The 120,360-nt window shown below is 38.9% G+C and overlaps 1 protein-coding gene and 1 long non-coding RNA gene across 7 annotated transcripts; one reads left to right on the top strand and one right to left on the bottom strand.

The window, feature by feature from the left end:
• Window positions 1-30,675: 30,675 nt before the first annotated feature.
• Window positions 30,676-70,352, bottom strand: LOC112672407 (uncharacterized). 2 transcript variants are annotated; one of them, XR_003144267.3, is made up of 6 exons: window positions 68,307-70,352; window positions 61,797-61,872; window positions 54,620-54,770; window positions 53,124-53,367; window positions 30,949-31,182; window positions 30,676-30,793 (listed from the first exon to the last, which is right to left on the bottom strand). It is a non-coding gene; the product is annotated as an uncharacterized LOC112672407 (long non-coding RNA). The 2 variants fall into 2 exon arrangements; XR_007406938.1 differs by lacking the exon at window positions 68,307-70,352 and adding an exon at window positions 64,084-64,322.
• Window positions 68,572-103,644, top strand: FAM204A (family with sequence similarity 204 member A). 5 transcript variants are annotated; one of them, XR_004810065.2, is made up of 9 exons: window positions 70,258-70,414; window positions 75,198-75,439; window positions 75,954-76,041; window positions 76,169-76,199; window positions 76,360-76,459; window positions 88,274-88,363; window positions 99,379-99,571; window positions 102,862-102,968; window positions 103,446-103,570. XR_004810065.2 is itself a non-coding variant. In XM_049103630.1 (8 exons), the coding sequence occupies exons 2-8, from the start codon at window positions 75,206-75,208 to the stop codon at window positions 103,495-103,497; spliced, it is 702 nt and encodes a 233-aa protein (XP_048959587.1). In that variant the 5' UTR covers window positions 68,572-68,690; window positions 75,198-75,205; the 3' UTR covers window positions 103,498-103,644. The 5 variants fall into 5 exon arrangements, 4 of the variants coding, with proteins under 4 accessions (XP_048959587.1, XP_025323163.1, XP_048959586.1 ...); XM_049103630.1 differs by lacking the exons at window positions 70,258-70,414; window positions 99,379-99,571 and adding an exon at window positions 68,572-68,690 and having other exon boundaries at window positions 103,446-103,644; XM_025467378.3 differs by lacking the exon at window positions 99,379-99,571 and having other exon boundaries at window positions 103,446-103,644.
• Window positions 103,645-120,360: the final 16,716 nt, after the last annotated feature.

Here is a 120,360-nt window from a genome sequence, read left to right as displayed (position 1 = left end):
TGTTTATGAAGACAAACACACACACACACACACACACACACACACACACACCCCTCTTCTGATTTGTGGCATTTGGGATGGGAAAGCATAGACACATGTGCTTAGCCTGCTGTTTTAAGCCAGGTTATGACAATACCTTATTTCCCACGCCCAGTACTTGACAACTGCTGTGCATGGACAAAGTCCGTGTTGAGAGAACAAATGGATTTTTGCTTTAGGCAAGTATCAACATTTGATCAAGGACAAACGTCTCCTCAAAGGGACTGATTTGGCTCTGATTTCTGTGTTGGTGGATTACCCTTCAATTAACCACTCACAATGATAAGTTAATGTGCAGCAGACTACCTATATGCAAGTGAAAGTGGGGTTACTTTTAGGGAAAGCTTTTGCATCTTTAACTTCCATGTAAATTTAGCATAAAAGGCTGTGCCATGTTGTTCATAAAGGCCTAGAAACCTCCTACCAGACAGCCACAAGTAATTTTAATGGGGCTCCATCTGATGACTTGTGTCTGATAAAAGACGGTTGGCAGACATGTCCTGCACTCAGCTGCTTTTCCATTTTTCCTTTAGAGAGTTAATCCCACTGAAATTTAAGGGGATATGTGACCGTTAATGGGGCAGCATCAAAGAATGCTTAAAAATAAGTACATGCCCAGAACACTTGGCTTAAATTTGCCAAGTTCCACGTGAGGTGCACGGAAACACTCTAGCAACCTGGATTCTGTTTGTTGAGCCCAAACGGGCCCTCGTCTGCAGCCCTGCTCTCGTGTGTGCTCCTGCTGACAGGTGCTGCAGATGTGAGCCCTGCTGGGCCTTCCTCGGCAGCCATCTGTCAGCGAGGCCTTCACTCCTCCAGGCAACAGGCGTGTTGATAAGAATATACACTTTCTGCAGTTGACAGACTTTGCTATTCAAAACACTGTAAAAAAAATGGCTATAGGAATTTAATTAGCAACTTCCATTAAGAGATTAGATGAGAAGAACAAAGAGAAACCGAAGGAAAGGCTTCTTAATAAAACCGGAGAAGCTGCAGAATATTCATAGCACAACAAAGGAAATGGAGAATCTGTTCGGTGAATTGTTAGAGGCGACAGATCTGGTCTGCTGTTTTCTCACGGCCCCGGCTGGTCTATGACTAATGAGGTGCAGTGTGAAGGGCAGAGCCTTACACTGGCTCCAGTGGGTAACAGGTGGGGGAGCCAGCAGCCCTGCGAGGCAGCAGGACCTGTGTGCTTTCTGGTGATGCTGTGTGGCCCCTGCGGTTGGTGGCTGGTTGACTTGGCACCAGCACTCAAGGCCTGACTCTAAATGGGTCGACTAGCTGCCTCTGTGGGTTGGTCACCTAGCTCACAGCTGTGGGTTGGGTCAATGGAAGTGAGAGAGTGTAAATGGACCGGAATAAATTAATCGCTTTTGCTAAGAAAATAGATGCCTACAAGGCATTCATTCAGCAGCAGTATCACTGTGTGTGTGTGTGTGTGTGTGTGTGTGTGTGTGTGTGTGTTGGTGGGAAGGTGGGGATACGCAACGCTCATATAACATCAGGGGAGCTGCAGAGCTCGTTTTGTTTATTATACCCATTAGACTGGCTAACAAAACAAATGGTTGGCTCAAGCCCCTGTGGTGAAGAACCAAGCATGGATTCCTATGATTTCTTAATGCCAATACTCTTCCTAAAAAAAAGCATCATCAAGGAAGCAGGTGAAGAGATAGTTCACGTAGCACTGCATTCTGGAAAGCAGTTCTTGGCCTAAAATGTTACCAGCCATTCCTATCGGAATCAACTGCTTCCCTCCACATGCCCCTGAGACAAAAGATGGTTTCTGTGTTACAAGGTATTTTCTGATTTTGATCTGATTCAAAAGGTTGATAAATAGATTTAGATGGGACTCCCTCACACCCTATTAGATAGTATCAGTGAAAACAACAAGGCTATTATTCTTATTTATTAATTGGCACACACTCTGATGGAATCAGATTAATTTTACACCTTCCAGAGCAAGTCCCAATAGCCACAAGAAATCTGAAAATATAAAAATTTATGTAAACTCGGGTTGGCATCAAAACTGACCCATGCTATAGTTCTGCCAAACGCATGTGCATTGCACGTGCACGCACACACACACACACACACACACACAGATATGTTTAGTAAAGTTGAAATGAAATTCTTATGAGATTAACTATTCTTAGCTCCAAAGTCAAAATTAGGTAAAAAATACTTTAATTAATAACTGAGTCATATCCTATATACTGTGAATACAAGATATCCCTGTAATGGGTTCTGGTTCTTAAAAGGTTAATTAATTCTTTTCTGTATTACCAAGAAAAAATAAGAGTAATTCAAGATAATGAGATAGATGGGAGGGACAGGGGTGGGGGGTGGAGACTAGAAACTTGCTGCTGTCTTGGCAAATAAGATGAAATTACCATCATTGTCTTTTGTTCTTGTGAACTTAAAGCTGTTTCATGTAGTTGTTAGTGTAAAAAGAACTAAATTAGAGAATGTGTGATTGCAGTGGTTGCTGGGTGTAGCCAGCCCTCTTTATGTGGGTCATAGGTTTTGTGCTCAAGCTTTTGTAGGTTGACAGGATGACGGCCCCGACCCCTCCTGAGGACTTCTGGCACCACTGCCACTGTTCCCTCTTGCTGGTCTCCCTAGGAGCCCTTCCTTCATCTACTCTGGGTGAAGGTCCCTTATGACTCATGACTTATAGTCATACAGCCTCTATAACTAATATGGAGAGTTGATTACCTGTGTTTGCACAGAAAGAAAAGGCTAGAAAGGGTCATTGGCAATAAACATTATTTCCTGAAAATCTTGTTCACAAGAAACTCCCCCATTACTTCCCCATTTCTACCATAATAGGGGATGGCAAAACATATTTCTCTCCAGATCTGTTTCTTTAGGTCTATCTTCAGAATTGAACAAATGTCCATCTTTCTCTCATGTACCTGGGAAGCAAAGGGCTTTCTTGACCACTTCTGCTGCCCTTGGCATTTCTCAACCAGCCAGGTCTCTCCCCTTGAATTTGAGCTACCATGCTACAATGCTCTTCAGCTTCAGCTCTGGACAGGAGTGTATTCATTCATCAACTACCTCTTGGGCACCCACCACATGTCAAGCTGGTCTAGGCACTGGAAATACAGCAGAAAAAAAACCCAAAAAACAAAAAGAAGCCAAGAAAGAAAAGACACGCATATCTGTCCTCACGGGGCTTCTGGTATTAGAGGTAATGAATAAGCAAAGAGCAATGTCAAGTGCAGTGGAGCTTCCATTAACTGAGAGAAGAAAGACTGGGAATTCCTTTTGGATGTGGTAGGCTCTGTGGAGGGAGGGTATTCACAATGCCTCACTGAGGAGGTGTTCTAGAAGGAAGGGCAGGGGCCATCTGTGCCTGTGCACTTCAGGTGTCTGCTGAGAGAATGCATATCAGACAAACTCAATAGCTCCCTTATATGGGGCCTTATGACTATTTTTCACCAACAAAGAGAAGCTCACAGAGTTAAGACTTAAACCTATATAGTCAGCTCAAGAAGTGGAGTGCTTATGGAAATTAAACACCTCCTCAGATCTTTCATTCTTTCTTTCTTTCTTTTTAGAAAACATGTAACAGGGGTTCCTGGGAGGCTCATTTGGTTAAGCATTTGACTTTGGCTCAGGTCATGATGTCAGGGTCCTTGGATCAAGTCCCATGTTGGGCTCTGAGATTAGCAGGGAGTTTGCTTCTCCTTCTCCCTCTGCCCCTCCCCCACAATATAAATAAACAAAATCCTAAAAAAAAATGTGGAAGAGAAAATCTTGGAGTGAGGAAGCATCCTTTGGCTCTTGATCTTGAGAAGTCAGAGGTGGCCAAAGCTATTTGGGGATGGAGAAGGTTATCTGATCTTTAGGGAACAGTCAGGCAGCTTTCCCCAAGATTATCCTTGTAGGAACAATGCTTTCCCTCCATCCTGCAGTATCTTTTTTAAACTTATGTTTAAATAGCTATACTTAAATGATAAAGCACCAGCCTTTCACCTCCGGGATCCTAACTGGATTCAAACTCTAGTCTTGTGGGAAATGAGTTTGGTCGTCTAAGCTGAACCCAGTGGACAAAAAGTCCTTATCTCCAAACTTCAAGCATCATCCAGCCCATCCTGGCAGGCCTGGAAGTCTGCTCTTGGGGAGAGAAAGGGGATGGGGGTTAGTTGAAAGGCAATGACTTAAGTAGTTAAATCAATCCTGAATTCAAATCCCAACAATTTAAGTTATAGTCCCTTTCTGTCCGGACTACAAAACTACTTTTCAGCAGCACACTCTCGAGCGGCATTCCAAAGGCAGAGGAAGTCACTTAGAGCAGTTAAGCCTCTGAAAATGAGGTCAAAGCTGCAAAGAGGCATCAGCTTGAGCACCTTAATAAATTTAAATTTTCTTTGAATAGTTTCCTTATCGACCTCAGAAGAATACCTCGAGTCTTTGCCCTGTCTATGCTGCAAGTGACAACCCCGACTTTTATCTCTCCTACACTCGAAGATGTCTAAACATGTCAGGGAAATAGCACGTGTGAAGATCGTGTGTTCTTGAGCAAACTGGGCAAGTTTAGAATAACACAACCAATGTTGTCCCCCAAACACTCTAAACATAAAAATAGAACAGAGCCAAGAAAAGGCTACGGAAGACCCCATCTCGTGGGCTTTGCTTGAGACTCAGAAAGGAATAATTACAGGCAAGGAGCTTTGAGGACTCAGCCTATTGATGAGAAATAGGCTATTGAGGGATACTTGGGCTGTTTTGAATAGTTTGCTTTCCAGGTATTCAGAGGCAGGCATTTCTTTCCCGCCTCTGGCCTGCTCCCAGCCCTCTGCTCTCCTCCTCTCCACGTTCCATTTATCAAGTTAGCATTTTGCTCACAATAAAATGGATGACAGTTTCATTACAGAACAGCATCACTTGTCAAACTTTGAATTACTGATCATAAAAATATCTGTTCTGCTTTGAAGGATTGTTGGAGGACTTCCATTTTTATATATATATATTTTTATCAGTAGGACTGTTTAGTGCAACATGCACAAGGAGAGAGCTGGGGAGGGGGGGAGAAGAAATCAAACCCAACCCGGGAGCCCAGGGTTGGCTGTATCCTACCCATACAAACAAGCTTCGATCACAGCTCTAGACAGCAGAAATAAAAGGGAGCTTTTTGGCTCACAGCTATAAAAAAAATTATCATAGTGATGAAGTTCCTCAGCCATCAACAGAGCTGTGATAACGCTGTTTGATGATGATTTTCCCATGAATGTTAAACAGCCGCCACTGCAGAGGGAAAGGAGCTTATCTGCACCTAATACTGATCTCTAATTCCTGCCCTTCTTGAACCATCCATTTTCTAACAGCATTAACTGGCAAATTTACATCCCATCTTAATGCTGCTAAAGAGGACAGGAGATGAAGAGTAAGTGACAGCAGTGTAATGAGGGTGGCTTTTTTCTCCTTTCTCTTTAATGGCTGAAGATTTACACAATTGTCTGTAAGCTTATATAGAGAGCTTACCTGAACCTTTTCCCAGCATGGATTCAACTTACAGGAGCTTTTGTTAACTAAACACACAGAAATATTTTTAAGGAGGTTTAATAGTGTGACTTCAAAAGAAAGCCCAAGGATGGAAAATGAAAGAAAAAAACAAATTTAAATGTCATAAATAATATAAATATCTCCAAGGGCTGATGATTTCCGAACAAATAAGGTGGGAAAAAGGATGTTCTCTTCGGTTACCGCATAGCTAGAAAAGATTTTGAATATTAAGGAATAATTAATTAAAACAAGGATTTAGAGGGAGCTATGTTCCACACTCCACCAAGACCCGGGATTTCTCTGATCATATAACATCCATCAAAATACTACCTGTTCACTAACAGGGTGTGAAGAGATAGCAGGTAATTTCAATGGTAAATCTGAATGTAGGGAGCTACAATAGCTAGATGTGGGAAAATCCCATTTGTGCATCCTGATGATAAAAGTAAAGCAAATAAAAATCACCATGGGCGAGCCATTTAACATCACAGGCTAGAAACCTTGAAGTTGTCTTTGACTCTTCCCCTCCTTTCATCCTCTTTATCCAATCCATTACCAATCCTGCTTTTCCTCCCTTTGAAATGTTTTTTGAATTTACTCGCTTTTCTCTCCTACTACTCTAACTGATGTCTCCAGCCCCTCTCATTTTAAATATGGCAGATTCCTCTTGTTTTCCCTGCTTCTTGCCTCTGTAGGTCCTTTCACTGTGTTTTTAAAATAATACTTTGGCATTTTTCACCATGTAATCTGACTTCTAAAAAAAAAAAAAAGAAGGCAAACTGTGAGTGCCCTCTGTCCCTCACTGCTTATGGCAACGGTTCTTAAAGTGTGGTTCACAATAAGAAATTATGAAAGACGTGTAAGACCCATGCACCGAAAGCTACAAAACATTTTGAAGGGGAACTAAACAGATTAAATAAATGGACAGGGGGCACCTGGGTGGCTCAGTGGTTGAGCATCTGCTTTTGGCTCAGGTCATAATCCTGGGGTCCTGAGATCAAGTTCTGAACATCAGGCTCCCTGGAGGTTGATTCTCCCTCTGTCTATGTCTCTGCCTCTCTCTGTGTGTCTTTCATGAATAAATGAGTAAAATCTTTAAAAAAAAAAGTAAGTAAATGGACAGATGTGCCATATTCAAAGGTTAGAACAGAGGTAGACAAACTTTTTCTGTAAAAGGCCAGACAGTAAATATTGGTATCTTTTCAGACCATATAGGTCACTGTGGAATATTCCCTTTTGTTTTTGTTTTTTTAAAAACAACCCTTCCAAAATGTAAAAACCATTCTTAGCTTGAGGGCATATTAGAATATTCTAGATTTGGCCTGCAGACCATAGTGTGCTGACCCTTAGGTTGGAAGTTTCAATGTTGTTATGATGGCAATCTTCCCCAAATTGATCTATAGCTTTGAAGCAATCCCAACCAAATCTAAATGGGCTTTTTAAAACAAATTAATATGTTTATTTTAAGATTTATATGAAAAAGCATAGGACCTAAAAGCTAAAACAATGTAGAAAAAGAAGATCAGAATTGGAAGACTCATACTACTTGATTTCATGACTTACCACAAAGCTACAGTCATGAAGACAATGAGGCACTAATGTAAAAATAGATCAAGGAACAGACTAAAGAATCTGGAAATAGTCCCACAGTTACATGGTCAATTGATTTTCATCAAAGATACCAACGTAATTCAGTAGAGAGAAGATAGTCTTTTAAACAAATGGTGCTGAACAAGTGATGTCTGCATCAAAACAAAACAAAACTTATCACCTCACACCATATAGAAAACTTAATTCAAAACAGGTCATGGATCTAAATGTAAGATCTGAAGTGATTAAACTTCTAGGAAAAAAATATAAGAAAATCTTTGTGATACTGGGTTGGACCAGGTTTTCTTAAACTGGACACTAAAACCAAATATTATCAAAGAAAAAAATTGATAAAATGATTTCATCAAGATTAAAAATTTCCCATCTTTGAAAGACATAATTAATAAAACTAAAAGGAAAGTGACAAACTGGGGAAAAAAATGTTCATGACATATACACCCAACAGATGCTTTGTATTCAGAATATCTAAGAATTCAATAATAAAATAACCCAATTTAAAAATGAGCAAATGAATGGGATAGACACCTTGAATTCAATAATAAAATAACCCAATTTAAAAATGAGCAAATGAATGGGATAGACACCTTGCAAAAGATAGTCAATAAGCATCTGTAAATATGTTCAATATCACTAGTAATTCAGGAAATGCAAACTAAAACCGCAATAAGAAATCACAACAAATCCACTAGCATGGGTAAAGCAGTAGCGATTGTCCATACTGGCATTGGTAAGGATGTGGAGCAACTAGAACTCTCATGGAATTGTGGCTGGAACTCTACATGGTGCAGCCACTTTGGAAACAGTATGTCAGTGCCTTATCAAACTAAACATATATTTATGATAATATGATCCAAGAGTTCCACCCACAGATATTTACCTGGAAGCAATAAAAATACACATCCACATAAAATACAAAGGCATAAAATAAAAATACACATCCACATGTTGTATATAGCCCCAAACAGGAAGCAGCTGGAATATTTAGCAGCCGGTGAATATATAAACAAATCGTCATATACAATAGAATACTACTTGCCAATAAGAAGGAACAACATAGTAATATACACGATATGACATTAAGATTAATGTTAATCTCAAAAATATTATGCTAAATGAAAAAGGGCAAAGATTGAAGACTATGAATGATTCCGTTTATATGAAATTCTAGAAATGACAAACCGTAGTGATGGAAAGCAGATCACTGGTTGCATGAAGCTAGGAATAAGGGGAGGGAAGTGCAAAGGGGCATGAAGGAATTTTTTAGGGTAAGATGTTTTATATTTTGATACCAGTACTAAATTTCATTGCTGCTGAAGATGTAAATCTGATTAATTTTCTTGGATATAAATAATGCTGTGACAAAGAAGAAGTAAAGAAACAAATTTCCAAGTTTTGGGGTGATATCAAAGATTACCCACAATTATCTGAAAAGGCTATTATGATATTCCTTCCTTGGAGTACCTGGCTGGCCCAGTTGGAAGAGATACAACTCTTGATCTTGGGGTAATGAGTTTGAACCCATGTTGAGTGTGGAGATTACTTAAAAATAAATAAACTTAAAAAGAAGTTACTCTTCCCTTTTCCAACTACATATGCAGATATGTGGAGTAGACTTACTTCATATGCTTCAAACCAAAACAACATATCAAGGCAGATTATGAAGAATCAGATTTGAGAATCCATTGTCCTCTATTCTATTAACAGACATGAAGGAAATTTGTAAACCTGTAAAATAGTGTCACCCTTCTCATTAGATTTTTTTTGTTGTTTTGGAAAATACAGATGTTCTTCATAAAAATGTTACTTATGTTGTAGGTATAGGTTTATTATTGTTATTTAATATTTTAATGTTAAATATTTTAATGTTTAAAAAATTCTCAGTTTTAATTTTTATATGCTAAATACCAATAAACATAACCCACACAAACAAAAGCTCTTTGGGGTTCTCAATTTTGCGAGTTATAAAGAGGTCCTGAACCTAACGACTTTAAGAACTGCAAACTAAAACTCAAAGTTCTGCATAACTCAGATGGCTTTGTTCTCATAATTCTCAACTGGAATATTTTTTCCATCTGGGCGAGGGAATCTCTATTCCCAATTTCCAGGCCAGGTTCATGATTAGCTTATGTCATTCTCTCCCTAAACCTACTAGCTTTATGACTTGGTAACTCTTTTATCCCCAAGCTCAGTTTCCTTATCTGCAAATTGAGGAGCATAATAGAATCAACTTCATAGGGTTGCTGTAGGGATTTTAAGTGATTTTATGCAGAGCATTTAGAATAGTCCCTGCCCATAGCAAGCATGCAATCCATATGATATTGTAATGGTCATTGTAATACTCTTGTTACCTTCTTGATTCCCTTCCATCTTTGTAAATGCCACTTCTCCATGTTCCCATATCCCCTCTACCATCCCCAAACTCTGACAGCCATAATGAGTGCCATTTGGTTTTGCTCTCTTTTTCTAATTGCTTGAAACACTTCAAATTATCTCCCAAAGTATATCTAAAGCTCTTTTAAACCAAACTCTCTCTTAGGCATATTTGACTTAGCACAGAACTGGGCAAGCAATAGATGCTGAAGAAACACTGAGTTGTAGGTTTCCAACTCTGTAGTATGGGAGCAATACTAGCCTCTTATTTATCTGCTTCCTGGATATGTTGTGATACTTATAAAGAGGTTGAATTTCCTTTAAAGAAAAAGAAAATCCATATGCTAACCGTGGCCCTTTTTTTGGGTCCCAATATATGGCATGATAAGGAATTTTTCCATAAACAAATTATTGTTAAGTGGATGCCCCTACTTACATATTCCCTTAGTATTCTGAATTCTTCAGTATATTGAATTTTTCGTACCTAACAATGTGTTGGGTTAAATAAAAATGTAGGGGAAATAGCAAAACTTTGGCTTTATAGGGCACGTGAAGATGACACTTTCTATTGACCTTGTTAAATAGATTCTTATTAAAGATTTGCATTGTCAAGTTTCTGTCCATGATATTCTCAGGAGGGAAGGGATTAATCCATTAAAATCCTAAATGAACAAGACCTCACCAACACTTCTGAAAGCACTTTTTTGCAGCATTACTGTAACTACTTTAATCTGTACATAATTTTTTTGGACATGGTGGTCATCAAATTTTAGCCAAAATTCTAACTTATCTCAATGTTGAGCTAAGGAAACTTGAGTAAAATAATTTCAGACGTTTTACATACACCAAAACCACAATGCTGTAAGATACCATACAGAACTCATTACAGTGATCCTATACACAACAGAATAGGAATATTAATTCATTTAAGCAACATTTATTGAGTATCAACTGTATACTCAGCACCTGGGATATACGGGATGTTCAATTCTATTAGTAGGAGACAGGGAAGAAATGAAAACTAAATAATTTTAGACAGTGATCAATGCAATAACAACCATTAAAAAAATAGGATGACGAGGCAGAGAAAGACTGGGGAGTAGGATGCTATTTTGGTAGAATGAGCAGAAATTTCAGCTGGTTATTTCTGGGATGCTCAAAAATATATCTCTAATGAAAATGCTAATGGGGGCTATCTTTTTACTATTGTCTTTTTTATACTTTTCTGTTTTTTCTATTTTTTTACTTGATATGTGCTATTTTCATAATCAAAGAAAGTTTATATAAACAGAACTTTACTCTGATAACAATCTAATTCAGTTCATGTTGGCCCTGTGAATAAAGATAGCATGGAAAAAAAAAAAGATAGCATGGAGATCTAAAATTCTAAAGAGAAAATACTGAGTTTTTAAATATTTATTATTCAGCTGCCTATTAAATAAGTTATTTGTAAAGCCCCTAGAAGAGTGCTTAGCTTAGCACCTAGTTAGTGCTAATAAAGTAATAATTAATAATAACAACAATAATAAATTGGCAAGTTGACATGATTTTTAATTCATTTTAACAAACAACTTTGGAGAACATTATCATGTGCAATCTATTTTCTAACAGCGTGGGGTAAAATAATGGATATGACATGATATAAAATTCCTATGTCTATTCTGTTTCTCTAAGAGATGTAGCAGTCCTGCCTTCAAGAAAGTTGCTAAGATAGAAAATTATGTACACAATTATCAATCCATGATACCAATGTTCCTTTTTTTTTCCAGCAAAAATTAATGAAACTATAGGTCTGATCAAGAAAGGAAGAGTTGAATTTTTTAGGTCCAAACAAATTCCAAGGGGGCGTTTACTGACTTCCCCATTATTATTGAATTACTTTGTCTTATTGGCCAGAAGTCTCAATGTTTATCCTTTCAAGTGTGTTCATTATAGTCCACACACAGGCTTTATGAATAACCTGTGGTTATTTGTGTGGGTGAAGTGTAGTGAGGTACTGCAATGTCCCCCAAGATGAGAGATGCTTTCAACCTGGGTGCATAGACTGCACCAACCTGGACTGTTTGCAAACACAATGTGGTCCTTGATGTTTCTGGAAACGATTATCTGCACACCCGCATTTGCTTGACTTTGTCGCATAAAAACAATCAGCACAAACTTCATGCCGGAAGATATCAGCTAGTGATATCAAGCAAGATGTGTACATTTGGCTGCTTCTTTTGTTAAGGTATTTCCCATCTGAGAGCCTGGAATTAATGGATTTCCCTCCGTGGATGCAGAAACTGTTGACTGCTGTGAGCCAGTTGGAAAGGGGTTTTAAGGACAACCTTAGGACCCCTTGCATGGAGATCTCTTTAGCTCAAGGAAGGAGAATTTTGATAACACAAGAAGGTTTCTTCCTCCTCTCACTTCTTGTCAACCCTTAGCCCAACAAACGTCAGCTTCTCAAAAGCCGATCTTGAAGGTACTTTTGGGAGGAAAAAAATCATGGAAAACTTTAATCTGGCATAGACAGGCAGTTTTCACTTTTCATATCTCTGCTTATTCAGCACTGCTTAATATAGATCTAAACAGAAAGTCTCCAACTTACCAATGTGCTCAGTTCTAGAAATTTACCTTCAGGTTGATTATGTGGATCTGGGAACACAGTTTCTCTCAGGAAAAAAAAAAAAATGTTATAAATGGTTGTCAGAGTCCCAGGCAGGCCCCAAAGCCAATTTAATTTAATGTTCCTGAACATTAAAAATAGCAGCCTAAGGAAAAGAGAGAGTCTGTGTGAGACTGCGTGCTTGTTTGTGGATGGATTATTCAGCTCCAGAAGGATCCCCAGTCAACTGGATGTGGCTTCCTGGAGATACTATTTTGTGCCTTTTGAATTTTGAACCCTTAGAAATGTTATCTTAAAAAAAAAAAAAGAAATGTTATCTATTCCGATTTTTAGTTAAGAAAAGGAAAGGCCACTTACAAATGATAATGATTAAATCTGTCTGGGCTGTGATCTCAGGAATACTACGAAGTGAAATGAGAGGAAGAAGGAAAAGACTTACCTACCGTAAGTAGATTAACAACCAGTCCTAAAATGTGAGGGAGCAGTGACAACAAGAAATTGCTTTTCTCTTCCTTAGACCTCTCTTCTGTCCACTGGTGTCCCTGATTCGGGGGCCCAGGCTGTCCTTACAGCTTCTTTAACCTCTCTACCTCCCCACTTGGGCTCCCATCTACTTGGAGAAAGTTGCCCCTGGCCTCCACAGTCTGGATTATATTACCCCACCCCCACCCTATCCCAAAACTGCAGACTCACCCCTACTACCATTCTGTGCTAGATACTGAGAGGCAAACAACCGCATCAAACTATTTTACAGTAGAATGCGAATGATGGAACATTTTCTAACTTTCCACAAATTATTTGTATATTTCAAAGGAATGATTCTTTCTTTATAATTTAAATTTTTAAAAACGATTTTATTTATTTATTTGAAAGAGAAAGAGCAAGTGAGAACCTAAGCAGGAGGAGGGGTAAGGCGGAGGGAGAGGGGGAAGCAGACTCCTTGCTGAGCAGGGAGCCCGACGCGGGGCTCTGTCCCAGGACCCTGAGATCATGACCTGAGCTGAAGCCAGATGCTTAGCTGCTGAGCCATCTAGGTGCCCCCAAAGGGATGATTCTTAAAAGAAAATCAGAAATGAAAGTCAAACATTCCAGGTAACGTGAGGGTGGGCATGTCTGGGCCCAGCGGGCCTCCTGGGACGGCGCCTCCTCCAAGTTGCTGTTTTCTTCCACTTCTAACTGGCAGCTCCCCAGCAAGCTTTGAGTTGCTTTAGTTACCCTGGCTTCTGGTTCTAGTGCCCAAGCAATCCGGCTCCCAGCATGCCCTTGGCTAGAGCCTTTCATCACGTTGGAGTCGTTACTCTTGCCACAGAGTTCCTGCCTAAACTCTCCTGCAGCCAACATCTCTGTTAATAAAATAGCTACATCTCAGTCCAATTGCTGATAGCAACAATATTTCTATGGCACTTAGCTTTTGCCGTACACATCTACTTTGATATGCATTAAACCCTGCAAAATAGGTAGGTCCAATATTATCTTTGTTTCCATATGAGAAAGCTAGGACTCTGAGTTATTTGGTTTTGGAAATAGAGCCATTAAAACCCTTGGCTGAGATAAATGACCATTATGAACTAGACCTGAGTGCTTTTCTTACTGACTTATGCTGCCACTTATGCTGGTGATGCCAGTCACACAAGGAAGTCAAGTATGATTCCTAGTTGGCTTATGGTCTTGATCAAGAAGCTGGGAGTGATACTTAGTCATTCATCGGTAAATGTTTACGGAGTGCCCACGATGTGCAAGACACTATTCCAGATGCTTAGGGACACACTAGGCAACAAAAGGAAAAAAACCCTATGGCTCAGGGCACTTGAATAGGTGGTCTATTCCTTAGAAATGCAACAATGTTAGTCCTGAGGTGAGACCTGACTCTGCCCCTTGTTTAACCTCTCCAAGTGGACATAACTATCCTGGTGACTCTAGGCTTTGTCTTGCTTTGGATCAGTGGCTCACCCCCTGAGGACCATACTCAGTCAGGAGCTGGGAGTCTGCATGGGGGTCCCTGACTTGTTCACTTGTGCAAATCTGGACAATAGTCTAGAAAATCATCTCAGAGAAGAGGCAGGAAATAAAATAAGGCTATTAGTCCTTAGTGCAGCCGTTAGAAAGGGTTGGTGACGTAACAGGGCATCTCGTAATGTCAGAATCTCGAGCAAGGCTGGATGATAACACTGAATGGAAAAAGCAGCTTCCCTACGTTGTTTCATTTTCAGCTGGCTTTACAAAGCCTCTTCACCGATGAAAATCATTTTAGAGCAAAAACATAAAATCTATATCTGGACTAAAAATACAGCATTTTGCAGTGCATGTTGAGCTTCAGCACAGAAAATAATACATAGTTGATTTGATTCACAAAATAAGCCTTAAAGATCTGTTATATGCTATAATTATCTTGGAATTCTTTGTTCGACGGGAGCATGAAAACCCAGCTCTGGGCTGTCATAAATGTTTTCCTTCATTCCTTTTTTTTTTCTTTCTAATCTTCCTTAAAGTATTGGTGTGAATTAAACTCACCAAGGAGGAAACCAGTGAACATCTTCCATAATGCAGTTATGAAAATATGAAGAGAGTTGCTATTACTCCCATCTGGGCTACCAGATGTTTGCAAACTGGGGTAGGAGTTGTAGCACATTTCTGACCTCCAACCCCAGACCTGGCTACGTGTGTTCAAAATGTTCCCCTTCCCTCTCCAGACATGTAAATGTAATTGAGGAAGAGCAAAAACAAAAATAATAATACTTATAATCTGCTATAAGAAGGCATGAGAAATAGTCACTGGCAAAACGAAGTGACTTAATTGGAAATTGGTAGTACGTACTGTTTATAATACAGGAGGGCAGTAGAGAGTTTGGGTTATACGTGCAGGCTTTCTGTATTTTTATAAAACTACACCCTTTCTGGCTACAAAAGCAGGAAGTCCAGTACAGAAAGTGTCCTCAGAACTTTCATCGTGAAATGTCAGAAATAATATAAATTTCCTTTAGCCATATATCTACAGGGTCAAGAGTGAACACATATGACCGAACTGAACATACTCTTTCGTGAGTTGTAAAGTTTCTTTGTCATTTGTTTGAAGCCAGATGGTACACCCATTTATCATCTTAACACTAAAGTCTCAATGAAATGCCTCATCTGGGACGGGTCCTGTTGTTCATCACCTTGTCCATCCAGAATCCTGGGAGAGTAGACCTCCGTTTGTGGTCTCTGAGAGACGGCGGGGAAATGCGATGTCTAATAGAGTACTGAACTTCTGCTACCAACCTCTGGACTTCTAGAAGCTTCTTTTAAGTACAAAATATTTGAGAAATGCCCCTGATAATATACATGTAATTTAATAGGTCTATAATATGGTTAGTTCTTCAAAGTACAGGAAAAACATACAGTAATTGTCTTGACCCACAATGAAATGAAATAGGTCTCATGACAGTTTGATGACAAAGATCCTAGGAAAGAGTTTCTGTGCAGTAAAAATAATCATGCATCTGCTTACCTCTGTTGACAGTAAAATACAGATTTCAGCTTCTTCTGTGGCTCAGGAATATACCTTGTTGAAACTCCAGTTTTCTATTCTCGGACCAAATAAGATCACAGGTATGACCTGCTGAGCAAACATCTCAAGAATTTCTTTAAAAAAAAATTAAACTTCAAGGAAAAATAAATAAGAAGAGAATTTGCATCATATCAGGTTAATGAATTTCTTAATGTTTACATTTATAACCAGGTAACTAATGTTACCTGGAATTTTTTGATGTAGATAATTTTTATATACACCAGACAGATTGTTATATGAATAAGCCTTGGAATGATTAATTTTGTAAGGCAGACGATTTATTTGGAATGTAAAGAATCATTCCTTAATGTACCTGTTTTGAAAGAATGGACCTTCATGGATTATCTTTTCCTGGAATGACCCAAATAAGACAAAGCTTCAATATCCCACCCTCTGCTCTTTATAATCAACAGTTGAACAGAGATGGGGAAAAAGATAAAGATATCTTTGTTCCTTGCTTAACCATGGAGAAACCATAGATCACTTTAAATCTCTCCTAATCCAAAGACATTATAGTAAAGTTTTATTCAAGCCAATGCTTATTACAACTTTTAAAAGACTACATAATTCTTCTCAGCTACAATATGGTTTCTTATCTTGCATAAATAACATTTTTATGAAATCTTTGTATAATGTCAGTGCAATGGCCAGGTAGCTCTCTACATCAGTTTCTTCATCTGCAAAATGAGGAATTAAAAATTTCCTACCTAATAACTCTCAAATCATGTGTTTATAAATCATTCTTATCACGTAGGAAAAATGGCTAAAAGTAAATTTGTATTTATGCACTTTACAATAGACTTTGAGCCTTCAAATTGAAATCTTCTCTCCCTTATAAGTATAGTCTGTATGTGGACATGATGTCAATATGCAGAACACTACCAGGCACTTACTTATTTACAATTAAGGGGACTTATTATTATAGTCTCCCACAGGCTCTGCCCAACATACTGTTATTTTCATCTCATATTTAGGACAGAGAGGATTGTTCTTCACTCCCCTTGTGGATAGAGCCAGTAATGAGAGTCTGGTATCCAAGTGCTCAACTACTAAATCTGAAACATTCAGAGGGCCTTCCTCAGCGGATGTCTTAGTGAGAGCTTCTAAATGGAGTCAGGGAAAGGATAGAAAGTTAGGTCACACTGCTCAGAGCGAAAAAAAGAGAAAATCCTTGCCAAAGAGAGAGCAGAAAGCGGGAAAGGACCCGTGCATCTATTGTTTGAGTGTGGAATCTACTTCTTTCACTGGGGACTAGGAAACAAATGCTCCCATTGGTTTTATCCTGGAGGAAACAGCTGACCCTAGATATACTATGCAGTGGAATTGTATGACCTTTCTAGTAGGTTGAGATGCTCTGGAGTTGTCTTGTATGTTTCCTGCCCCAGTTTTAGAATTAGACATTTTTCTAAGAAGCCCTAATTCCTTTTATTGGAGAATATAACCAAAATCTGGACACTGGGTGAGCTCATTGCTATTGGGGTGTCATTGCTTCTAGCACCTCTCAGTTGCCAGAGCAACGAAATATATATGTATACTAAACCATATATATATATACATACGTATATATATATCTGTAAATATTTCTGTGTGTAATCATCTGTGCATGTTTAGTAAGGTAAACATGAATTTATACTTCTGTATCCAAGTCTAGGCCATTACTACATTGCTCACCATAGGCTCTTCCCATTGATGATCTGTAACCTTCTCTTGTGATAGTGAGTTTGTCTCATACAGTTGTAATTTGTTTGGCCATGTTTTATATTTCATTGTGACCTTCTAAATTATTTTTTAAAATTTGTATGCATTAAAATTCACTCTTTGTGCTATAAAGTTTTATGAGTTTTTAAAAAGATTTTATTTATTTTTTCGTGAGAGACACAGAGACAGAGACAGAGGCAGAGACATAGACAGAGGGAGAAGCAGCCTCCCTGTGGGGAACCCAATGTGAGATTCAATCCCAGGATCCCAGGATCACACCCTAAGCCAAAGGCAGACTCTCAACCATTTCACCCAGGCATCCCAAGTTTTACGAGTTTTAACAAAAGCACAGAGCTGTGTATTCACTGTTAGTGTATCATATGATATAACTTTACCACCTTAAAAAATCTTCTCTGCTTATATTCTTCATCTGTTCTTATATGTTGTCTATTTTTTTCCACTAGAACCATTGACATATTAATCATAGTTATTTTAAATTCCTTCTCTGATAATTCTAACATCTGTTTCATATCTGAGTCTAGTTCTGATTCTTGCTTTGTCTCCTCAGATTGTTTTTCTGTTCTTACCTTTGGCATGCCTTTTTGTTAGAAGTTGAACATGCTGTATTGGATAATAGGAATTGAGGTAAATAGGCCTTTAGTATAAAGATTTATGGTAATCTGGGTAGGAATTTAAGAAATATACCTAAGGCTACATGACTTCACAGAAATTTATATCTCGCAATTCTGGAGGCTGTAGAGTCCAAGACCAGGACTTCCCAAGAACTTGCCATCTTGGTTGGGTTCTGGTGAAAGACTTCTTCCTAATTTGTGGACAGTCGTCTTATCACATCTTCATGTGGTGGAAAGAGAAGACAAGAGAGGAAGCAAGGTCTCTCCTGTCTCTTTTTATGAGGGTACTAATATCATGAACTTAGTAGGTATTTTAAAAGTAAATGATCAGGAACAAGACAATGATGTCCACTTTTACCATAGCTATTCATATTGTACTAGAAATTCTAGCCAGAAAAAAGTAGAAAAGAAAAAGAAATAAAAGGCATCTAAATTGGAAAGAAAGAAGATTCATAGATGACATGATCCTATATAAAGAAAACCTCAGAGTCCACATGAATACTGCTAGAGGTAATAAACAAATTTATCAAAGTTTCAGGATATAAGATCAACCCACAAAAATCATGTGTGTTTCTGTATATCCCCAATGAAAAGGAAATTAGAAAGGCAATTCCATTTTCATCTAAAAGAATGAAATATCTGGGACTAAATTTAATCAAGTTGGTGAAAGACTTGTACAATAAAAACCCCAAAAATATTCTTGAAAGAAATTAAAGAAGACCTAAATAAATGGAAAGACATTCATGTCCATTGATTGGAAGGCTTAACATTGTTAAGAGAACAATATTCCCTAAGGTGATTTACAGATTCAATGCACTCTCTATCAAATTTCTAGTGCCTTTTAATTTTTTTTTGGCAGGTCCTCAAATCCATAAGGAATTGTAAGGTGCCCCAGGTAGCTAAAACAATCTTGAGAAGGAACAAAGTCAGGATATTCTCATTTCCCAATTTCAAAATTTACTACAAAGCTACAGTAATCAAAATAATGCGCTGCTGGCATAAGGATAGATAAACCAAGGGAATAGAATTAAAAGTCAAGGAATAAACCCAAACATATACATCCAATTGACTTTGCCAAATCCATTCAATAGTGAAAGAGCACTTTCTTCAACAAATGGTAATGGGCAACTGGATTTCCACATGCAATAGAGTCAAGTTGAACCTCGACCTCAAACCATATCCAAAAATTAACCCAAAAAGGACCAACAACTTAAATAAAAGAATTGAGGTCATAAACACTTAGAAAAAAACAGAGGTAAATCTTCATGACCTTGAATTTAGCATTAGATTCTTGGATATGACCTAAGAGCACACACAACAACAGAAAAAAAAAAAAGTTAAATGGAATTCATCAAAATTTAAAACTTTGGTGCATCAAGAAAGTGAAAAGCAACCTACAGAATGGGAGAAAGTCCTTGCAAATCATAAACACAATAAAGATTTAATATTCATAATATAATCTACAGATCCACTGATATCCCTATCAAAATTCCAGTGGCATTTTTAACAGAAATAGAACATATAATCCTAAAATTTGTATGGAACCATAAAAGACTCCAAAAGCCAAAGCAATTTTGTATATTGCTTAAGGGAAATGCAAAATGGTGCCCCTGCTGTGGAAAACAGTTGAGTGATTCCTCAAAAAGCTAAAAATACCATTACCACATGACCCAGAAATTCTGCTCATAGGTATATATCCAAAAAAATTGAAAACAGGGACTCAAATAGATACTTGTATTACAATATTCACTGCAGCATAATAGCCAAAAATGGAAACAGTCTAAGGAATAAATAAAATATGGTATATACATACAATGAAATATTATTCAGCCATAAAAATGAATGAAGTTCTGGTACAAGGTTCAACATGGATGAATCTTTTTTGTTTTTTAAAGATTTATTTATTTGAGAGGGAGAAAGAGAGCACGTGCAAGCAGGGGGAGGGACCGAGGGAGAGGGGGAGGGAGAGAAGCAGACTCTGCTGAACATGGAACCTGATGTGGGGCTCAATTTTATGACCCTGAAGTCATGACCTGAGAGCCAAAATCAAGAATTGGATGCTCGGGGATTCCCTGGGTGGCGCAGCGGTTTGGCGCCTGCCTTTGGCCCAGGGCGCGATCCTGGAGACCCGGGATCGAATCCCACATCGGGCTCCCGGTGCATGGAGCCTGCTTCTCCCTCTGCCTGTGTCTCTGCCTCTCTCTCTCTCTCTCTCTCTCTCTCTCTGTGTGACTATCATAAATAAAAAAAAAAAAAAAAAAAGAATTGGATGCTCAACCAACTGAGCCACAGAGGCACCCCTCAACATTGATGAATCTCTCACCTCCCGGTTTTTAAAATTTATTTTATTTATTTATTTATTTATTTATTTATTTATTTATTTATTTATTTATATGTATGTATGTATATTTTTTTATTGGAGTTCGATTTGCCAACATATAGCATAATACCCAGTGCTCATCCCGTCAAGTGCCCCCCTCAGTGCCCATCACCCAGTCACCCCGTCCCCTCACCCACCTCCCCTTCCACTGCCTCTTGTTCATTTCCCAGAGTTAGGAGTCTCTCATGGTATGTCTCCTTCTCAGATTTTTCCCACTCCTTTTCTCTCCTTTCCCCTATAATCCCTTTCACTATTTTTTATATTCCCCATATGAGTGAAATCATATAATGTTTGTCCTTCTCTGATTGACTTACTTCACTCAGCATAATACCCTCCAGTTCCATTCACATTGAAGCAAATGGTGGGTATTCGTTGTTTCTAATGGCTGAGTAATATTCAACATGGATGAATCTTGAAAACATTATACCAAGTGAATTAAGCCAGACACAAAAGGACAAATATTGTAATATAATAAATAAAAAATATATAATAAATATAAAATATAGTAATAAAAATAAAATATAATGAAATAAAAATATAATTATACTATAATTCCAATTATATGAAATTTCTAGAATGATAAACTTATAGAGACAGAGAGCAGATTAGAGATTGTGGGATGGGGAATGAAGGATTATTGGTTAATGAGTAGAGAGTTTCTGTTTGAGATAATGAAAACGTCTTGGGGAAAGATAATGGTGATGGTTGTTGTGGCGTAATTAGAAATATTTGGGTTTTGTCCTAGTTCCTGGCACAGGGCAACCAGAACCTTTGTTTCCAGAGTGCTAGGAGTGTCTTTTCTTATTTGTAATAAGCCCCTTTTGATCACACCTGAGTTTATGATAATGAAATGACTTAGGGTGAGGCTCCTAGTAGAGAGGTTTCTGGGTGGGGGCTGGTGGCAGAAGGGCTAAGTTATGATTAGAAGATTGGAACTTGCAACCCTACTCCCCAGGCCTCCTCCCACCCCCATGCTCTCATCTATGGGGAGGGGAGAGGCTAGAGATTGAGCTTTATAGCTTTATAGAAACTCTTGAGCAATGAAATTCAGAGACCTTCTGAGTTAGCCGACACATTGAAGGAGGACGGCACACCTGGAGAAGGAATGTGGAGTTATTGCTTAATGGCTACAGAGTTTCTGTTTAGGTGATAAAAAATTTGGGGAGTTGTAGTGATGGTGAATGCAGTAAAAGCCAATTGATTGTATACTTCAAAATAATGAAAATGGCTACTTTTCTGCTATATATATTTTACCATATTAAAAATGGAAAAACAATTTTTTTAAACTCAAGATTAGGGAAGTTGGAGAACTTGTAATCAAATAATTGGTACAGATGGAATTCAAATCCAGGTCTCTCTTATTCTGTGCTCTTACATGTTCTTACACATTACAACCTATTTGTGCTAGATTAAACTGTGCAGAACTATCTTTCACATAGAATTTTTGAGCCAATAACTGATAGAATAAGGTGGCCTTTGCAGAAGATCACTCTCATGGGATGGATTGTTGTGGATAAGAATAGACCCCTAGGAGGGGCTAGAAGGCTAGTGCTGTAATCCAGTGGAGATAGAACTAGTCTGGACCAGGGGCGTGGTTATGAGAATGGAAAGGAAGGTGGGGATTTGGATAATAAAGTTCAAGGAAAGGACAGAGAGTATTTGACGATGCCTGGAAATAGATAACGAAGAACACAAAAGGCCAACCCTGGAAAGACAAGAGTGGAGTGCAGCTGTTAGCAGAAATGAGGTATCTGAAAAAGCATCTCGGGGCACCTGGGTAGCTCAGTGTTTGAGCATCTGCCTTTAGCTTGGGTTGTGATCCTGGGGTCCTGGGATCAAGTCTCACATCAGGCTCCCCGTGGGAAGCCTGCTTCTCCCTCTGCCTATGTCTCTGCCTCTCTCTTTCTCTCTGTGTGTGTCTCATAATAAATAAATAAAATCTTCAAAAAAAGGAAAAGCCTCTCATCATCTTCATATGCTCCAGAATGTGTCCTCATCTCCCAATCACATGAACCCTGGGGTCCCTAACAAAACTGAGCTCATCTATACTGGTTTCTGGGCACCAGCAGGTGGAAACACAAACCCTTCTGTGGACTAGCTCCCTTCCACAGAGACAATGATTAATCTACAATGGGAACTGGGAAAGGGAGAAGACAAAGGTGAGATACAAGATGCATTCTTTCTATTTTCCACCTGAGTTAATCCAGTGATAATTAACACCTAGTTTTATCTTACCTTCCTAGGCACAAAGTTCAAAGTTCTACCTGCCTTTTGGCTAGGGAGCTAGGTTTTGTTGTTGTTGCTTTCCCATGTGGACTATAACATAAAAATAGCTAAGCACCTATCAGCACATGTGATTAGTGATGGAGAAGGAAGAAACATAAGGCCAGGACAGGGTAGTGGTGGAGCAGGAAGTAGGGGATGGTTGTGTGTGGTGTTGCTGTGGGGGTGAGGAGGGTGTTAAATTTCCACCCACCTCTGTTCTCTGGCTTCACATGCTATTTCTGCACATCTATGGCTAGAAGAGAAGCCAGTCTTCTTCCATAGCTCCTGCAGCTGATGTTAAGTTGACAAATCATCTTTGTAGCCCTTGGAGACAGAGCAGAGCTATCTAGAGACACAAAGACGGCTGAAGCTTATGCTGTACTCCTTGGTTCTCACATTTTTCCCCAAGAGACCCAAGTGATAGAGTTTTAGATAACTTGCCAGATTTTTATATTCTAACAAGCCAAAAAGAAAAAAAAAACACAACAAAGCAGGTCTATTAATTCAATGAGAATTTTACATATTTATGTGCTCAATTGCCATCCCTTAGGACTCTCAAGGCTTTTCACTACAGGGAGGAGTGTATTGAAGCAGAAGGGAAATATTCCTAAAAATGTAGCATAAAAGAGGTTTCTGATCCATTTGTCATGTTCTTATATAGCAAAACAACAAGAGACATGCGAATATAAATGTTTATTGGTCTACCACATATGGTGTTATTACAAAAATAAAGCAGAGTTCTCGTATTAATATACTTAGGAAAGTGTCTGGAAATGTGATGATTATATTTCACCTTATAGTCTTGAAGTACATTGGAGCAGTGACCACATCAGTTATGTCCACCGTTGTATCTCGATGTCTAGCCCTGGTGCTTAATATATATTCACTGAGTGGAGGGGTGGTAATAACACTAATTGACTTTAGTGATGTCATGTAATCTCTCTAACTGTATTATGCGTAAAAGATACCCTAAATGGTGGCATCAAAGTGATATAGGAGAATTTTCATGTTGCTTCAGGGCAAAAATATTGTAGTGATGAAAATTTAAATAAAAAATATTTATAAATATTTTAAGGTTACATCATAAATTGCAAGGTGATGTCATTGGCTCCTTACCTAACTGGGAGCGGAAGAAATCAGAAATTACAACCCTACCTACTTCTCAAGGTTGCACCTCTCTCCACTGATTCCCCTTGAGTTTTCTGGGGATCTGTTTTGTTGTATTTGGCCAGTCTCTCTCTCTCTCTCTCTCTCTCTCTCTCTCCCTCACTCTTTGTTTTTTGGGGGGGGGGAGGCAGGGGCAGAGGGAGAGAGAGAATCTTAAGCAGGCTCTACACCCAGCACAGAGCCTAATGCAGGGCTCCATCTCACAACCTTGAGATCATGACCTGAGCTGAAACCAAGAGTCGGACACTTAAGCGATTGAGCCACCCGGGTGCCCCTAGCCAGCTTTACTTGAAGGATTCCAATACCCCAGACTATCTTGGCCTAGATGAGGCCACACCTCTTCTGTTTTTGGTTGACCTGAGATGAATTGGACTATTGCCAAGCTACCCTCACATACTCCATTTGGGACCATGTATCCCATATCCTCAATCACAGATGGCTCAAATGACAGTCTTCCAAAGCAGCACATCTTCAACTGTAATGTGTGTAGGAATCCCTGGGAACCTGTGACCACGCAGATTCTCACTAAAGAGGTCTGAGTGGGACATCCAGGTGAGGCTGGTGCTCCTGGTCCTCAGACCACATATTGAGGATCAAACTGGGTCTTATGCTTCTCATTTCTTTTGGCTCTATGGATATATGAGAGGCTCAGCTAAACTACTTGGTCTCCAAGCCTGAAACAATTTTTTTAAAATTTAAATTCAATTAGCCAACACATAATACATCATCAGTTTCAGATGTAGAGTTCAATAATTCATCAGTTGCATATAACCCCAGTGCTCATCATGTACCCTCTCTAATGCCCATTACCCAATTACCCCATCCCCCCACCCACCTGAAACAATTTTGAGTCCGTGACATTGCACTTTTGGTGGCATTCTCAGTCCCTTCCAAAATTTTCTTCTAAGTTTCAGTTCCAGAGGAGAGCCCAAAGACTACCCACATAATCCTGGGCTACTCAAGCTCTTTCCCCTGTATGGTTGGCCACAATCTCTGTCCTCCGAAGTGGGAAGCACCCTTCCTCTCTAGCCCCAGTGACTCTTCTCCTGGCCTGGGTTATCATGCACCGACTTTGCCAAATTTTCCACAACTTGGATCCTACTGGCCTCTACTGTTTCAGTCTCTGGGAACCCAACCCTTGTCATTGACCTGTTTTGTTTTCCTGAGTCATTTTATAAGCTGCTTGTTGAGTTCCATTCTTCACTGATGGTGACAATTTTGAACCTGGAATGACTCATGCTACCAGTCATGTGAACTGGGTCTGCTTCCACTGGCCCAGTCCAAGCCACCAAAATGTCTTACCTGGACATTGAGCTTCTTAACTCATGTGTTCAAACCACTTTTGCCCTCCTCCAATCTGCAGCTAGAATGATATTTTTGGAGTATAAATCCATTGGTCTCTCATTTTTTTTCTCTACTCCAAAAGGCAGACTCTTCCTTATCATGTCCCTGTGCTGGTGAGTGAGTTTTCTTACTTAATCTTTGCATGTCCCAGCTCCAGCAGCTCACCTCCTGTGGCCCAAGATCTCATCTTCTGTTAGCCAAACCTTGGGGTTACTGAGATCAGAAACCTCTTTAGGGGCAACAGCTTGCCAGCTCACTGCTTTTCCCAGTTTCACCTTTAATTCCAGCCACAGAGGGTTTCCCACTCTCATGAGTTCTGCTCTACAGTAAAGAGAATATTTTTATTTCATCTCCAGCACTTCCTGGTGCTTTAGCAGGAGTATTGTTAGGGTGCCTACTCTTCCTGGCTCCAGAAGCACCTTGCTCTCCAAACTCTCCCTCCAGGCCACTCTCAGGTCTCCAGCATTTACTTCCTTGCTAGGGGTTTTAACACTGTTCTTTCCACAGAGAAGACCCTCCCTACCGAAACTTTAGACCACGATGGAAGGTCAATTACACAGCAATATGTCCTGGTTCCTTTGAGAAAGTTGAGCTCTTCTCTTACCTATGTTTCCACAATTTCTCCAAACTTTTCCTGCATAGCACTCCTTACAAGTGTGCCTGACAAAGTCCACCTCCTCTACGAGCAAAGCTCCTTTGTGGGAGGGCAAAGGCACATTAGTCTTGTTCCGCACTGTACAAAGCCCCCAGCACAAATGTGAGTAATGATGACCATTAGCATCCAATGAGCTCTTTCTGTATGCCTCCCCAGGGATCTATTAGCATTTCCATTTTGTAAATGGGGAAACTAAGGGATAAAGAGATTAAGTTACTCAAGGTTATGAAGCAGGGCTGGAGTTAAATCCAGGCAGTCTAGCTCCAGAACCTACTGTCCTCATTTCTTTTTCTAATACATGATTGTTGCTCAGTAAATTTTTGTGGAGTGACTCTTCCTGAGAGCCTATGAGCTCCTGTGCTCCTTGGCAGAGCCAGCCAAAAACATCTCATTTCTTCATTTTTCACCATATGGCCCTTCTTAAGGCTACACAGAGGTATGGACACACCTCCTGGGGTCATTTGCCTGGTGTTCATTTGACAAGCCCTGAGCTTGGTCACATCACTGCTCTCCCTCCTCCCCCAGGTTTTCTAGGTGAACATATCCAGGTGACACATAGAAGGCAACTTTTGGAACTCTACAGCTACTGATAAAGACAGATTTTGATTCAGTATGTCTGGGGTGGGGCTGCAGATTCTACATTTCCAATCACTTCCCAAGTGATGTTGGCATTGCTGGTTTGTAGATAAGGTTTGAGGAGTCGGGTGCTAATGCAACATACTCTAATCCCTGACCTTCCCTTTCCTAGTTTGTGCTTGCAGCTAATACCATTAAATATTAAAATATTAAATTGTAATATTAAATAGGAATAAAAGAATGTGTGTTAAGCACATGTTATTGGAACAGGTTAAGTGTCTGGCTAATGGTTTTCTTGCTTTTTCTAGTTTATTTTTTGAAACATGTCAATATCAAATCTGTAAAGATCTTATATTACATTACAGTACTTCCCCTGGAAATTAAAATACACACACACACAGAGCCCTTGGGCCACTTTTTTTTTTTAAAGGAATCCAATCAATGAATTTAAAACATTCTTCTAACATTATGTTAGTATTAAAAAAAAAAGTAGTCACCTTCACCCCCTTGAAACTTAAATTCATTCTCCAACCACCTAACCTCCGGATATTCTCTGCCTAACTATTAAAGCCGATGATGAATCACACCAAGAAGAAATTCTTATTGCTTCTGGGTTCTCACCATTACTGCAAATCCCTAAATTGCCCAGAACTGTAGCTTTGAAGGTTGTTAGCTCCCAAGTTTCTATTATGAATTTGCACTTAATCTTTGATTCTGACATATCTTTTAGGCTTCCTATTTAATTATTTACTAAATGCATGTTTAAAGGCCCTAGAAATCAGCCTTTCCTGTGGCTCCTGTCCACTGCTCTCACCTCTTGACATGTGTTCACAACCTCCCGTCCTAGGGCCCTGTGCTATGCCCACAAGCCAATATTCTGGGGGGCCCTCCTAATGGACTGATCAAGGAACTTCTCCTGGTCTGGAACTCAGTGACTGACATTCTGACTGACACCAAGCATGAAAATCACATTACCCTGGTTGTAAAAAACCTTCACTGGCTACCTGTAAAGTACAGGATTATGTGTAAAGTCCTAGTTATTAACTTACAAGTCCTTAAATTGACTTGGTTTTGAATACCTCAGAGACATTCTGGAACCATACATCCCTGTCGTCTTCTTTGGTCTCAGTCAATTGGATTAGTTCTTTTTGGCTGAAGACATTGAGCTACGGGGCATTTTTAATGTTTGCTCTCTACTTATGGAATTTATTAACCATGGAGGCCAGGCTGTCTTACTCTCTGTCAAGCTCTCAGTTGAAATTTAAGAGGTACTCTTTCCAGTTTGCTGATTTGGTTAAATAAGCCATAAATTGATACACTGTTGTTTAGTTTTTGAATCATTGTTCTTTGGTATTTTTATGTATCTGCTCCAAGAGTTTGTCTGACATGTCAGAGTTAAATTTTATATTATTGCACTTAATATCTTTTTTCCCCCACATCTTAACTTTAAACACTGTCAAAGTGAATTTACTAATTAAATGCTTTGCATGACATATTACCTTTTTCCATCTGCTTTAGATGGGTGTCACAAGGGCAATGCGATGTTATATGTGAAAGTACTTGGATTGTGAAATATTGGGTATTATAGTCAATTATGTACATCTACTTCACCTTATTTTGGTTAGTAATCAATCACTCCACTGTTATGGTGCTCCAAAATTAATTGTCGAATGGATGGATGAATGCTAGACCCAAAGAAGGGCAGAGGTATAGGTCACATGGGGTTTCTTTAGCAAATGTTAATCTAACATCTTTTGATAAGGTATAAATATGTTTAAAGTTAGCTAACAATAAAATATTTAAATAGCAGGCCAAGAAAAGAAGAAAAATATGGCACAGGAAACTACACAATGAATGGCCAAATATATTTCTCATATAATCCCAGCTTTATGATCTATCCATGAGGAAAGTGACACTCCTCAGGCTGTGGTAGTGAGGAAGGGTATCTGACTGAGAAGTGGGTTTATACTGGACCCGTGTGTGTGTGTGTGTGTGTGTGTGTGTGTGGAAATGGGTAGGCAAAGAAGAGGTGGAGAGATTGGAGAGTATTACATAAAGATGGAACGATAGCAGGAAAAAAAAACCAGGTGACTGTTATTTTTCTTTGAAGTTGGATGAGGGGCATCTAAATTCAACCCATTTGGTTGGAAGAGGATAATAAGAATAAGTAGGGATGCACTGCACATTTATCAAAATAAGATTTTCTGTTTTCTTTTAACAAGGAAAAGATACTTTTTAATTTTTTTAGGGTCTTGAGATGCTTGGCTGGGGTCAGAGAGATAAGGTAGGTAATAATGGGGAAGTTGGTAGAGTTCCTCAGGGAAGGAGAAAATAAAACATCAGTTGCTGGGGGCGCCTGGGTGGCTCAGTCACTTAATTGTCCAGCTGGTGGTTTCAGCTCAGTTCATGATCTCAGGGACATGAGATCAAGCCTTGCATCAGCCTTTGTGCTGAGTGTAGAGTCTGCTTGTGTTCTCTCCCTCTCCCCCTACCCCACCCCCTGTGTGCACAAACACACATACACACATACTCTCTCTCAAATAAATAAATAAATAAATAAATAAAATCTTTAAAAAAAATACTACTTCAAAAAAAACCACATCAGTTGCTTCGTTGTATTTTCGTTCCTGTTTTGGTTTGTTTGAAGGCCAAGTGGTGGGATTGGGGTGGTAGGTAAGGTCTACTATCCAATGCTAGGACTTGATAGCTAATTTAAGAATTACTGCTCTAAACATTTTAAAATGCAAAATCTCCCGTAAAGCTCTGACATAGTCTATCAATACTGTTTGGAAAGAAATGTACTCTGGAGACAGTGCAAGAAATCATAGCCAAAGCAATCCAATCAACCTCGATTCTCCTCAACAAGTAGGAACACAGTGTCTGTGCTTTTGGTGTCATCCTTGAAGGAAGGAGGAAGCAGAGCTTGGAATCTACGTGGGAAGATGAGCCTTACGCATGGGAAGCATTTATCTATCAGACAAGAATGAGGCTGCCTAAGTACCAAGATCAATACCAAATACTGTTGCTCTGTGCTCCCAGGTTTCAGAGAAGAACTAAGGAGAAAGAGAAGGGATTTGTTTTGGGGGAGAAAATCCTGGAGCTTGCTTGCAGGAGTGGAACCCTCCATACTTGAAGAGTGGTCCATAGACCAGCAGTACCAGCATCACTTGGATGCTTGATGAAAGTGCAGAACTTCAGGTCTCATCTTAGAGATCCTGAAGCAGAATATGCATTTTTAACAGGACTCCAGGTGATTCATATTTATATCACGGTTTAGGAAACATTGTATTAGAAGACTCCAACCAAACTATGCAAGCATGGAAATAGCAGACAAATGGACCGCTGGGACAAGAGATCAGGCCTGTGGGGAACCCCAATGGTAGCTCAATGCTCCTCAAATTCCCCTCTGGCAGATCTCCTAGAGGTTAATGGACTTTGCATGGAGTCTGTGCATGGAGTATCCAAAGACAGGGTTGGCCTCATGTGCAAGGAAAGCTCTGCTTCATAGCCAACCCTTGGCTTGAAACATACTCCTGAGCTCTGACAGAAATGTAGAAATATTTGGAAGGTGAGCACAGGCTTGGGACTATGCAAGGAGCGCAAATGCCCTCTCTAGCATGTCTGGTCCTACACATAAGTGCCTGCAGGGATGGATTTGAGCCATCGCTTTCAAAAGTTAAAAGAAAAATTATACACATGCCAAAAAAAAATGCCCACCTTCCTGTTTCTGTCATTTACGTTCATGCCTGTCTGGTTTGAATTAGAGTGGTTCATTATGGAGAAGGGAGAGAAGAGACATTTTAATGGAATTGGCAAAACCCAATGCCCAACAGAATAGGCTGGAAGTAAACAGCTATGGCCTGACTGTCTATGTATGAAGAAGGTTTCTCAGGCTTAGGATTGAGAGTGCTTGAATAACTATAGAGACCATTTTATAATTATTATAGTCCTCTCCCCTCTCCCTCCCTCCCTTCCTCATCCCCACCCTGCCCTCCTCTTCCTTTTCTCATCCCTACTCTTCCCTCCCTTACCCCCTCCCTTTCCACATCCCCCTCCTCCCCTCCCCTTTCTCCCTCCCCTCCCCTCCCTTCCCTTTCCTTTCCCTTCCCTTTCCTTCTTTCCTTCCTTCCTTCCTTCCTTCCTTCCTTCCTTCCTTCCTTCCTTCCTTCCTTCCTTTCCTTCTTCCTCTCCCCTCCACCCCCTTTCTATAAGATTTTTAAAATAATGTGGTTTCCATGCAAATCAAAACCAGCTGAAAGCTTGCCAAGGCCAAGATGTAATTGAAGCTGGCATTTAAGCCTTTGTGTCTCCTCTGTCTCCAGAGATATCATCATAAAATAAAAGACTTCATCAGGTAATGTTTTCTTCATTATTCAACATCACAATTCTGAAGCGAAAAAAGATAATTAGACATACGGTGCTGTCGACACATAGTTTATGAGGAGCTTCTAGTTAATTAGTTATGGTAAAAGGTTTTTATATAGTCATAATTACTTTATATTTCAGAGAAAAAGAAGCAAACATACATGTATTTTATTTTACCTGGTGACAAGTTTATCAAAGCGAGGCTGGTATTTTGATGATCCTTTGGCACCTTCTTCAGACTTCTCAGGATATAATGCAAAGTGTCATGAGGAGGTTTTAACAGTACAACTCTTGTTAACTTTAATAGGAGCTACGCATCTGAAATCCTTACACATCGTCTTGCTAGATTCTATAAGAAAATATCATCCTCTTGGTGTCCTAAATTTCCTTTGTCATTGATGAAAGGCTCACCTATGGAATCATTCAGAGAAGGGTTTTAGTAATTTTGTTGAAGATATGAGACAACCCATCTTCACAAGAATGCCTTGTCTGTTTGCATTTCTGGGGGCCGGCCACTGAGCAAGAAATGATGGCAAAAATAACATCCTGGGAAATGTAGCCTTCTATACTATATTTGTTTAAAATAATTTCAATTTATGAAAGTGATCTCTTTTTTTCTACCGGCTGTTTCTGCTGAATGGCTTGTTCATCTCCATCTAAGAAATCAAGAGAATTTCAAAAGGAGGTCGATATTCTTGGTTTTTCCTTTTGTGTCTGTACTAGCTGGGGTGGTGGGGGAGAACTGGAACAGCTCTGTCAGGTCCTGTACCCACCTGGGTGTCCTGAAGCAAAGGGTGATAGCCAACCCTGAAAAAAAGTGAATCCGGTAGCAACATGCACTGATCTTCCAGTATGTCATATGGCTAACGTACCTAGGCTTGGGTTTGCCATCAAGGTGCACTCAACCATGGGGCTAGAACACAATGTTCCTCCATCTCAGTCTGGTTCTTTATTTATTAGAACAAAAGGCAGAAACCTGAGATCTGTGCTAAAGAAGGCATGTGGACTGATCTCACAGCCCAGGGCAAAATGCTAGTGTTGTCTTACCCACAGCTGGGGTTGCTAGCTATCCAGCCCCAAAGACAATGGCAGGTTCACACTTCCCTCTACTCTCCAGAGTATTTGATGTCCTAACACTTTTAGATAGATGCATGGGCATAATAATGGTTGTCATTTCTTGACTAGTTAGCAATGCCTGCACTGTGTCACATACTACATGGATTATTTTTCCCTTGAGGACTTGCCATCTTTTAGGTGAATGTCTGGGTGAGGTAATCAATCTTTCCAAGCTTTAGTTTCCTCGTCTATGAGAGTAATAACAGGAAGAAGACAGATAACAAACGTCAGGAGATTAGCACAATGCCAGACACACAGTAAATGTTTGGTTAATGTTGGCTATTGTTATTTGTATTCTGAGAATAACTCTGAGTGAGGTACTGTTATTACCTCACTTTATTGATGATAAAACTGAAACAGAGGTTAAGTTACTTAGTATGGGGTAAAGCTAGGGTCTAAAGCCCATTTCCAAGCCCAAGCTACCAGCCTCATCAGAAACAACTGTAACAACCCTGAATTGTCATCCTGTCTTGACTCTCCCCTATCACCCTCCATTCTGGTCGACATACTGGAAAACAAGATCTAAAGCTTCTGGTTCCTAGGACTTGGCACTTGTGTGGCTTTTGTGTGGATCTAGAGGACCTAGGAGCCTGGTGTATTCTGGTATTGCTCGATTTAACTTATCCAGATTTTTCTTTAAAGATTTTATTTGTTTATTCATGAGAGACACAGAGAGGAAAAAAGAGGCAGAGACACAGGCAGAGGGAAAAGCAGGCTCCATGCAGGGAGCCCAATGCGGGACTCGTTCCTAGGACTCCAGGATCACTCCCTGGGCTGAATGCAGGTGCTAAACCGCTGAGCCACCCAGGGATCTCCAACTTACCCAGATTTTAAGGCCTCCAACTTATTCATATATTTAAAGAATGAGTAGGGGAGGCTGGAGGAGGACCAATTAGAACTTCCCCTCACATCCTTGTTCTCTTAGCATAGCTGAGGGGTCTTTTGTGATGGATGACAAGGCTCTCATTGGTCTCGTTTTTTTTCCCTATAATCCTCTCTGAGTCATTTCTGTCTTAACATTGTTCTCTGGGATGTAACATATCTTTCTTGGATGAATGAGGAAGGGACTCCTCATTTCTCTAGCCAGTTTCAGCATTCAGCACCTCCACTATCCCTTCCACTTTTCCAAGTGGAGAGAGAGAGAGAGAGAGAGAGAGAGAGAGCACTAGTGGATCTTTAGCATAGGTTTCAAGGTAGCTTGATGCAATTTTAGACTGTGCTAATACATATGAGGGTATCTCTTTAGATAGGAATCCCATTAATAAACTATGGTTTTTTATAGCCAAACTGAAGAAAATTTAGAAATACTAAACAAATTATGTTCTATTTGGGGCATACTCGGAGCCTAAATAAGTGAGATCAAATTGTTCACTGTGTTGTCATTAATGGGATTCATATCTTGCATTCCTATTACACCCTGAATCTAATCACGTGAGTTATGTCCCGGATATAGAGTTATGACACGGAATTATATCCTAGTAAAGAAGAGCCACCTTTAATCTCATTTTCTTGAGGCACATAAGACAATAGTTATGATTTCTATGTATTTTTAATAGGAATATTTTTAACTATGATTCTAATCACTGGTAATCGTCCTGTCATCTAAGAAAACAGTATAGATTAGAATGACAAAATAATGTTTGGGATTAACCTCTTTTTTGTTTCTCCTTGTAGGAATAAAAGATAAAATTATATCCTTGGTATCCAAGGATAAATGGTTTCTATGATTTGCAATACTTCAGGTCTGATCATCATCGTTAGCTTATTTATGTAGAACACTATAGTACTTAAAATTCTTTTTTTTATAGAGAGAAGGAGAGAGACAATCTTAAATAGACTCCATCTCATGATCCTAAGATCATGACTTGAGCCAAAAATCAAGAGTTGGACACTTAGCCGACTAAGCCATCCAGGTGCCCCAATATTTAAAATTCTTGAATAAAGAATTCTCAGCTTTGTTAATTAATTCTCCATTAATTATGGTAATTTATACTAATTACTAATGTAATTACAAAATTGAAGATTAACCAGGAAATTTGGAAGAGCAATGTTTCTGTTAACTAAACAGGAATAAATTACACAGGCAAGAGCAGAGGCAGGATTCTTTTTGTTTTGTTTGGCCAGCTCAACGCCTTCAAAGTACAGTATAATCTGGGAACATCTGACTTTAGCAACCTACTCTCCATTTCATTACCACATGTACCCTTTGCCTTCAATATTCCGGATGTTTTCCAAAGCTGTTACTAACAACAAGATCAACTCTAGCTACAAAGGAAGAAAGAAGACTAGGTCCTGTCCTAGAGCATTTTGTCAGTGCCTGCCAAGGCTGTAGGAAAGCCACAGAACTGCTGGATCTGTTGACTATTTAAGGAAACTGAGAAACGTATCAGTCATCTTTGTCAAATCCAATGTAAAGACTCTAGAGTACATGCTCACTGGGACTGCACCTTAAATCACAGGGACCGGGATCCCTGGGTGGCGCAGCGGTTTGGCGCCTGCCTTTGGCCCAGGGCGCGATCCTGGAGACCCGGGATCGAATCCCACATCGGGCTCCCGGTGCATGGAGCCTGCTTCTCCCTCTGCCTGTGTCTCTGCCTCTCTCTCTCTCACTGTGTGCCTATCATAAATAAATAAATTAAAAAAATTAAAAAAAAATAAATCACAGGGACCACTTTTATGCTAAGGTTCAAACAGGTAGATGTACAAGAAAATTGGAATGAGTTCCAAAGTAAGAGAAAGAATTAGGCTGTCTGAGATGATCAGCAGGATCATTCATTAGCCATTAGGAAGAAACAGAAGTAACTAGCCCTGATTCAGTCTATTGCTGCACTTTGCATACTAAATGTTATTTATAGGGCTGAAGGGGTTATGTTTCTCTATGACTTACTGACATTGATTCATTTGGTTCAGTTGGTAACCAGTGTGTGTGTGTGTGTGTGTGTACGCGCGCATGTGTGTGCAGGTGTATCAGAGAGAGAGAAAGAGAATTACTCTATGCCAGGTTCTAGGTCTTGAGAATATAAAGATGAAAAAATAAAACTCCAGCCTTCAAGAGGCTCTCATTCAAGCAGAAGTGATGGCTCACAGTTTTCTGAAGAAAATTGTAGCTTAGAGAACACAAGTTATCAGTGGGGGGGGGGGGGGGGGGGGGAGAAAGATCACCTTGAGAATATGACTCATTGAGCAACAATTTCCAATTCATAGTTCATAGGTTGACCTACCCTAGACTCATAGACAGAAGGATTTTGAGGGTTTGCATATGGTAGAATAATTCATCTCATTCCTGAGCAGTAAAGAAAGGGTCATCTTTGCTTTTTTCACCTCTAGGCTCAAAGAGAAGTATGTTCCTGAGAGCTGGTAAAGAAGAATCCATTGGAATTTGATACAATCTTTATTTCCCGTCCAAAAGGCTTGCTGACTGATTTTAGGTCCTAAAACTTCTTTTAACTCCTAATAAAACTCCGTTTCTTCTTCTGAGGTGGAGCACCCATGGCTCTGGAATACTGTGCAGAATAACAACAACAACAAAAAAGTTTCTAAAGTCCTTTAAACACCTCAAATGAAATTTGCCACATTAAAGCCAAATATTGTTATTAATGACAGGAATTGCCAACATGCTAAGAACAAAGGAAAGCTTCAAGCACTTATCATTCATCTTATGCTTTTTTCTTTAACAGCAGAACCTATCTTGTTGTAAATTATTAGTTGTAAATTACTTCTTTAAAATATTAGAACTGTTCATTTGAGTAAACCACGAGGTAGATTTTTCCTGTAATTTAAAAAACTACCAAAAGAGCTATAATTCATTTACTATTAACATCCATATAAAGACTATGAGCCATAAGAAGAAAATGAGTCATGGTTGCATCAAAAGAATTAACTTCAGAGATGTATTAAAGAACAAAACATTCGTTTCAGTACATTGGGATTAACTATTATCTGCAACCCAACCACCGGTAGCACTCTATTTTCTAATAGAAAGCACAAAAACACACAATTAATCCTGACCTGATATCTCTCTCTCTCTCTCTCTTTTTAAAGGATTTATTTATTTATTTATTTGAGAGAGAGAGAGTGAGCAAGGGAGCTAGCATTGGGGTAGGGAGAGGGAGAGAGAACCTCAAGTAGACTCCCCACTGAGCATGGAGCCCTTTGTGGGGTTCAATCTCAGGACCCTGAGATCACTACCTGAGCCAAAACCAAGAGTCGGATGCTAACTCAACTGCACCACCCAGGTGCCCCCTGACCTAGGATCTATTAACAATCTAGATTAGTGTCTCCTAGTCCTAGCGTGTTCCACTTCAGGGCATTTCCAGCTACCTCAAGGGATGGTATAAAATTCTTCCAAGTTCCTTAAGCAAAATTAATTTTAATTCACATTAATATTAAAAATAAATGTATACCATATGGCAGATGAGGAAAAAGAAAGTCAAGTTCATAACTCAGCAATACATTCCAACTCATTAGCCAACATAAGTAGAGGATTTAGATAACACTTTTTAAGCCACAGATTCTCAGGAAAGAAGAATGTAGTTCTGGAAACCATGAAAAAATATTACTGTGTTTTAAGTCCTCAAATTGCACATTGAGCTCTCTTGATGAAACACTTTTCTTTACAATGAGCTAATTCTAGTTTCAAAGACATTTACACATGTCCTTGCTTCCTCATAGTTTTGGTAAGGACAATGTCTTAGTCCTATGCTTCATAGTTTATAATACACTTTCATATATCATATCTCAGCTGCTAAGTAATGCTGGGGACTCGTCTGGCCACAGGGAGAAAAAATGAAAAGGCTGTCTGAATGAAAGATCTTCACCAAATTACATCACAGGTGGACTAAAGTTACACATTCCTGAGAGTTCATATCCAATATGGTGCATTTGGGAGAGGTGAGAAAAGGGATGGCTGTTACATTCTATTACACCTTCAGCTCTATCATATGCAGAAACTAAGCGACCTGTGGACTTGGCCTCACTCTATTCCACTCCCAGATAAAGCAGAAGGAGGAACGGTCAGGAGTCAGTGATAGAGGGGATAAAAGGAAAGAAATGATTGCTTCAGTATAAACTGAAGGAAGCATTGTGGGTAACGATAATTTGGAGAAATGGAGTGGGTTGGTGGGTGGACCCCATGGAAAGCTCAGACTGGAGCAGTTTGAAATAACACCTATGGATGAAGGCATCTGAGACCCGAAAAGAGATCCAGGAAGAGGCTCACTCACTCTTTTTAAAAAGATCAACTCTCTCACACAAATTTAAAACAAAGATGTGCTTGTTCTAACACTCAGAGTGTGGAAGAGTATTTTTTCAACCAAAATTTCCTCCCGGTTTGTGATGATATGGGCTCTTCTCATATTCTAATTTAAAAACTTATTCAGAGGAAGGTAATTAGAAATAATACTTGGACATTTTTAATGTTTTGAGCATGAATATAATTTTTAGTATATTTAAAATTCAATGAATTCGCTGAGGGCATCATTATAAGGAAGCTGAGCACTAAGGAAACTATTAATAATTTGGGAATCTCGGTTCTCATGAGAAGTGTTAAATCTACCTCCTGAAGAACTATACCACACATATATTTAACTCCTAGATCCTAGTATTATTAAAATGCAGAGCAGGATAGATATGATTTTTCATGCTATCAGGGTATCCTCTGAATCTCTTCTTGTAGGTGGCAGGCACAGAAAAAAGCCTAAATAAACTTTGAAGGGATTTCTGGTCCTTGGGAAATGGAAGAGTCATAGAACTGATTCTTCTTAGTTGGTTCGGTAGCAGTTGAGCATTCAAAACTTCTTGAAAACTCTTAGCAATCTATAGTCTTGGCCTTCTAAAAGTCACAGTTCAGTGGACACAAAGAGAATACAAGCAAGTAAAGTTAACAAGATTTAGTGAGGGCTTCAGAAGAGATAGGAACCCAAGATCCTAGAAGCTCATAGAAGGGAGTGAGGATTTCTTTGTAGGGGAGCTGGGAAAGCCCTCTCACAGACCGTAGCATCTGAACTCCCAAATGGAAAGCAGGAATTACCACGTATCAGAGAAGGTCATTCAAGACAGAAGGAAGAGCAAAATGAAAAGAAACGGGGTATGAAAAGGTGGTGCTCCAGGGAGGAGGGAGATGGCTAGAGCACCTGGGGTGTGGATGTGTGGTAGACAAGTGGAAGAAAAGGAAGCTGTACAAGATAACAGGAGGGTAGATAATGGAGGGTTAAAGGTTGAGGGGGAGGATTTAAAAAAAAAGCATCAATGGCACAAAAACCTCTAGGAAAACAGTATTGGATTTGGCAGTCATTTTAGCCTTGTGCTTACTCCCAATTCTGAACCTTCTAGTAGGTAGTTTATTCAAGAGAATATTAAGCTGAAGACAGAAATCAGCATGAAAACATGTTTTTCTCTCTAGTTTATTTGCTGTAATAGGCTTATTTTATATTGAACTCATGATTGTTATTTTAATATTTGAAATTATTTGGCAAAAAAATCTAGAAAGGATTTACATCTTGATTATTAAGAATTGTCAGATTCTTACAATTCTATTGGAAAATTAAAAAGACTTCAAGTATACGAATTTAATGAAACCACAATCCACATTTACAACTGAATACTTATAAATGAGACCAAATTTTCACCTCCTGTGTTTCCTCTGGCTATAATCTTCCCAAGTATACTAAAAGGCTGCTGGGAAGTATGCCTATCATGAAAATTGCTCAATTTTCAAAATGATCTATGAATCATAATGGGAGTCTTGGTAGTTAAGTGTCTACAATAACGTAAAAATGCCTCCCAGCCTTTTAACAGGTGGTAGAAAGAAGTCAGAAGTGACTCTTACAATGGTCTTTCTTTCATGCATTTAAATCCCAGTATATCAGACAGCATTAGGGTAAATAAAAAAAATAGAGCAAGACTATAATAAGATATATAAGCTTATAGTATAATCATGATAAGAGAGATGGGCCTCATGCCATGGAGCCAGACTGCCTGGATTACAATCCTGAATCTATCCTTTATCAGCTGTGCAATCTTGAGCAAGTTATTTAACCTTTCTGTGCATCAGTTGCTATTAAAAAAAAAAAAAAAAAAAAAGCACCAATAGTAGCTACTACAGGGGCACCTAGGTGGCTTAGTGGGTTAAGCACCTGCCTTCAACTCAGGTCACAATCCCAGGAGGCTCAGGTCATGATCCCAGTGTCCTGGGATGGAGCCCCACTTGGAGTTCCCTCCTCAATGGGGAGTCTGCTTCTCCCCCTGCGTGTCCCCCTGCTCGTGTTCTCTCTTTCTCTTACTCTGCTCTCTCCCTCTCTCTCAAATAAATAAATAAATAAAATCTTAAAAAAAATAGTAGCTACTACATAGGGTTATTATGAACATCCTGAGTATCTTTTCTTTGCCTCCCCAATCCTCCTCGGACCCTTCTTCATTCTGCTTCTGTACCTTGGGAGGCTGGCCCATAAAGGTGGAAACATTGAGCTCTTTCCCCTCTGGCTTTCTGTTCTGTTTGGATGATGGGAGGCAGGACAAAAGTGAGGTCGGGGTGTTTGTTCTTGTTCCTCCCTGCCAAGTCACCATGGTTGTCCAACCCACCCACGGGCACTCTCGGGTCCCTCTAACCAGGCTCTCTGCTTGTGCCTTCAGGCCGGCCCGTGGTGGAAAGGCTTCCTGCGGCTGTGAGCCAGTGCAGCGGGTTGCACAGTCCTGTACTGCATTGTCTAAATCCCTCTCACACCTTTGTAAATATTCCTTTTGTTCAATTCACTTCGATTTATCCAATTTGAGTGCGCCATCTGTTTCCTGCCAGAATCCTGACTAATAGAATGAGTTCCTCTTTGTAAAGCACTTGGAATAATAGCTAGCCCATGAAAAGCACGATATAAGTATTTGATAGATAAATAAAATAAATGAGATTTAGAAACTTTTTTTTTTTTTGCAGTCGATTTAAACATATCTTTCTGTGGCCTGCCATACAAAGCAAAATCTTCAGAAACATTTTCCCAAGTAAAACTGTTCTCTTCAGTAGATTTTCTGTGCATGAAGTAACCATCATTTTATTTCTAATCATGTTTGTAGTGCTTTGGTTTAAAAAATTCTAAGTAAAATATTATTAAAGTTTTAAATTCAATATGAGCCTATGGGCAATTTTTGTAACTCTACTCATTGTAATCATTACCTATAGATGTTCCCTCCCTTTTTTAATACTTCTTTATTGTCTCTTCTCTATACACCTTTTATTGCATGTACAATATTGTCTCCTTTGATGCTTTAAAACATGCTGAATGTAAACCTACGTTTCTACTCAATTGGCTAAAGGTAATTGTATTTCCTAGTTTCTAGAATTATAAGCGTATCTCTTACAAACAATAGGCTCCTTACTTCTTGCATGAAAGACACAAGGTTTTGCATGCTGGATTCCACTTTCTTCTTCTTCTTCTTCTTCTTCTTCTTCTTCTTCTTCTTCTTCTTCTTCTTCTTTTTCTTCTTCTTTTCGGCGAGAGAGCAAAAGCAGGAGGAGGTGGAGGTGGGAGGGGCAGAGGGAGAAGAAAAGGGAGAGAGAGACTCTCAAGCAGGCTCCCCACTGAGCGCAAGCCAGACCCAGGCGAGCCTCAGGATCTCAAGACCCTGAAATCATGACCTGAGCTGAAATCAAGAGTCAGACACTTAACTAACTGAGCATCCCAAGTACCCCATCCTCATCTTTGTTTCTTAACTCTAAGGTTCCAGAGTATCTATTTTGTGCACTAGTATGTATATATATACACACACATATATATTAGTCACTTGAACCTGATAGCAGAAGTAGCCTTCTTGCTTGAGCTCATATTTACTCATTTCTTTTTATGTAGTGGTAGCCTCAAATTCATCTTACAGTAGTATCTCCATTCAATATGTTTTTTATTCTAACTCATACCTAATATTATGGAGTATGGCCTCTAGCAAGCTGCAGAAAAGAGAGTTTGAAACTTTGTGATCTGAGGATATCCTTCCTTTTCCTTTTATATCTAAGTGATGACTTGACCAAAGTGACCCAAATCTTTTTCTAAAAGTTCTGTAGATGTTACTCAAGCATCTTGCAATACTTACCATATCGAAATATGGAGACAGTCTGGTTTTACCACTTTGAAATTGAGCAAAGTTTAGAAGACTGTCATACAAAAATCACTTGTGTTTTTATATGTTAGCAGCAAACATTTGAAAAAATATAATCTTATTTTTAAAAGACACTACTGACAAAGCAACTAAATGTATAAGATATCTAGGAATAAATTGACCGAAAGTTATCTGAAACTTCATTAAAGTTTTTTGTTACACTTACAGTTACAGAGGTCCTGTACTAGCAGTCTCAGTGTCCCCTGAGATCTTGTTAGCAATGCAAATATTTGGACCCCATCACAGATGTACTGAATCAGAAACTCTGGGGGTGGGGATGGCAATCAACCCTTAATGAGTTCTCGAGGAAATTCTGATGCACACGTTGTGATTCAGGACAACACTCTGAGAACCACTGCTCTAGAGCAACTCTTAAGCACATGAATACAAATTTACTTACAAGAATGTTCACAGAAGCATTTTTTGGTAACAGCAAAAAGCTGTAAAGTCTAAATAGTTATGGAAGACAGAATAAAAAAGTGAACCAAAATATGTTCCTAGAATACTCTGATGCAGGGAGAGTGAATGAACAGCAGGGAGGTACATCCACTTGAGTGAATATCAGAAAACACATCATTAAGTAAAAAATGTAAGTTGCAGAAGAAAGTATATAGTATAATACAATTTATTAGAGTTCAAAAGCATGCAAAATTAAGCTATATATTTCTTAACAGTGAGTGCACTTATATTGGAAAGTCAAGGTATTGATAAAACTCAATATAGTCATTATTAATAGCAACGTGTATAGAGAAATACATTCAAAGAAGGGAGGATGGGAGAGTTTAACAGCATTTGGTAAGGTTTTCTTTCTTTCTTTTTTTTTTAAGGCGTTATTAAATTATTCATTAGAGACACAGAGAGGCAGAAACCTAGGCAGAGGGAGAAGAAGCAGCCTGCAGGGAGCCTGATGTGGGACTCGATCCCAGGACTCTGGGATCACATCCTGAGCCAAAGGCAGACACTCAACTACTGAGCCACTCTAGCATCTTGGTAAGGCTTTATTTCTTAAACTAAGAGTATATATATTTTTGCTGCATTATTTTGAAGTTTTTCTTGATATATGAAATTTTTCAAAATAAATTTGAAATAACAACTGTATTGCACTTTCTAAAAAATATTTTACTTATTCATGAGAGACACAGAGAGAGGCAGAGACATAGGCAGAGGGAGAAGCACACTCCTTGCAGGGAAACCCATGTGGGACTCGATCCCAGGACTCTAGGATCATGACCTGAGTCAAAGGCAGGCGCTCAACCACTGAGCCACTCAGGTGCCCCTCTAAGCTAGGGATTCTTAACTAAGACCCACGAAACATCTGAAACCATACAGAAAATTTGTTTGCGATTTTCTTTTTTTAATCTGGGGAGAAAAATCATAATTTTGTCAGATTTCTTGAAGTGGACTGGCACTGAAAAATATTTGATTCTAAGAACTACTCTGCTCTTTTTATGTCAAAGAAAATTTGCCTCAAGTTATTTCATTAATTTCTACTCCCTCAAATTTTCCTTCTTTATATTTTTAAATTTTCCTTGTTTTTTTTAAACTTTTTTTTAAAGATTTTATTTATTTATTCATGAGAGACACAGAGAGGGGGAGAGAGAGATGCAGAGACACAGGCAGAGGGAGAAGCAGGCTCCACGCAGGGAGCCGGATGTGGGACTTAATCCCGGGTCTCCAGGATCACACCCTGGGCCAAAGGTGGCCCTAAACCGCTGAGCCACCTGGGCTGCCCTGAATTTTTCTTGTTGATAGGAATCTCGTTAGTTTCTTGGTTTAGATTTTGATTAATATCCAGATATTTTTTGTTCCACTGGAAAAAATAAAGGCTAAAATTTTAATTCCTGATTATAGTTACTGCTCGTTCTGTGAATCAGGCTGCATGATATCAAATGTTCTGTATTCTTATCATACAAAATGACATTAAAGTAAATATAGAAATATTTGTTTGAAAGAAAGAGGTTATTTCCAGTTGGCAGAATTTTGGAAAATGTGTTGGAGAAACCAATATTTGCCCTGAGCCTGTAGATGGGTGGGGATAGGAGAAAAAAGTGCTTTAGGTTTTTTAAAAAAGTGCTTTGGGATCCCTGGGTGGCGCAGCGGTTTGGCGCCTGCCTTTGGCCCAGGGCACGATCCTGGAGGCCCGGGATCGAATCCCACGTCAGGCTCCCGGTGCATGGGGCCTGCTTCTCCCTCTGCCTATGTCTCTGCCTCTCTCTCTCTGTGTGATGACTATCATAAATAAAAATTTAAAATAAAATAAAATAAAGTGCTTTAAAGTTAAAAAGGCAGCATAGCAAAGACAAGGTATCAGTAAAGTATTCAAGAATGTTAATCCTTTCAAAGAACCAATTTTTGGTCTTATTAATTTCCTATATTGTTTATATGTGGTTTTTAAAAATTTCACTAATTTCTGCTCTTCCCTCAATTTTTTTTCTAGTTAATTTGGGCTGGCTTTGCTCTTATTTTTATAGGCCAAAGCATAGGTCATTAATTTTATTTTATTCTTTTTTTCTAATAAAAGCATTTCAAGTTATATTTTCCTTGCAAGCAGTGCTTTACTTACATCCCACAGATTTTGATATATTTTCACTATCATTCAGTTTAAAATATTTTCTAATTCCCCATATGTTCCTTATATTCCCTTTATATTTTTTCATTAATCTATGAGTTACATAGAATGTGTTGTCTAATTTTAAAATATCGGAAGGGATCTAGATGTGTTTTTGCTATTGATTTCTAATTTAATTTCATTGTGGTCAGAACACATATACTTCCTTCAATTTTTTAATATCTATTTGGACTTGTATGATCCACATATGGTTTGCTTGCTGAATTTTCTACATGCACTTGAAAAATTGTGTATTCTGCTGATAGTATTCTGTAACCATCAATTAGGTCAAGATGGTTGATAATGTTGTTTCAATCACCTATATCTTAATTTTTTTAGTCAGTTTTAAAAAATCAATTATTGAGAAAAGAGAGTTAAAATTTCCAACTATGATCATGGATTTGTCTATGTTCCCCTTTAACTTGCTAAAAAATTTATTTTGAAATTCTGTTGTAAGACACACATATATTGACTATGATTATGTCTTTCTGATTTAATATATATGTAATCTACATTTGAATGCATACATTCATATGTAACGTATATGAAATCTAAAATTGTATTTTAGAATATACCTATTTCCCTATGGCATTTTTCATATATATTACATCTACATATACCAAATTTACTTAAAGTTTTTCTTTCTTTGTTTTTAAAGTTTTGTTTCTTTATTTGAGAGAGAGAGAGACTGAGAGAGAGCAGGGAGGGGAGGGTGTGAGAGAGAATCTCAGGCTGACTCCCTGCTGAGCACAGAGCCTGATGTAGGACTTGATCTCACAACTCTGGGATCATGACCTCAAGCTGAAATCCAAAGTTAGACCTTAACTGACTGAGCCACCCAGGTACCTTCAAAGTTTTTCTATCCCATTCCCTCTCCTTCTAAGACTCTAATTATATGCACATTAGATCTTTTGATATAATTTCATATGTTCTTGAGGCTCTGTTCATTTTCTCCCCAATATTTTTTCCTAAATGTCTTTCACATAGAATTATTTCTACTGATTTTTCTTTGAGTTCTCTGTTTGGCCATCTCCATTTTTGTCCGGCTGATATGATGAAATTATTATCTTTCGGTTTTGAATGTCCATTTGGTTCTTTATTATAGTTTCTAGTTATCCATTGAGATTCATATTTGTTAATTCTTTATAAGTGTATTTTCCTTTACATTCATAAGCACGGTTATAATAGCTGATTTAAAATCCTTCTCTCGGGATGCCTGGATGGCTCAGTGGTTGAGTGCCTTTGGCTCAGATCCTGATCCCGGGATCCGGGATCAAGTTCCTCATCACGCTCCTTGCAGTGTGTCTGCTTCTCCTGCCTATGTCTCTGCCTCTCTCTGTGTGTCTCTCATGAATAAATAAATAAAATATTTAAAAATAAATAAATAAGTAAAATAAAATGAAATAAAATAAAATCCTTCTGTTAATTCCAACCACCAGGTTATCTCAATGCCAGTCTCTACTGATTGCCTTTGGTCTCACATTTTCTTTTTTCCTTCAGGTGCTTAGTGTTTTAGATGACATCCAATAAATTGTGAATGATATATTGCAGAGCCTCTGGATTCTGTTGTGTTCCTCTGAAGGGCACTGATTTTTTTTTAAAGGAGTCAGCTATCTTAATGACCTCACATTCAAACTGTTTTTCTTGTAGTTGGTAGCAACAGAAATCTCCGTTCAGTTCTTTTAGCCTTAGCAGGGCTGCTTGCACACATGCTTGGGTTGTCAGTAATGATTTGTATAGAGTTTATACACAGAACCCATTGCCTCCCTTCTTTGGCTCTCTTCTTTGCACGATTCTCCCACACTTTCCAGTTACTGTAATCACCTTGAACTCTATCTCCTGGCTCTTTATGCCAGGGAGACTACAGGATTTTTATCCAAATTCTAGTCACTCCTATTTGGCACAGACTGAGTCTTCCTTTCTGGTGAAAAAACAGTAACAATGGGAAACTTGCCCATTGTCATTGCCTTCTCCAAATGCAGACTCCTCCTGTATTTCCCTGCTAGTGCCTTTGGACAGCTGCTTTTTATATTTTGTCCAGATTTATAGCTGTTATGTGCAGGAGGATTACCAGAAGCCAGAAGCCTATTCCATTTCTTTGAGTTTGCTTGTATCTCATGGGTTGTTTCTTCTTCTGCTTTATTATTTATCACTCTTTCCTCCTGGGCCCCAGCACAGCTCTTCTGGTGCCCAAAGTCTCACCGTCCTTTCTGAAGCAGTTCCAACAGACCTCATCTTTCTAGTTCCAGAGGCTCAAATCCAATCCAAGGAGCCAGACAGGAGATGAGGATAAGCTATCAATGACCTTGTCTTAGACCACACTTTAGCATTTTTTTCAGAGCAGCATAGTTTGTAGACCTGGAGTTGTTTATTCAACTCAACAAATATTTACTGAGTGTCTATAAAGTGCAGGGCTCAGCTTTTGGCCTTTTGGATACATTGCTAGACAGAACAGTTGAATATCTTTACTTATTTGGGGGAGTAACATTATGAACAGGAACACAGACAACAAGCAATAGCTGTCATTGATAAACAGGATAGTATGTTAGCAGGTGGTAAGTGGCCACCCAGGTTCTCATCCTCAAGCAGTTTGGGCTCTGGGGAATCACAATCATGTCAACATCTTCATTTCTCTTAACTTTACTAAGCTGTTTGAGTTGTTTGCCCAGAACTAAGAATTAGGCAGTGAGCACTTGGTGGCAGCTGTTGCAGTGATTCCTTTTCACCACTGAGTGGGAAAAAGAATGAAAGAAGCTAGAGAGTGATTGCAAAAGGACAGATGGCAAAGGAAAAACTATTATTCAATGATTACTAAATTCAACCTAATCTCACTTTCCATGAGATCTCTTTTACTTTTAGTGCAAAGTCACACAATCAGGTGGGACAATTTCATCACAGGGTGGTTGTTTGGTGCCTAGAAATTGAGAAAGAATTGCGTTTTTTTTGGCACTTGATTTTAAGTATGTGTGTTTTGTATATGTACTTTATTTTCACTAATAACTATTTTTTCATTTTTACATATATTGTATGTAATATATATGTATATATGTGCATGTATATCCTACTTGCATTAATACCTATATACAGCTTTTTCATATTTATTGTGTGTGTATATTATATATAAAATATACATGTTACATATAATAATATATATAGTATACAATATATATATTACATTATATTATATCATAGGCCTTTAATAAGCCATTTTAAAAATCTTTTTGTGGTATGGTCTCCATGAATGGTGATTTTCCTCATATATTTGCTATCATCATCATCACTGCTCACATTTAATAAGCTTACCATGTTACATTTCGTGTGCTAGTGTTTTGGGGTATGTAGTACTCACAGTAACCCTATCGAAGTAGATACTATCATTATTCCTATTTTACAGATAAGGAAGCTGAAGTGTAAAGAGGTTAACTCACTCAAGTTGGAACTAGGATTTTTTAAAATAATTTTATTTATTCATGAGAGACACAGAGAGAGAGACAGAGACACAGGCAGAGAGAGAAGCAGCCTCCATGCAGGGAGCCCCACGTGGGACTTGATCCTGGGACTCCAGGACCATGCCCCGCGCCAAAGACAGATGCCCAACTGCTGAGCCATGCAGGCATCAATTTATTTATTTGAGAAAGAGTATGCCTGCATGTGCTCACACAAGCTGGGAGAGGGGCAAAGACAGACGGAGAGAGAGAATTTCAAGCAGATTCCCCACTGATCATGCATCCCAATGTGAGGCTCAATCTCTTGAGCGGGTGATCATGACCTGAGCTGAAACCAAGAGCCGGACACTTAACTGACTGAGCCATTCAGGCGCCTCATGAAACTAGGATTTTTGTCAGTTTTGACTGACAAAGCCATTCTTTTTTAACCAGAGTCAGCAAACTTTTTCTGGAAAGGGCCACGTAATAAATATTATAGGCTTTGTGGGCTATACAGTCTGTGTTGCAACTACTTAACTGTGCTGTTGTAGTGTCAAAGCAGTTAGAGACAACATATAAACAAATGGGTATGGCTCTCTTCTGATAAAACTTATGAAAGGACAATTTGGAAAGGATTTGGCCTACAGGCCATAGTTGACCTGTCTCTACTCTCAACCACCAGGCTCCATTGCCTTTGTGATACAAAGATTCAGATGAAAACTGGAAGTTCTTCCTCTCTCCTGCTTCACAAAGGCATGTCACTTGACTATTCTGGGCCTCAATCCCTTAGTTCTTTGTGAGAACAGAGAAGTTTGACTGACCCTGTGGCTCTGAAATCTATAATTCTGGGTTTTTACGAACTAAGCTCAGCTATAAGGAGTGGACAGAGCCACCCAGAGTCAATGGGTGGGTAAGCCAGATCTGACATTTGGGGAATTCTAAATGTTAGTATGCATCAGATGCAATGCTAGGTACTTGACAAGGCTTATTTCACTCACAATACCCTTGTGTGGGTAGGTGCAGTACTCTGGGGTGGAGGAGGAGAACCACTGGCTGTCAGTACCCAGATGGTTATAGGCAAGGGTCTCTCAGGTCAATACCTTGCCTGGGAACCTGGCAGGTCTAGAAACAAGGTATCATTAGTATGTCCAGTGATGTCAAAATCAGCTACTAAATTAATAGGCCATTTGCTCTAATGCATAGGCTGGAATATCAATTTCTTCACTTATCTGGGAGTATTCACATCCAATAAGGTAGGAAAGTTGGTTCAACAAGCATTTCTTGAACACCCAACATGTGCTAAGGCCTCCAGAACAGAGATAGGAAAGAGGACATGGACTTTGCCTATGTGAACCTTCTGACTTGGTCACTGTATGCCTCTCAAGGATGTGAGGAGTGTGGGGTAGAGATGGATCAGGGGCCATTTGAAAGTGGATTGCACCCCAGTATGGACCTACTCTTTGAAGAGCACTCATCTAGAATCTACCTATAGGATAGAAAGAAGGATATTAAACTGGCTACCCAGGAGCCCATCAGTCCTTGCTTGGCTCCAGCTTCTTTGGAGAGTTCGGACAATAATAACAGCTCATATATACTGAACACTCACAATGCAGCCAGTATTGTGTCCTAAGTACCTTACACACATGACCTTACAACTGAATCCGAATTTCCGAGTGTGATGGTGTAAGGTTCCCATAATGCAGCCCCAATATAGGGTTCTATTTTTCTCTCCTCTACATGTACCCTTATCTGAAGCCATAGTGCATTACTGTACATCGCTTTTATTTCCAGCTTCATATGACACAATCTTTTCCACTTGAATTGCCTTTTCCAATTCAGCCTATCATAATGCTGGCCATCCTTCTGGGCCTACCTTGCATATTAACCCTTCCTTGAAAATTTTCCATGGGGAGAATCTCTCTTATGAACACCAACAAAACTTTGTATCTCATTCAATAGCGTTTAAACTGCCTTAAAAAATACCTGGTCTTAATGCTCTTAGTTCTGGTTACAAAAATAAGACATTGCTCATTGTAAATAATTCAAACAATAAAGGCAATTTTTGCAAACATGTTACAATCCTCTTACTATTTTAAGTTCCTTAGGGACAAGGACTGTGTTTTAGTTATCTTTATATCCCTCCAGAATCTTTCAGAATGCCTACCTCAGGCTTGAGTCATAGTAAAAACAAAGTAAACGTATATGTGAATGATTACTCCTATACCTAGGACTTTTATAGCTAAACTGAGAGCTGATTTTCAAAACTTAGGTGAGATTTATGGTCAGTGATGTCATTAACATGTCTATATTCTTAATATTATAATACTTCTTCTTCAAGAATTTACTAATGGGGCACCTGGGTGGCTCAGTGTTTGAGCATCTGCCTTGGGCTCATGATGATCCCAGGGTCCTGGGATCAAGTCCCACATTGGGTTCCCCACAGGGAACCCACTTCTTCTTCTGCCTATATCTCTGCCTCTTTCTCTGTGCCTCTCATGAATAAATAAATAAAATCTTTTTAAAAATTTACTAACAAAATCATTTTGTTGCTAGATTAGTGAAACGTCTGTGCTTTCTTGGAGCATGGGCCAAATCCATCTCTGATCATCTGTTATTGCTAGAAATTCTACTGCCTCTATCTTCAGACCACTTTAGAGATGAATTATTTAATTCATCCTGAGAACATTTCAGTACTCAGGATGTTCACCTTTCAAAGTTCCTCAGATATCTGTGAGAATTTGTGAGTGAAAATATTCTTGGGTTATAGGTCTTAACTTCATTGAAAATTGACTGCACATTTTTATCATTAAATCATGAGCATCACAGATGACTTTCACATTTCTGCTGAAGGCATGTTTCTTATTAGGCTAAAGCTTTTCAGCCTGTACAATTAATGGTTCATAGCACACTAGGGAACATTTATTAATTTTCATTTTCCTTGTTTTTCGAAGGTTATGAAGGCTGTAGGTTCTAAGTTGGAGTTACTGAAATTTTAAAAGGTATAAATAGGTAAATATTATGGTTCCTGGAAAAGTGAGACTTTTTTCTTTTAAACATGTGATTAATATGACTAATAAAAATGTCATCAACCTTCCCTGCCAGGGTCATGCAGTTAGAAAGACATTTTGTATATGCGCGTGTGGTTTGCCTTCCAGATCTAACAGGATATTTTAAGAGAATGCTTAAGATAAGAAATACTTTTAAAAAAGCAGATGCTTGATTCTTTGTTGGTCTTATACAATAATTCTAAATGGAATGTAGCACCTCCCTACGCATTTACTAAATACTTTTCTTGACTACATTTGGCGGCTTATGTCAGCATTTGAGATGCAGAGAATCTTTCCCTCTTGTCAGATGACTTGACACAAATACTATTCTTTTTTGCAGGATACAGTCCTGAAAGGCAGACCTCCTTCCCACACTTTAGTAGATAGATTACTGATTTTATATCTTCATTCAATTTCATTCACGAACCACTCTCCTAAGTAGTCATTTCCTCTTACTTAGAGTTCATGATATTGGTTATATACAGTAAAATATTTAATTTGGGCATATGTCAAATGGCAGTTTTTAAACACTTATAGCAAGATTTGGTTTACATGCCACATAGTTTGCCCATCTGAAGTGCACAACCAGTGGTTTTTTAGTCAGTTCACAGATGTGCGCAATCATCACCATGGTCTAATTTTCAAACATTTTCCTCACCCTAGAAAGAAATCCTGTGTTCATTGGCAGCCACTTCTCATCTACACTTCACCTGAGCCCTAGGCAACCACTAACCTATTTTCTGTCTCCATAGATGATGTAGTATTTTTTAGAACAACTTTTAATTATCTAAAAATTTTGGTGATTTTGAGACATTATTTAAAGCTCATACAGGGGATCCCTGGGTGGCTCAGCCGTTTAGTGCCTGCCTTTGGCCCAGGGTGTGATCCTGGAGTCCCGGGATCGAGTCCTGCATCGGGCTCCCAGCATGCAGCCTGCTTCTCTCTCTGCCTGTGTGTCTCTCTCTCTCTCTCTGTGTCTCTCATGAATAAATAAATAATCTTTAAAAAAAATAAAGCTAATACAGTCAATACAATCTCCAGCTAATGACATTTTTTCTTTATCTTCCTATCATTTTTATCTTTAAAATGAAACATCTGTCTGGTTTGCAATAATTTCAGATCCATTGGTAGTTCAGTTTACCTGTGCTGCCCTTCCTCTTGGTTGGTACTTGTAAGAGTTCTATATCTCTACCTACACCAATGTAGAAATGCTAAGTTAGAAAAATGGCAAATCCTTAAATGGTGAGCATAAAGCACATTTGGAAAAGAATATCTCAAACTACTGTATTTTCCTTCCTTTTCATTCTCCAGTTCCTCCCCAACACCCGCCCCCCCCCCCCAACACACACACACAGTGAGTAGTCATGGTCACATATGGTGGAAGATGCTAGTGACTTTATTAAGTGACAACCAGAAGTAGTAATACATGTCCAGTATTGATATATTCTTCTGCATGCTATAAAAATAACATGTGTTGTATATTTTGATTGCATATACATATGGTTTATTTCCAAATCATAGTGGGAGTCACAGAGCATTCTCCAGAGGTTAGAAGTGCAAACACAGAAAACAGAAACGTATAAAACAGTATTCTAGGTCGATGCTTGTTTCTACTAATTTTATTCAAGGCATTATCAGAAAACCTGGAGGTCATTCATCTAGTCACTCATTCTTGCACTACCTATTTATTGATTAAAGATGATGTAAAGCACAAGGCCCCAAGTAATAAGGGACACCTAAATTTGGCTTTCTTGGGAATGTTGCCCAACCACAACACATCAAAGGGAGGGCTGTCTTCTCAGAAGGAAGGAGCTCAAAGAATCATGCATCTTTTCCTTTTTTTTCTTGAAAAACCACCGCCTATATTTTTCAGGAAAATTCAGCATAATTGGTGTATACCCATCTTTTTAGGTGAATTAGGCCTTAACTGACAGATAACCCATTTTGTTCTAAAATTCAACAAACTCTTGGAAAATCTTATTCCAGACAATCTTTTGAATATGTCATTTGCCATTTATATTTGATGGCCTTAAGCAAAAAAAAAGAAAAAAGTTATAAAAAGGTATTAATGCAAGTAGATAATAAAGCTGCATTCTATAAATCTATAGCAGCTTACAGTAATCATTAAAGCATGCAAAAGTCTTTCATCTATTCAAAAATATGCAGTGCACAGAATGTCTGCTAAGGTGCATGACAAGTCAGAGTTAAATATATATTAATAAATGAATTAGCTTCATAAATAATAGCCATAATGACATTTTAGGAGACAATAAGTCTGAGGATTGTCAGAAAACGGTTGATGTATGAGCTTCACGTCTCAGTGATTCTTCAAAATGAATAGGCTTTGCGAGAGAGTTCAGACCCGCGACCAGCCTATTTCCTTGAATAATTTACTTGTTGTCAATTTGTACAGCCACATTACACATGCAAATTGTGCTGCCTGTGCAAACAGCACTTGGAGATGATAAAAACAAATTTACGAAGGCTATAGAAGAAGGATTTATTTCACTTTCTCACCCAGGTCAAGCAATACATGCATCTGATGATTGTGTGTACCCAATTTTGTTGTAATTATATCAGCAAATTATTCCTTATAATCTTATTATTTTTAGCAGTCTCCTTGTGCTTGGGATAATTAGCTTTCTTCACTCAGTGTAAAAACAATTCAACTTGCCAGCCAGGCAGGGCAGAGCTCCATTATCTGTTTTGGGTTTAAATTTATTCCCTATATTCTTGGACACTTTGTGTAAATTAAAAATTTCATAGTCCCTAATACTGTACACGCTGTTCATTCAGTGATGAATTAAGGCCCCTAAACCTCTCCGTTTGCTATTAGATATCTCACCCACTTTATATGTTAATCTGTGCTAATGAATTCCACAACCCCTAGCCACAGCGAGATGACTAAAATTATTACCACTTACAGAGATATGCCTTTTTCATTTAAAGTTCAATTCAAATTGCTCCCATAAACAGTCTGCCACACAAAGATACCTCCTATAAAGGAGAGTTACTTACCTCTAAGTAGAGTTCTCTGAAGGTAGTATTATCTTGGGATGCACATTCCTAGGTCACGTGCCCTCAGGTCTCTGACGTGGGTTGGGGGAGAGAATTCATAGCTGATAGGTAAGACTTTCTTTCCTCCGGGCACTTCATTAGCTCTGTGTCCTATATTCCTGAGGGTTCTTTGTGGCACACCCCTTCACACAACCAATCCCTTCTTCGCAGAACATGCCCCAAGTGAAGTAGTAGGGCAGTGTAACTACCAAAAGAGAGTTGAGAGACTAGTTACCTACCATAAACAATTGCTGATGATCAAGAAGCACATTTTCTGTCTTCACAGATGATACCTATAAAATGATGCACCTGGTAATTGGGGAGGAAAATCTAGTTTTTTAAAACATATCATATGAAATTGAAAATCTCTATTTCCTTTTTACATAAATAACATTTTTACTGCAGAAACAACACATTCTCATTATGGGAGAATTAGCGTAAACCAAAAGAATAAAAATCACACATGTTCCCACCCATAGTCTCACCACCCAGTGACAAGTTCACTAGCGTACAGTGTCTATTTTTACAGACAAGTTCAGTACCTACATACCCTCACAATGGCAACAAAATCACTAATTTCCTCGTGTTCCTCTTCAACCCATTCCAATGAGAGGCTCTAGGACAGGACAGGAGCCTGCCCTATTTGCCCCTGTCTCTGACGTAACTCATTTTAAGAATGTTATTTGTTGTCTTCTTGTAAAATTGAGTGGTTCCTAGAGTTTCAGGTGCTGAGCCCTCTGCCTCTGCCACCCACTTTTCCTCAGCAGAACATTCAAGCAAGTTCTCACCCAGCTTTAGCTCTAAGATGCTCTTGGTGATTACCAACTCCCAAAATAGCCTTCCACAAACAGTACAGCAAGGCACAATCTGAAGGCAGGTTTTTGTGCCAGACAGCACCATATTTTGTATGCGTGAGCGTCCTATGGGTATGGGTGGTGCCCCGCATTACACTGCTGCTTCTACTGTTGAGGAAGTGGGCAGGGCAGGTGCTGTCATTCCTGTCTCACAGATGAGAATATCTGAGGTCCAAGAGGTAAAGCAACTTGCCTGTGAGAAGGTAATTAGTGCCCAGGTCTATGTGAGTCCAGAACAAAGTGTGCTTCTATTCCATTCTTGCTCTTAATTTTCCCAGTGGCATTGGGACTTAGGGTGCCTGGTGTGTTTTCAGGATTTCTTCCTAAAGACAGATCATTTACAAAGGCCAACCTTTTGGGAGTCTTTTTGGTTAGAAATTCAGAGCTTCATACATGATTTTATTTTGAAGTTCCTTAATTATTTATTACCCTGAGAAGACTATTTACATAGAGCAAATACAGTGTTTTGCTTCAGGAGAGTTTATAAGGGTCTCCCTTTTCTAGTATCCTCTGTTTAAAAGTCAAAACAGCTCCTTGGAAATGAGATTTTTTTCATCCATGATTAAGAAAATACTCACAGATTAACTTAATTCAATATCACACCTGGATGTAGCATGACTAGGGCTCAGTCTGAACCCTTCCTCACTCCGTTTGCTCTTCTGTTTTTGCCACGGGGTCACCGCTCACAGCAATACCCACCAAGCAGTTAGGATGGCATATTACATGCGACATTCAGTATGGGAGGAGCATCAACCTAGAGCAACAATTTAATGTGTCATTTAAAACTTTGAAACCATCACATGAATGCTAGATTGCACAGCCTGCTGTTAACCTGAGTTAATATTTGGCAGAGCCAGATGTACATCTCCTAACATCTAATCTCACACAAAGTGTGATAGGTTCTTTAGCTGATAAAAACCAAATGCACTTTAATTCAGCATCTTCTCTGCAACACAGTGTGTTCACCTAATTGTCTCATCTAACTTATGAATCACAAATGTGTGAGTTTGGCTTTAGCAAGACTAAGCCCAGAAAATGTTAGGTAGAAAGGGTTGGTATTCTGTGCCTCAAACTTTTTTCCAGGAGTGTCTCCTCCCATCTTCCTCCCTCTGACCCCGCTCCTTCTTCCTGGGTGCCCTGTGGTCTGCTAGTGCTCCTTCCCCTGTTAAATACCCGCTGTCCTGACACCAGCTGGTCCTTCCATCACAAAGCAGTGCAGGTAACTAATAAAACTTCCTGACTTTTCATTTCCAAGGTTATCTTCATCTTGAGTGGAGCAAATCCTGGCAAAAATATTTAGAGACCAGGTAAACATTTCCAGGGACCACCAAATAATGCGACTTAGTTCAAAGTTCTTGGTGATGAGTGATAGTTCACTTGTAGAATTGTTGACTGTTATGTGGAAGATCTGCTTCCTTCACTGGTCCATGTGACAACTTATTCTCTTTTTGGGAGGAATAGTTCACTCATATACAAAATAAAGGTAATGAAGAAATCTCTCATAATTGCTGTGATGATTTAATTACGTACTATGTGTAAAAGTAGATACTGGCATTTAGGAGGTACTCTTCGTTTTTTCGGTATTCTCGCCTTTTTCAACCTCTTCCTCTTCTTCATAGAAGAAGAGACACGGCAGAGAAGACAACACAGAGAAGAGGTTGGAAATCAAGTGATCTTGGGCTTAGATCTAGTTTCTGCTATGTGATAGTGGGCACATAACCTTTCTGAACTTTAATTTCCTTCAGTATAAAATAGGGATTATACAAGTATCTCATCCTGTTCTATTAAGTAAGAAAATACATATGTGGTGTTTAACAAGGTGTTTTTCAGGGATGTATTAATGAGTTATTGCTGTTGATGCTAATAAAGGCATACATACCATTTGAAGTCAACAGCACAGTTTTCTAAATACTGCCTCTTATAGTCTCTTAACTAAATATGATGGCAGCTTGTTTGCACTTAAGTAGTAAGAGTTTCTAGGTTTATGAACCATAAATACCATCTCCTTTATATGAATATTTTCCCACTATCCAAAACAAACAACAGCAACAAACCCACAATAGTATTATTTGGAGAAAACATTCCAATGAAGTGCTAGGGAGGTGCTAGTGAGTAGGTGGTTACCATAAAGAAAGCTTGAATATGTGGGAAAGTATGAGGTATATGTTAGTAAGACTTCAATGAACAGAAAAGTAGAAAAAAGAAAATATAGAAAATCTGTTTGAAGCAAAATTGTGGACAAAGTTCCTTGAGTTTCTTTTTATTTAAAAAATTAGAACACTTTGGAGTCCAATGGTCGCTTCTAAGTAGCTGACATGGCTTGCTAAAGCTACTACCCAGCAAAGGCTTGCTACTTTTTCTGGAAGGGAATTCCTGCCTTTTGTAACTTAGTATGCAAGTTGTTCCCTGCCTCTCAGATTGCATTCCTCAATCAAAGGGATACCAAAACTGCTTTGCTCAAAGGAAAATCAATTTTAATTTTATATGACTAATTTTCACAAAACTATAGATAATAGCAGTACAAGGATAAGAATATAAAAGTAGCGACAGAATCAAGACAAAACAATTAAAAGGAACACAGAGAGGGCTCCCCTCTTGAGCATCTAGTCTAAGTGAAAAGAAGAAAAAATTCTAGGATGAAACGGACCAGTTTATGACTGCTTGCTTTCACATAAAAAATCTAAAAAACTCCAAGTCTTTTCACTCTACCAATTTCCACATACATAAGAATAATATTGGGACAATAAATAAATAAATAAATAAATAAATAAATAAATAAATAATTTTAAAAAATCCTATTGGGAGGAGAATTAGAAAACTTTAAAAATTATTTTTTCTCTTGGCATCTTTAAAGCTCCATTGCCATTTATGATTATATTATAATATATCAGATAATTGCCTTTATATCAGCAACAAAGAACCCAAAGCATATACCATACTGAAGTAATGATGGTCATCTACAACCTAGTTTTGGATGCTTTCCTTACACTCCCTGAGTTTTACTTCTTTCTTGTGTAAAATCTGTTGCCAAATCCTGGATGTTTGTAACCTCTTTTTCATATTTTTCTTGAAAGAGAAAGCATGGTTTTTGTTTTCAGGTTCAGTGCTACTGCAAGCACTTGTCACCCAGGTCATTGTTCAGCCTGGTCACCGGCTTCCCGGTGACAGCCTACATACCTCCATCAGCCGCCTTTAAAGCCCACCATGGTTTGATCTTTAGTCAACTTTTCTGTGTTTTTTTTTCTGATGATGAAACAGGTTCAGGTTTAAGAATTTTAAGACATTTGAGATTAAGAAGTTTAAAACATTGAACATAGTTGCGTGTATCTTTGTGCAAAGTCTAATGTCTTACTTTTAAACCAAGTTACTCTTCCCTAAGCTAACCTAAATTTCCCTAATGTGAATTTCTCTATCAGATACACTTATTAAATTCCTTATACCCTCCTAAGACCAGCATATAGCCTTCCTTTACCAAGAAAGTCTCCTGCCATACCTATCTGATTGTATTATCTCCTACTAATTGCAATCATAACACTTTGTTCTAATCTCAAGGTAGCACTTACCATTGTCTGCTTCATATTGAGGTTATTTACATCTATCTCCCCACTAGCTTTTGGGTTCTTGGATAGCAGGGAGCATGTCTTATCTGTCTTATGTAAGTATCTTTCCCTTTCATCCTAAAACAGGATTTCTCACAGTGCTTTGCATCTAATAGATATTAAATCAGTATTGGATGAATTAAATTAAAACTCCATTTTAAAATAGAATAAAGTGGGTTTCTGTGTTTTTGAAAGAAATTTCAGTGTTTTCTTTCAGTCCCAATGACAATTTTTATGAAAAGATAGCAATTATTAACTAAACATTCCTATACATAAGAATTTTTCTCAATAAAAACATATTTTGTATACATTCTGAATGTACTCCATATAGGTAAGGAAAAATCTATGCTATGTTTACTCATTATTCATCATTTAAATATTTACCAGGAGTTCAGTATATGGTACTGGAGGGCACGCAACATTTTGAGGTGGTGCCAAGCAAAAAGCGTCAGTCCTTGATCTTAAAGACTATGACCTAAAATGAATAAACTCTAACAACAACAATAGTAAAATTCTATGAGAAACACAAGGATGTTTAAGAACATATGCACCTATAGGAATTAGAAATGCTTCCAATTCCAGCCATGGCCAAGTAAGCTCTGTCTGACTAATCTTTCCACTGATAATAACTTGAGACTCTGGAAGAGGTAAGATAATTTCTTGAAGGCACTAGAGAGTGAATGAAAGCAGTCAGATACTAGTGAGGTTGGTTACCTGGAAGAAAAAGATTTCAGGAGAAGTTTAAGTTTGTTTTACAGCTGTTATCCTGAGAGAAGGCCATAGTCAGATCTGTGTAGGAAGTTTAGATATTGAACAGAAGTCTGGTCTTACTGGGTCAATCACAGTTACTAGGAAGTAAAAGGGAATCTTGAAAAGAAGTGAAATATAGAGGGTAAGCCTAAATTCTACACATAAACTATGCTGTAGTCTCTGGATGACCCTTGAACTCTGCAAGTGAAGGGCAGACTCCAAGCAGCCCAGCTAACCTAAAATCAGTGAGCTTATATTTGGGCTTCCGCCTACCATGGGGAGATGGAGCTTGTACTCTGGGCTCAGCCATTGAACTGCTTATTTGTTTTTTTTTTGTTTGTTAGTTTGTTTTGAAGGGGTTCTTTGGAGGCACATAATATAGCCTAGAGTTTCCACAATATATCATACACAATTTCCAGGATGCAATCCAAAATTCTTATATAAATAAATAGGAAAACATGAGCCATTTAAAGAGAAAAGAAAATCAGTGGAAATCAATCTTGAAATGACCCATGTTTGAATAAAGGAATAAGGATTTTAAAATAGTTATGCTGAAGGATTAAAAGGAAAATATAGTGAATAAAAACATGGGAAGCATCAGTCAAGAGATCTAAACTATAAAAAAGAACTAAATAAAAATTTTGGAAGAGAAAAATAAAATACATAAAATAAAAAATTTGTTATATGGCTTATCAACATCATGGATATGTCTTAAAAGAGAACCAGACAACCTGAAGATATACCATTATAAATGATATAATCTGAAAAACAGAGACAAAGATTGTAATAAATGTTCAAAGCCTCAGGTTCCTATAGACCAATAACAAAATGAGGAGTAGAATGAGAGAATGTATGAGAAAAGACTATTTGAAGAAATAATGGCTGTAAACTCTCCAAATTTGGTTAAAGATGCAGATTTTCTAGTTTAAGAAGTTCATCCAGCTCCAAGCAAAATATGCAAATATAAACTGCACATCTAGAAACATTACAGCCAAACTGTTGCAAACCAGATAAAGAGACAATCTTGGGGCACCTGGGTGGCTCAGTGCTTGAGCGTCTGCCTTTGGCTCAGGTTGTGATCCCAGGATCCTGGGATCCAGTTGCACATCAGGTTCCCCGCAGGGAGCCTGCATCTTCCTCTGCCTATGTCTCTGCCTTTCTCTCTGTGTCTCTCATGAATAAATAAATAAAATCTTTTTTTTTTCTTAAAGAGACAATCTTTCAGGCAGCTGAGAAAAGTGACACATTTCATACTGGAGAACAGTAGTTTGATAGACCTCTAACCTCTCATCAGAAACAACAGAAGCTAAAAGCAGGGGAACAATATTTTTTAAAATAATGAAAGAAAAAATCTAGAAAAAATATCCTTTAAAAATGAAAATGAATTCTACTTCCACCTAGCATGTAGGAAGCTAGAAAGAGCATTGCTTATACTATAAAAATGAAAAGTGCTCAGGAGACTAAGTTTTCAAAGCAAACAAGTAGCTGGAGATCCAAGAAATGACAGAGCCCATTTGGGAGAGGTAAGCGCTGGCACACTTGAATAAGGAACAGAGAAAAGCACAGAAGTAAGAAACAAAGGAAATGTGGAACAAATAGAACATAATTACAATGATAGTAGATTTAAATCTGACCATGTGAATAATTACATTAAATGTAAATACTCCAATTACAATGAAAAGACAGAGATTGATAGGATAAAGAAAGACCCACATATATATTGTCTACAAGAAACATACTTTAAATGTGACTGTATCAATGTGTTTAAGGATAAAATAATGGTAATGATGCCATGAAGATATGACTAACAAAAACCTAGAGTGACTATATAAATATCAAACAAAGTAGACTTCATAATGAAGAATTTTGCCAAGAACAAAGAGAGCTGTTATATATAATGACAAAGAGCTCAAGATGCCTGGGTGGCTCAGTGGTTGAGTGTCTGCCTTCAGCTCAGGGCTCTGCCTCGCTCTCTGTGTCTCTTAGAATAAACAAATAAAATCTTTCTTTCTTTCTTTCTTTCTTTCTTTCTTTCTTTCTTTCTTTTTTTTTTAAGAAACAGTACCATGTACAATATAAAAAAAACATGAAATATTTGGGCAAAATCAGAAATATGTGCATAACTTATAGGTTGAAAATCACAAAATATTCATGAGAGAAATTAAAACTTAAATCAATCAGGAGTTAAATTACTCATGGATTCGAAGACTTGGTAATGTTAGGATGTCATGTCAGCTTTCTCCAAATTGATCTATAGATTCAATGCATTCCTGACCCAAACCTCAGCAGTATATAAATTTTTAATAAAAGTTGAAAAGTTCCAAAAGTTCTATGAAAAAGCAAACAACTAGAATAGCCAAAATAATTTTTGGGGAAAAAAAGAATATGGTAGGAAGACTCACATTACCCAATCTCAAAATGCACTATAAAGCCAGTTATTAAGAGAGTGTGTTATTAGAGAAAGTATATACACATAGACAAATGGGACAGAATTGAGAGTCCAGAACACAGATGTACATAAATGTGGTCAATTTGATTTTCAGAAAAGGTGCAAAAGGCAATTCAGTGGATGAAGTACTTTCAACAAATTACCCCCAAATCAATCTCCATTTATATTTTGGACCATATACATAGTTAACTTAAAATGGATCACAGATCTAAAATCTAAAACTGTAAAAGTGTTTAGAATAAAACAGAGGAAAAATATCTTTATTACTTTGGGGAAGGCAAGTATTTCTTAGACATAACACAAAAAGCACACACCATGAAAGAAAATATCAATAAAATGCACTATATTAAACCTGAAAACTTTTGTTCTTTAGAAGAAAACTTTTGTTCCATACATTGCTGATGGCAATGAACAGTGGTACAAACCACTTGGGTAAACAACTGGCAACTTCTTATATAATTAAACTTAATCTTACCCTACAACTCAGCAATCCCACTCCTTGGTATTGACTTATGAAAAATGAAATCCTTTGTTCACACAAGAACCTATATGTGAGAGTTTTTAGCATCTTTGTTTATAATTCGTAATTGCTAAGGCTGGAAAAGAATCCAAATATCCTTCATCTGCTCAATGAATAAACAAACTATGTTATAGCTATACAGTGGAACACTACTCAACAATAAGAAGGAACAGGGATCCCTGGGTGGCGCAGCGGTTTGGCGCCTGCCTTTGGTCCAGGGCGCGATCCTGGAGACCCGGGATCGAATCCCACGTCAGGCTCCCGGTGCATGGAGCCTGCTTCTCCCTCTGCCTGTGTCTCTGCCTCCCTCTCTCTCTCTCTGTAACTATCATAAAAAAAAAAAAAAAAAAAAAACAATAGGAAGGAACAAAGTGCTGATATATTCAAAATGTTCACATTCATAATGGTACATGAAATAGGCTAGACTCAAAAGACTATATACTATTTTATTTACTTACTTACATGACCTCATTCTGGAAAAGGCAAAACTATGAGGACAGAAAACATCTCAATGGTTTCCAGGACTGAAGGTGGTTTCCTGCAAAGAAGCATAAGGGAACTTTAAGTGATTGCAATATTCTGTATATCGTTTGTGGCAGTGGTTATGTGATTATATGCATTTTATATAATCTCACAGATTGTGCATTATAAGAAGTGAATATTTCTGTATGTGAATTCTACCTCAATGAACCTGACTTAAAAAAAATAAAAATAATGGATGGGGCTCCTGGGTGGTCCAGTCAATTAAGGGTCCAGCTCTTGGTTTCAGCTCAACTTTGATCTCAGAGTCATGAGATAGAACCCCAAGTAGGGCTCCACATTCAGTGGGGAGTCTGCTTGAGATTCCCCCTGCCCTCTCCCACAGTCCCTCGCCCTGAGTATACTCTCTCTCTCTCTCTCCTCTCTCTCAAATAAATAAATCTAAAAAAAAAAAAAAAAGAATGGAGGTGAAATAAAGATATTTTCAGATACAAGAATACTAAGGAAATCCAGCGCCAGCAAAAGTACACTTTGTAAGACATATTAAAGGAAATTCTTTAGAATAAAGGTAAATGAAAGCAGATTAAATTCAGGACCATAGGATGAGATAAAGAACATTGGAAATAATAAATATGTGGGTGAATGCAAAAGATTATTTTTTTGCTCTTCATTCTTTTACTTTTTTATTTTATTTTTTAAAGATTTTATTATTTGACAGAGAGAGAGCAAGCATGAGCACGGAGAGCAGCAGAGGGAGAAGGAGAAGCAGGGAGCCCAATGCAAGACTTAATCCCAGGACCCTGGTATCATGACTTGAGCCAAAGACAGACACCTAACCAGTGAGCCACCCAGGCACCCCTGCTCTTTATTCTTTTAAAAAATATATATGGTTTAAAGCAAAACAAAACACTGTCTTGTGAGATTTACAATATGTGTAGATTTAATGTATGTGACAGCATTGAAGATGTATCAAGAACAGTAAATGGCCTGTACAGTTTCAAGGTTTCTCCATTTTACACGAACTGTTAAAATATTAGCCTTAGGTAATCTGTGAAATGTTAAGGATGGATACTGTAATTCGTATAGTGACCACTAAAATATAAGACAAAAAAATAAACATAAAAAGCCAGTATATAAATGAAAGTGATATTCTAGAAAGGGTGTAGGAAGTGAGCTGGGGAAAGGGAAGACATTGCTCTAAGGATGGGCAAGCCTGAGAGGTAGTAGGACAAGGCCTGTGGCTGAGTACCAGATTTGGTTTAATCAACTAAGAATGTGTTGAGTCTCAACACATTCTTAGGATATCATCATATCCTTGAGACCACAGAATCAACTAAGAATGTGTTGATTCTCAACACATTCAAGGATATCATCATATCCTTGAGACCACAGAATGGAATGTGCTTTTCTTAACTGGAATGAAATAGGTAAACTTAGCCAAAGTTTAAAAATAGAAAGCACTTTGGGTCACCTGGGTGGCTCAGTTGGTTAAGCATCTGCCTTTGGCTTGGGTCATGATCTCGGGAGCCAAGTACCGAGTCCTGCATCAGACTCATTGCTCAGTGGGGAGCCTGCTTCTCCATCTGCCTGCCACTCCCCTGTTTGTGCTTTCTCTCTCTGACAAATAAGTTTTTTCAAATCTTTAAAAAAAGAATGTATATCTTTCTTTAAAAAGAAAGGAAGAAAGAAAAAGAAAAGAAAGAAAAGAAAAGAAAAGAAAAAAAAAGAAAAAAAAAGAAAAGAAAAGCTGTTCAAAACAATTTCCAAGATAGGACCTTGCAAGGGTAAGATTGTATGGAGGCAGATCACTAAGGATGTCCTCAGTTTAGCAAATACATAGTTTTGAGTATTTATTTCCAAAGAATTATAGGAAACTCAGAATCACTATTTCATTGGAGACACTACCCTAAATGCTAATTATATTCCCAGGTCTTAGAAGATAAGACCACATTGCAATAAAATCAAACAAAATAATTAAATAATAATATCAAATAATCCAAATGGCTCTCCCTTACTCTGATTGGTGGAAACTTTGGAAGACATCCTAAAGAGTTCTTTTGGACACGTTCAGGTGAGATGCAAATTCTTTAGTTATTTCACTTTAAACTTACAGCTTTCTTTTTCTTTGCAAGCACAACGTCATCTTGCGCTTGGCAGTTGGGATTAGTATGGTGGGTAGAGGTGTTTAATAGGTCACAGAAAAGTAGATGGAGAACAAGACACCAAAGTTACTACACTGAAACTAGAAAGAGGTTTCTAGGTGGCACACCTGTATCTGCAAGGAGGAGATTAGTTGACATGGAATTTCCATACTCTGACCTGTAAGAATCAAAGGAGAAGCAGAGATCACTTTCTACATTCTCTCTGTACCAAAAGGAAAATGTGTCAGGTCACTCTGGAAGCAGACCACTAGGAAGCCCTCTACATGACCAGTACTCTCCTGTAACAGCTTTGTTATTCTTTTTCTTTTTTTAATTTATTATTTTTAGAGTTATTCTTTAGAGTAAATTGAGGATGTGGTGCTGAAGGTGGGAAGGAGGTGAAGTGGCATACAATAGGTTGTTTGTGGGGGGTACTTGAAAGACAAATTAAAAATGTTTTATGATAGTTCATAGTTCATAGCAAAGGAGATATGTCTGAAGGGTGGGTTGAATTTATAAAATTGTGTGCAGAATATGAATTGGTGGAAAGCAGGGGACAAAAATGAGGTCAAAGGAATACAAGCAAGAACAAATGAATGAATGAGAAAAATATTAGGCTCGATGCTCAGTTTGCCTCCATCCTGTATGACCATTGTCTTTGTCCAGATGCTGATCACTTATTCTATTATGGCCTCTGAGCTGTGTGCCTTTCATGTTGGCTCAACTACCTCCAAATTCATCCTTCCTATTCACAGGAGTGTTACTTTAATTTCCCTGGAGAATCTGCATCATCATATCCTTGGTTAGAATTCTCTATTTCCTTCACTGTTTTAAAGCATAACTTGTCTGTTTGCCTGACAGGCTCCCATAGTCTGACTCAACCTGGTTTTATGTCTTACTTAAACCACAGCATTCTTTTTTTTTAATTTTTATTTATTTATTTATGATAGTCACAGAGAGAGAGAGAGAGAGAGGCAGAGACACAGGCAGAGGGAGAAGCAGGCTCCATGCACCGGGAGCCCGATGTGGGATTTGATCCCGGGTCTCCAGGATTGTGCCCTGGGCCAAAGGCAGGCGCTAAACTGCTGCGCCACCCAGGGATCCCCAAACCACAGCATTCTTGTATCTCTGCATTGATTCACATAATTCTCCTATGTCATCTTCCCCGTTTCTCTTTATTCCGTGCACTGACATCTTCGCTTCTGTCATCCATCCTCCCTCTCCACAAGCATTTACTGAGCACTTACTACTTGAAAAGGACCGAGCCTTCAAAGGGGCTCACAATCTATCCAAGTGACCTAAGACAACTAATTGTATCTTAATGGAATAAAGCCCTTGTTGTGCTATGTATCAGGTATGAAGACATAGAGAAGAAAAGCATGAACTGCACAAGTCAGGAAAGGTTTACTTAGGAGGTAATATTTGATCTTGGTTTTGAAGGTTGAAAAGATGTTCCACACGTATAAAAGAGAAAGGGTGGCACCTGGGTAGTGCAATTTGTTAAGTGTCCAACACGTGGTTTGGGTTCAGGGCATGATCTAAGGGTCATGAGATGGAGCCTCACATCAGGCTCTGTGCTAAGCAGAGAGCCTGCTTAAGACTCTCTCCCTCTCCCTCTGTCCCTCCCCACCATGGTGTCTCTCTCTCTCTTTCTCAAACAAATATGTAGATCTTTAAAAGAGTAAGCTATCCCACTGAGAGGAAATAGCATATGCTGAATCCCATCTAGCTTACGTTTCCATTCTACAGGACTTCTATAGTTTCTGCTTACACTATGCACCTCACAATTTTAGTACTCATGGTGTACAATGTATAATTTATATTCACATGAGATGTCTCAGGCTACAAACTTCTTGACAAGCCAGTTCATATACTTCATTTGTATTCTCCTTGAACCTTAGCAAAGTGCTATCATTGGGCACATAGTAAGGACCACAAAGATGTTGACAGATTAATCTGGTAATGTGTCAACATTTATGTACTCCTTATATTTTTTTTGTGAGTGTGTGTGTGTGTGTGTGTGTGTGTGTCAGAGAACTTTATTTAGGACACTAACGTTTGGACTTCGTGTAGTTTTCACCAGTAACGAACCATTGTTCTTTTGATTTTTAAAAGACTTATTTTTTTAGAGCGGTTTTAGGTTCACAGCAAAATTGAGGGAAGGTACAGAGATTCTTCCCCATATTCATTGTCCCCACACATATGCATAGCCTCCCCCATGATTTATATCCCCCACTGAGTGGTACATTTGTTGCCAGTGATAAGCCTGTGTTGATGTATCATCATCACCCAAAGTCCATACCTTACATTACAGTTCACTCTTGGTGTTGTATATTCCGTGAGTTTAAACAAATGTATAGTGACATTTATCTATTGTTTTGGCATCATGTAGCATATTTTCATTGCCCTAAAAATCCTTCTGCTGCCTGTTCAGTCTTCCTAACTTCCAACACACACACACACACACACACACACACACACACACACACAATTCTTAGTTTTTATGTGTAAGGCAAGGAAACTAATATTTATTGACTACTGACTACATGCTAGGTTCTGTGTTAAAAGCTTCACACATGTTCCTTTATTTAGAGATATTAATCAGGCAGTGGGCTGTTTTAGGAGATGAAGGTATTGGGAAAAGGGAGCCTAATATAGACTTCAATGTAGCAAACCAGGAATGATAGAAGGGGATGCCTCTAATGGAATTTGATCATTCACTGTGTACTAAAGGGGATGGAAAGAGAAGACACATTTTGCTGCTGAAGCCTCTCTTTTCATCAGCTCCCACCAAGTACACATCCCACCCAGTAGCAGTGATGTCTATACTTTGTTGACTATACCAAGCTGGGTTTCATTAGGAACCTTAAAAGGGGCAGTGTGTGTTAATGAAAAGAGCATGATCTTCAGAGTCCAGTGAAACTTCCCACCCCAGTGTTCCGTGTTACTAGCTGTGTCACCTTAGGCAAGTTTCTTAAACCCTAAGACCTTAGTTTCCTTGCCTGTAAAATGGATACAACAGTACATATCTCATGAAATCATATGTTATCAGTTGCAAAATACTTAGCATACAGAAATGCTCTAAAAGCCTTCCTTTTCTGCCCTCCCATTCTTCTTATGTACAACCTATTGGAACTGAAGAAGTTGAAAATACCAGACATGACCAATAAATAAAGAGTGTATTTCTTTGTCAACATCCTTTATTACAGAAATTTTGTTTCCTCGAATGTCAATTCTTGCTGATGTCATAGTGTTAGCTGTTCAATGTATTCTTGGAAAGCTAGCACTATTTATAGATGCTTCAGTTTGCAAATTTAGAAAGCAAATCCAGGTGGAGAAATGGTCACATATTTCCTAAAATTCAGAACTCCCTTGTTTCTATTCTTTTGTATAAGTCACTAGACTACTTTTCTTTCAGTGCAGAACATTAAGCACTTTGTACAGACGGAAATTAACTATTCTCTTTCTCAGTCTCAACAAGAAGGACGTTTATTATATATTCAACAAAGTCACATTCAGTTTTCCAAACTGAGAAATATTTAAGGGACTTCATTATATTTGGGGAAATTTTCATCAATCAGAGATTTTACAGCTACCAAAAAAAAACCCTCCACAATTAATCTTTTATAACATGAGTGTGACTTGTAATCTCCACACTAAGGAAAAAAATCACTAAATATAGGGGAAAACTCTTCATAAACTGTAATATTTCTTGGCAAAGAAAAACTGCTTTATGATTTTTAAGATATGTTTGAGAATTTAAATGAAACTTACATGTTTGAAATTAGTTGCAGATGCAACACAATTCAAACCCAATTCACTAGCTGCATCACATTCACTGTGATTTAGTAAAAGGTATTCAATAATTCTATGTTTCATAGAAATCTCACAAATACAAGTATTTCATTCACAAAATGCATGGTTTGGCAGGTTTCCAGGGCAGGAATTTGCTGGAAGAGAGGTAAATTTATTGATTAAAATAAATCAAATGACTGACATTTCCCCCAGAAAACTGGCAAAACAATGATATTCAGAGACTGGAAGTCTTACAACCGGACCCAGAAGAAAAGTCTGAGCTATTTACATTTATTATAGGAATCCAATAATATGATAAGCGTATCAGACATTTGAGAATACTCAAATATTAAACTTTACTTATTTTGGGAGTAGGACTTTCCAAAACCTTTAATATGAAATTTAGTGTTGGTAGGTCTTTGAAGTCGTTGTAATTATATTTCTCCTGTATCCTTCGTACATTTATATGTACTGAGTAATGAGTACTCTGATGGAATATATGCAGAAACAGTTCTTAAACAGGTCAGCATCACTTCCCACCGACCCTGTGTCTTACCTGTGTTCTCTCTCTCTATTCTGGTCATACTTCCACCAACAGTATTTGTTATGAACCAAATGTTTAGGTACCCACAGACTGCTGTGTTTAAACTCTAACAACCCCCACTGTGGCCACATTTGGACATGGGGCCTCTAGGGAATTAATGAAGGTTAAGTGAGGTCATAAAGATGGGGTCCTGATCCTCTAGGATTAGTGTCCTTATAAGAAGAAGCCCCAGATAGCTTTCTCCCATGCACACAGGTTCTTTCTCTACAAACACAAAAGGAAGAGATCCTGTGAGCACACCGCAAGAAGGCTGCTGTCTACAAGCCAAGAGAAAACACTCCCGGATGAAACCTACCTGCCAGCATCTTGATATTAGACTTCTCAACCTTTAGGATGGTATGAAATTAACTTCTGTTGTTTAAGCCACCCAGTGCGTGGTATTTTGTTATGACAGCATGAGCAGACTAAGACAGTAACTAAGAGGCCCAAATGCAACAGCCATAGCGGCACTTTTATACACATCCTTTCTTTAACTGCCTAACTTGTTAAAGATTTGGATTGGGGGACCCCTGGGTGGCTCGGTGGTTGGGCGTCTGCCTTCCGCCCAGGGTGTGATCCTGGAGTCCCAAGATAGATTCCCACATTGGGCTGCCTGCATGGAGCCTTTTTCTCTCTCTGCCTGTATCTCTGCCTCTCTCTCTCTGTATCTCTCATGAATAAATAAAATCTTTAAAAAAAAAAAAGATTTGGATTGGGGAAAAATCCTATTGAGAAGCTGGACACAATTGGCCAAGAGAGTTTCACACAGATCCTGAAATCACTCAGACCTGCTTTTTTTTTTTTTTTTCAAGATTTATTTATCCATGAGAGACACACAGAGAGAGAGGCAGAAACACAGGCAGAGGGAGAAGCAGGCTCCATGCAGGGAGCCTGATGTGGGACTCGATCCCAGGACTTCAGGATCACCTGAGCCAAAGGCTGATGCTCAACCACTGAGCCACCCAGGTGCCCTCAGACCTGTTTCTATTCTAGAACCTGAGAATGTCAGCATGAAGGACTTGAGTGACCCAAGGTTGTCAATTCAGGTTCTATTATGATTCTGCGCTTACAGAAAACTACTCCATAAACCTGGCATATCCTTCTGGGACACACTGAGGGTGAGGTAATGAATAGTTACCTAGTAAGCTTAAACATCTGTTTACACTAAATCATGATATATTAGAGTGCAATGCAAAACTCTTTCACATTTTTAGAGTATAGCTAAGACAAAATCACTGTGGTCTAGGCATTATGTTAAGGACTTTATGTGTATTTTATCATCCTCACGAACTGGAAAATAGTATACTTAAAAAAATAGGAAAGTATTTTTAGTCTTATCATTATTACAGAGCACGATTTCAGAAAATAGAAGCATTTCTAAAAATAGCCTGCTCTCTCATCACTATCACATTATCTTGCTTTATATTCTTCATAGCACTTTTTTTTTTCTAGTTTCTTTTTCCTTACTTATTTTCTATGCTCCCCCAAGTCCTGCCCGGGGGCCTGAACCAGTGGCAGTCACAGAAAAGGGGTTCGATGAGCTTTTTAGACAAGGCCCCACATCTGGTCAGTGCAGCAGCTGGTTAGCACCAGGAGAGCAGGAGTCCGGGCTGTTTCTGGCAGGGTGCCTGGTCAATAACTATGTACAGGAGGAAGAAAAAGGAAGGGAGGGAGGAGGGAAAAGGATGAATGAATGGAAATGTTCCTAGAAGAGCCTGGAGAGCATCTACATCGAACTTCTCCTCCTTGGGGGAAATGAACTCAGGTCAAGGGCTAAGCCAGCACTTTCCTCATCCTCAACAGCAGCGAGCAGCAGGGAATGGGGGGTGGGGTGGGTGGGGGGAAACCAAAGCCTTTAAAAAGGTCCAGAAGAAAAGGGAGGAAACGGTGAAGGAAAAGAAGCAGAAAGAAACGAATCCGCCGCTGCAGACACATCCGAAAGCGGAGCGAAGCGCGGCCGGTTGCCATGACGACCCGAGGCCAGAACGGCCGCAGCCCATTGGCTGAGAAGCCGGAGCCAATGGGGAGGCGCGGTGTTGGCTGGGTCTTAAGATGGCTGCCGGGCGGCCGGCTCCCGACGGGTGAGTACGGCTGATGGGGAGGCCGCTTCCCGGTCGCTCCGAGTCTCCGACCTGACGGGTCCGGGAGGGCCGGGTGCGGGGAGCGAGGGGGCAAGTGTGGGCGGCCTCGCAGCCTCACGGGCGAGCCAGCGAAGCCCCCCCGGCTGGGCTCACGGGAGCGTCGGTGAGGCTGCCCCCCCCCCCCCCCGCCCTCTTTGCTGGGAAGGGACGTCTCAGCGTCTTCCCGAGCCTGTTGCGGGGAGAGGGGCTCGCCGTCCCGGCCTGGCCAGAGTGAGACGGCGAGGAGGCTCCAGGGCGGGGGGGAAGCAGGCTCGTGTGGACGGCTGCGGTCGCTGGGACCGGCCGCGGGCCCGACGTCCCGCCCTGACTGTGCGGCGCTTGGTGGTGGGGCCGGGCCGGGCCGGGCGTGTCCCGCTCGGGCTCCGGGCTCCGGGCTCCGGGCTCCGGGACGGGCAGCCCCGCAGGAAGTACTGTCACGGCGGCATCCGACCTAAAATGAGCCTCGAAGTGTTCCCGGTCAACTGTAAGTCTCTCCGCGCAGGGTCTTTCCAGGCCTTGACCGAACACGTACTTGCATCGCATCGAAACCTGTGCACACGTACAAAATCCTGCCGAACGGGTCCGGAGAATCGGACGGCGGAACTTAAACTGGAGGTCAGGCCTCTGATTCAGTCTCGTAGTTTTTACCTTTTTTTTTTTTTGAGAAAAAGAGAACACACTTCATGAACAGGACATGGACGCGAATGTTGATGATAACGTGCTTCGTCAAAAGTGAAGTAGTTCCAAGTCACGGAGACTGATTGTTGTGTAAATCATTTCACAGGATTGCCGGGCGGTGGTTTATAAGATTATTATGCAAGTTAGAATTAAATTCACATCAGACCAAACTCAGGTTTCTGTGATGATTCTAGTCGAAGGCGAAAGTATGGGAAATAAGACCGCTTCGTATAGTGAAAGTGGAATTGGAATTGTGGAATATCAGAGACAGGAGACTAAATGACTCAGGTTGGGTTTGGTTATAAGCAGTGGCCTTGATCTTCCAGAAAATGGTGACGTTATTACCCAAACCTCTGAATGTGGTTTTTATGTATACGTTTTCGTATAGCATCTTAACATGACTTTCGGCTTTTTAGAAAGTAAAAAAAAAAAAAAAAAAAGATTAAGCAGATTTTAACAAAATTACAAGCTAGAGTCATTTCAGATCCACCCTCAAATCTTTGTCTCCAAGAATATATTGCTACTTAAATTGCATCCTCTAAAAGTTTCTAAGTCGAAGCCCATAGAGTTCTGTTTTTGTAAAATAAGCAGATCACAGTCACAGTGCGTTAGGCAAGTCAGTTCCCTCTCCTGTAAAAGGGCTGTAGATAGTAATTTCTAGTGGAAGAGTTATGGGGATTCATGGTAAAAGAATTTCTGTTACATGGTTTGTGACATTGTTTATATGCCATATATAGCATTGACTTGCTTTGTTTTTCTTTCTGGTTCTTTTTTTTTTTTCTGTATAACAGGGGTCTCCTTTGCTTTCTTTAGAGCATCTTTCAGGTGTTTGGTCTGACATGTAGTCTTACTGAAAACTAGAAATCTTGGCTGTGGTGGCAGGATTGAGGAGAGAAGCCTTATCCACTGGGGTATTGGGGTTTAATCAGTATTGCATCTGACTGGTATATCACATCCCTTGAGAATGGCTGAGTAATTTTCAGATTTAAAGGGTAATTTGGGATGATTTGCTTTAGAATAAAGGCATGGGGTGAGAGACATTTCAGAGAATTAGACAATCATCCTTAATAGCAGCCAAAACAGGAGTGAGCGCCAGGCCTAACCTAGTACCATAGTTGGTACCATGGTATGACTGGAAATGTATGCGTGACATATATATACTGTGAATTCAAAGACAGTGTTTCCAAACGTGAGCCCAAAGCAAGTCATAAAGCAGCCACTTGATATTGGCTGATTTACAGTTGAGTTGCTGCTCACGTGGGCAGCTCCACTTTGCAGGCTCCCCCAGTGAGTTATCTTTGTTTATCAGTGGCCATGGAGTTGTCCCTGTGTGTGTGTGTGTGTTTGTATTTAGAATCACAGGAGAATGGCATATCACTTTAAAGATGTTCGGGAATTGAGTTCAGAAATGTGTTGTCTGAATTTTGCCTTATTTTATGGATTTGGATCTACTTTCTAAAATTTATTTTAATTTTTCTTTTTCCCATGTGCACCCACAAGAAATTATTCTACCAGCCAATGTCATACTGAACAGCTAAATGTCACAGCAACGAGAGCTAAAAATAGATGATTTGGGGAAGGTCTAGAATGTGATTAAAAAGATGCTTGAAAAAAATAGTAAAAAAATAAAAAGATGCTTGAGAGGTGATGGAGAAAGGCAACTCCAGGGCAACCGAGAGTGCTCCCCAGGGTGAAGCACATTTGAGTGGCCAGAGCATAGACACACTCTATAGGGGTATTGAAGCAGTGCTCTAGCAGGAGAACTGTGCCCATCAGAGAGGTGCATGCTTTTCATTAGCAGTCACAATTGAAGTCTGGGTGGAGAGCTATTTGGCTGCTGCTGGACAGAGACGCTTGCCATGTGTGTAGAATGTTGGCTTTATGAAGTTAGATATTTTTGCCTGTCCCCATGTCTTAAAAGAGTGCCTGGCACACAGTGGCCATGCGCAAGATGTTATGGACAGGGAAAAGAAACCATGGTTTAAAACAGAACCCCCACTTTGCTAAGGAAGCTGAATCTGAAATCTGTTGGTGTTCTTAAGTTCTGAAATAGAAAATGAGCCTAAAGGTATATTATATGCCAGTGGCAAAGTCATGTTGGAGCTTATAATCATTCCCACTCTATCTACTCCTCAGAACAGTAGAAATATTTTTATTGATGGCATAGTGTCTGTTTTCAGTATTGACATATTTCACATATCTTTTGTGCTAACAGAGTATCTAAAGATTATCCATTCCAACTATTAAAATCCTCAGGCCAGGCTTAGGGATGGATCCATGTTTTATGGGGCTTGGAGCTTATATAATTTTGGGTCTCTTCTTTAAGAAAAGGAATGCAGATTCTAAATATAAAATTAGGTATAATGCTTTGGAAAGACCTGTGCAAAAGAGGAGCCTTGACACTTAGACTCCGTTATCTTTCTGCTTCTGGGTTTATTGTTCCATTTAGAAAACCAGACACCAATGTTTTTTATATAAACTTGTGTTAAACTGTGGACATCAGAGAAGTAAATGATTGGCATCAATTGCTAAGTGAATGCACCTCAACCTTAGAAACTTCAAAACTACCTTGTGAATGCTGCCACCCATAATAGAAATTATAAAAATATAATACATTGCCAAAGAAATACTAATAGCAAAAAAGCTCAGCATTGATCAAGTCCCTAGAACCTCCTAAATATTGTGGCATTTTCATAGCTTAGCTTGTTTAATTCTCAGAATAACCCTGTATGCAATATAATTATCCTTGTATTACAGTGGGAAACACTGAGGGTCAGAGGTGGTAAAAATGATTTCCTCATAGAGCTAATATATGGTGGGGTCAGGATTACAGGAGCAGTTAGATGTCAGAGCCCTTCTCAAAAAGCCAAAAGAGTATTTTGTTGAGGTTGTTTCAGAAGGCGGAAACAACTCAGCCTTCTAACAACTGAGGAGGCTGGACCCAAACCACCAGAAATAAGATCTGATTATGTGGACCTGGGAGCCTTCCTTAAAGGTTATCAGGAATCCATTATTCAGATTAGTGCAAAATCCCGTGATGCCTTTGTCTCAGAGACAATGGTGGTAGTTTCCTCATTAGGTTAATCACAATAGGAGGCAGAAAACTCAGCAAAAAAGATGTCCATCCTTGTTTTTTATTCCTTCAGGTTGGGTAGTACATCATGAGCAGTACAATCAACTTCTCTTTTTAGGCATCTTTTGAATGAAGTGGTTTTGCCTCAATATGTATACTAGGAGATTACTAGTGAAAGTATACTCAGTTATTATCATTTTAGCAAATGATTATAACTCCAGTTTTTAAAAATCATTTTTTGATAAACTTAACAATAGTTAATATTCTCTCTACCAATGCGCCATATAGCTAATGATAAATATTATCCTGAACTTCAACCTTAGCTTCCTAAACGCAGTATTGTTACTCAAAAAGGCTGTATTCTTTTGTTAAATTGTCAAGATTAACATTTAATACTCCATTATTTTAGCCAACAGTGTAAAATTTTAAACTAGGACATTCTTTTTACCACCAAGCTTTCCTCAAACCACTTGCACAGCCTAGACATTTTCCGTTGAATAATTGTTTTTCTACTCCTTTGACAATAAGTCCCCTGAAAGTTCAATTAAATACCAGTGAAACATGACTTCATTTATTTTCTTTTTTGATTGTGATAGCTTGAAATACAGTATTATAAATCTTAAATTGTGTGAAGTATATATTGTTAGGCCCTTAACATTCTTGAACAATGACTGCTTTTACTGAATTTATTTATTTTTAAACAAAATTATCCATTTATTAGAGAATCCAGGTCCTATTTTCTTTAAGTCATTCATCTGTAGGTGCCTCTTGTAGCAGACTTGCTTAAACTACTTTGTACTCTTAAAAAAAAAAAATGTATACAAGCAAAGATGTTAATTCTTTTAATATGGAAGGTAAATCTCATTTTAGCTTAAAAGAAAAAAGTCTACATGGGCTCTTCCCATACTATTGGGATAATTGCTAGACTCCTGGGGTTTTAAATTTCTTTCCATGTCCATTTTGTAGGTCTAAATTCATCTTTTTTCCTTTTAGAAGAAAGGATGTGGAGTGGGTTGCTACCTCCTGGCCTAAACGAAAGTGATATTGAATTGAATTCTGAAGATGAAACCCCATTAGAGAACTCTGGACTTAACCTACAGGAAGATAAAGAAGATGGGGCCATTACAAAAACAGAGGTCTCCGATTTCCCAACAGATGGACCAAAACCTGGAGCAGAGGCTAATGTCAATGCATATGAAGAGTGCCCTTCTGGAATTGCCTTAAATATGTGGCATGTAAGTTTTCTCTTGTGTGTCTTATTAAAGCCTGTGCATGTGTGTCGGTGCATGCTCCAGTGTGTTTCTCTGCCATGGTCAGAATGCCTGTGTTCTTGGGAGGTAATAGGTAGGGAATATTGACTCAGAATACTCTGGGTGTGTGGTCAACCCATTGGGCACTCAGACGCTAACTTTCATTTTTGTGTTTTTTATAAAAAGGAAGAAAAACATTTAGTAGGATTAGCTACTTTGCCCAACATGTTACACAAGTTCCTATATTAATTTGATCTCTTTGTCATCCGTATGAGTCATTGAATTTTACTGTCAGATAATCAGATTGACTTATGTCAAGATAAATGAAGATAAAAACTCAGGTTGGGGGAGAGTCTTAGAGAATAGAGTATCTCCAGAAGAAAACTACTTTTGTTTATAAATGCTAGAGTATATTTTTATTAGTTTGTAATTTTTTGAACATATGCTTTGCTTCAAAATTTACTTACTACTTTTTTTTTTTTTTTTTACATTTATATAGAAATTTCAAGAATTGCATAAAAAACATTCTGAACAGAAAACCTCAACTTCAGGATTCAGAAGGAAAAAAAGAAAACGCTCCAGGAAAGGTGTTTTGTTTTAATTCAAGTTAATTGTCAATAGTGCTAATGTTAAATTGTGACTAATTTTAATAAGCATGAATTTTGAAATAACAAACAAATACTCAGGTATTGACACTTTGTGAATTCCTTTCAGGTAAATTGAAGAATGAGGAAGAGTCTCATAGGTAGGTGGAATTTAAAATATTTGTTTCTTCTAGAAAATCCTGTAAAACTTGTATCAGTATTTGAACTACTTATGTCTGCAACCTAAGAACTAGTTTTTGTGATTTGTAATTGTAGTAACCAATTAAAGACACTAAAAATAAGTTATTGTCTATCTTGCAGTGAGCAGACCCCAAGTGAAACCCAGTGGAAGGAGCTTACTCAGTATTTTGGAATCAATGATAGGTTTGACCCCCCTGTTAAGAAGAAAAAAATCGATAAGGTAAGATCTTTTTTTATTGCATCTTATATTAGCCATTAGAAATGTTTGTAATTAGCCTTGCCTAAGGTATTCTCCTCATTAATTAATTCAGTGAAAAAGTTAAAATGCCTACTGTATGCTTAACAAGATGCTAGGTAAAGAAGTAAATATATAGTTAGAAATCATTTAAAAAATCATGTTAAGGAAATGAACAGGATGTTGTGAAGAAATTAAAATGGAGGCCCCACTTTAGGCGGTCAAGGGGGGGCCTTTTCTGGGAGATACCATTTCAGTGAGACCTGAAGGATGGGAAGGAACCATCTCTATGCAGAATGCTCTTGTAGAGGCAGTGACCTGGGTAAAGGTCCTCAGGGCAATGAGCCATAATGGGACATTTGAGTAACTGTGAGAATGTCAGCTTGGCTGGAATGGAATTAACGAGGAGGAGAGTGGCTCAGGATAGAGTTGGAGAGGCCGGCAGTCAGGGCCCAAACTGTGAAGGACCTGAAGGGGCAGAATAAGGAATTGGGTTTGAGTTACCATGTAGTTGAGAGTCATTCAAGAATTTAAGTTAAGAGAGTGATATGATCGAAGTGCTGTTTAAAATGATGGTTCTTGTGTGGAGAATGGGCTGTGGAGCAGCAAGAGTAAGTTAGAGAACAGTAAAGAGACTCTTGTAGGCACGAGAGGACGGTGGCTTGGACAAGAATGGTGCTGCTGAAGATGAAGAAGAGTGGATGGATTGGGGGTCTACTGTAGAAGGAGGATGGACGGTATTTGCCTCTAATGCTTTGTAAAGTGATGGAGAGGACTTGGGATGTGAGGAGGGAAAGAGCCATTTGGGGCTTTACCTGTAGCTGTGGTGTGAATACAAAGGTGGGACGGCTGGGGGAGTAGTGGGGGGAGAAGATTTAGAATGTGGCCTGTCCAAAGTTCATTTTGGGGCATGGGTGATCTAAGTGGGTGGGAGCAGAGAGGCAGTTGGTAAAATGAGGAGAATCTGAGCTGGAGATTCATGTTTGGACGTCATCGGTCGATAGGTGATGTGAATACTTAGTAGAGTCTTGAATGAATGAGTAACTTACATACTCAGGTCAGGGAGTGTGAACTCCAGGAGCATGAAAATTGAACACTGAGTTAGGGCTCAAGGCTCCAGAGCCTCCCTGGTTGAAGCCCAAGTGTATTGTATCCTGCCTGTTTAGACAGATTCCTCCTTCACAGATCATTTCTGTAGACTACTGCATGTACATAGAGACCATTAGCTGACTAATCGATATTTCTTGTGAAATAAACCTCAGATATTAAACCCATCATTGGGTGGTGTTGCATGTGCATTAAGGAACTGACAGAGAGGGATCCCTGGGTGGCACAGCGGTTTGGCGCCTGCCTTTGGCCCAGGGCACGATCCTGGAGACCCGGGATCTAATCCCACGTCGGGCTCTCGGTGCATGGAGCCTCCTTCTCCCTCTGCCTATGTCTCTGCCTCTCTCTCTCTGTGACTATCATAAATAAATAAAAATTAAAAAAAAAAATGGAATTGACAGAGTAGAATTTTTGCATGTGAACCTTTTGATTCCGGTTTTGCCAAGAATTGTTGTCATTTAGTTCCTAGAGCACTGAGGAATTAGAACCAGCATCACTTTTTCTTTTTTTTAAGATTTATTTATTTATTTGAGAGAGAGAGAGCATGTGCACATGAGGGTAGGGGCAGAGGGAGAGGGAGAGAATCTCAAGCAGATTCCCCACTGAGTGAGGAGCTTGATGTCGGGCTTGATCCCAGGACCCTGAAATTGTGACCTGAGTCAAAATCCAGAGTCAGACACCTAACCGACTGAACCACTCAGGCACCCCAACCAGGATCACTTTCTGCCACTCTCATTGCTACTACTGAGCAATCTCTTTTTTTACAAGTGTGAAGCAGGTGCAGAAATGCCTACATTCAGTTGAAACTAAAACCCAGGCTTTATGACACCATTCTCAGTTCCTTTGCTTCACTGCCCAAAGGCTGGTCAGCACTGTAACGTGCAGATGCTCTGCTCTTGGCCCCTATGATTCTGGTGCTGGGAAGAGGGCGCTTGTGAGAAGGATGCTCTAGACTACATAAGCCTACTCTAAAAGCATGAGGTGGAGGGTTGTGGCTGATGGCAGTGGGCCGATCTCTGGCCAACCTGCTATTAGTCCCCACTGCTGACTACATGGTTGTTTTTGAGGGAAGGGATGGTTAAATATTGGTTCTTATATGAATTTTTGAAAAAGTTTTACTCATGAATTAGGTGGTCTTTGATCTTCCATTATTTATAGTTTCTGTTATGTCTTCTCAGAACTGTTGACTTCAGAGTATCTAAACGATTTCTAAGTAAAGTTGCTAACCATTCTAAACAGTAAAAAATTTGAAATTTTACAGTCTCTCCATATTAGAATTTTATTGTTACCCTACATATATGAAATTGTACCTTCTTGATACTGGCCAGATACTGCTGTTATTCATTGTCTAAAATTTGAGATTTGTATAGAGTAACCTTAATAAAGGTTAGGATTACTTGTGCACAATCTTTTAAACAACTCATTTTTATGAATCAATATTCTGTTTCACATTATACGTTAGATGTACTCTAGGAAAAGAAATTTAAGTCAAATGTCATTTTAAAAACAAGGTTTCTGTTTAAGGGAAGTCCTCTATAAATCCTTTTGTGATCACTCAATCTATTTTATGAGTTTGGATTTTCTTAACAGTAGACATTCCTCTGTGGGAATGACATCTGACTAAGAAAGTTATGGCATTTTTCTAAACAAGGAAACTGGTGCTGGCCAGGCTTGCCTCTGCCCAGGATTTTGCCGGCACTTAATATTCTATAAATAAATGCAAGCATAAAAGTAAAAGAAGGATTTAGTGAGGCCAAACTATCTCGTATTCTCTTAGTAGTTCACTATGAGTGCATGCCAGCAGGTTTGCACTCTCCCTTTGGTTTGGGATCGCTGTTTCACTGTTTTACATGCACCCTTTTTGCTGTCATGCTAAAATCTACTATGAATCTACAGAGTAAATAGACATTAAAGAATGTCCACAGTGGAGGCACCAAGATAAAAGCTAAGAATAGATGTAAGTCCAGCCGATAATAGCTACTGCTCAAGAAATCTAGAGAGGATCATGAAAATCTGTGATGCAGTTTGGACAAAACTAACATGGATTTCTAGTCTATTATTTCTCTAGAGCAGAGGCTGATCCGTTACCATATCTGAGAGAGCCCTTTTCTTCTGTATTCACTCTGTCCTTAAGAGTGGTAAAACAAAACTCCTTAATCTTGTGTCTATTGTGGGGGTGTCCCCACACCCCCAGTGTTTTCTTTCTTTTTTTGCTTGCTTGCTTCCTTTTTTTTTTTTTTTTTTGAACACTGTCAAGCTAAAACTATTGCTCAGCTGACTATGTGCATTTACAACACTGCTGTCACCTGCTTTCCTGACAATGAAGAGAGGATTTTTTTTAAATGTAATTTTCTTAGTATCCAAAGCTGTTTTAAAGTGTTCTTTGTATTAATTACAGCTATAATTGTGTCTCTGGCAGTAGTTTTAGGGCTTATTAATAATTCTGTAATCGTAACATAATTATTTTCAATCTATGTAGGAATTTCTTTAGAACAAATTTTATTCATTAATTTTGTTATAAATGTCTCAAGTATTAGTTGAATCATTTTGATTAGTCAACAATCATTACTGAAGTTTTATATATACTTAATGGATACTTTTGGGCATGAAAAATTAGAGTTAAATTTTAATAATTTTAAGAGTAAGTGTACAATGTCTTTGATAAATTTTTTAGTTGTTTTTGAGAAGAAACTTTTAATTGTATAGTGTAGCTTTTTTCAAATTTATTTTATTTTTTTTTTACCAGAATGCTTTTTTCCAACCAGAATCTTACTTGGAACTCTAATACGCAGATGAGATAAAAGGTTGCCTGCTGGGGCAAGGGGTGGTGGGGGTGGGGAGGTGGTGGGGAGAGATGTAGAGTAGTGGTCTGGACAGGGCAGAAATGGTGGTGGTGGAGGGGAGAGTTGTAGTGGTACCATAGCCATTCCCCTGGTGTCAGTTACACAATTGCAAAGCATTAGCTTTTTATCCCCAGGTGGTGATTCAAATAATTTAAGTAGGTATGATTTATACATAAAGTTGACATCCCTAATTCTTAGTAGTTTATTTTCTCTCATTCATGGAGAGATTACCTAATTTTTTTTTCCTTTGATATTTAGGTCTAATTAGAGCACAGCAAACTTTAGTGAATAGTTCATTTGTATTAAGCTTTAAGAATTGGACAAATTGTCTAAGAATTTAGTAGCAAATTTTTTTTTAAAAGATTTTATTTATTCATGAGAGACACAGAGAGAGAGAGAGGCAGAGACATAGGCAGAGAGAGAAGCAGCCTGATGTGGGACTCAATCCCCGGACTGGGATCACGCCCTGAGCCAAAGGCAGACGCTCAACCACTGAGCCACCCAGGTGTCCCTAGTAGCAAAATTTCTATAGAACTATATTCTACAGTTTGACTAAAGGAGCTTTAATCACATGTTAAAAGAGATCCTCCATATGCACATGTGGCTAATTGGTTTTTCTTGTTAAACCTTAGTACCCATACGTTTCATTGATAGTTGTCTTCTTGACGTCTGCAGCAAAACTTTAATTAGAGGTTACTTATGGCCTCGTGGGAACCTGTTAGATACCAGCCTTGGATGTTTTTCCACCTGTGGCCAAATTGCCGTCTCTAAATTTGTTTGACTCTTAATTTGTTGAGGTATATTTATCTTAAGCTAAATTCTGATTCCTGACAAAAGGCACCTTAGAAGCACACCGAGGCCCTGCAGAGTATCATCAGTTTTTCTGTGCTATGAGAGACATTAGAGATAATACCAACAGAGGTATGCTTGGGTCTAACTTAAGACTTTTTTAAAAGACTTACTACTCAAATCTTCATGAGACTACTTACTGACTCAAAGTTGAATTCTTGGGTCTTACACTTGGGGCTGAGGCTTTGGTACGTTATGATGAGGTCTGTAGCCATATGGAGCTAGGCCTTTTGGTTTTAATGGTATCCTAATACTTAGATAATATATTATGAACAGCTTATTTATCAAATGACTTTATATTCTAGAGTTTTGCTCAGTATTATACATATATTTTCTTTGACCCTTACCATAAGCTTGCAGAGGATGTGGTATTACCTTCTTTTTGGAGGTAAGGTAATTATAACCTGTAGAGGTCTAAGAATCACCCAGAGTTTCTTGTTCAGTAAGTAGAGGAGGTGGAATTTGAATCCCTGGGTCTGACCTTACCAGCCATGTTCTTTGTAAATTGTTACTAACTTACGGTCTTAAGAAGATGGGAATGTTTTACCTTAGGATTTTTTTTTTTTTAACTAATGTTAGCATTTTGAATGTATTTAGAATGTTAATATCTTCTTATAGAAGCAGAAAATTTGGGGGTGCATGTGGAACCAGAAATTTTTCAGAGTCAGAAGGAGCTGTTTTATTTTACATAAATAAATCATTAAAAAAAAAGAAGGAAAAAGAAAAGAGAGAAAAAGGAAACAGTTGTATCCAGTGAAATTTTGTTGAATTAAAAAAAAAAGTTTTAAAAGAGCTAAAAACATAGTTGAACATGGGAGTGGAATTTTATTTCTAGGAGAGAATTTTGGTTATCAAGCCCATCATCTTTTCTTGAAGGAAACCGAGGCTTTGCTCTCTCTTTAAGGAAATCTCATTTACCCAGAGCCGTGACCACCTCTCTTGACTTCTGTTCCAGTGCTTTTTCTGCTATATTATGCTAGTGCTCTGAATGGCTGGGGTAATAGGAATTAGTTAATGATAAAGAGAGAGACTTGTAATTTTAGCTGACTTATTTTTAAGTGAAAATTATACTTAGAAGCTCAGCAGTTCATATAAGTTTCTGGGAGAGGGGAATATTCTTGTTTTCTACCTTTGTGACATTAACTGTGAATGCTGACTCCATGATAACCAAGAAAAGTTAGCAAGTTGATACAACAAAATGACTTGATAAGCAGACCACTGGTTTATTCAGGGTATTGGTGCTAAAAAACAGAATGGATTATGCACTGATCTGCGATTACTGTAGGTCCTGGAGTAAAGAAGTATAGCACCCAGGTCTAACTAATCTTAGGAAGCCTACATAATTGGAGGGAAACATACAGAGCTGTTATGTGGAGTAAGACAGACTGTCCCAAGAACGGATGCCATTAGTGACCAGGCTACTGAAATGAAAGGCTGGGACAGATTAAGTCTGGATTTGGGTAACTGCTTCCCCAGAATTTGTGGTGCAGGAAAAATTGAAGTTTGCTGTATTTTATTTTCATATATATTTGAGGAGATACCTAATATCCTGTGCTGGAAGGAGGGCCCACTAGGCCACTGTATTAGCTTTTCTTAAATAAAATACCTCATTTCTATTGTAAAAGTGAATAATAAATACAAAGTCCAGAGGCAGGGACTGTGCTAAGCACTGGGAGTCCAAGAGGGAGAAGATATTCTTCATGCCCTCAAGAAATGCATATTCTAGCAGTGGGAAAGATTTATACATCAGTAAGCATAATAAAATATGACTCTTGTTTAACCATAGGGCTGCTATTAATCCAACATTACTGTTGTGGAATTCTCTTGGGAACTTGTCAAAGCAATGGCTTTGTAATAAGTGTTCCTCATTTGAGTGGGATCTTTTCAGTATTAATACACCCATGGATTACTGCACTGTGACCATTAACTCAGTAATGTAGGCTGAGAGCCTCTTGTGTGAGAAGAACAGGCTAGGGGGTAGGACACACCAAGCCAGTGACCATACATGTTTGCCCTTAGTGAGCCTGGAACCCAGCAGGGAAGACAGACCCACAAGTGCTCAAGAGAGTCATGGAGTGCAGTGATAGTACAGCTTGGAGAAAGCATTGTGGAAGGCAGTTAGGTACTAGGCACAGGGCAGAGTGAAGCCGGGTCAGTGGATGTATTGGTGAGTGAACCTGTAGAGGTAGAGAAGGTAACATTGACATGGGACATACAAGGGGGGCTAAGATTTTTCTGGTAGAAATATATCAGAGGCACCGAGGACATTAAGAGATTGGTAAATGTGACCAGAGATTGGAAGCACAGTATTGCCCAAGATGGGGCTGAGAAAGCATTGTGGGAACCTATTGTAGAGGGATTTCAGTTGCAATTCAAGGTGTCTAATGACATGGTGTCTCTACTTTAAAAAGGTAGAAGACTAGTTTGGAGGAGGTTGTCAACTTCCAAACAGGAGTTGATGAGGCCTCTAAGAAGCCCAGAAAAGAGACATGAGATACCCTACCAAAAAGTTAAAAATAAGAGCACAGGATTGGAGGCATTGAAGACCACTGAGGATTCCCGTCCAGGGTGACTGAGTGGGTGGGCAGCTCTGAAGGGGAAGCAGGGCAGCAAGGGATGAGCTTGTTTGTAGGCATAACAAAAAGTTGGAGACCCTGCCTTTCCAAGGCTTCAATATAAAGATAACTAGCAAGTGGCTGGAGATATAGATCTTGGTATAGCTGAGAGATCAGATGTTTTAAATTTTTAAAGATATATGAAACAGCTTATAAGAAGTAATTGAAGTCCTAGGACTGAGTACATTACTGGAGAAGAGGGAAAAGTCAGAAGAAAAGGGGTCTAATCACAGAGCCTTGAGGACTGTCATCATTAGAGTTATAATTCAAGAAAAGGAGATCAAGGACCTCCAAGGAGATTTAAGTTCTATATTTGGGGAGGTAGTTTTAAGAATGAGGATGTAGTTGACATAATAGATGATCAGGTAGGAGGAGGACAAATGGTGTTATTTGTGATTGTTGAGTTTCAGAGAAGGGTGAAGACAAAAGGAATAGAGAATGCAGTGGGGGATGACACAGGCCTCTCAGTACACTGACCTACAAGAGAGAAATGAAGTACCAACCTAAGAAGCAAGCTATGTCATCTCATCCAGTCCCTGGTCCAGAATGGGAAAGACAGACATGTTTGTAGGGTGAGAAGAATGAAAAAGAGAGGGGGAGGAGAAAATTATTTTTATTTATTTATTTTTAAAGATTTACTTATTTATTTGAGAGAAAGTGAGAGAGAGTACAGAGAAGAGGGAGAGAGAATATTCATCAGACTCCTCACTGAGTTTGGAGTGCGACTTGGGGGTCCATCTTATGACTGTGAGATCACAACCTGAACTGAAATCCCGAGTTAGATGCTAAACCAACTGAGCCACCTAGACACCCCAAGAGGAGAAAATTTAAAGAGCAGGCTTCTGGGTGACATGTAAGCAGATAGGATTAGGATGAGCACAGGTAGTATGGTTAGTTTTGGAAAGAGATGATTCTTTCTTGGAGGCAGTAGGGACAGAGGGACAGGGTGAGTGAAGATAACACCTTGTGAGGTTGGATGAGAGGAAGGTTGTAGAAGGGACATAGAATGTCCCTTCTTTGGTTCTTCTCTTCCCCTCCGACTCTGCCTCAGCCTCTCATGAATTAGAAGGTAGAGTTATAATCTGAAAAGGATGGAGGTAGGGTTGAGGGCATTTGAAAAAGTAGAAAAGTAACAACTTCTTAGAGGAATGTGGGAACTTTCAAGGGTAGAAGTTAGAGCCCACTCAGTTGAATTTGAAGATCGTCTTTTACTACAAGCCAGTGAATTGAGTTACTTGGTTTTCTCTGACACAGCTGGGACACCTAGATGTTCAAGTAGTAGAAATAGGTGGTTGGAAAGAGCCGAAACAAGGTAAATGTGGGAGGAAATTGTACATATTGCTTAGGTCATTGATTCTTTTTTTTTTCTTTTTTTTATGCATGAGAGAGAGAGAGAGAGAGAGGAAGGGGCAGAGACAGAGGCAGAGGGAACCTGTGGGGAGCCTGCTCCAGAACTTGATCCCAGGACCCTGAGATCATCACCTGAGCTGAAAGGAAACACTCAACCACTGAGCCATGCAGGCATCCCAGGTCATTGGTTCTTAAACTTTGGCCTGATAAGTATCAATGAATTCCTGGGTCCTGATCCCAGTTTCTGATTCAGAGTATTTAGATTTCTAACAAGTTCCCAGGTAGTGCTGATGCTGCTGGTCCAGACATATACTTTGAGAACTCCTGGCTTAGAGTTTGAAAAGGTTAATCATGGATGGCAGGCCAGAGAGAGAGAGGGCAGGAGAATCCAAGAAGGGCCTGAAGGACTGGGAGAATAAATATGGTGGTGCCAGGGTAGGGTTTCAAATGAAGACAAGGCAGGTTCACTGGCTATGAAGACTTGAGACTAGTGAAAGGACAGAATATTGAGTTCAGAAAGAATTCCAGACTGTAAAGCTTTGGAACTGGAGCTTTCAGGTGATGTCTGTTGCATGGCCCAGAGTGAGCCTTTTCAAAGTATTGGTCTTCTAAGACATACAGAGCTTGTGTCTGAATATAACTCAGTGTACTACTTCCTTGTTTGAGAAAGTCTTTTCTTCCTCCCCTCCCCCTTCTCCCCTAAAACCAAAAGTCCAAGCTGTATAGTCATGTAGTTGATTTGCATTCTGGCACACGCTCAGGTCGTGGACTGGCAATATTCACAGACCTGAGCAGGTGCACACACCACACTTGGTGTGTCACAGACCTTGAGTATGGATCCTGGGATGGGCATTAGAGGTCCCTGAGGATGAAGGATGTTGGAAAAGTGAGTCCAGAGTGTTTGTTGGATCACGAGGAGAAGAGTTCTTCAGAAATACAGAAAAGAATTTCTGGAGACTGATCGGTAATCATAGGACCAGAATGGGAAAAGGACAGAGAGCCACATGGCCTGGGATCAGAGACTAAGGCCTATTGAATGATGGTCTCAGGCTATAGTTGGGAGCAAGGATGATAAGCATGTCATCCTATCAAATCCTTAGATGGGGTGAGAGATTGTGAGAAGGGATGATCTTCATTCAACAGGGACACTAGTGATAACCTTGCCTGTCTGTGTTCCGTGTTTTTAGGCAGATTATGTATGGCCACTTTTTTTGTTTTCAAATTTTTATTTAAATTCTAGTTAGTTAGCATACAGGGTAATATTGGTTTCAGGAGTAGAATTTGGTGATTCATCACTTACATATAACATCCAGTGCTCATCATTAACATGTGCCCTCCTTCAGATCCATCACCCATTTTGCCCCTCCCCCACCCATCAGCCTCCCTGAACCCTCAGTTTTTCTCTATCATTAAGAGTTTATGGTTTGTTTCCTTCTCTTTTATTCCCCCTCCTTATATATTCGTGTTTTGTTTCTTTTAAGATTTATTTACTTTAGAGAAAGAGCATGTGTGTGTGTGATGTGGGGGGAAAGGGGACAGGGAGAAGGAGAGAGAGAATCCCAAGTAGACTTTGCACCCAGCATGGAGCCTGACATAGGGTTCGGTTTTACAACCCCAAGACCCCAAGATATGACCTGAGCCGAAATCAAAAGTCAGACCCTCAACTGACTGAGCCATCCAGGTGCCTCTTACGTGTTTTGTTTCTTAAATTCCACGTAGGAGTCAAATCATATGGTATTCTTCTTTCTCCAACTTATTTCGCTTAGCATAATGCACTCTGACTCCATCCACAACATTGCAAATGGCAAGATTTCATTCTTTTTGATGGCTGACTAGTATTCCATTGTGCGGGGGATAGAGAAAAAAAAAACGGAGGAGGGGCAGAGGGAGAAGCAGGCTCCCCACTGAGCAGAGAGCCTGTCTTGGGACTCAATCCCAGGACCCCAAGATCATGACCTGAGCCAAAGGCAGACACTTAACCCACTGAGCCACCCAGGTACCCATGTGTATAGACATTTTTAAGTCTTGTTTCAACAGAGGCTATACAGGAACAAAATTTCTCTTAGTTGATGGGTATAATTAAGCAGTACACTGACAGGCAGAGGCATTCCCGGGGTCCCTTTTACTAGGTGAGGGAGAAATTGGGAACTGAAAATGTGGAGGACAAACTGGCTAAGCCATTGTTAGGGCAAAATTTTCTTGTGAGAAGCAATATATATTAGACCATTTAAACATTTTAAAACTATTTCCACAAGCTAAATTCAGTTATATAAGTCCAAGCATCTTTCCATAAATGTATGATGAATCCTACCTCATCTGTTTGGTAGCCTTATGAAAATTTTAATTATGATTTCCTGAAGCATCTTCAGCTAATAAAGAAAAACATTTTCATAGGAAAATAAAATCATTCTCTTATGTAACATTCCTCCCATATTTAATATCTACCTGAATACCCATAGTCAGACGCTGGAGGGCTGTTGAAGGAGGGCTTCAGCTACAGGAAGGAGCAGGGGAGGGTGGTGTGAGTACAGGCTCTGGGCAGACCCAGATTCATGTGACAGCCTTACCACTTGCAGACTCTGGACCTTGGCCATGTTAGTGAGTCTGAGGCCTCGGTTTCCTCATGTTCAAAAACAGGATAGTAGTATTTTGTGAAATTGTTGGGAGGATAAATGAGCTTTGTTATAATACTAAGCTGGAATCCACTACATAATAAGCTTGCCATCATTTTAACTATTGTTATCATTAACATTATATTGTAATTAAGGGGAAGTGTAGTCCTTGAAGTCACAGAAGTCTGGATTGGCATCTCCTTTTTCTTAGTTCAGGAAGTTACCTAACCTTGATTAAGCCATTTGGTATCTCTGCATGGCCTTCTCATCAGTAAATAGGAATGGTACCAACTACCACAGGGGTCACCATGAAAATTCAGTGGTCTAAGTAACATGCTCGGTATAGCCCTGTGACATAGTTTTTGCCAGCAATTGTTTGCCTTTCTTTCCTGCCTTTAAGTTTTAGGTTTCTTTGCTTTCTAGTCGGGCCTTGAAAAGAGCATAGACCAGGCTGTGGAAGAATGGAACATCGAGAAAGCTGAGGAACTCAGCAACCAGCTAGCTACTCGAGAGGTGAGTCAACTGTAGTATTTCCAGATTTTCTAAAATGAATGTACATTCTTTTTGTGACCACAAGTAAGTTTAGTATGCAAATACTTGATCTTAGCTTTTTTTGTTTGTTTTTTAAGTAGGCTCCATGCCCACTGTGGAGCCCAGTGTGGGGTTTGAACCTCATCCTGAGATCAAGACCTGAGCTGAGATCAAGAGTCGGATGCTTAACCGACTGAGCCACCCAGGCGCCCCTCAAATATTTAATCTTAGATTTTCCTTTCTGTCCATTTTCTTTCGTCTTATACTGCCATTTATTTTGAAGGGCTGGGTTCTATTTTTGTCTTCAATGTTTTTAAATTATTCTGGTCTAAAACTTATGGTAGAAATAATTCATGATTGATATTCAACCCTAGATTTCACCTGGTTCAGAGGGGTTTTTGCCTGTTATGATTAAAAGACTAGCTTTCTTTTTCCATTTGCATCTTTAATTCTGTTTAACTCTCCCTGAGGGCAGCTGTGTGTTCCAGTGTCATATCTCAAGGTTTTCCTTGCCCTCACCTCCCCAAATGCTTTTTTCCTGCATATTTTAAACTTTCAGTCCTAAAAAATTTTCAGCTTTTTAAAACCTATAGTCTAGAATATAAAACCAGTAGAGACATTGAATATTCTTTTTTCAAGTACACAAGGCTTCCAGAAGATTGTGACTTGCACCTTTTCTCCAATTGCTGCTGGGTGTCAGTAGGCAAAGTTGCACATTGAGTAAAGACCTCAAATGGGCATATGTTGTGGTGTTGTTAATGGGTTTTGTGATTCTTTTTTGTCTTTTTTAGGGAAAAAGTTCTACCATAGCTTTCCTTTTACTGTATCCCTACCTTTTTCACCTTACTCTTAAACTAGACTCCCAGAGGTTTAATTGCATGGAGAGCATCATTGGTTGTCTGTGCAAGTTGCTGTCCATGTACCCTGTTCTTTCTTAACTCACCTACAGGTGAGCATTTGTTCTAAACAAATGAGGCTAGTGATGAACTTAACTATTTCAGTAAATCCTTCTCTGGAAGCACCATTTCACTCTTCTGCTGCCAATGGCAAAAAATCCACTATTTATTGCTGTTTGTTGGTCTGTTTCCCATTTTTGGATGCTGGCCATAAGTATCTTGTAAGGTATATGTTTTTATGTAGGGAAATAAACAAATCCAGAAGTGAGGCTTTGGGATTCAGAAGTTCTCTTTTTCCCCGTAAACCATTAAGATCAATTGTCGTAGTTAATATTTATGTTTGTGACATGTCTACATATGTGTGCTTATTTATTAAATGGCTACTATATAGGAAATTATGAAGCTTGGAGCTTGAGTTTGAGACACAAGCAAGCAGCAGTATAAATGGCAGTTAGGGGGCCTTTCAAAAAGTGACATTTTAAAAAAATTGTTTACTTTTTTTCTCATAAGATTCATTCTTCCCTTCCCAGCTTTTATTTCTTGTGCTTTGACATTTGCTCTCTTTTTTGGTAGTCATGTTTTGATTTTATTGATTATAACATTTATTAGATACAATAGCATTTTATCACTCTGTTTTCAAACAAAGATTCAAGTATTACATTTCTTTTATTTTTATTTTATTTTATTTTATTTTTTTAAGTATTACATTTCTTTTAAAGATTTATTTTAGAGAGCATGAGCACACACAGGCACAGGGTGAGGAAGGGCAGAGGCAGAGGGAGATGGAGAGGGAAAGAGAATCTCAAGCAGACTCTGCTCTAAGTGCAGAGCCCAATGCAGGGCTTGATCTTATGGCCCTGAGCTGAAACCAAGTTGGATGCTTAACCGACTGCAATAGACTGCACCACCCAAGCACCCCTATTATATTTTAATAAGATGAATTTGATAGTGTGTTGAATGGTACCACAACCTTGATAAGATTTAAGTGTCAGTTGGCAGTTATTATAGTGGCTTCTTCAGCTTGGTGTGTACCTGGCACTTATCTCTGCAAATCAGCTTTGTGTTAAAGACCATCTCTAAGATTCTGTCCCATAATAGAGCACTTAATGTTTGTTGTTACTATTTTGGCATCTGGAACTTACTTTTCCGTAGAATTGTTGTTAGACGTAGTGGTTAAGATTCTTGGGTAGCCTGCAAGTATATACAAAATAGTGGATTATATCAGTAGTATATCTCCTCTCCAAATTTTGGAGAGTTGACCTTGAAATGTCAGAGAAGGGTGGGGAGGGATATGCTTCAGGGCTGGAAGAGAGTCCCATGGATAAAAGTGGATCTGGCTGCAAGGATGATGAGGGGTAGGCACAGTAGGATGTATGATGGAGGTAGTGGCTGAAGGCATAAGTGGGCTTTCAGAGACTCAAAGGCTCGCAGGGCAGCAACACCAATCAATCGCTAAGTCTTGGTCACATCTAAATAGGCAGGTATGGAAGCCTTTGGCAGCTTTCTCTGAATATCCACCTCATTTGGGTCAGAAGCAACCCTTTTGGAGAACTGGTCCTTAAATATACCACTTTGGTCCATGTTGTGCCACATGTTTGAGATGGTGTCTCTTGAATCTCTTTAAAAATTGTGGGTATTTAGGACTGTTTGCTCTCCAGCAAATGCTGTACCATCAGCATGTGGCTGATCTCTGAAATGCCTGTATAGTTATACTAAAGCTAAGGAAAGAAACATAATAAAATCCAGTGAGGCCTTAGGGTATGGCTTCCTGATTGTTCTTAGAAACACTGTAGACTTGTCATTACCTCTCTCTCAGGGATCATAGGATTCAACAAACTGGTGTCCCCGTGTCATTGCTTGTCCAGTCTTCCTCTTGGAAGACCTGAGAGTTAGGTATTTTGTGATGTCTACCAAATAACAAGGTGAGTGTGACTCAGCGAGCGGCCCCAGGTCAGTTACTTTTTTCGGATCTTGGCTTATTACCAGAAGAAAAAATAATGCAAGGCCTAGTCTGCAGCTTTAGAATGTGGGCTCCACATGACCCAACCATGGCTGGTTGTTTTTCTTTTTGTCTTTTTCTGTTGATTAGCACCCCCATCTTAAGGGGGAATTCAGAGAGAAGCATTTACTTTATTGCAGGCTCTGTGTTTTTCTAGGTAAAGTTAATAGTGCTGAAATATTAAAAGTTGAATGTATTTGAGTTTAAAAAAAAGTTTAATTTTGTAATAATTTGACTTTCAGAAAGTTGCAAAGCTTGTGAAAAGATTTTCTGTTCACTTTCACCTAGATACCCAAGCTGTTAACATTTAACATTTGCTTTACCATTCATCCTGATTTATATACTTCATTTAGATTTGCCAAATGTCTCACTGATTTCTTTTATAGCAGAAAAAATGGTTTCTTCTTCCTGGTCTAGGACATTGCATTTTGTTGTTATGTCTCTTTATTCTTCTTCATTCTGGAAAGTTCCTCAGTCTGTCTTTATTTATTAGGACATTAGCATTTTTGAGGAGTCCAATTATTTTGTAGGATATCCTTCAGTTTTGGTTTATCTATTGTTTCCTCATGCACTTTTGGCAGGAATATCACATAAATGATGCTGTGTCTGTCTCAACGCAAGATACTAGGAGGCACTTGGTATCTGCTTGTCCCATTTATTGATGATACTGCTTTGAAGTTTTGGTAAGGCAGTGTCCCTGGGTTTCTCCACATTATTATTACATTACTCTTTCCCCATATGTAATTAATAAGTATCTCGTGGCAAGATGGGTGATAATTTGAGACTGTGTAAATATTCTGTCTGTCATTATACTTTACCCATTGGTTTTAGCATCCACTGCTAATTCTTTTCCTGTTTAGGACAGTTATTAATCATGGTGGTTGCCAAACTGGATTTTTAAAATGTTACTTAATTGTATTTTTCATCTTTACCTGGCAAACCAGACCTAAAATTTGTCTTAAGTGAGATATTGAGTTATATATAATCTTTTATGTATCTGTTAAATCTCTCTGTAAAACCTGGACAATTGAAAAATTGGATATAGTTTTTTTAAATGATGCACTGGGAGGAGATGGGGTCACCGTGGCCCTGTGCTCACCAGCAGTTGCATGTTAACTCCCACCTTACCTGCTTTGTCAGGGATCACTGGTGAGCCTTCCTTCCTCTGCCATTTGAAGCTGCGTGTCAGAATGTACAGGACTGTATGCCTTACCAGCCTCCGAGATGTGTGTTATCTTTGAGGATATTAGGTTTCTTTTTTTGCGTTTTGTTTTGTTACACTGCTTTGGTAGAAATGTGAATCACATAGCACTGACTAGGTATTTTCCATTTTAAGCTTGTTATTTCCTGTTACATTTATGATAAATGAGATTGCTTCAGAAATATAGGATATTTTCATCATTTGTAAGGATAGTAAGCATTTTTCTCAAGTTTTTTTTTTCTTTTTTACTTCCATACAAATATAATGCCTGCTTCTAGTAAAACAAGTTAAATTTATTTAGTGTGAGGTTAAAGAATACTGATTAAAAGAAAAAATAAAATTCTATTCTTTTCCTTGCATAAATGGCAAAACATCTGGACAGTGTTTGCAGTTCAGACACAGACTTTGGAAAGATACTGATGGTCATTAAACATCCATGAAGAATAAAGTAATCTAGATAGAATTCTTGAATAAATAGTTCAGTTTGAGATTTAATTTTTCATATTTATTCCCTTGGTACCAGTTACCACAGATATGAGAGATGGGATTTTGAAAAGTAAGTGATTGTGAGTTTGGGGCAGAAACCCTTTATGAATTAACTGTATACGTGCATGGTAGGTGTCCTTTTGGAAGTCAGGTATATTGGTTTTTAATCAGTTCCGTTTTCTTTTTTCAAGAAGCAGAGACTGGGACCTGCTGATAAAGCCTTTGCTCAGAGGCACAGATCCCAGAGTTCTTAAAGCCTTTTCCAACCATAATAAGTGAAACTAATTTTTGATGTTTAACATTTATAAGCCTGTGAAACCAATAGGGCAGCATCAGTATTGAAAAAAATGAAGCCAAAAGTAGAACCATGCCTGCGAATGGGCCATGAAAACAGTTTCTCAAAAAACAGAAACAAAAACAACAGTATACTGTTTGTTCATGCACTATCATTGTAGCATAACAAATGCATATTTTTCCAGAATCACATTCACTTAAATTAACGATCACATCAAGGATATGTATTTTCTGGTTTTAGGGGACGGCTCAAATTCACAGGTTTGAAACCTTGATTGTGCTAACATCTTTGGTTTTGCTGTGTAGTAACGTAGTTGCCTTGGGACTGTCCCTCCTGTTGATTAAATACTTCTTTGTCATTAACAGTCTTGGAGGAGAGATGCAGGGGAAAAATATATTTGGGTTTGTGTCATATTGATGAAACTGTTCTAATTTTTTAAAAAGTTGTTTTTAAAAAAATACCATTTTCCCATACACAAAGTATTTGAGCATATTTGTGGCTTGTTAACCTTAGACCTAAATTGGAAGTATATTCTGTTCATTGATAGTGATCCTTAAAAATTCCATCCTTTGGTACTGGTCTTTTCTGACACATTATCTTTTTTTACAATCCAGGTTATACCGATTCATAGAAATCAGTAGAAGCGTTTTAAAATTAAGTGCTAAAGCCTAGATTTAATTAATAAGTAGGCAGCACGTAGGCTTAATGTCACATTTTGGAAAGAATTTTTCTCTAGGCATCTTCACATTAGCCTCCTGTAGATAAATAAAACCCTCTTGGTTTGGCAGCAGTGAGTTTCTTGCCATGGAGTGAGTCACATCTAGTCACATTAACTCGATACATTGCTCCAGTTGATTTCAGTTATAACTGAACAGTGTCAGAGTAGAAATGAAGAGAGGCTGCCTGTGCATTTTGTTTGAACTTTGTGCTGTCTTTGGCAGCACCAGCTAAACTTAATTCTTTGTAAACAGCAGTACTTCATGTTGTAACATGATAATTATTTTGTGTAACCTAGAAAGAGCATTCATGACATTGGCAGTATGAATTAAACTGAGAGTTAAATTTGAATTTTATGAATTAAGTAAGACGATTTAAATTTTTGGATTCCAAAACGGGTGAAGTTAATATTGTTGAAATATATAGTTTGTTAATACTTAAATAACAAAGGTGAGAATGGCCTTTTTAAAAAACTAATGGTTGAATTGATGGTGTTCTTTCCTAGTTAAATAAAATGCTCTCTAATTTGGAGAGATGATTAATTTGTAGACTAAGCTCTAGTTCTAGAGTGATTTTCTAAAAAGTCTGAAGGCGTCGTCATTGAAGAGGGGCATATATATATGTTGGAGGAGGTAGTTGCTGCATTCTATGTGCATATTTAAGACAGGGTCCTTTCTCAAAGATGCCGCGAGTACTCCCACACTCTCTCTAGCATTCAGAATTTCTCCAGTGCACTTCGTTGTTAGGCTTTAGTTTCTCTGAGAGGACACCGACTACAATTTGCTCTTTTCATTCTCAGTTTTAGTTTTATGTTGATGTACATGCAGTGTTGTCGTAATGGGGTAAGAGTTTGAATCACCCTCCTCTTCCCCCCAGATAATACAATTTTGGCAGATGTACCTGTCAAAGTACCTGGAATGTTATCATGTGTAGGGTTCAGACTTGATATATTTGTTTAAATTTTTGAAATACAGATTCTGTCAAACTTGGTAAGTTTGAAGTTACTTTTTGTTAGTGCTATTTTCAAAAGCTCTAATCTGTTTGCATTTCGTGTCTTCCCGCCCCCCCCCAAAAAGAAAACTGAATTTAAAGACATATTACAATGAAGCAAATTTTGTCATTCTGAGCTCTTTGGGTCTTTAATCCAGAGAGCAAAATTATTTTTTCATTTTCGTGTTTGCTTTTTTTTCAGTAGAAATATTTTAACAACTATGTTTCCAAAGGTAAAACAGTTCATTCAGATATGAAGCTGAATGTATATTCCAATTACCTATTGTAAGAATTTATCATTGGAATGTGTGACTCTAAGGATGGCAGATTCTTTCTGTTTTCTTAATTATCGTGATCTCTTGCCACTGAAGATTGGGTAAACAAAGTAAAATGCATGGAATATTATATATATATATATATTAGAGAGAGAGACTTTAAATATCCATTTCAGCATTTCATTTTTACAGAAAGGATATTATTTTTGTTGCTAGTACCAGGAGGTGTAGGTAAAGAATACATTATTTCATACAAAGTCATCTAATGCCCACAAAATATATTTTATGTTTCTCCTTGAAATGTTACTGCTCTGCCTTCTGTCCCTTATTTTTTCTTTGTGGTTTCGTTGTTATTGTCGTCGTTGTTGTTTTTTCTCTTTCCAGTTAAGACAGGAGAGTTTAGAACCATTTTCTTTGTGGTATATTTCACTGATTGGCAGCAGAAAGGAATCTAGGACACTGGGGAGAGAGAGAAGCCGTCACTGCGCAGCCTTCTGCTGGCAGCAGTGTGCTCAGCCACCTGGGGAAGTTGGGCCTTCTCTGCTGTGGGGAGCTGTGTGTATCTGCTAAGGATCATCTAGAACTGACTTACTTTCATTAACTTTGGTCATTTCTCAGTGGTTTTTTAATTTAAATGTTCTTCTGTGTATCATTGTGTAGTCTGAGCGTAGTCCCGGGGGGCTTTTAAATGGTGATTTTAACTCTTTGAAGCCTTGTTCTTCTGAGTTGTTAGAGGTAATTTCAGTAATTTCATGTAGATGAACAGTGATCAGAGTGTGTGGGAAAGAAGCTGTGCCTATCCAGGTAAGGGAAGGTTTAGCTATGTGAATTCCTTTACGTGGAGTGGATCCCATACAAAATTGTGTATAGCCTTGAAGTTGGACCATGTTAATATGAGAAAACTAAAAATGGGGCTGAATGATGGGTTTCTTTCTCAGGTTTTTAGGTGTGCCTACTTAGATCTCCTTGCATTGAGGATGTCTTCTTTTAACCTTTGTGGTATGATTGGATGATCACCTAGAATGGTGTTCCTTATACTCTCTTTTAATTATGTTTATCTGTGCTTTTAACAAACCTTAAGAAAAGATTTCAGATGTTACAAGTCTAATTAAAGAGACAGACAAAGCACAGTTTATACTGTAGATTTTTTCTGCAGTTCAATTAATCAGCATGTTTTCTCTTTTAATTAAAACCATTTTAGTAAATTAAAGCCCACAGCAAAACACATATATAATTTGTTTGTAATTAGCTCTTAATTGGTGGTAGTTGAAGCTTAGCACCCTTGGTTTCTTTCTTCATGATTGCCATTTTATTAGCAGCCAGTCATTAATTAATCTTTTTCTAATTAGCTTATAAAACTGTTGATGGCACATTATTGTAAATGTGATTTTAAGTTCAAAGCTTGTTAATAAGCTTTCTTACTTAGAAGAACAGAGATAAAGAAATTGCTGAAAACAGTACTACAGTTCTTTAAAAAAAAACTGTCTTTCTTATGGGGACTGTGTAAAGCATCTAACAGCTTATGGTTAATTTTTTAATGCTTTTTTTCCCTTATGAATGGGATAAGTTGCTTGAATATAAATGTCTATATCCAGGAGTAATTTCAACAGTATAACATCTTTTCGCCCTCCTCTGGATTACTATAATCTACATATAATTTGAAGCCTTAATAGTCATCATTAAAACAGGTGTTATATAAACTATTTCACTGTGAAATCAAAGTTGAGTATAGGAATCAAAGTATATCTTCTTACACCTCATGGACCAAATACATATTATTTTTATAAATTACAGGGTGAAATCATATGTAAGTATATATATGTGTATATACACATGATATATATGATATGGGTATATAAATATATCATGACAGGTTTCTAAAACGAGATTTGTTGGGTTATATTTTGAAGTAAAAACTACTTGGCTTTAACTGATAGGCAGTTGAGGTACAAAAATAAATAATAGGTGTTTCTACAATTTTGCACGCACATAGATATATATAGCACACAAATGTGTAAACGTTTGTGCACATTTTAAGATGACAATGAAATTAGGCTATTTCCTATAACAGAAAATGACGATGTAAGCTCAGAGTTTAAATGACTGGATGGAGTATAGCTTGTTTGTAGTCCTCATAGCTTTGGCATCTCAGGTATGACCAAGGAGGGGTACCAGTCTCAGGTGCAGACACCCCAAATTCACTATAGCATATTACCACATTACATTCTAGATCGAGTAAAACAGATTAGCCACATCATATTCTTTATTGAAATACACAACTAATTTCATAAAACTCCTTAACTGCGAGATATTCTGAGCTATTAATATTAGTGCAGAGTTTTGAAAGTTACAAAAAACACAAAGCATCATCAGTCATTGGAAGAGCTTTTTCTTATTTGCTTTTTGAACTTTCCATGTTATTTCAACTTTGGCTATTTCTTTGCTTGTTTTTACGAAGGCATTTTATGATGCTATGCAAGAGACACTAGAAAGGGATAGCTGACAAGGAAAAAATTAAAAATTGGATAAAAAGTAAATGAATAATGTCATATTACCAAAAAGATGAGAGGCTAATTTGTGCCGACTTTTTGCTAATTTTGTTCAAGCCTCAAAATGAGGAGCTGTCACCCGTTCTGTGTAGCAGTGATGACAGTGCCAATGATCCATGAAATAAGCTGCCGCTGGCTTTGTTCTGATAAGAATGAACAAATCTGCACAATGTTCGGCTCCCAGAATCTCATTTTCATACTTGCATGCAGGCTAAAAGAAATAAGCTGTTTGCAGGCTTGATTAATCAGACATTGGAGGGGTTTTTGTCTCTTTGATCTCTTTCGTCTCCTAGGTAACTTGCTTGACATTAATGTTGAGCTTGAGTAAAGACAATCAGGAATTGTCGACCAAACTGATATAAAAATTAAAGACCTTAACACTTTAAGTACTCCAGTAATGGTTCCGCTTTACTTCAGAAAACATCTGTTTTCATTTAATTAAAGAACAAAAGAGAATGGCATAAATATTTTTCATAGAGACCTATTATTCCATAAAAAGTTAAAGTATGATAATTGGTATTTTTAAATAAGTGCCTTGAAAGTGTTCAAAAGGGAAGAAAACTTCATAAATCTGTTACAAGCTAGTAATTTTGAGATGAGTAAAATATTTTATGAAATGGATAAGAAGTTTACAGTTATGCTAGATTAAGCTGTTTGAATCAGATGCTTCAAATGATTATCAGCAAACTTTAGAATTGGCACAGGTTTAGCAAGAAAAAAAACCAACTTTATTTTGAAAGTTTGTCTTTTAAAAATCTCTACTATGTTACAAGATGTGCCATTATATCTATTTTACAGCCCAATATGATTTACACATGCTAAACCTGTAAAATTGAAAGGAATTAAAAAAATGTCGCCGTGCATTTGCTTGAGGTTATGCAGACGCTTTTACAAATCTTCCAAGTGGCTGTAAAGATGAATGCCCCAAGGGTCCAGCCAGGGCCCTGCTTTTCCAACCAGCTAAAGCCCTTATCTTAAATCCAAGCAAAGTACCATTAATCTTTTTGAAAGACCTTTTATGGCTTTTAATATATCCCAAATTAGAACATTTTACACCCTTGGTTCCTGAAATATGGTGATAAAAAGCCTTTAGAGCTTAATTTTCCTTACCGCTTGCTCTGACCAATTTGCAGTTCTTTGTGATAATGTTTAGACACCTTAATTAAAATGCAGCAAAATATTGGATGTTCTATATGGAAAATGCTGATACTTTGGCTACACATACAAGAAATTCTGTATATATTTTTATTCATTTTAAAAATTTTCTCTCCACATTGTGTTGCTATAGTTATCTGATGACCTGAAACATTTTTTTTTTTTAATATGAAAACCGTTGACCAAGCTTTTGTGATGTTTACTTTGGGCATGAAGATACATTTTTCTTTTTTACAGAAGTAAAAGGGGGATTCTTGTTGGCCTATATTACTTATAATACTGAAACATAGCACGATATTCTTTTATCTTTGGGAACTCGGGTTAGTCATCTTTGCCTGGGAAAATGAGTTTCTTCTCAACTGTCTCTTCCATAGAAGATCTTATTATCCTTTCATATTGCCAAATATTTCTGTTCTTTTTTTCTTTCTCCACAGGAATAAGTGAAACACATTTTAAGCATGTGAAGGACACAAAATTGATATGACTTTTCATCATCATTACAAGCCAAAAGATTCTTTCTATAAAATACATAGACCAGGCTTGTTGAATGTTTATCAGTTGAAGAACATTCCATTTAACCTAACCCAAGAAAAATACAGTTGGAAAATATACCTTTTACATGAACAGGTCTGTTTGAAAGTATTACCTATATACCCAGCCATTTGTTATATTTACTTAGTCCACAGAAATGGTAGAGCCCTCTTGTGTAAATATGTGTTTTACATGTTTTAATGAATTATTTTTAACAAATTTATACTATGTCTTATGGAATGTATGCTCTGAATCCTTACTGTGATGCTGACTGTGCTAGCTTGGCCTTGATGTTGCCAGAAAACAAAAAGCTTTTACTTTCTTAGGGTCTGTGACCATGTTGATGAGCTCCACATTTAAATCAAGCACATTGAGATACTCTTTGGTTTACTCATCCCCCAATCCAGAAAACCCATGTTGGGAAATTTCAATAAGTTAAAAATATAAGCTACATCTTGATTTACAACAGTTTTAGAAAATAATTTTTTCACATGCTTAATGGTACATGGCAGATATGGTTTAGACCATTTTTGTTTTATCCTCCAAGTATAGGCTCAATTTAAATATAAGATAAACTAGCCAAATGGGACTTTTGTCGGGAGGTAGACTTGGCAAAACTATATCATATATCAAATTTGCATTTGATACATAATACATAGGAATATAGTTAAACAGAAAAACACAGAGTTCTACATTTTACCTTGTGGGGGGTGAGGGGCAGAGAGGATACTAAATATTCTACATGAATGTGGAGAGACATGGCATACATCCTAACTCAGGTAGCAAGCTGTGTTTTATGACAGTAGACAGTTTCTTAGGTGTATTCATTGCTCCTCTGGGAGCCCACAACACCCCATGATCCCAGCCACCTTGCTTTAGGCAGAATTGTGTGAATAGTTGTGACAGAGAACTATGGGCAGAAACAATATGTGTCACCTCTGGACGAAAGCATTTAAGAGCCCGTGTGAGACCCTCCAACCTTCTTTTCCTCTGCCGCAGCAAACTTTAAAGTCAGACGTTGAAATGCTGGTGCCACAAGATGGAGGAGAGCCCATAGCTGACTAGAAGTGAAACAAAATATAAAAGTTCAGCCAGTGGGATTTGGGGATTTGTATGAGAGGTACAGTTTTGGCTAGCCTAACCTGACAGGTGCCCAACCTGATTTTGATGTTTATGACAAATGGATAATTTTTCAGTGGAATCCATTTTTTTTAAGATTTTATTTATTTATTCATGAAAGACACAGAGACAGAGGCAGAGATGTAGACAGAGAGAGAAGCAGACTTCCTGCAGGGAGCCCAATGTGGGACTTGATCCCAGGACCCTGGGATCACAACCTGAGCCAAAGGCAGAAGCTCAACCACTGAGCTACCCAGGCATCCCTCAGTGGAATCCATCTTAATAATAAATTAGCCACAGCATCTTTGCAGTTGCATTTTCTCCTTAGATGGTGTGATGCTCTAGCTCTTTGATTCTTAGCCTTTTCTTAGTCGCCGTATCTGAACTTTTCTATGATGAAGAACTGGAAACAAAAGGATGACCAAGGGAAGGAAGCCAGTATTGAAATGGATAGACAGCCAGTGTAACTAGCAACTCCTTTTGCCTAGCCCCCACTGTGAAACTCAGTTTGGTCAGTGCTGTACTTCTAGCTTCTAGAACAATACCTCGCCAGACAATACCTTTATGCCCTCATGATATTTGTTGAGTGAATATTGTCCTATGAAAAAAGATAATGAAGGTGGCAGTGGTGCTGGTTGTATTGGTTTGAATTTTGAGACTCTGAGGTTAGTCTGCTTTCTCAGGTGGGCTCCTAAGTCACAACTGATCCTTTCATCTGTGGCTTTTCAATTGGTGTTGACCAGTTCAGCACTCTGGTTTGATTGTTGAGCTACTTCCATTCTTTTTTTTTTTTTTTTTTTTTTAAAGATTTTATTTATTCATGACAGAGAGAAAGAGAGAGGCAGAGGGAGAAGAAGCAGGCTCCGTGCAAGGAGCCTGATGCGGAACTTGATCCTGGGTCTCCAGGATCACACCCCGGGCCAAAGGCGGTGCTAAACCACTGGGCCACCGGGGCTGCCCGAGTTACTTCCATTCTTGATGTCTATTCTCATTTGAACTGGAAAATGAAATCAGTGTGTCCTGTTGTTCATGAACCCCAAGCAGTGCTTGATTCCTACTGGTTTGTTTTATCCTAGAGGAAACTGTTCTCCAAAATAAGCTGAAAGAAATGTCAAGCATATCAAACCTCACTTTCCTAAGTTGGCTTCTCATGCATGTGCTCTTAACCTGCCCACGATGCCTTGCTGTTGGCCAGCAGATCCCTAAAACACTCGGGCTCTAACACATTGACTTGACAGTGGCTTCCAGGTTCTTTCTTCTCTTCCACGTCTGTTGTCCCCTAACATGCATTAGGGTGAGTTCAGGGATAGAAAAGGAAAGAAACACCAGAAGGAGATTTTTAGCCTTTGTTGCTGAACTTGGGTTCTTAACAGATATTTTTGAGCTATCCATGTGGGCAGACATTTTTAAAATCAGAGCCACTAAAACTAGAAGATCACCACACTTGTCCTGGAGATGTTTGCTGAGCAGCCAGACCTATGCAGAGCGGGGTATGGTAACTGTAGTTATGGCATAGAGACTGAAGGGCTGGAGGACAGAACAAAAACTGTTTAGGTTGACTTAGAGAAGACTTCAGTGGGCAGTGGGATAAGAAGAAGGCTTGTTTGAATTGAATCTTACAGGACTGGGGCAGATGGGTGTCAAACTGAGCAAGAACGAGGGGCCCACAGAGGCAGCACAGGTACTGTAGTCCTTGTACCCAGCCTTCTCACCTCTTAGCACCCCTATATCTGTGTCCTATCCATGAACTAAAAGCTATTGCCCATCACACAAAGTGCGTTTATGAAGCAGTAATTAGCTTTCCCATGTTTTATTAATCACATCTATGACTGTCAATCAGAGCCTCTGATCAGCACGAGATAACTGATGTGACCATACTGACTTGCTGTAATTCTAGCCCAGAGCAAGGAAACTTGATGTCTCTGTCAGTGTGCGCAGCCTTATCAGGGCTGAATTCCTGTTTGGCCTACTGAAATGCTGGAATAGCTCGAAGATCTGCATCATATCCTTGTGGACCCTCGAGGGCCCTCGGTTTGGGAAGGATTTCCATCCAGGAGACTGGGACAGCCAGGGTATAGAGGGAAATATGGGCCACATCGGTACTTTTGTTCACTTTGCTTCTTCAAGGGGGCCTGAGCATAAGAATTCCTAATTTGTAGATATGGCTTTCTTATCCACAAGTTCTCAAGTATTTATATTACTATAATTCTTGTATGAGCTAGAATATTTCTTTTTCACTGTTTGTTTTTCTCCTTTGTAACTCTTAGCTTGGTGTTAAAATTGCCAAAGCAGTTGCCTGCCACAACTTTGTAAAAGCCAAAAAGGATGCTGAAAATTCGCAGGTTGCTCGAAAAAAGAAAAAACTTGCATGGGGGTAAGTTTGTTTAAGATTTTTACTAATAATTCTAGTAACTTGATAGGAATTACAGAAATCCTGGGATACATCATATGAATCCAGTTGGTGTCTGATTGTTACTGATTTTATTTTTTGTATCTCTGCTGCGTGTTTATCAGATTATAAATATGGAGGCATTTCTTCATCCTTTTTTTTTTTTTTAAGATTTTATTTATTCACGAGAGATGCAGAGAGAAAGAAACAGAGACATAGGCAGAGAAAAGCAGATTCCATGCAGAGAGCCTGATATGGGGCTCGATCCCGCGATGCCCTGGGCCAAAGGCAGGCGCTAAACTGCTGAGCCACCCAGGTGTCCCTCTTCAACCTTTTTGATACTTATTTTGTCATCGATGGAGTATGTGAAAATGTTTGAAGTTTATTTTACTGTGTCACTTAGTTAGCATGTCTAGGAAAGTATTTAGAAATAAATTGAGCTTTTTATGTTCTTTATTTTAGGTTTGAAGCAAAGAAGAGATGGGAAACCAAGAGCAACATGGGATATATGTAACTTGCCAGAATTCCTCAAGACATTTGAGTCTTGACTTGGGTTTTTACCTGAGTCTTCAACTGCTCAATTTGCTGATAATGTTAACTATATCAGGAAACTAATAGAAGCTGGAAAAATAAGTATAAAATTTGGGAGTTGGTTATTAAATCTTGTCAGTCTTTTTCTAAAGAGTTCCTTCTATTGAAGTGAATAAGATGGAGTGATCTGTTATTTGTATGAGAAATCTAAGCATACGTACTGGGGGAAAATTATTTATTTATTTATTTAGCCCTCTAGTATAAAATCAGTTTTACTTTTCATCCATTTGGTGTAGCATAGCCAGGGAGTTCCTTGTTCGTTCTTCTCTGTACCCAGTGGAACTGCACTCACTCTGGAATTATGTTTTAAGATTGGCATTTGTTTATAATAGATTAGTAGTGCAATGAAGTCTCAATTGATACTGTCTTTACAAATGACTTTAATTATCTTAATGTTATAAAAGTAATTATTCTTTATTGGAGGCAATAGAGTTGATATTTCACAGTCAAATAATGACAGCAATTGACTAAATTTTGTATACCTTCAGATAAAATGTTAAAATTTTAAAAAGGTCAGAATGTAGTATTTGGATGATGATTTAAATTCAGCTCTGCCTGGAAATGTCTTCCTAAAAAACTCTCTCAGCCATGTCATTTCTTAAATTATGAGATGGTTCTTAGAAGAGAAGATGGTATAATTGTACTAGACAGTTACAACTCCAGAAGATACAACTTAGAACCTTCCAAGAACACAGTTTGTTTTTACTCCTCTTTCCCATTACTTTTTTTTTTTTTTTTTAAGATTTTCTTTATTTGAGAGAGAGAGCACGAGCTGGGAGAAGGGCAGAGGGAGAGAGATCCCAAGCACTCTGGGTGCTGAGCACGGAGCCTGATATGGAGCTTGATCCCAGGACCCTGAGATCATGACCTGAGTGGAAATCAGGAGTCTGATGCTTAACTGACTGAGCCACCCAGGCACTCCTCCCTATTGCTTCTTTAAAGATGGAATGAATTAATGAAGATGAGGTAGATTGGTGCCATGGGAAATAGTTTTCACTAGATATGTGTTTCATAGTCCTAACTAGAAGGAGCTTTGAGCAATCATATAAGAAACTGGCAAAAAAGACTGGGTGTTTATTTTGACAGCTCCCTGCCAAGTACTTAGTAAAGGTAAAGAGCTGCTTATCCCTGCTTTCATCAGTTCACCTCCCTTCCTCAGTCTTCGTCAGAGGTTTTCTTGCTGGCTGGTATTAACTTTCTCTGTGTTGATAACATAAATTCAGGATCATTAGAAAATTAGTTATGATTATTGTTTTATTATTATTTTATTTTTAGATTTAAAATAGTAACAAAATTTTACGAATTTGTGGTAGCCTATTTAATGTTTTTCCTGTGTTCTGGAGTAAGGAAATAACTAGTTATGATTTAAGAGGACAAAAATCATATCTTGCTTCTACTTAGGTGAGAAGAGCTAATATAGAAAAAGCAAGATTTTAAGAGATTATGTATCTTCTTATAGAATTCATCCTGAAAAAGTGTCCAGACCAAATACTGGAAAATCTTGTATTTTATTATTTAATATCCCCTGTCGAGTTTACCTACAACATTACATTTCAGACTCTTAATAGGGGAATACAGATGTACAATATAGGAATCTTTTCCCTAAAAAAAAAAATCCATCATGGGGGAAATATCCACTGTGCAGTTCAGTGCTTCTGCCTGAGACATTAAATATGTTATTATGGCACAGGTGAATAGTGTAGATGTTCTTACGCACTGGGCCCATGGGCGGGCATTTCCCTGCAAGCTCTGTCTCATTTTTCTTTTCCTATATCCGCTTCCTTAGAGCACTTAGTGACCCCTGCAGGCATGTTTCCCCTCTCTGCTCATGCTGAGGCCTTGCCAGAGTGGCCTCTTGAAAGGCTGACTTAAGAGCCTATGAGCCAAAGTCCAGCCCCAGCCATAGAAGCCCTTCTACAGCCTGGCCAGTGCTGGTGGTAAGGCTGCTGTCCTTGGGGCTCTCCTGCAGACAGGAGCATTTTAACCCAGTAGAAGGCATTACAGTAGAACCGAATGTAGCAGCGGCCTCATTTGATGAGTGGGCTGCATCTCATAAGTCTTCATTTTTGGGGAGCCTGGGTTGTGAAAAGTCCTAAAATATGGTATAGTGGGCGGGGAGGGGGAAGGGAGGGATTGGAGGAGAGGAGAGGACTGGTTGTCTATGATGAACCCTGCTGGCATGTCGTCGGGACCAGTTTTATTTTACCAGCTTTAATTTGAAGTAGACATTTTGCTCAGTAAAGCAATAAAATGGGAACATTATTCTTAGAGCACCCATGTTGCCCAAAAAGTGTAGTCATTTGTCTTCTCCATCTGTTCACAGCAAAATGCGGATTCTTTTTGGATCAGTAATAACTTCAGTTCCTGAAGCTTCAGCGTGTGCATTTACTACTGCTTGAATGCCTGAATTAGACAAGGGATATAATGTCAGTTATTGTTAACTGAGATTAATACGTTTCAGGCCATCGGTGTGGCATTAATGTAACTGTGATTTACTGTTTCAGTACTTCAGGCTAAAACAACTTACTAAGGAACAGTAATTTTGAGCTTTATTGTGCTGGTTCTGAGAAGTAAGGTTGGTAGCGTTCTTGTTGGGAGCCCTCAGGATGTTTCTCATTTTCAGCAGAACATTCTATTTCTTTCACCAAAAGGAGAGTTTGAATATATAATCTCAGGTTTGCTATAATTAGTTCTGATGACAGAGTTAAATACCTTGGCCAAAACTGTAAATCAGTAGTTAAACAGGTTTCTGCAACTGATCATAAATCTCAAACTCCATATTTTAAGCACACTTATTTTTTTTTAGAGACACAGCTAAAGGAGGGGTAGGCCAACAATGGGAATAAAATGTTATCTGAACTTTGAGTAGCAGCCTAGAACCTTGTATTTAAAATCTACTGATTTCCCTGATACCTTTGGTCTAAAATATTCTCTTTTCAGGTATTTTAATAACCTCATTTATTGTTTACTCTATGACAAGTTTGAATTTAATTCTTACATTTGAAGGTTAATTTTCAAAATGTCCAAATTTCTTTTTTTTTTTTTTTTTAAAGATTTTATTTATTCATGAGAGACACAGAGAGAGAAACAGAGACATAGGCAAAGGCAGAAACAGGCTCTCTGTGGGGAGCCTGAGTCAGGACTCCATCCCAGGACTCCAGGATCACGACCTGAGCCTAAGACAGATGCTCAACCATCAAGCCACACAGGTGCCCCCAAAATGTCCAAATTTCTATTTGTTAGGACAAGATACCACTTTTTTAGAAACGTTATGTCCTGCGACACTAAAACAATTATGAGGTTGATATTTTGTAAGATGCCAGTTGGGTGTGTTTTTTTTATGAGATAAGGTTTTGGGGAGACAAGGTAATGTTATGTCAGACCTCATTTTGGAAAATTAACTTAGTGTGAAACCCAGTAGTCAAATTCAGAACCAAGTAAAACAATTCAAGTTTTTCCATGTTGGCAGAAGTTGCTTTTATTTTTAGTATCTGGCAGAGCAACAAATGCTTTGCATGTCAATTTAATATTTTTTCAAGCCAACTGTTTATTCATTGGCTTAAAATTTACACTCTACTAAAGTCTTAGTACCTGACTTTCATGAAACAAATAGTAATATTTGGACAAAATATGTACACGGAAATCTTTTTCCAAAACCAAATGTAGATTGCTATTTGTGGCATCAGTGCCTTTTAACATGGTAATGGATCTACAAGTATTTTGAAAGTCTAAGGCATTAGAAACCCAGGGCAATGAATTTCAAGGAATTAGTTTTTATTATGAAATAATCAGAGCATCTTTCTAGGTTTTCAGATTTAAATTAGTGAGAGACTTTCTGCTAGCAAGTGGAATATATGTTAGAGTAAATTTCAGTGAACTATCAAAAGATTATTTTATCAGCGTATATCTATTCATGATCTCTATAGCATACTGAGACAATAAGACCCCATTTTCCATTTTGAGGTTGGGATGTTCTCTATAGATTTTGATAAAATGAGCAGAACTGCCTTCTGTAGTCTTTATTTCATCCCCTTTGAACACTGCTCACCTTGAAAGAAACACACACACACACACACACACACACACTTACACACTCTTCAATGTTGGAGCTGTCATCAGCCTGGGACGTAATGGTGAAGGGATTTATGACTGGCTAAGAACATGGTGGCATGTAGCCGATCAAGATGGCCATGAAGAAACCTCTAAACCATTGTGCTGTTGTGTTAAAATGAAGTGTGTTGCTTCTTCAGCAGTATCTCCTTCTGCCCACTTGTGAGTATTACAGAGATAAGTGTTCATTTTCCTAGAATTTCTTCAGACTGGTGCCATCAGAGTAGCTTCCCGCCACACTGGCTTTTGTGATCTTGATCCCCGGAATACAACTACAGGCTCTTGGGAGTGGGGTGACTCTGTGGGTTTTTTTTTTTTGGGGGGGGGGGTGACTATGTTAAATATCATGCAGTATGCTGTCTTTTTATTTTTTTATTTTTTTTAGTATGCTGTGTTTTTAGATGTGCTTGTAAAATCAAGAATTAGCTGAAGGTACTTATATTTTTATTAGTATTAGTAACCTCTTTTTAGATTTAAGTAGAAAAGGCATAAAAATGTTCCTAGTGAGATGGCATTTTTAAAACATTGAATTTGGGTACCTGCCTTTTATATCCAGACAGGTTTCTTTAGGAGGCACAGAATAAAAGGGAATGGAAGGAGAGAATTGGGTAGTACCCAAGAGAAGCCTTGGCCCCTGTGCCAGGTTTCCAGTTGTGCCTACTCCCTGGCATTGTTCTAGAAGCCCCGGCCTTTACTTCCTCTGGGGCCGTTGGACTGCCTCTTGTTGAATTGCTGCAGGGGGCCTGCTGTGTGACAGGTATGGAATGAGGTAATCTTTTCCCACCTCTAATTTCTGAAGGGTGTGTCTGTCCAGTTATTACTTGTTCATTGAACTTAAAGGTTTAGAAACCAGTGGCTACAGTACAAGCTGTAATTATTGATGTCTGTTTCATATTCATCTCTAAGTTCTGGCATTTGATCAAGAAGTTAATATATCACTTCATCTTCAGGCTGAATGTGCCTCAGCTATAAACATTTTATTGTTTGATGGATAGTATATAATTATGACTGCCCAGAATCAAAAGTTTTCATTTGTAATGTGGTGATACTAGAAGTAATTAAGAATGTCACAAGGAGTAGTGAAACAATGAAGCCTTGGATTGCTGTGAATTCCTCCCTACCTAACATCTGAGAAACATTTACTGAGCACCTACCGTATATCAGATAGTATGCTAACTCTTGTGGTTGCACAGATGAGTAAGCACCGTCTGATGGGAAATTACGTAACCCATCTTTTGGACGACTTGATTTTTAGGTGGGATACTAGAAAATCGGTGACTTTTTCTTTGCCAAATACAAAGGAATCATATACATGCAATAAATAACTTTTACTTAAAGTATACTTTTGTTAACTTATGCTTATACCCACATGGGTGGGTATAACTTCTTTCTAGGATGGAATTTCCTAGCTGGGCAGCTAGCTACAGTCTCACTAGCTTTAGTGACTGATCCACACGTGTGCAACTCACAGTTGGTGGGGTTGGCACTCTGACTTCCTCTTTATTTTCCAGACTTGCTACAGAGGTGAGGGAGGGTCACTGATGGGGTCCCATTCAGAAATGAATGCAACTGTTTTTGCACAATATTTGGTCATTTTAAGCGTTATGTTTTTGTCAGACCATCTCAACGTGTCCTCTGTTGGAATGGCTGTGTCATAGTGTCTGCTCCTGTTAGGGCAACATTAACCACTGCAACAAATAGGCCCCCAAAATATGATGACTCAGCACAATAAAGATTGTTTCTTGTTCATAGGGCAAAGGAGGAAGTTTTGTCTGCAGGGCCTCTGCTCCATATAGTCACTCAGAGACCCAGGCCGATGACCACTCTCTCACCTTCTTTCCCTAGTAACCCTGGTGTCACCCCGAGGTGAACTGGAAGGGAAAAGAGCATAGGAGGCCATTTATGGGAAGTTTGGGGCCCCGCCTGGAAGTGAAACACGTTACTTCTCACTTTGTCCTGGCTAGAACACACCTAACCACAAGGGAGGCTGTGAAGTGTAGACTGGCTGTTTCCCAAGAAGAAGAAGAGGAAATAAATTTTAGTTAATACCTAGCAGTGTCTGCCACTTTGCCTCAGTCATATATGACCTTGACTTGGAGAAGTAGCTAAGTTCTGCTGAAGTACAATGTTGAATAGCACCAACTGCTCTTTGTGATGTGATGTAGGCATTTTTACTTGGATGTGTTGACAGAGCTGATCAAAATAGCCACTCAATTACCAGGTAATGTTGGTAGAGCTCCCTAGGATCTAGTGCAATGTGTAAGTGCTGACATAGAATTATATGCTCAGTGAGGGCTCGAATGAAAATGTCGTTGCCACCTGTGGAAAGTCAGTCAAGGCTTCATGGCAGAGATGATGTTTAGTATAAGTCATAAAGGGTAATTGGGACTTTAGCCGGGAGGTGCAGTTGAAGCACAAGGATCCCAAGTGGGAGGAACACTGAGGGCCCAGCAAGGAGTTTAGCAACAAGGTAGTATGGGAGTTGGGAGATCAAACAGCTGAGTGACGACACTGGAGAGGGTGCCTGGAACCCAGTTGCACAGCTGGTGAGACTCTAGGAAGTTTAGACTGACTGTAGGGAGTTGAGGGGACATTGACACATATTAAGCAAGAAATGTGCAAACTCACATATTAGGAATGGTGGGTTGGAAGGCAAAACGAGAGGCTGGTTAGGTTGTTTCAGTAGGAAGAAACAAAGGGAAAGAAATGAAAAGAACCTAAACCAGGGCTTGGGAATTGAGAGCAGTAATCCTGGAGGTGTTCAGGCAGCAGATGTAACAAGATGCGGTGACAGCATGGGGTAGGAGGGGCGCAGGGAGGGCTGCGTGCCTCTGGATGGTGATGTGGAGTGTGGAAGGGAGTCAGAGAGCCGCAAATACAGGTTGTATTTAGCAACTTAGTCCCATTTAGTCATGCCAAATCTGACATTTTGTACTAAGTCATTTTTAGTGATGTAGGTCGTGGAATCTCACTGTGTCAAGCTACCTGTGGATGCTGCTGACCCACTAGGCAAGATAACTGGGTGGACAGCCCTTAGAGACCGCATCAGAGGGCCCTGAGGATCTTGGCCAAATTGAGGATCAAAGCATGATCACAATGGATGGTGACTTTGCTCCAGTTTCCTAGAAAGGTTATCTCCTGTGCCTTGTGGAATTTATTTTTAAAAGTGTGTGCTTCTGGAAAAACCTGTAAGAGAGGGAGTGAAGCTGATGTGGAAGGGAAACAGTCAGTAGAGCCTTGAATCTGTGACCCCCCACCCCACCCCTTGCAACAAAAGAGCAAATCTGCCCTCATCTGGGTCAGTCAGGGGCTATGGGCTGCCCCTGGGGCAGAGGGGCATTACTTCCCTGGGCAAGGTGGTCTAGCTCTGGTGAGCAGTCCTCACCCTCTGAAAAGGGGGACCTGGTAGTAGCCTAAATAGCAGCTGGAGATAGGTACACTAACCCAGGAAAGGGGAGATCATGGGAGTATGAATACATGTGCAAGTACAGGCACAGACAATCCTGGTCATGGTTCTTGGGCCCAGGTCTATCCAAACAGTGTGAGGTGATGGACTCGAAGCTAGAAGAATGTAAATAATCTACACCTTGCCTGGTGTCATGAGTAAATGTGAATTGATATGACCGACTACGGTGCTACGTGGAAGCCTGCTGGATTTGGAATCCTAAGTGTTGGCAGTATTGATTCCAAGAATAAATTAATAAACCCTTTAACTTTAATAATCCGTCTCTGAGATAGTTTGAAAACTAGTGAGCTGTTTAAAGATTTAAAAAACTCATGGTCAACCTACAACTGTGCTTATAGCAAGTGCTGTACAAGGATTTGGACAGTGGAAAAGGAGTAGAAATTAAAACCAGGCCAACATTTTTTTGTGGATGAAAGGATGGATGGGTGGGTGGATGGATGGATGGGTAGGTGCAAGGATGGGTGAATATATATATACCTGGAACTTATTTTCATGGAACCTTGACCCATTCAGGAAAACATTTCTGTGGTCAAATATAGAAATATTGCATGCTATTGCCCCTCTACACATCATTAGCACACCGAGGGCTTGAAGTCAGTAAACTTTTGCTGGTATTTATCAGAACACTTACCAATTTTCTTTTATTAAAAATATGTTTTTTTGGTCACCTAACCATTTATTAACAATCCACATATTTAGTTGCAACATCCCGAGAAATACAAATCTAACTGTACAGTATCTGTGAAATGGTAACATTTTAGACTAACAGCTCTCTTGCTCTGGAAAATTTGGGAAGAGCCTGTGTGCATTCCCCATCTTGTATTCATGCTGAACTTTTCCTATCCCCATCTAGCAGAACCCATCCTTTATTTGAGGCTCACCTTAAATTCTCATATTCCCAATTTTTCCTTGACATCTCCCTCCAAGGCTTGGAAATCACATTATTAGAACCCCTGTATTATGTAAGTTTCTGAGTCCAAGAAAGACCTACCAAATGATTACATCGTTTGGAACTTTTGTTTTGTTTTAAAGCTCTCAGGTGATCCTCATGCAGCTAGCTGGGCATAGGATTTCAGGCCAACATTTTATGCGGATGAAAGGATGGTTGAATGGGTGGATAGATGGATGAGTAGGTGGGTGGATGGGTGAATATATACATACCTGGCCCTTCCAGTTAAGCCATTTGAAATCTTGTCTTGATGTTCTTATTAAATATTCATGACTGACTGAGAAGAGAAACCTTGGAACTACTGTTCCAAGGAACTGTTCTACTGAATATTTTTTAAAACTCTGAGAATTCAGTATTGTCTATGCTCCTGCCTTAAACAAATACCTTAATTCTTCATATATTAGAAAAGTCTAGCAGGTTGAGAAGCTAACATGTTCTCATCTCTCTTTCCATATGATGTTCGTGGAAGCCAAACACACATTATACCTGTTTTATAGACAAGGAAACTGGGCTGCCAGGAGCTCTAAGAGAGAACTCTAAAGCCATACATTTAGCATTAAGGGTCAGGATTAGACCCAGGCCAGGCCTTTGCTTTTTCTCCCCATTCCAGTGATTGTCACAGTGTGAGCCATGCATCACCTGCAAGCAGAAAAATCACTTGTTAAACAGTAAATTACAGTCCCCCCCCCCTTGCGGGGGCAGGGCCTGGGATTCTGCAAGTTCTCTGCGATTAATGCATACTAACACTGAAGAATCTTTGTCTTGGAGTAGGAGCACCTCTTTGCTCCAGGCTGGAATGAGAAAGGAAAACAACCCATTGAAACTTGCATATGTCTAATCACAAACCAAAGGGAGGGAGGTTACCATGTAGTATAAATACTGAGTCTAATTCCATTAATATAAATGGTCATATCCCCCAACTGGCTGGCTCACCACTTTAATTTGAAAAAAAAAAAAATACTGGAAAAAAAGGTTCTGTGTCAAAGAACTCAATTGGAATCCTTGTTTGGTACTTGTGTCCTTGCCAACAGTGCTCAAAAATAAAAAAGAAAAAGAAAATCCAAAGTCCCTGTACATAAAAGTTCCATTCCCCATGGTGGAGGGCTTAATTAAAGTCCTCAGATGTTTCTCTGCACCTTGGAAGGCATTTTTATGAAATCCACAAATTACCAGAAGTGGCTCCAGCAATTCTTGAGGTCAGAAGCTGTGTAAATTGGGCATCTCCATCAGGAACAAGCTGCCTTCCGTCAGGATTCAGTGTCCTGGTTCCTTTATCTCTAGCCTCGTAGCAGGAAGGACCACTCAGGGCTGGTGGCACTAGAGCATTCTCCAAAGTTAAGGACATGTAACAACCTGGAAGAAATGGATTTTCCCTAATTTTCTTTGCTGATTCAGTAAATATGTATTGAGGGCTTGGGATATGCCAACCACTATTGTAAGCTCTGAGGATATGGCATTGGGAGGAGGGCAGGGGAGACAAATCCTGAACTTCCTGGATCTCCTAGTGGGGAAGACAGATAATAAGTTAATTCTATTGCATCACAGTGGTCCCCAGAGTGGGGTGCTGGACCAGGACCACCTGGGAAATACAGAAATTGCAAGTTGTCAAGTTCCAGGCCAGAACCAAGCCAGAAACTGTTATAACAAACCCTCCAGATAACTAACTGGTGCACACTCAAGTTTGAAAACCACTGAACTCTGTAATGATGAGAAGCTATGGAGAAAAGAGGGTCCAGTGAGGGTGTTGCTCAGACCCACAAATGTTCACAGTGAAGTGGTTACACACTGGACTCTGGAGAAACCCAGATTCAAATTCTGGCTCTGCCACTAAGAATCGTAGAACCTCATTACTTAATCTCTCTGCTTCTTGGTTTCTCCTGTAAAATGGGAGATCATAATAGTACCTATCTGATCGGGCTGTGGGGATTAAAGATTAACAAATAATGAAAGTGCTGAGATCTGACACGCAGCACATCATATCCTTATGGGGAGACAGTTCTCCGGGGTCTCTCACATTTCTGCGCATCTTGCAAGCAAGCAAGCAGTAACTACCCTTTATTCCAACCTATTTTTGCAAGAATGCTTGTATATAAACAACCTTGGAAGGCTGAGATAGTGCCTCCCTCTGGGGCGAAGAGCCGCCATGTTTACTGTCCAGTATAATAAAGCAATGTCTCCCTCTGGAGCTCAGGCAGCCATGCTTAACTCCCATTACAAAAGATTCAGTTCCCTAAGCTCCGAGTTCCTCTCCTTTAATGAGAGCCATGCAGTAAGCAGGTGGCTTCTGGCCCTCTCTCAGTATTACACTGTAGGAATTGGCACAAACAATGTCAGGACAATGGCTTGCTGCTCCTCAGAAAAAAACTCCCTTTGTCTCTGAATCTGATGTCTTCCACCAGCAGTCAGGAAACAGTGGCAGGCTCACTTGCTAACTTGAAGTCTGGTGAAGTCTCAGCTCCTTCTCAGTTCTTGATGATACAGTGTTAAGTGTTTATATAAGTGTGTGTTAGTATCACTGTTATTACTCCCCGTGGTGTGCTGATTATTCTGGAAGAAACAAATGTAACTGGTTTCCCAGTGACCCAGATAGTCTCCCAGTGACCCGAAGAGGTTAAGTATTTACTTAAAGTTGACATGAAAGACAGTCAAGGTTGGGTTTGAATCTAGGCTCCAGACTCTGAGTAGCATTGGGAACTAAGTCTCAGTGTCTTATTTGGAAAGTGGTATTAATAATAATGCTTACCCTGTCAAGTTGTGAACATTAACATCCCTGCATGCAAAGAATTTAGCAGAAGACCTGGCATGCAGTAAACACTCAGTTACCGTTAGCTGTTATTACTGTATTAATTTTGTAGATAGAATATAGTCAGAGCATTTTCTATTCTCTCCCTGGATCTTTAGGGAAATAAGACCCAATCCTGTACTATAATGCAGGTAGAAGCTGTTTTATGTGGAACTACCTAAATGTCAACTCAGTATATCCCTGGATTCTGTCCAAAGACTTCCCCACAGCTGAGTTCCAATAGGTGAGCTGGATAAAGAACTGGCCTTAGAGTCAAAAGGCTCTCAGTTAAGACCTAATTTGAGGTTTAGTATCATAATAATTTAAAGTTTATATGATGATTTGTGAAAACTATATTAATGTTCATAAAATATATATGTTCCACTAATGTTATTCAGTCCCCTAGGCCTCAACACCATGATTTAAGTGCCCTTTTCATGACTATATCCCTAGGACCTTTCACACTGTCAGGTACATAGTAGGTACTCAATAAATATTTGTTGATTGAATTCATGAGAAAAGTCCCTACCAACCAGTTAACAAATTTTTACTTTCTCTTGTCTCTTTTTTGGAAACATTTCTGCTTTAATGTGTCATTACTGTATTTGAAACCAAAAAATCTTTGACAAAGCCTCATTTCCTCATCTTCTCTACCACTGGTTTTTAACCTTCTGGAGGCTACAGACATCATATCTGAAAGGATACATGTATAAACATACACACTGCATTTTGACCTGATTCTAGTGGTTCACAGCCCTCTTAAACTCTTTCCACCTAAAGGATCCTGCTTAAACACTCCTGTTCTAGGGTATCCAGCCCACTAAGCTGGGTACAAAATCACATCCTGTCTATCAAATCAGCAAGCTTTCATGGACAGTCTACAACACGGTAGCTTTTCCTCTCTCTCTCCAAGGCCACACAAGACCTATTTCCAATCTACTTAAGATTTAGGGGTAGCAAAGAGTTAAAGCAGATTGGGTATTTTGGGTTCCTTACAATAGACTTGTGGTTTTTTGAGATAAGCTAATTGGAAATGTTATTTATAAAAATAAGTAATTCAGTCTCACTGATCATACTTATAATCCTGAAAATTCTAAACATACTTTCTATAGTCATAGTTCTCCTCCCCATCCATTTTCTAGTTGTGAGAAAACTCAATGGTCAAAGATTTATCAAGCTTCTCATGGCTCTAGGGAACTGAGCAGTCAAGACCCTTGTGGAAGCAGAAAGGAGGATAAGGCAAGAGAAGACTTTCTAAAACTAAATCATATCAAGCGCCTTGCTTGACCTCAGAAAAATACTTAACCAGGGTTGATAATTGATTGACAGGGGAACTCAAAAGGGGAAATGGGGAATATATGAAGACACTTAAGTAGAACTGCCCAAAGGAAGAACCTGAAAAGTTCAGCCATAGATTTTCTGAGAAGATGAAAGTGTAGGCATTAGTGTATTTAAGAATTAGGCACTGAGTTTTCCCCTTTTGGAAGCTAAAATGGAATGATCTGCTGCCCAAGACAAGAAAATGATTTGGGCCCAGAGGGAACTGTCACACACATATACACTGTCCAGGGGGCTATTGAAGGATTATAGCCGCCATTTTGGCTTCTCTAGAGTGAAGCAGCAAAACAATGTCTAGTGGTTGCTAGGCAACCATTAGCCCATTGCTGCCCTTTTCCATTAAACATTATCTGCCTTCTTAGATTGTTTTAATTTATTTTTTAAACAGGAAAGGTAATGCAACAGGGAATTACCAGTGTGACCTAACAATAAAAATGCATTTGAGGTGAAGGCTTTGCAAAGGTTATATCACTCTTGGGTGGGATGTTAAAGATAGTGAGTTGACTGAAACCTCTTCCCCCCACAAAATTTCACCATTTGACCTCATGTTTCCTGATGCCAGAAATAATAACACTGGAGACATAATGAAAACATAAGCCCAGAAATTTTTATATTGATCCAGTTTGAACAATCTTAGTGCTCTGCTATGACCTACCCCAAGCTAGTTCCTATCCTAAAGCAAGTCTATCAGCAAAGAATGATTATCAGAGAGGATGAAATGAAGTTCTGCCTCTGATCAGCTTTGCAGAGAGCTAAAATCCTATTATTCCCAGTCCCTAAGCATAGACACATGGAAATAACACCTGTTTATGTAAGGGACACTTTCTAGGACATAAAATGAAAAGTACCTGGAAGAAAAAACAAGAGTCTTCACTCAAAACCCATTTGCATTCAAGTTTTAGAGCTACATTTATGACTTTCACAAGAGGATGAGGAGGTACCCAGCAAAAAAGTGTAAAATAAGGATTAGGAAAGAGTTACTGCTAGCCTGTCACGCACCATGCACAAACGTGTTTTTAAGTGCCAATGGGTTGACTGTCTGCCTCAAAGGATGGGTCTGGGAAAGGATTCAGGAAAAGAAGATGGGTTGATTCCATGGACTGACCTCAAACACTTACAGCCACACATATAAAGTTAGCTCTCTTACTCCCACCAATATCCAAGAAAAAGTAGATGGGAGGAGGTGTATGGCCTAGGAGGATGAAATATGTGAACAAGTAGGTTCCAAGCCTGGTTCTGTTCACCAGTTGTCCCTGGGCAACTTTCCTGTGTTCTTTATAAGTGAAGGTAGTAATACATCCACTTCATCAGAGCTGCTATGAGAACCAAACAATATGGTGCATATTGGTAAATGGCAGTTTCCGTTATGATTATTATTTAACTGTTGCTATTACCATCACCTCTGCTACTAATATTGTTCCTCTGGAGTAGAGAAACACTGTTTCAGGTTGCCCCTTTCAGACATCTTCTCTTCCTCCAGGCTGCCACTGGTGTTCCAAAGGCAATGTCACCTGAATAGCAAGAATGTATAAATATATGAATAAATGAATACACACACACACACACACACACACACACACACACACAATATAGCTCAGGATCCTTTAAGAGGAAGGAACTCCATATCCATACCTGGCCTGTGGATTAATTGATACCTTTAGACAAAGATGGCCCAGTAATGTGATGCCTGCAAACTGTGGGGCCCCGACTTGACAGCTGTCGGTGCATATGTTCACATGTGCTGAGATATAGCCACCATATCTTGACATGGTGCTAAGCACTGCATATGCATTATCATTTAATTGTATAACTCTGTGAAATAGAAACTACTATCCTTATCTTACACATATGGAAGTTTAAATGCAGAGACATTCTAGAACTTGCCAAGACCAAGCCATGGTAAATGGTAAAGCCAAAGCCCAAAGCTTGGCTAGTGCTGTATTGACACAATGGCCATGGTCTTGATGAGATGTGACATCTGGTGACAAGAGAAAAGATCTGTGCAAGTCCTGCAGCCTCATGGAATTTTTAAGCTTCCCCATCTTCTGATAGGTCTAGGAGGTACAGTACTGAAGAGGGCCCAACCAGTGCAAATAAGGGCGGCTGACAGCAGAATCATAAATATAACTTGAATTCCCATACAACCAACAGGCACATCCATGTTCAGGTTATTAGCTCAAAAATAACAACTGACAGGAGACATTTACATGAGATGTGTATTTAAGCTCTGTGGTTGGGTGGGGATAGAAAGTAGGTAGATACGAGTAGTGATTAGGAGAAGGAGGAAAATGAATCAGAGGAATTTGGTGTCTAGACTCAACAAAATGAAAATAAACTCATTCATTCATTTCTTCACTCAACATGAATTCACTATTATGTGCCAGTATATGCCAGACATTGTATAATCCTAGCAACTTATTTATGGATATTGACACACTGACTTTAAAGCTTATGTAGAGAAGCAAAAAACCCAGAATAGCCAACATGATATTGAAGGAGAAGAACAAAGAGAACTTACACTACTTGACTTCAAGACTTAACTATAAAGCTACAGTCATCAAGACTGTGTGGGACTGGTGAAAGAAGAAATAGATCAATGAAACAGAATAGAGAGCCCAGAAATAGACCCATATAAATATAGTCAACTGATCTTTGACACAGGAACCAAAAGCAATACAATGGAGCAAGGGTAGTTTCTTCAACAAGTGGTGCTGGAATAACTGGATTTCCACAAGAAAAGAAAAGTGAATCTAGGCACAGATCTTACACCTTCACAAAAATTATCTCAAAGTGGATCTTGATTTAAATGTAAAATTCAAAACTATAAAATTCCTAGAAGATAGTACAGGAGAAAACCTAGGTGACCTAGGGTAGAGTCATCTAACTAGATAAAAAGTATAAATGGGTAAGTGGTATAAAGGAGTTTGAAATTCTAGAAGAAATCTGATAAGGGAATATGACCTGATCAAGGAGGACCAGGTAGGCTTCCCTGAGGACATGAGAGTAGAGCTATGCTCTAAAGGGAGAGGGGGCCAGAAAAAGAGACATAAATATTATAATCATAAGAGAGCATGGAAGCATACACTGCCCAGAGGGAACAGTTCTGCTATGCTCATTTACTGAGAGAGGGTTGTGGGTGGAGGAGAGAAAGTCAGGAGGGGTGAAGTCTGAGATGATCCTAGAGGGACAGGAATAGAGTAAGTCAGGCCCAACTGTGCAGTGGGATAGAGACATAAGGACTTCTGTAATCACGAACACCTGTCAGGCCTACTCAGTGTCTGGGCTCTGAGGTCACAGGGACTGCTGGCTGCAGTGGGCTGACATCTGGACCTCCCTGCCCCTGCTCCCTGCAGCAGTGCACTCCACCATGTTCTCAGCCTCTGGGGACATTGCTGGTGGCCTGCTGTTCTGCACACCTGCCACCTACTCTTAGCTGCGTCATTTAATTATAGCCTGCGTTTTCCTCTGTGGCTGAAGAGGTTTTATTTGGGGTTCTTATTTTATGACCCCCTACTGCAGGGATTCTGGAACAATAAATTAATGAATGAATGAATTAATGGTTCTGGAAGTGACTGCACTGGGTAAGAAAATGATCATGTAACAACTTGATCACTGGCCATCCAAAGAACTTGCCCTTCAAATCTCAGAATGAGTAAGCTTCCCATCGCCTCCCCCTTGCACTCCAGGAGGATGATAGTTCACAAACCTTTGGTGTCAAGAAGGCATGTGATACTGCACGAAAACATAAAAGAGAACTCAGTGAGACCCCATGCTGGAAAACCACCCCATCACCATCATTTATATGTTTTTTTTTCTTTATCACCATTTATTTATTTGTTTATTTCAATTTAGTTATCATACACTGTATCATCAATTATTTAAAAGTATTTACTTGAAGAAACTCCGAGGTGGTTATTTTATAAGCATACTTCAGCTGACTGTTCATTAGCAAAATTAGCAAATTCTTAATAGCAAATGTAGTAACTATCAATTTGGTCACCTCTGTAAACCACCCAGCTTATGGATATAGAGCCGTTTCAGTAGAGCAGGGCTTTTTCTCCAGTTTCAATTTTTTTTTCCAATTTCAGTTTTTAATCAAAAAGTCATTGCTATTGAAAATGTCTAAACACAAATCCCCTTC

The sequence above is a fragment of the Canis lupus genome, chromosome 28 (genome assembly GCF_003254725.2).
Source record: "Canis lupus dingo isolate Sandy chromosome 28, ASM325472v2, whole genome shotgun sequence".
Lineage (NCBI taxonomy): Eukaryota > Metazoa > Chordata > Mammalia > Carnivora > Canidae > Canis > Canis lupus.
The sequence above is the reverse complement of the archived record's forward strand: the minus strand, read 5'-3'. Positions and strand labels throughout refer to the sequence as shown.

Bases quoted from the DNA above. Each gene is read 5' to 3' on its own strand.
- FAM204A (XM_025467378.3), top strand. From the start codon at position 70,300: ATGACGACCCGAGGCCAGAACGGCCGCAGCCCATTGGCTGAGAAGCCG. The intron at 70,415-75,197 runs GTGAGTACGGCT...TTTTCCTTTTAG, and splicing joins GGGCGGCCGGCTCCCGACGG to AAGAAAGGATGTGGAGTGGG. The intron at 102,969-103,445 runs GTAAGTTTGTTT...TCTTTATTTTAG, and splicing joins AAGAAAAAACTTGCATGGGG to GTTTGAAGCAAAGAAGAGAT.